This window comes from Hyperoodon ampullatus (assembly GCF_949752795.1).
Source record: "Hyperoodon ampullatus genome assembly, chromosome: 3".
In the NCBI taxonomy this organism is placed as follows: domain Eukaryota; kingdom Metazoa; phylum Chordata; class Mammalia; order Artiodactyla; family Ziphiidae; genus Hyperoodon; species Hyperoodon ampullatus.
The window spans coordinates 139669594-139813772 of NC_136916.1; the positions used below are offsets into that span (position 1 = coordinate 139669594).

The 144179-nt window shown below is 39.6% G+C and overlaps 2 protein-coding genes across 2 annotated transcripts; one reads left to right on the top strand and one right to left on the bottom strand.

The window, feature by feature from the left end:
• Positions 1–3985: 3985 nt before the first annotated feature.
• On the bottom strand, positions 3986–17995 carry TRMT5 (tRNA methyltransferase 5; the record flags this gene model as incomplete). Its single annotated transcript, XM_079700118.1, has 5 exons — positions 3986–4038; positions 4412–5066; positions 8043–8167; positions 16174–16829; positions 17991–17995. The coding sequence occupies 5 exons, from the start codon at positions 17993–17995 to the stop codon at positions 3986–3988; spliced, it is 1494 nt and encodes a 497-aa protein (XP_079556244.1).
• A 242-nt stretch (positions 17996–18237) lies between these two features.
• On the top strand, positions 18238–91164 carry SLC38A6 (solute carrier family 38 member 6; the record flags this gene model as incomplete). The annotated part of the gene is made up of 16 exons (XM_079700667.1): positions 18238–18342; positions 19447–19577; positions 21368–21441; positions 44476–44528; positions 47903–47942; positions 58844–58922; positions 71918–72000; positions 72472–72530; positions 80621–80686; positions 80946–80999; positions 82986–83065; positions 83415–83515; positions 89274–89398; positions 90550–90694; positions 90801–90895; positions 91084–91164. The coding sequence occupies 16 exons, from the start codon at positions 18238–18240 to the stop codon at positions 91162–91164; spliced, it is 1371 nt and encodes a 456-aa protein (XP_079556793.1).
• Positions 91165–144179: the final 53015 nt, after the last annotated feature.

The following is a 144179-nucleotide window of genomic DNA, read 5'->3' on the forward strand; positions in this document are numbered from 1 at the left end:
AGAGATAACTGTCAAACTTATAAACAACAGCTGTGCAAAACCAAATCTGAGTAGTCAAACTTCTTAAGACTTCCAGGAAATTTTACGGATCAGGTATCTAGTTCTTATATGGGATATAAGTGACATCAACTAAATAACGGTGTTGATATCCTTGAGAGAAGTCCTGAGGAATTCATTATGTAGAACAGGATTTGACTGCTAACTGCACTCCCTTTTAAGCAGATAATGGATTGAATACATTTACATGGTAATTAGGAAGCATTTTCTTTCAATAAATATTTGATTTAAGCTTCTCTTAGAAGTTACCTTTAGGTTGTCAGCAGGTGGTTTGGAATAATCATTTCAAAATCTAATTAAGGTGGCAGAAAACTTGTCAAAAAGTTAACAAAATTAAAAAATTCTATCTAATGAGTGTTCTAGCTGTCATTTTCTAGTGGATTAACCAAGAGTTCAGTTACTAGGTATCACATCACAAAGTTTAGGGTGAGCCAAATTTAAATAATGAAATAATCACATGTTCAGTTATCCACTCTGAAGGAAAAAGGAGAGGTTAAAGTGTGTTAATAGAAGCATTTAAGGAATTCTGTTTTCTTTACAATTATATATTGCATATTTTTTCTAATTAAGGGGTGACTAAATGGATCTTACCACTTTACATATGAATAAGATCATTTGCACCCACACTTAATATTTATAGCCTAGCACATGGATGTATCAATACAGTACTAGGAAAAAAGTTCTTATGCCTACTTGCAAATTAATTATCTTCACGTAGATCGGGAGAAGGCAAACTGTAGACCCCTGGCCAAATCCAGGGGCTTCCTTTTTTTGTATGCTCCATGAGTTAAGGTTGGTGTCTGTATATTTTTAAGGTTGGAAAAAGCCAAAGGAATAATATACCTTTTAACATGTGAAAAGCATATGAAATTAAAATTTCAGTGTTCATAGTTTTTTTTTTTTTTGAATATGTATGTGTTTATGTATTGTCTATGGCTGCTTTTGGACTACTATGGCAGAGTTGAGAGGCAGCAGAGACCTTATAGCTTAGAAAGCCTAAAATATTAAATGACCCTTTACAGAAAGTTTGCTGACCCTTGACCTACATACACTTGGAGGGGAGGGAGAGGAAGAAAATTAGAAGTCCCAAACTAGCAATCCCTGGCTGAATTAGCCCTCAAGGTTTTGCGTAGGATAGGTTGGGTTGAACTCCAAAACCATTTTAAGTGTCTTTCGATAAGGGATAAAGGCTCCAATTCATTACTTCCCTATACTTCTTACCATTTATTGCCGTCATCTATTTATATTACCTAGCTTCTGAAGGCATTTGAGTTTGTAATTAATGACTTAGATTAGGGGTCCTCAAACTTTTTCTGTAGGACCAGAGAGTAAATATTTTAGGCTTTGTGGGCCAAGAGACAAAACTGAGGCCATTATGTAGATACAAGAGATACAATAAATTGGCACAATTTTTTAAATTAACGGACTTCAAAATATAACTGAGTACATTTTTTGTAGGGCTTTTTGGAGAATTACCTTTCCTTTGATTGGGGTTCTAAGTGTTCCTATCATCAAAATGAATTTTAATTGATCACATGTTGATGGTTATATGTAATGAGATTTTACACATTTCATCTTTAAAAAAGTCTTTTCAGACAGATACTGCCAAATTCTAGAACATGTGATTTTAACTGAACATATACATCACTCGGAAGGCATCTGTAAAACTATGAGATTCTTAATCCCTTGGTATTTGCCTTTTAGCATGTCATTACAATAACACATTAATCACTTCCAATTGAAGATCAGATGGAAGTTCAATTGCAGTTAAATGGATTTTGAAATATGGAAATTTCCTTTGCATTTGCACCAAGGTTCCAAGAATGCTGAACTCAGAAAATATATCCACTGCTAATTTATGAGAGAATGAAAATCTTGTTTCTTGTTTTAATTTTTGATAGCATGAGAAATGTACAGTTGTAGTCATTTCAGACTACTGCAGTATGTTTCACATTAAAGTTATGTTTGCCTTTTAATTGTAGGTTGATATCTTTGAGAAATATTATCAAGTCTTTAGCAAAAACTAATTTTCAAAGACACTCAGTGTTTTAGAAGTGTTTAAGATTGGTTCTTCTTACGAAAAATTTCAGTCTTGTCCATGAACCCAAAAAATTGCAGTCATACCTTACAATTGCTAAGCAAATAAAACTTACGTTAAGCTGAAGAAATTCAGCTTCAATTTCTGAACAAAATTCAAGAACTTTGAGGATGGTTGAAGTCCATGAAAGCAAATGAAGTTTATCATTGACATTACTGGTTCACTAACACATTATAGATTCAAATATTTGCTGCAATGTACTTGCTGGTGAATAATATAGTGAATAACTATAGGTTTTAAACACTGTGCATTTTCATAAGCTTTGTAAATTTTTCCAACTAGAGCTTTTTCTACCTGACACTTTTCTTTTTAACCATCATCAGTTATAACACATCAGATTCTACTTCAGGTTTTACAGAATTAGTTTTCTCAGTTTCTTTGAAAGTATTCACCAGTAGTTGTTCCGTGCAGAGTATTCATAGAGGCTAATTCTTCAGTAACTTCAAAGTCAGAATTGACGCCTCAAATAAACAAGAACTGAGCAGTATTAGTAATGTCTATCAGCTCATCAAGAGTAAAGAACTACTTGGACACATTACCTTTTTGACTATTGATGGTGCTCCCAATGTTCTCAACTCTGAGCAACTGTCCTTGCCAAAAGGCCAACAGTCCTAGACGAGTTTGCTTTCTCCAGACACATTTCTTAGACTGCTGCTTTCAAACACAATTACTCACCGACAGTAAATGGTTTTCCTTGCTTGGCTTAACAAAAGAGTCACTTGGAGACTTACTTTGGTTGTAGCCTCACCTTCATTTTGTGAAGAAATTCTGCCATGAATTTCCAGTTTAAATATCTAATTTTCTGACAGTTGCTTGCCTGTGAGTTGGAAATACTGTGATGAGTACTTCTTTGAGAAATGTCAAAGTATATTGTACTTTAGCTCAGGTATGGATGCTTTGTCATTCAATGTCAAAAAAATTCACACTCTACTGTGCCTTAAAAGCACAACAACGTGAATGGCCACTTTTCTTATTTTGGAATGAGGGATACATACTGGTAACAGTAAAATAAAATGTTATAGCTTGGCAATACACATGGCACTCAAAATGTTGTTGACTTATAACTGTGTCACTGTGATTTGTAGTGTGCTGAGCAGCAGTATGAAATGATGAGAATCATATCCCATCTGTGTTGCAACTACTCAACTCTGCTGTTATACCATGAGGGCAGCCATAGCCAGTATGTAAACAGATGAGTATGGTGTGTTCTAATAAAACTTTATTTATGGACACTGAAATTCAAATTTCATATAATTTTCATGTCACAAAATATTATTCTTTTGATTCTTTTTCAACCATTTAAAAATGTAAGAACCATTCTCAGGTCACTTGCCATACAGCAACAGGTGGTGGACCAGATTTGGCCTGCTGGACATAGTCTGCCTATCTCTAATCTAAATAATCTCATTTGTTAGTACTTTTATAGTAATAGTGTAGGAGTACTTATATAAAACTTAGCTACACTCTTCAACTAAGGATAACTGTAAAATGATTAGTTCTTTCCTAGTTAGCATGCAATTATCCTACCTTCAAAAACTATTTTCCCAAGAGAAAGACAATATTTAAACATATTTATCTAATAAAATATTAGATATATTTGATGATAAAATTACAGCATAAAAATGTATTTAGTAGACTTATTTAAATTTTAATTTGATAATCCCCAATTTATAAGACAGCTAGGGCAAAATATAAGGGTTCAATACTAAAGTAACTGAATGCTAAAATATTAGAAATCATACAAATGATATTTCACTACATAAAGGTCTAGTGGGGAGCTGGAGAAAACATTTCCAATTAAGTGATTGAAGCAATTTGTGTTTTTTCTTCCTAAAAGTCTTTATCTGTCCTCTGGCGTTTAGTAGGTGGATCTTCATGATTGTCTGTAACAAATCCAGAAAACCTATATTAGGTAAGATACTTAACATTTGAAAATACTTTTAAAAAGCAAATAATACAGGCATTTTAAAGATTTTTAATCTAATGAACTTACACATGAAATAGTAACATTCCTGTGGATTTATTATTTTAATGAAGTAGACTTCTACTAGACTGAACAGTAAATCATACTAAAATTTGTAAAATTGTGAGAAAGTAGTCACAATTGAATGGCAAAGGGTCTTGAACTGAAATATCTAACTAGAATTAGTTTAACCTATTTCCAAGTTTAAAAAATAATATAAAATATATATGTAGCCCCAGAAAGTTATATGAAAAGTATTACAGCTTACATTTAATTTCCCAGAAATTGCTCACCTCCATTTAGGGTCTGGTTCTTGTAAAGTATAGCAGCAGGAATCCGAAAAGTGATGCATAACATTTCCTTGTTAGGGGCCACATTTCTTACTAGGTGAACTGAACTGCATGCCTCCAAGGAGATGCCTAACACAGTTCCAGCTCGTTGCTGAACATCCTTAGCAGGATTAGCATCTTTGGAAAAGCTGTAACAGTGCACAATGGGAAAAAGCTCACTGTCGCATGGCTGTCCATCTAAGAGTGATTTGAAAGCACTGAGAAACTCAATAGCCTTTGCTGGTAAGTTCATGACAATGTGCACAGAGTGTTTTCTTTCTTTTGACAGTGGTCCCAGCTGCTGCATTAATTCTTCTCTGACTGGTCCTTGGAGGAAGTCTTTCCCATCCAAGTTAAAGACTTTCACCTTTTGGTCCACTTTATTTAATTTACAATTGTGTAGTAACCATTTATGGGATTCAGGATTGAGATCATTAGCAAATACAGTGCAGTTTTTCTTTGCTACTGGAATGGCAAAGGGCCCAACCCCAGCAAAAACATCAAATAGGACATCCCCAGGTTTGAGAAGTTCTGTGATACGGCTGTGTTCTGTGGAGAGACGAGGATTCCAATAGACTTTTGAAAAATCAAATTCATAAGTGTAGTTGTTTTCTCGAACCTGAAAAAGGTATTATGCTTTTGGTTAAACTGCTTAGTCTTAAGTTCTAGTCACTGATATTGGATGGATGCACTCACAGACGTACACACATTTAAATTTAGTATTATTAAGAGCAAAACAGTGCATTTAAAGGCATTTTAATTAGAATTCTGGTGTTTACGCTATACTTGAGGCCACTTAATATCTTGCATTAGACGTTTTCATGAGAAAAGTTATCTCTTCAAAGCCAAATGGCTCTCCATCTCATCCTAAAGGGCTATAAAGTGGTTCTCCAATCACACTAGGAATTTTTCAGATAGGCCAATTGACTGGCTTAATTATACTCTCTCCTGTCACCTGATAGAAATAAAACCTACACTTTGAAACAACACACTACACATATCTTCATGGTGGGTAGCTAAGTTGCAGACAGCACTTCCACACAGCAAACAAGCTTCCCTCCTTAGTTTTCAGTTTGTCAGGGGGAGTCATGATAGATGTGTCATGTGTCATTGAATTTGGAGGTATTTTGCTATGTTTTCAGACAGTTACTTGGACTTTTCAGGTTTCATGTCTATAAATAGAGCCAGTGTATAGAACAAATTATTCCCCTATTTTCTCCTTTCCCAAATCTGAGTTTTCATGGATAAACTAAATACATACAGTGAAGCAAAGTCTTGAACAAAATTAAGACTTTGCAGCATTTCTTTGGGGATTATCATAAACATGATAGAAAATAGAAAACAAAACTAAAATTACAGTTGTAGAATGTGACCTCACCCATCATCTTAAGCCCCTTATTTTAACAGATGAAGAATCAAAGGCCAGAAAGTTCCTAAGTTCTATAAATCTGATAGAGATATCTTCTGTATTCTCTCTTCATGGACCTTAATTCCAAATTTGTACATATTTTCTTCTTCCTGACCACATCAGATGCTCTGGCCATATTATTAAGGTTCCAGTATTGGAAATGTTTCTTTATGATTCTGTCAACTAAAAGTCTTTCTAGGTATATAACTTGGAACGCTTAAATATGTCGGGATGCTTTTTCCAAAATCTCCTTTCTACTCCCCTTTTAAACTCTTTAGTGTGAATCACAGTTCTAGCTTAAAAAATTAGATTCTAAGTTTCCCTCTGGTTTTATCATGCTCTTTGATTTCTCGCTCCCTTAGTAAAGCATGACTTTCAGCAGATTCACTTTAGGAATCTTTTTACCTCACAATATACACACATACTGAAATGTTGCATGAGCTCCTAAAGTTAAACTTAAATGTGATTCTGTTTGAAGCAAAGAAATTATACTGAATTTTTACATTTATTTGACAGTATAAATATTAGGTATAAAGTATGTCCTTAAGAACAAGCTTTAGTTGACTTAGGAAGTCAATCACAAGGCATTTATAAAATTACAGAAGTTCTCAGAACTTTTAGATGTTCTTTCTGAGAAGAATGATACTATCTGTTACCCTAAGGGTCAGTACCAAGAAAAGAACATGCACAGTGTTCAATCAGGGTATGCCTAAAGTTTAGTAGGTCTTCATGTCGGCTGAGATAAGCACTGTTATTACCAGAGGATTCATATTCAAACCTTTCTTGCCATAACAGACCTCATACATTATACACAAGTAGTAGGCAGTGGAGGTTTGGTGTACAGGGAAAGACTATGCATGGACTCGAGTCAGAAGCCTTGCTCCAAACACTCTACTCAGTCATTCCTAGTTATTTCATCTGCATAAAGAGAATATGAATAACAACAACCATTATCTTGTGGGTCTCTTAGGATTTGTTATATTTAAAGCATTTAGCTCAGGACGTAAAAGTAAGTGTGTAGTAAGTAGTAAGTAAGTAAGTAGGTATTTTAATATTCTGACACTATTAAATTCTGGAGAAATATTGGCCCAGAATCTTTAAATTATTTTGCATAAGTTCTCTCCTGAGTTTTATAAAGTCCTGTTTAAAAGATATGACTAACATTTTAAGAGTGGCTTTTGTTATTAAAATTATGGAGAGAGTTTAACCTATTTCTTAGCTTGGGTACAAAATTTCACATAATGTTAACATGTAATTATCTAAGGGGCTTAAAAAAGGTTTATTATATCCAACACTCCAGAGGATTTTGGGGGTGGAAGATAAGAAAGTGGTTTATACCAGGAATCTGTTCCTACATATTTTAAATTATTTTTTCTTTGAAATAGATTTGTTTTGTTTTTCTTATAAAAGAAATATGTGCTCAGTAGAAAAATATAAAGATGATAACAAAGGTCACCAGTAACTATACCAAATAAAAATACGCTCACTGTTAATGTTCTGGTGTGTATGCATATTTACATACTTAAAATAATCATAGTTAAAATGGAACTATGTTATATATACTGTTCTACAACTTATTTTTTGTCACTTAACGTGTCAGTGGACAATTTATTTTAAGTATGGAGCTAAATGTAAATAATCTTTAATGATGCAGTATTCCATTGTATTGTTATACCAAAATGTAATCAATTATCTACCGATGACATTTAGGTTGTTTCCATTTCTTTGTTTGTTTTATTTATTGTTATAAAAATGATGCAGGGACTTCCCTGGTGGTCCAGTGGTTAAGACTCTGTGCTTCCACTGCAGGGGGTGGGAGTTTGATTCCTGGTCAGGGAACTAAGATCCCACATGCCACACGGCGCAACCAAAAGAGGAAAAACAAAAAATTATGCAGAACCTAGTACGTACATCATTACAGTTTTGTCCAATTATATCCTTGAGATAACTTCCTATAAATGGAATGCTAGGTCAAAGGATGTATCTATTCAAAACCGCAATATATTACCATATACTCTTCCTGACTGTATCAAATTTGCACTCCCATCAATAGTATATGTAAATGCTCACATTCTCACATATTCATCAATACTGGGTATTATATATTCTTAATCTTTGTTATCTATTCTGATTTCAAACATTAATCTTGATATACACTATATTAGGAGACAATAAAATACTCCATACCTTGGTCATCATATTCTCCTCTCCAGATAGCACTTCCATTTGGAAATTTCGGTAGGTATTATCAATGTTATTAATTTTATTTACCGCTGAGGTGATTCCTGGATTTTTGTCGATCATAACTTGGCCTAAAGGCAGAGAATTCATAATCAATATTGCTGTTTGGTTGCAAAATAAAAGGTAAAACTGCAGGTATGAAATTGATGTGAACTATATTTTCTTTTGGTTTATAGACAAAACCTGCATCTAGTGTGTATAAAGAGGCATGCAATTCTAAAAATTCAACAGATTACTAAAGTTAATGTCTGACAGCCCCCAATGCAAACACACACAAAAAATGTGTGGGTACATTTATAAAAAAATTTTTTTGAGGAGTTCTGTTCTACCTAATATTTTTCCATGTCTTTTACTTAGTCTTCTCAAATGTATCAATACAGCAGTAAGCAAACAGACCATAGGGAATTGGTTAAAAAACAGGAAGAAGAGATGTAAGGACTTTGGGAACAAATGGTCCCAGAAAACACCAGCCTGTCCTCATTGGCCTCAAACCAAATGTTTGCTTGATTGTGTATCTGAAACAGATACTTGCACGTTGGAAACACATACCAGCAAAATAATGTTTTCAAATAAAAGAAACATAGATTCTTTAGAGTTTTATCTAAATAAAATGTTCATTTACTTAAATTGTTCTTTATGTCAAATATTTACCAGAGCAGAAAAAGCTACAAGGATAAAGTACACCAGCAATGGTATACTGATGCCCTATAATCAAAGTCTACATTTTTGTCAGCACTTTATTATAAGAATCTATACACTGACTGGTCCAAGATGGCGGAGCAGAAGGACGTGCTGTCACTCCCTCTTGCGAGAACACTGGAATCACAAATAACTGCTGAACAGTCATCGACAGAAAGACACTAGAACTCACCAAAAATGATACCCCACATCCAAAGACAAAGGAGAAGCCACAATGAGATGGTAGGAGGGGCGCAATCACAATGAAATCAAATCCCCTAACTGCTGGGTGGGTGACTCACAAAGTAGAGAACACTTATACCACAGAAGTCTACCCACTGGAGTGAAGGTTCTGAGCCCCACGGCAGGCTTCCAAACCTAGGTCTGGCAACAGGAGGAGGAATTCCTAGAGAATCAGACTTTGAAGGCTAGTGGGATTTCATTGCAGGACTTCGACAGGACTGGGGGAAAGAGAGACTCCACTCTTGGAGGGCACACACAAAGTAGTGTGTGCATCAGGACCCAGGGGAAGGAGCAGTGACCCCATAGGAGACTGAACCAGACCTACCAGCTAGTGTTGGAGGGTCTCCTGCAGAGGTGGGTGGGAGGGCTATGGCTCACAGTGGGGACAAGGACACTGGCAGCAGAAGTTCTCGGAAGTACTCCTTGGTGTGAGCCCTCCCAGAGTCCACCATTAGCCCCACCAAAGAGCCCGGGTAGGCTCCAGTGTTGGGTCACCTCAGGCCAAACAGCCAACAGGGAGGGAAACCAGCCCCACCCATCAGCAGTCAAGTGGATTAAAGTTTTACTGAGCTCTGCCCACCACAGCAACAGTCAGCTCTACCCACCATGAGTCCCTCCCATCAGGAAACTTGCACAAGCCTCTTAGATAGCCTCATCCACCAGAGGGCAGACAGCAGAAGCAAGAAGAACTACAATCCTGCAGCCTGTGGAACAAAAACCACATTCAAAGGAAGACAAGATGAAAAGGCAGAGGGCTATGTACCAGATGAAGGAACAAGATAAAACCCCAGAAAAACAACTAAATGAAGTGGAGATAGGCAGCCTTCCAGAAAAAGAAGTCAGAATAATGATAGTGAAGATGATCCAGGACCTCGGAAAAGAATAGAGGCAAAGATCGAGAAGATGCAAGACATGTTTAACAAAGACCTAGAAGAATTAAAGAACAAGCAAACAGATGAACAATACAATAACTGAAATGAAAACTACACTAGAAGGAATCAATAGCAGAATAAATGAGGCAGAAGAACGGATAAGTCACCTGGAAGACAGAATGGTGGAATTCACTGCTGCAGAACAGAATAAAGAAAAAAGAATTAAATGAAGACAGTTTAAGAGGCCTCTGGGACAAATTTAAACAAAACAACATTTGCATTATAGGGGTCCCAGAAGGAGAGAGAGAGAAAGGACCCGAGAAAATATTTGAAGAGATTATAGTCGAAAACTTCCCTAACATGGGAAAGTAAATAGCCACCCAAATCCAGGAACTGCAGAGAGTCCCATACAGGATAAACCCAAGGAGAAACACACCAAGACACAAAGTAATCAAAATGGCAAAAATTAAAGACAAAGAAATATTATTGAAAGCAGCAAGGGAAAAATCACAAATAACATACAAGGGAACTCCTATACGGTTAACAGCTGATTTCTCAGCAGAAACTCTACAAGCCAGAAGAGAGTGGCATGATATACTTAAAGTGACGAAAGGGAAGAAGCTACAACCAAGATTACTGTACCCAGCAAGGATCTCATTCAGATTCGACAGAGAAATCAAAAGCTTTACAGACAAGCAAAAGCTAAGAGAATTCAGCAACACCAAACCAGCTCTACAAAAAATGCTAAAGGAACTTCTCTAAGTGGGAAACACAAGAGAAGAAAAGGACCTACAAAAACCCAAAACAATTAAGAAAATGGTCATAGGAACATACATATCGATAATTACCTTAAACGTGAGTGGATTAAATGCTCCAAACAAAAGACACAACTTGCTGAATGGATACAAAAACAAGACCCCTCTATATGCTGTCTACAGGAGACCCACTTCAGACCTAGGGACACATACAGACTGAAAGTGAGGGGATGGTAAAAGATATTCCATGCAAATGGACATCAAAAGAAAGCTGGAGTAGCAATACTCATATCAGATAAAATAGACTTTAAAATAAAGAATGTTACAAGAGACAAGGAAGGACACTACATAATGATCAAGGGGTCAATCCAAGAAGAAGATATAACAATTATAAATATATATGCACCCAACACAGGAGCACCTCAATACATAAGGCAACTGCTAACAGCTATAAAAGAGGAAATCGACTAACACAATAATAGTGGGGGACTTTAACACCTCACTTACACCAATGGACAGATCTTCTGAACAGAAAATTAATAAGGAAACACAAGCTTTAATGACACAATAGACCACACAGATTTAATTGATATTTATAGGACATTCCATCCAAAAACAGCACATTACACTTTCTTCTCAAGTGTGCACGGAACATTCTCCAGGACAGATCACATCTTGGGTCACAAATCAAGCCTTAGTAAATTTAAGAAAACTGAAATCATATCAAGTATCTTTTCTGGCCACAACGCTATGAGATTAGAAATGAATTAAAGGGAAAAAAACGTAAAAAATACAAACACATGGAGGCTAAACAATACGTACTAAATAACCAGGAGATCACTGAAGAAATCAAAGAGGAAATCAAAAAATAACTACAGACAAATGACAATGAAGACATGACGATCCAAAACCTATGGGATGCAGCAAAAGCAGTTCTAAGAGAGAACTTTATAGCTATACAAGCCTACCTCAAGAAACAAGAAAAATCTCAAATAAACAATCTAACCTTACACCTAAAGGAACTAGAGAAAGAAGAACAAACAAAACCCAAAGTTAGCAGAAGGAAAGAAATCACAAAGATCAGAGCAGAAATAAATAGAAACAAAGAAAACAAAAGCAAAGATCAATAAAACTTAAAGCTGGTTCTTTGAGAAGATAAACAAAATTGATAAACCATTAGCCAAACTCATCAAGAAACAGAGGGAGAGGACTCAAATCAATAAAATTAGAAATGAAAAAGGAGAAGTTAAAACAGACACTGCAGAAATACAAAGCACCCTAAGAGATTACTACCAGCAACTCTATGCCAATAAAATGGACAACCTGGAAGAAATGGACAAATTCTTAGAAAGGTATAACCTTCCAAGACTGAACCAGGAAGAAATAGAAAGTATTAACAGACCAACCACAAGTAATGAAATTGAAACTGTGATTAAACATCTTCCAACAAACAAAAGTCCAGGACCAGATGGCTTCACAGGTGAATTCTATCGAATATTTAGAGAAGAGCTAACACCCATCCTTCTCAAACTCTTCCAAAAACTGCAGAGGAAGGAACACTCCGAAACTCATTCTATGACGCCACCATCACCCTGATACCAAAACCAAAGATACTACAAAAAAAGAAAATTACAGACCAATATCACTGATGAATATAGATGCAAAAATCCTCAACAAAATACTAGCAAATAGAATCCAACAACACATTAAAAGGATCATACACCATGATCAAGTGGGATTTATCGAAGGGCTGCAAAGATTCTTCAATATATGCAAATCAATCAATGTGATACACCATATTAACAAATTGAAGAATAAAAACCACATGATCATCTCAATAGATGCAGAAAAAGCTTTTGACAAAATTCAACACCCATTTATGATAAAAACTCTTCAGAAAGTGGGCATAGAGGGAACCTACCTCAACATAATAAAGACCATATACGACAAACCCACAGCAAACATCATTCTCAACGGTGAAAAACTGAAAGCATTTCCTCTAAGATCAGGAACAAGACAAGGATGTTCACTCTCACCACAATTATTCAACATAGTTTTGGAAGTCCTAGCCACAGCAATCAGAGGAGAAAAAGAAATAAAAGAAATACAAATTGGAAAAGAAGAAGTAAAACTGTCACTGTTTGCAGATGACATGATACTATACATAGAGAATCCTAAAGGTGCCACCAGAGAACTACTAGAGCTAATCAATGAATTTGGTAAAGTTGCAGGATACAAAATTAATGCACAGAAATCTCTTGCATTCCTATATACTAATGATAAAAAATCTGAAAGAGAAATTAAGGAAACACTCCCATTTACCATTGCAACAAAAAGAATAAAATACTTAGGAATAAACCTACCTAGGGAGATAAAAGACCTGTATGCAGAAAACTATAAGACACTGATGAAAGAAATTAAAGGTGATACCAACAGATGGAGAGATATACCATGTTCTTGGATTGGAAGAATCAATATTGTGAAAATGACTATACTACCCAAAGCAATCTACAGGTTCAATGCAATCCGTATCAAATTACCAATGGCATTTTCTACAGAACTAGAACAAAAAATCTTAAAATTTGTATGGAGACACAAAAGACCCCAAATAGCCAAAGCAGTCTTGAGGGAAAAAAGAGGAGCTGGAGGAATCAGACTCCCTGACTTCAGACCATACTACAACGCTACAGTAATCAAGAGAATACGGTACTGGCACAAAAACAGAAATATAGATCAATGGAACAGGATAGAAAGCCCAGAGATAAACCCATGCACCTATGGTCAACTAATCTATGACAAAGGAGGCAAGGATATACAATGGAGAAAAGACAGTCTCTTCAATAAGTGGTGCTGGGAAAACCAGACAGCTACATGTAAAAGACTGAAATTAGAACACTCCCTAACACCATACACAAAAATAAACTCAAAATGGATTCGAGACCTAAATGTAAGACCAGACACTATAAAACTCTTAGAGGAAAATATAGGAAGAACACTCTTTCACATAAATCACAGCAAGATCTTTTTCGATCCACCTCTTAGAGTAATGGAAATAAAAACAGAAATAAACAAATGGGACCTAATTAAACTTAAAAGCTTTTGCACAGCAAAGGAAACCATAAACAAGATGAAAAAACAACCCTCAGAATGGGAGAAAATATTTGCCAATGAATCAACGGACAAAGAAGGATTAATCTCCAAAATATATAAACAGCTCATGCAGCTCAATATTAAAAAAACAAACAACCCAATCCAAAAATGGGCAGAAGACTTAAATAGACATTTCTCCAAAGAAGACATACAGATGGCCATGAAGCACATGAAAAGCTGCTCAATATCACTAATTATTAGAGAAATGCAAATCAAAAGTACAATGAGGTATCACCTCACACCAGTTAGAATGGGCATCATCAGAAAATCTACAAACAACAAATGCTGGAGAGGGTGTGGAGAAAAGCGAACGCTCTTGCACTGTTGGTGGGAATGTCAATTGATACAGCCACTATAGAGAACAGTATGGAGGTTTCTTATAAAACTAAAAATAGAATTACCATATGACCCAGCAATCCCACTACTGGGCATATACCCAGAGAAAACCATAATTCAAAAAGACACATGCATCCCAATGTTCATTGCAGCACTATTTACAATAGCCAGGTCATGGAAGCAACCTATATGCCCATCGACAGACAAATGGATAAAGAAGATGTGGTACATATATACAATGGAATATTACTCAGCCATAAAAAGGAGCGAAATTGGGTCATTTGTAGAGACGTGGATGGACCTAGAGACTGTCATACAGAGTGAAGTACGTCAGAAAGAGAAAAACAAATATTGTATATTAATGCATATATGCGGAACCTAGAAAAATGGTACAGATGAACTGGTTTGCAGGGCAGAAAGTGAGACACAGATGTAGAGAACAAACATATGGACACCAAGGGGGGAAAGCGGCTGGGGGTGGTGGTGGTGGTGGGATGAATTGGGAGATTGGGATTGACATGTATACACTGATGTGTATAAAATGGATGACTAATAAGAACCTGCTGTATAAAAAAATAAATAAAATTAAATTTAAAAAAAAAGGAATCTGGGCTTCCCTGGTGGCGCAGTGGTTGAGAGTCCGCCTGCCGATGCAGGGGACACGAGTTTGTGCCCCGGTCCGGGAAGATCCCACATGCCACGGAGCGGCTGGGTCCATGAGCCATGGCCGCTGAGCCTGTGCGTCCGGAGCCTGTGCTCCGCAAGGGGAGAGGCCACAACAGTGAGAGGCCCGCGTAACAAAAAAAAAAGGAATCTGTACACTATCTCCTCGTATAAGGAAAGATAACTTGATCTGTAAGTTATTATAAAGTACTCCATAATACAAGTATGCTTAAATACAACCAGAATTTGTCCAATTTCTCTCTGATAGTTAAATACCTGGTTTTGAATATGATAATGTCAATAAACTCTTGTCAATCGTTGTTTTTATCTTGTTCTGCTTCAGGTATCAGAACTCAATTTTTAAGGTACAGTAGTTAGTTTGAAATGAGGAATGAAATTAAAAAACATATTCTGAAGGTCTATAGTAATAGCTTTAGAATTACCACTGTATGAAAATGTTTCATTTTTAATCTATGAGTGCCCCTTTATGAGAGAGAGTTTATAAAATAAGAGAGCTAAAAGGAGTGTTGAGTTAGGATAGGCAGTGACTCATAGGAAAGCCTATACTTGACATTTGCACCTGGTCATAATTATAAGGATCTGCTTAAGTATTTATTATGTTACCACTATGCATTATCAGCTCCTTTCATCAATAAAAACAAAGGAAATGCATAATAGCATAGCTCTGAAATCCTACCCATGCAAAACACTGAGCACTACATTTTAAAGCTGAAAATAATTCTCAGAAGTTCTGACAATTACTCTACATTAAAAAAAATTAATCTGGAGAATGCATGGACATTAAATATTTATATAAGAACAAGTGCGATTTTGATTAGTCTTCTATTTCTTTCTTATCCCAAAGCATAAAAGACCCACGCTTCAACTTTGGGCTACAGAGGTAAGAGATACACAGCAGTGTTTCTAAAAGGCTAGGAGCACTAAAAATGTATGATGCCTGACATACAGAAGAGGCTCAGTTAACTGAATCAATGAAAGCATGACTAAACAGTGTCTTGCCCTTCTGACTATGAAACACTCATGAAACCTAGCATTCAAGATAGTCCTGAAGGACTAATAAGTCCTGTATACCAAAATAATAAACTGCCAAAGAGTTCTACAAAAGCAAGTGATTCAAGTTTATGCTTACGTATTGTGTACACAAAAGCTTAAATTGATATTTAGAGATTGCTATGACTCTGGGAAGAGTATTCCAAAATGGCCCTCAAAAGAAAGAATATGTAGCTTAAGATCCAGCTTAAAGTTAAAATGATAAAATGTCCTGCTTCTGTAATTCGGCATTAAAAAAAATTTTTTTTAACAAAAATTAGAACTTGCTAATTGCTTTCTAATATGTGAATATTACTAAGACACACCTACCAATTAAATGCTTGTAAGGTAGTTGATGATCTCGAAGGTTCAGGTGGGCAATATGTCCAACTCTGCTAAACCCTGAAGTCACATCTTGACCTTCAGGAAGCACAGCTTTCAAGATTTCTTCTGACTTAAAGTTTTCATAAGTTAGTTCCAAGTTATATTTAGATATCTGTGGATTGACATTCAGCTGCTTTAAAATACTGAGTTCTCCTTTCTCAAAGGAATCATCAGTAAACATTTTATAGGGATCCAACATAATTAGTCTACTTTCTTCATCTTCTGGATCTTCAATCACACGTTTTATGCCTGGGCGCTGCAGTGCTGCCCTTTTAAGGGATCGCATCAATTTATTGACTATTTCCTTCCTCACTTTAAGCACCGGGATGGTGATTGTCTTTTTAAAAGCTGTTCTATCAAGTTCTGTCATTCCTCGAACATCAGAGGGGGGTGAAAACAATTCAGAGTCTCTCTGATTTGTTTCTATTTCAGGCATGGTTGAGAATCTTTTTCTTTGATCCAACAAGAAAATACCAGGTGTTCTGCTAAGCTTCTGTATCAGTGATGCCCAAGCTAGTGGAATCAATGATTCTGCTTCAGTTATTCTACAGCTTTCCACTTTGAGAAGTCTTCTTGAGAATCCAAATGGCCTCCATAAGATCCTAAAAAAAAGTATTAATTAAAAGAAATACGATAAAGTTACAAATTAACAACATGTTCACAATAGGTCTTGAGGATAAAAATTTAAATTCACTACTGTTTTAAATAGCCTGCTAAATGCTGATAATTAAAACTTTTAGTGGTATGTGAGAAGTATACTATCTTTTCTAGGATAGGATGACTGGAAGATTTGAAACTTCAATCCACCTGCTGCCAGGACTAGGCTTAGTGATCCATCACCCTCCCTATAGTCAATAAACCTCCCCACCCACACTTTTCTACAGAACATGTTTGGGATTAGAAGGCTGAAGTTTAAGTTAAAGGATCATCTCTAAACGAAATGGTCACTATATTTATGATTTTACCAATGTCAATTTTTAAAAGGATATTCTTATGGATGCTTATTGGGTCAGATGTTGTACTAAATGCTTTATGCACATTGTCAATCTTGGGAGGTGTGTGATATCACATTCTCATCTTGTATACAAGTAAACTAAAGCTCAGAAGTAGGTAAATTGACCCGAAGTCTCGTTGCTGGTAAGTGGTTGAGCGAGGATTAAAATCCAGCGCCTGCGCTCTTAATCTATTTCTACGTCGTCTTCGATGTTTTACTGCCACAAGTCCTGCCTATAACTAGAGGTTTCAGTATTTTGAGGACGAGAAATTTGCTAGGTGTTATATGCACATCCCAGTAGCAGTATCAGTTATTAATTTTGCCTTCTGGAATACCGAAGAAGTAATTGTCAGAAGAAAGGGCCCTGTCCGGGAACCCTGTAAAACAACTGTCATAGTTCACAGTCAGGGTTCAAACTGGGTCTAGAAGTTAACCAGATGTGTGATCTTGGGTAAATTACTTATTGTGAGTCTCGTCTTTCCGCATGTAAAATGTGGCTAAAGGCTCTATCGGAAAGCTTTTGAAAAGATGAAACACTCCTCACTCCCCCGTACTCAGACCTAGGCTCCGCACCAGATGGTGGGTGACCTCGTGACGTTTCCGCGCCCAGAGAGCGCGAGGCGGAGACAGCAACCACAAGCGGACCCGTACCGCCACCGGACCCTCAGCCTCTTCGAACTATCAAGGGCACCGCGGCCGCCACCTCACCAACGTCACCATCCCATTTCTCTGCGTCGCCCAGCAGCTGGCTCCAAGACCAGACCCTCACCTCATGCTCTGGTGCAACTCGGAAATGGGTCGCAGGCGGGTGGGCGGGCCCTCGATGACACCATCAATGTTCGCCGCCGAGGGGCGAGCGTCATCAGATCACGTCGATACCTCCCTTCTTCCCGGCCCTGGTGAGGTACGGGAACCCGGAAGGGCCCGGACCATAGCTCCGCCTCTGGCGCGACTACCCGACGGGAGGGCTCGGGTAGTAGCTTGTAAATGGACTGGGTAGCCGGCCAGTGAGAAGCATGGAGGCGCCCTGGGGGATCGTGGACGCTGAGCCCGGCTGGTTTGTCTCTGCCAGGCAGCTCGAAGAGGCGGAGGCGGAAGAGTTGAGCCCGTTGCTTAGCAACGTAAGTTCGCTCCACACGCTTCCCGGCACTTCTCTGAAGTGCCTTCCAAATAAGACCCGGAAAAGAAAGGGGATGGCAAGGGGAGAGGGGAGAAGCTGAGGGCTTGGGGCCCAAAGGCAGCAGCCGAGATTCCGAGGAGATCTGGCGGAGTTCATGAATGTGATAGCCTAAGGTGTCCTAGAAAGAGAAGCTGAAATAAAGGTGCAGGCTCAGGTGGAAGAGGTGCAGCAGCGGGTGGAAGCTGGGGACCCCACAGAGGAGCAGCCCCGCGGTTATGTAACTCACTGCTGTTTGTTAGTATCTTTGTCGGCTTCTCGTGTCCTCCACTAGTCTTGTGAGCTTTTTGCAAGAGTCACAAGATTTTTCTTTTCTCGGCTTAGTCATTGGGGACCTGTAAACATCTTAATACAAAGATCCTTAACCGTGAAGGAGCGGAGGTGTCCTGGTAATAAGTATGTAGCACTTCCCAGGCCCTAAAGCCTGTGCAGTGGGCACTTCGGCTCTTTAACTCAAGTCCCAGGGCAGTAACAGTTTCTAGGACTTTGTTCCCGAATGCTATTTTAGGGGAGAGTGTTTTCTGGGGGGTATCCTCGCCAGAGCAATGTGAATTGCTTCTATTTATTATATCGTCATTGCATGGCATTCCTGACCATCCTTCCAGTTGGGCAGACTTAATTCATTGAGTGTATAAATAGAGATTAGTTTTGCAGTCCTACTAATTGGGGAGCAACTGTTGTCTACAGCAGCTCCAAGCTGACTCAGGGATTCAGTAATTATGTGAGCTTGAGGCCATCTGCCTGCTCTCTGTCCCCACCCCGTCTTACCCTATCTTCATCTTTTGCAGTCACAAGGTTGGTTAGTCATGGCTCTTCCTGAAGCCTACCGGGTCTCTGTGCAGGGGGCAATGATTTTCCCAGGAAACTAGGTTCCTGGAGCTAGTGAGCGATGAGAAGGGAAGGAAAGGAAACCAGTGCTGGTTGAGCAGCTAGTATGTCACATGATGCCTATGGTTTGTAAGAGACTTTCTCCATAACCTGTCAGTCATTTCTGAAGGAAATTTGAACTTCACCATTCAAACACTTTATTCAATTTGTGTGCTTACAGGAACTTCACAGACAGGGATCCCCAGGTGTTTCATTTGGTTTCTCAGTGTTTAATTTGATGAATGCCATCATGGGAAGTGGCATCCTTGGCTTAGCTTATGTTATGGCTCATACTGGTATCCTTGGATTTAGGTGAGTTTTTTTCTTATTTTACTTTTTTTTTTTTCATTTTTATAGTACACTGAGAAGAGGTAGGCGGCAGAAGCTGGTATTATACAATTTCTAGTTATTTCTGGGGTTTTAGCATTTTCCTCTTACTCTTGTATTGTTGCTAGTCTGTAGCTTGGAGGGATGCTACATAATTTGTATTTTTCATCCAAAGTGTGGCTAATTTTTAAAAATGGAAACTTGATCCACACTTGTTTATAACCTTAAGAAGTGGCTTGTTTGTTGTGTCGAGTTGGCCAAAGTAAATCAAAGTTTATCAGCCATGCAGATTACTTATAAATAGCGATTTTGTGAGTGTAAATAAAGCACATGATTCTTTCATTTCTCTCCATCTCCTTCTCTCTTCCTACCGTTCAGTAGTCTTGTTTCACTTTCTGGGGCTAGACATGTATTCTGTGCTTATTCCTTCTCATCTTTTGAGACTCAGCTCATATACCAGTTTGCCCAAGATAGAAGACATTCCTGTCTTTTCTGTGCTTCCATAGTACTTTGTATATTTATTCTTTTGTTATAATATAATGATTTGTTTGCAAGTGAGTTTCCCCACTAAACCCTGAAATCCTTTAGGACTAGACCTTATCCTTAGCATCTAGCACCATGCTTAATAGAATGAACAAGTTTGTTTTGTCAGTAGAAGCAGAACTATTTTTCTAGGAAATTTAAAACACATAGTCTCAAAAAAAATAAAAATAAAATACATAGTCTCATTTAGGTTCATTTTTGCTTTTATTTTGAAATTTTTGATTAGCAAACCAACTTGCTTTTATTATGGGATGTATTCACGGACTTCCATAGTTTTAAAACTTTAAAGCTATGTGTGACATCTTAGGCAAGACATAATCATGGGACTTATTTCTTAGTTCCCTTTGAAAAATCACATTTTATACTCCAGCGTCTTACACGCAGAAGTATACCACTGAATGGGTGCTTGCTGAATCATATCACAGTTTCCATTTGGTGATGCCAAACTGTTACTTTGTGAGGTCTCTGACATCAATTGACAAGTGTACTTTCACCTCTCAGTTTTGCTACTTATTAACAAGTATTAAGTAGACTACAAAGATAGAATTTCTTCAACTTCGGGAGCGCTCCACTGGGGACAGCTCTCTAGAAGTTTGTCCTGCCAGTACCTTCCTGAGAATAAGTACGGGATTATGCATGCTGTTTCTTTTCATACTTTTGGCTAGAGGACCCCAATTATTACATTGCACATTTTTCAAATTGTGTCAGTAGAAGTGTGTTAACTGTATTTTTTTGGTTTAGTTTGGTTTGGTGAGTGTGTGTTTAATAGATGCTAGGAAATGCAGTATTAATTCAAAATTATAGGGAGGTACACATCTTTGGAAGGAGAGGGATAGAGGAAAGAAAAAAGAAGACAATGAGATTTCACAACTGAAACTTCTCTCTAGACTTAACAATAGGAAAAAATAGTCATAAAAGGGATGTATTACAAGATAACTGAATGGCTAAACCAGCAGTCAGCAGACAAGAGCACTAAAGAAGGAAATTCTTCTGTCGTTTTAAATAAACTTTGGGTTTTTTCTGATTTTTATTTTAAAAGCAGTACATATTCGTTTATATAAAATTTGGTAAATATAGAAAGTATCTTCTTACTTTCTTTAATGACCATAATCCAACTACTTAAAGGCAGTCCCTGTGAGCATTTGAATGTGAAAAAATAATTGTTTTTTTAATGGGATACCATAAAAAAGAAATTTGGGGGTGATTTGACCATGTGCTGTTTCATATTTTAGTTTCTTGCTGCTGATAGTCGCTCTCCTGGCTTCTTACTCAGTTCATCTCCTGCTTAGTTTGTGTATTCAGACAGGTGAGTAAAATGTTATGCTGATTCATTTGATGAAGTAGCCCATTGTGATTATATCTATGTACATTGGATTGGCTGTCTCAAATCTCAAATTTCCAGCAGACATACATTATTATTAGGTAGGATGGTTGAAATGGAGAATTGCAAAAGGTCAGGATATGTAGACCCAATCCTACAGGGGAATATCCAAGGACAGAATGGGAGGAGGAAACCAGCATTCTTCCCTGCCTTTCTCCACAACACATGACATAGTTTTCTGGGTTAGATTAGGGGAAGCATCTGAAAGGTGTTTAAAAGATCCAGACCTTGTGTTATGGGGAAGCTGTAGACAGGTGTTCATGCTGGTCATCTTTCTAGTAGGGTGATCATCGCCTCGAGAACACCTTCTCAGATCTACTACTGCCATCTCTGCCCCCCTCATATGTGTATGAGTTTTTTCCATTTGAAGCTTTATTATGCAGTTCAGTCATGTATTGAATAAGTTCTTTTAAGTTGAAATAAATAAAAGTGTATAAATTATGGAACTGCTTTCATAAGGTTTTTCTTTTGGCATTAACAAATACTCTATGTCCATCGGTCCTGGTCTTTTTTTTTTTTTTTTAACATCTTTGTTGGAGTATAATTGCTTTACAATGGTGTGTTAGTTTCTGCTTTATAACAAAGTGAATCAGTTATACATATACATATGTTCCCACATCTCTTCCCTCTTGCGTCTCCCTCCCTCTCACCCTCCCTATCCCACCCCTCTAGGTGGTCACAAAGCACCAAGCTGATCTCCCTGTGCTATGTGGCTGCTTCCCACTAGCTATCTATTTTATGTTTGGTAGTATATATATATATATGTCCATGCCAGTCTCTCACTTTGTCACACGTTACCCTTCCCCCTCCCCATATCCTCAAGTCCATTCTCTAGTAGCTCTGTATCTTTATTCCCATCTTACCCCTAGGTTCTTCATGACATTTCTTTTTTTTCTTAGATTCCATATATATGTGTTAGCATACAGTATTTGTTTTTCTCTTTCTGACTTACTTCACTCTGTATGACAGACTCTAGGTCCATCCACCTCACTACAAATAACTCAATTTTGTTTCTTTTTATGGCTGAGTAATATTCCATTGTATATATGTGCCACATCTTCTTTATCCATTCATCCGATGATGGACACTTAGGTTGCTTCCATCTCCTGGCTATTGTAAATAGAGCTGCAATGAACATTTTGGTTCATGACTCTTTTTTTTTTTTTTTTTTTGCGGTACGCTGGCCTCTCACTGTTGTGGCCTCTCCCGTTGCGGAGCACAGGCTCTGGATGCGTAGGCTCAGCAGCCATGGCTCACGGGCCCAGCTGCTCTGCGGCATGTGGGATCTTCCCAGACCGGGGCACGAACCCGTGTCCTCTGCATCGGCAGGCAGACTCTCAACCACTGCGCCACCAGGGAAGCCCCCATGACTCTTTTTGAATTATGGTTTTCTCAGGGTATATGCCCAGTAGTGGGATTGCTGGGTCATATGGTACTTCTATTTGTAGTATTTTTTTTTTTTTTTTTTGGCGGTACGCGGGCCTCTCACTGCTGTGGCCTCTCCCGTTGCAGAGCACAGGCTCCGGACGCGCAGGCTCAGCGGCCATGGCTCACGGGCCCAGCCGCTCCGCGGCACGTGGGATCTTCCCGGACCGGAGCACGAACCCGTGTCCCCTGCATCGGCAGGCGGACTCTCAACCACTGCACCACCAGGGAAGCCCTATTTGTAGTTTTTTAAGGAACCTCCATACTGTCCTCCACAGTGGCTGTACCAAGTCACATTCCCACCAACAGTGCAGGAATGTTCCCTTTTCTCCACACCCTCTCCAGCATTTATTGTTTCTAGATTTTTTGATGATGGCCATTCTGACCGGTGTAAGATGATATCTCACTGTAGTTTTGATTTGAATTTCTCTAATGATTAATGATGTTGAGCATTCTTTCATGTGTTTGCTGGCAATCTGTATATCTTTGGAGAAATGTCTATTTAGGTCTTCTGCCCATTTTTGGATTGGGTTGTTTGGTTTTTTGTTATTGAGCTGAATGAGCTGCTTGTAACTTTTGGAGATTAATCCTTTGTCAGTTGCTTCATTTGCAAATATTTTCTCCCATTCTGAGGGTTGTCTTTGGGTCTTGTTTATGGTTTCCTTTGCTGTGCAAAAGCTTTTAAGTTTAAGTTTCATTAGGTCCCATTTGTTTATTTTTGTTTTTACTTCCATTTCTCTAGGAGGTGGGTCAAAAAGGATCTTGCTGTGATTTATGTCATAGAGTGTTCTGCCTATGTTTTCCTCTAAGAGTTTGGTAGTTTCTGGCCTTACATTTAGGTCTTTAATCCATTTTGAGCTTATTTTTGTGTATGCTGTTAGGGAGTGTTCTAATCTCATACTTTTACATGTACCTGTCCAGTTTTCCCAGCACCACTTATTGAAGAGACTGTCCTTTCTCCACTGTACATTCCTGCCTCCTTTATCAAAAGTATATGCGTGAGTTTATCTCTGGGCTTTCTATCCTGTTCCATGGATCTATATTTCTGTTTTATTTTCTGTTTCTGTTTTTGTGCCAGTACCATACTGTGTTGATTACTGTAGCTTTGTAGTATAGTCTGAAGTTGGGGAGCCTGATTCCTCCAGCTCCGTTTTTCGTTCTCAAGGTTGCTTTGGCTATTCGGGGTCTTTTGTGTTTCCATACGAATTGTGAAATTTTTTGTTCTAGTTCTGTGAAAAATGACAGTGGTAGTGTGATAGGGATTGCATTGAATCTGTAGATTGCTTTGGGTAGTAGAGTCATTTTCACAATGTTGATTCTTCCAATCCAAGAACATGGTATATCTCTCCATCTATTTGTATCAGCTTTCATTTCTTTCATCAGTGTCTTATAATTTTCTGCATACAGGTCTTTTGTCTCCTTAGGTAGGTTTATTCGTAGATATTTTTTGTTGTTGTTGTTGCAATGGTAAATGGGAGTGTTTTCTTAATTTCACTTTCAGATTTTTCATTATTAGTGTATAGGAATGCCAGAGATTTCTGTGCATTAATTTTGTATCCTGCTACTTTACCAAATTCATTGATTAGCTCTAGTAGTTTTCTGGTAGCATCTTTAGGATTCTCTATGTATAGTATCATGTCATCTGCAAACAGTGACAGCTTTACTTCTTCTTTTCTGATTTGGATTCCTTTTATTTCCTTTTCTTCTCTGATTGCTGTGGCTAAAACTTCCAAAACTATGTTGAATAAGAGTGGTGACAGTGGGCAACCTTGTCTTGTTCCTGATCTTAGTGGAATTGGTTTCAGTTTTTCACCATTGAGGACGATGTTGGCTGTGGGTTTGTCATATATGGCCTTTATTATGTTGAGGAAAGTTCCCTCTATGCCTACTTTCTGCAGGGTTTTTATCATAAATGGGTGTTGAATTTTGTTGAAAGCTTTCTCTGCATCTATTGAGATGATCATTTGGTTTTTCTCCTTCAATTTGTTAATATGGTGTATCACGTTGATTGATTTGCGTATATTGAAGAATCCTTGCATTCCTGGAATAAACCCCACTTGATCGTGGTGTATGATCCTTTTAATGTGTTGTTGGATTCTGTTTGCTAGTATTTTGTTGAGGATTTTTTCATCTATGTTCATCAGTGATATTGGCCTGTAGTTTTCTTTCTTTGTGACATCTTTGTCTGGTTTTGGTATCAGGGTGATGGTGGCCTCGTAGAATGAGTTTGGGAGTGTTCCTCCCTCTGCTATATTTTGGAAGAGTTTGAGAAGGATAGGTGTTAGCTCTTCTCTAAATGTTTGATAGAATTCGCCTGTGAAGCCATCTGGTCCTGGGCTTTTGTTTGTTGGAAGATTTTTAATCACAGTTTCAATTTCAGTGCTTGTGATTGGTCTGTTCATATTTTCCATTTCTTCCTGGTTCAGTCTTGGCAGGTTGTGCATTTCTAAGAATTTGTCCATTTCTTCCAGGTTGTCCATTTTATTGGCATAGAGTTGCTTGTAGTAATCTCTTATGATCTTTTGTATTTCTGCAGTGTCAGTTGTTACTTCTCCTTTTTCATTTCTAATTCTATTGATTTGAGTCTTCTCCCTCTTTTTCTTGAGGAGTCTGGCTAATGGTTTATCAATTTTGTTTATCTTCTCAAAGAACCAGCTTTTAGTTTTATTGATCTTTGCTATCGTTTCCTTCATTTCTTTTTCATTTATTTCTGATCTGATCTTTATGATTTCTTTCCTTCTGCTAACTTTGGGGTTTTTTTGTTCTTCTTTCTCTGATTGCTTTAGGTGCAAGGTTAGGTTGTTTATTCGAGATATTTCCTGTTTCTTAAGGTAGGATTGTATTGCTATAACCTTCCCTCTTAGAACTGCTTTTGCTGCATCCCATAGGTTTTGGGTCGACGTGTCTCCATTGTCATTTGTTTCTAGGTATTTTTTGATTTCCTCTGTGATTTCTTCAGTGAGCACTTCGTTATTAAGTAGTGTATTGTTTAGCCTCCATTTGTTTGTATTTTTAACAAATCTTTTCCTGTAATTGATATCTAGTCTCATAGCATCGTGGTCAGAAAAGATACTTGATACAATTTCAATTTTCTTAAATTTACCAAGGCTTGATTTGTGACCCAAGATATGATCTATCCTGGAGAATGTTCCATGAGCACTTGAGAAAAATGTGTATTCTGTTGTTTTTGGATGGAATATCCTATAAATATCAATTAAGTCCATCTTGTTTAATGTATCATTTAAATCTTGTGTTTCCTTATTTATTTTCATTTTGGATGATCTGTCCATTGGTGAAAGTGGGGTGTTAAAGTCCCCTACTGTGAATATGTTACTGTCGATTTCCCTTTTTATGGCTGTTAGTATTTGCCTTATGTATTGAGGTGCTCCTATGTTGGGTGCATAAATATTTACAATTGTTATAGCTTCATCTTGGATCGATCCCTTGATCATTATGTAGTGTCCTTCTTTGTCTCTTGTAATAGTCTTTATTTTAAAGTCTATTTTGTCTGATATGAGAATTGCTACTCCAGCTTTCTTTTGATTTCCATTTGCATGGAATATCTTTTTCCATCCCCTCACTTTCAGTCTGTATGTGTCCCTAGGTCTGAAGTGGGTCACTTGTAGACAGCATATATATGGGTCTTGTTTTTGTATCCATTCAGCCAGTCTGTGTCTTTTGGTGGGAGCATTTAATCCATTTACATTTAAGCTAATTATCGATATGTATGTTCCTATTCCCATTTTCTTAATTGTTTTGGGTTCATTATTGTAGGTCGTTTCCTTCTCTTGTGTTTCTTGCCTAGAGAAGTTCCTTTAGCATTTGTTATAAAGCTGGTTTGATGGTGCTGAACTCTCTCAGCTTTTGCTTGTCTGTAAACGTTTTAATTTCTCCATCAAATCTGAATGAGATCCTTGCTGGGTAGAGTAATCTTGGTTGTAGGTTTTTCTCCTTCATCACTTTAAATATGTCCTGCCAGTCCCTTCTGGCTTGCAGAGTTTCTGCTGTAAGATCACCTGTTAACCTTATGGGGATTCCCTTGTGTGTTATTTGTTGTTTTTCCCTTGCTGCTTTTAATATGTTTTCTTTGTATTTAATTTTTGATAGTTTGATTAATATGTGTCTTGTCCTGTTTCTCCTTGGATTTATCCCGTATGGGACTCTCTGTGCTTTCTGGACTTGATTAACTATTTCCTTTCCCATATTATGGAAATTTTCAACTATAATCTCTTCAAATATATTCTCAGTCCCTTTCTTTTTCTCTTCTTCTTCTGGGAACCCTATAATTCGAATGTTGGTGCATTTAATGTTGTCCCAGAGGTCTCTGAGACTGTCCTCAGTTCTTTTCATTCTTTTTTCTTTATTCTGCTCTGCATAGTTATTTCCACTATTTTATATTCCAGGTCACTTATCCATTCTTCTCCCTCAGTTATTCTGCTATTGATCCCTTCTGGAGTATTTTTAATTTCATTTATTGTGTTGTTCATCATTGCTCATTTCCTCTTTAGTTTTTCTAGATCCTTGTTAAATGTTTCTTGCATTTTCTCTGTTCTATTTCCAAGATTTTGGATCATCTTTAATATCATTATTCTGAATTCTTTTTCAGGTAGACTGCCTATTTCCTCTTCATTTGTTAGGTCCGGTGGGTTTTTATCTTGCTCCTTCATCTGCTGTGTGATTTTCTGTCTTCTCATTTTGCTTATCTTACTGTGTTTGGGGTCTCCTTTTCTCAGGCTGCAGGTTCGTAGTTCCCGTTGTTTTTGGTGTCTGTCCCCAGTGGCTAAAGTTGGTTCAGTGTGTTGTGTAGGCTTCCTGGTGGAGGGCACTAGTGCCTGTGTTCTGGTGGATGAGGCTGGATCTTGTCTTTCTGGTGGGCAGGTCCATGTCTGGTGGTGTGTTTTGGGGTGTCTGTGGCCTTATTATGATTTTAGGCAGCCTCTCTGCTAATGGGTGGTGTTGTGTTCCTGTCTTGCTAATTCTTTGGCATAGGGTGTCCAGCACTGTAGCTTGCTGGTCATTGAGTGAATCTGGGTGTTGGTGTTGAGATGGAGATCTCTGGGAGATTTTCACCATTTGATATTACGTGGAGCTGGGAGGTCTCTTGTGGACCAGTGTCCTGAAGTTGGCTGTCCCACCTCAGAGGCACAGCACTGACTCCTGGCTGCAGCACCAAGAGCCTTTTATCCACACGGCTCAGAATAAAAGGGAGAAAAAGTAGAAAGAAAGAAAGAAAAAGGGGGGGGAGGGAGGGAGGGAGAGAGAGAGAGAAAAAGAAAGAAAGAAAGGATAAAATAAAATAAAGTTACTAAAATTAAAAATAATTATTAAGGAAAAAAAATTTTTAAGTAAAAAAAAAAAAAAACCAACCCCGCACGGACAGAACCCTAGGACAAATGTTGAAAGCAAAGCTATACAGACAAAATCTCACACAGAGGCATACACATACACACTCACAAAAAGAGGAAAAGGGGAACAAATAATATATCTTGCTCTCAAAGTCCGCCTCCTCAATTTGGGATGATTCGTTGTCTATCCAGGTATTCCACAGATGCAGGGTACATCAAGTTGATTGTGGAGATTTAATCTGCTGCTCCTGAGGCTGCTGGGAGAAATTTCCCCTTCTCTTCTTTGTTCGCACAGCTCCCGGGTTTCAGCTTTGGATTTGGCCCCGCCTCTGCGTGTAGGTCACCTGAGGGCATCTGTTTTTCGCTCAGACAGGACGGGGTTAAAGGAGCAGCTGATTCGGGGGCTCTGGCTCACTCAGGTGGGGGGGAGGGAGGGGCACGGAGTACGGGGTGAGCCTGCGGCGGCAGAGGCTGGCGTGACGACGTTGCAGCAGCCTGAGGCACGCTGTGCGTTCTCCCAGGGAAGTTGTCCCTGGATCACAGGACCCTGTCAGTGGCAGGCTGCACAGGCTCCCGGGAGGGGAGGTGTGGATAGTGACCTGTGCTCGCACACAGGCTTCTTGGTGGCGGCAGCAGCAGCCTTAGCATCTCATGCCCGTCTCTGGGGTCCGCGCTGATAGCCGCGGCTCACGCCCGTCTCTGGAGCTCCTTTAAGCGGCGCTCTTAATCCCCTCTCCTCGCGCACCAGGAAACAAAGAGGGAAGAAAAAGTCTCTTGCCTCTTCGGCAGGTCCAGACTTTTTCCGGGACTCCCTCCCGGCTAGCCGTGGCACACTAGCCCCTTCAGGCTGTGTTCACGCCGCCAACCCCAGTCCTCTCCCTGGGATCCGACCTCCGAAGCCCAAGCCTCAGCTCCCAGCCCCCGCCCGCCCCGGCGTGTGAGCAGACAAGCCTCTCTGGCTGGTGAGTGCCTGTCGGCACCGATCCTCTGTGCGGGAATCTCTCCGCTTTGCCCTCCGCACCCCTGTGGCTGCGCTCTCCTCCACGGCCCCGAAGCTCCTGCCCACTCCGCCACCCACCGTCTCCACCCGCAAAGGCGCTTCCTAGTGTGTGGAAACCTTTCCTCCTTCACAGCTCCCTCCCACTGGTGCAGGTCCTGTCCCTATTCTTTTGTCTCTGTTTTTTCTTTTTTCTTTTGCCCTACCCAGGTACGTGGGGAGTTTCTTGCCTTTTGGGAGGTCTGAGGTCTTCTGCCAGAGTTCAGTGGGTGTTCTGTAGGAGTTGTTCCACGTGTAGATGTATTTCTGGTGTATCTGTGGGAAGGAAGGTGATCTCCGCATCTTACTCTTCCGCCATCTTCCCCCACTCATCCAGTCCTGGTTTTTGTATCTGTCTAATCTAATCTTTTTTCCCCCAATATTTATTTATTTATTTGCCAGGTCTTAGTTGCGGCACACAGGATCTTCAATCTTTGTTGTGGCATGCGGGATCTTTTAGTTGCAGCATGTGGGAACTTTTAGTTGTGGCATGCAGGGTTTTTAGCTGTGACATGTGGGATCTAGTTCCCTGAGCAGGGATCGAACCCAGGTCCCCTGCACTGGGAGTGCGGAGTCTTAGCTACTGGACCTCCAGGGAAGTCCCTAGTCTTGTCTATTTTTGGATTAGGTCAGTTTTGACTCCAGAATCATGAGTTTAATTCTTATGTGGGTGGGTTCACTTTGTCGTATATGATCTTTGTTTGCAGACTTTAAGAAACAAAATAGATACATAAAATAGATAGAAATAGGATTATTCTGGCTGAAACAGGTGAGGGAAGCTCACAGGTATTTCTTGAGTATTTTGTCTTCAGAACATAGTTCTAAATCCACAGCTCTAATCTGTTTAATCTGTCTATGCATCAGACACACCTGCAGATCGTTCTGTAAACAGAGGTTTCTAAGCCTCAGGGATTCTAATTCCAAGAATCTGAGGTGGGATGCAGGAATATATTTTTAAAAGTCCTCTGGGGGATTCTTATGCAAAACTGATTTAGCATCCATAGTTCATAGCTGTAACTTGTGCCAATGCTTTTGTCCATCCAACCCACAAATATATTCCTCTGCTTTCAAGGGGCTTGGGTGAACGTGTGGACAGATAAAAATACTAGGAAACAATGCAATGATATTCATCTCAAAGTAACAAATTGTTCATAACAACATCCCAAATTCAGGAATAAGATCATTAAATGAGTATATTTGTAAATCCTGCTGAAACTTGACTGGAATTTTAATGACATGTTTTGGAATTTTGCTTCTTTGTGTAAAAAAATTATTTTTACTTAATTGTGATCATTTAACATCTTCATATGTTATTTTATCATGGATTCTACTAAAAGATTAATACATTAGTCAACTACATGGCAATTATGTCTTCATTAACTAAAGTGTTTTGCTTTATTAATTTAAATTATTTGGAAGTAATATTCAATTTATGAAGATTTCCAAATAATTCTAATTTTTTTGCTCTCCTTCAGTTTATCTGTATTTAACTTTGAAATTCACTCTCTGTTGTTCTTTCTGTAACTTTGGGCATATAAGTGAAAAGCTCTGTTTCTCTTTCTTTTTTCTTTTTCTTTGATTTTTGTAGCTTATTTGGTCCATGAGCTAACTTCCTCATGGTTCTTCATATACACTGATGCACCTGCCTTCTGTTGATTGAATTTCCTTCAGTGATTGTAAAATTCTCTGTGGAGGTAGGCTTTAACAAATTTTTTATATTAATATATATATATATATATATATATTCATTCTAGAGAATAATGTGTAGCTAAATTTTCTCCCCAGTTTATTGGACTGTCATAAAGGAGTATTATGCTCAGATTGAATTCATTGGTTGGAGAAAGGGCTGTCATAAGTCTTTACAGATTAACTTCTTCATTTATTTGCCTGGAGTGCAAGAGAATTTTTAATCTTTATGAAAGTAAAGGATTTCTTTACACAAAATTCTGCTGTTTTCGATTTTATGTAGGATTTGGGATCTATCTGGACTTTTCTTGGGAGCTGAGGCGGCATGTAAGGTACCTTAATCTCTCTAGCCTTAATTTGCCAACTCTAAAATGGTAGTGATAATATTTTTCTCTTGGGATTGTTGTGAGAATGAAATATAATAATGTATATAAAATGTCGGGTCCTTAGTAAATGCTAGCTTTTATTATTATGGGTTCTCTTTGGGCCAGAGCCCATAAGGATTGCAAAGTCTTGTACATATTGCTGTCTCAGAAACAGTTGACTTGTTGTGATTCTTTGGGGAAATTTTTGTGCTCTGGGAATAAATGAGGAGCTCCCCTCCTCTGGCCTCCACATCAGTGTCAGCAGAAGGGAATCAGAGTCTTAGAACTCAGCCTGCATCTGGTCAGGTCCCTACTTTCTAGTCCTTGACCCCCACCACTCACTGCATTGTCGTCATTATTTGCCTTGAGATCATTTGGATTAATGACATTATACCACTTATCTCAATGTATGTCAGTCACTTCAAGAATCCTATGTTATCCTTCATTTCCCAGACTCACTCCATATGGTTCTGTCATCCATTTTCTTTTCTTTTAAATTTTATTGAAGTATAGTTGATTTACAATGTTGTGTTAACTTCTGTACAACTAAGTGATTCAGTTATACATCTATATATTCTTTTCCATTATGGTTTATCACAGGGTATTGAATCTAGTTCCCTATGCTATGCAGTAGGACCTTGTTGTTTGTCATCTATTTTCTGACTTCGTCTCCCCCTTCTCCCCAACTCCTGAAACCCTTCCAGTGTGCCCTCTAGAATGCATAGTCAGTCATCAGTAAAACCCTGTGTCCTCAACTCTTTTCTGAACATTTCCTTAACTTTCTTACTCTAAGAGAACCTAAGACTTCTCTGAGGATGCTGCTTTCCCTGTAGTCCTCTCAAATGGCCACTCTTTTCTCTTCCATGTCCCTCATACTTGCCTAAAGATGGGATAGGTGTCCTAGTCACGCCTCATTTCCACTTTTCAACCACCTCCCTCTCCCTAAACCCCCAGCTTTGAATCTCATAACTCTATGCTACCTACTTCCCCCTTTATGGTTAACATCTATAGACTCCTCAGCCACTTTCTGTCATTTTATGAATATATTAGCTTCTGCTTTCCTTTCAGTTTCTTCAGTTTTACCCCTGTCATAATTATGGATGATTTCAATATCCATGTAGATAATTCTTCTAATACTTTCATTTCCTTAACCTCTTCTCTTCTAATGATCATACTCCTGGCCTGCCTCAGCTACTTATTTCCATGGTCATACCATTGATCTTGTCATCACCAAAATGGCATCCCCTCCAAAATCTCATTTTCAAGAATCTCACCCTCCAAAAACCACCATACTTTTAATTTTTTAAAACTAATTCCCTCAAGTACTCCAACTATGGCAATTCTTCACCTCTGCCAAGGACTTGAGTTCATTGATCTACCACCTTTGCACTCTCCTTCACTCTCTTGTCCATATTTCCCCTCTTTATCCAGTTGAAGTTTCCTGGTATATTATTAGAATCACTCCCTTGCTCCTCCCTTTCATCATGCTACTCCCCTGGCAAAACTCCAACCATGATTAAATGTAACTCTGCCTACTTCACACAGGCACCTGTACAGTTGAATATTCCTGAAGAAGACACAACCATGCAGATTAATATCGCTATAATTCAATGTCTAGTGGATCTGTGATGCTATCACCTAACCTTTATTAACTTCTTTAGTTCATTCACTTGCTTACTCTGCTATCTAGGAGATGACTTTTTCTTCTTTCTCTCAAACCTTCAACACATTCTCCTTGATTTCATTCTTAGCTGATATTCTCACTTTCTATTTCACTGAGAAAATAGAAACAATCATAAAAGAACTTTATAAGCTCTTGCTACCACTTCTACCTACCCATCTTCATCTATGCTATATATTCTGTTACTTTGGATGAACTCTTTGTATTCCTATCTGAGGCCAATCCCTCCACTTATGCTATGACCCCAGCTGCTCTCACCTACGTACTCCAGCCACTTTCTTCCCTCTCTTCTTTTTCATCATTTTTGTTCCTTTCTGTTTTCTTCTTATCAGTTTACAAATATTCTATAATTTCTTCCATTTTAAAAATGACTCCACATTCGTTCAGTATGCGCTATGCCTTCATGGTGAAACTCCTCAAAATAGTTGTCTATACCAGAAATTTCCCCTTCCTCCTATTCTCTCTTAAACACTCTTCATTCAGGCTTTCCCCATTATTCCACAGAAATTATTGTACCAGCAACTAACACATTGCTAAATCCAGTGGTCAGTTCTGTCTTCATCTTAGTTGACTAGTCAGCAGCATTTGACACAGTTGATCACACCTTCCTCTGTAAAACAGTATTGATACTCTCCTGCTTTTCTTCCTGTTTCACAGAATACTCCTTCTCTTTTCTTCTGCTGAATCCTTTTCATCTCCCCATCTTCTAAACATTGGAATACCCCGGCAGTGTTCCTCTGATCTCTTTTCTTTTACACTTTTGGGCTCATTATGGCCCTAAAATTTATACCCCTAGCCTGCATCTCTTTCCCTGAATTTCAATCTCATGTCCAACTTCCTCCATGATACTTCCACTTGGATATCTAATATATTAATCTCAAATTTACCAAACTCTCCATTTTTGCACTGCCAACCTACATCTTCCAGTGTTTTCTCATCTAATTAAATAATAAATCTTCCTTCTAGTTGCTCAGGCCAAAGATCTTAGGTTTATTTTGGATTCTTTTTCTCTTACTCCAAACGCAAGTTCCAAATGTGAGAAAGTATCTGTTCTGTACTTTTGAAAGTAACATGTTAACAAAACAATTGTGAAGACCATGGTGAAAAGGTATAGAGTCTACCCCTTGATCCAACATTTGTACTACTTGGTGTTTACCTAAATGAATTGAAAATTTATGTCGACATAAAAACCTGCACATGGATATTTATAGCAGCTTTATTTGTAATTGCCAGAACTTAGAAACAACTAAGGTGCCCTTCAGTAGATGAATGGATAAACTGTGGTCCATCCAGATAATAGAATATAGTTCAGCACTAAAGAGAAATGAGCTATCAAGCCATGAAAAGACATGTAGGAACCTTATAAATGCATATTGCTAAGTGAAAGAAGCCAATCTAAAAATGCTACATTCTGTATGATTCCAACTATGTGACATTCTGGGAAAGACAAGACTATGGAGACAGTGAGAAATCAGTAGTTGCCAGGGCTTAGGGAGGAAGAAGGAATGAAGAGGTGGAGCACAGACGATTTTTAGGGCAGTGACACTATTCTGTATGATACTATACTGGTCAAAACCCATAGAGTGTACAACACCAAGGGTGAACTCTAAACATGGACTTATGGTGATAACGTTGCATCAGCGTAGATTCATTGATGTGACAGACGTACCACCCTGGTGGGGGATGTTGATGGGGGCGAGGCTATGCATGTGTGGGGTTAGAGGGAATGTGGAAACTGTCTGTACTTTCTGCTCAATTTCGCTGTGAACCTAAAACTGCTCTAAAAATGAAGTCTGTTAAAAAAAAAAAAAAGGAAAGAAACAAACTTAGAGGAAAAGAGGAAACAGAGATAATGCAGAGACCAGATGAAAACATAAAAAAATACTGTATTTAATAGCTTCAGAGAACTAAAAGAAGATACTGCATTGTTGAACCAAGAACAAGAAATTATTACAAGGGAATAGAGAATATAAGAGTCCTAGATGTAAAAAAGCGAATTTAAAATTAATTTAGTAGTTGGGCTGAAAGAGTTAAGGACATTTCCTGGGGAGGAAAAGACAAGGAACTTGAAAATGGGAGAGAAAATATAAGAAAATGAGAGGATCAGTCCAGGAGGTTCAACATGCAAATAATAGGAATTCCACAAAAAGGAAACAGAAAAAATTAGATGGTAGAAAATTATCAACAAAATAATACAAGCAAAGTTTTTGTAACTGAAAGAAATTAGTTTCCAGATTGAAAGAATTTTTCCTGGTAAGCAATATGATTGTAAAAGAAGTCATATCAAATGTATCCTTGAAAAATGGTATAGATGGTCTCATTTGCAAAGCAGAAATAGAGGCACAGACATAGATAACAAATGTATGGATACCAAGGAGGGGGGAGGAATTGGAAAATTGAGATTGACACAGATACACTATTGATACTACGTATAAAGTAGACAACTAATGAGAACATACTGTATAGCACAGGGAACTCTACTTAATGCACTGTGGTGACCTAAATGGGAAGGAAATCCAAAAAAGAGGGGATATATGTATATGTATAGCTGATTCATTTTGCTGTAAAGTAGAAACTAACACAGCATTGTAAAGCAACTATACTCCAATAAAAATTAATTTTTAAAAAAGTGCATAATTGTGAAAAATCAGAAATACAGTTATAAAGAAGCTATACTAAAAGCTTCAGAGAGGAGAAACAAACAAACCAAAATTCTTATACAAAGAATCAAAAACTATAATGGCAAAAGACTTCCCAGGAAGTACTACAAATAAGACTATAAAGCAATACCTTCAGAATTTTGGGGGGAAATGATTTCAGTATAGAATTCTATACCCAGCCAAACTATCATTTAAGTGTGTGGGAAGAATAATGACATTCTCATACATGTAAGGACTCAAAAAATTATCTCCCGTGCACTCTTACTTAATAAGCAATTCAGGATGCCATTTACCGAAGTTAAAGAGTACCAAAAAAGTAGGGAATCTAGCACAGCGGAGAAGTAGAGGGAATTCCCACGACAACAACCAAGTAGCAGATCTAAGAGCCACCTCCAGATTAGAGTAGTTCTTTTCACAAAGGCACAGTCAGCTCTCCAGGCCATGCTTGTCTTCAGGATGTGTTCATGCTTGTGTTCAGAATGGAAACTCTTTTCTTTCTCTTCTTCTTGAAGGGAGTGCCTTTCTCATTTGTCTGTCTAGCTGTAATTTGCACTAACAGTACCTGGGTAGGTTAGTAGTCAAGCCTGGCTGTTACAAAAGTCTAAGAATCCAATAGTGGGAGATTGAAACAAAGTATTAACAGGAGAATAAAAGAAAAAAACAGGTTAAGGAACGTGGGGAAGTTAGACTGAATGTGGAGAAGGGGGTGTCTGAGGATATCTCCCAGATTTCTGGCGTAGGCCACTGAATTAATGATAGTGTCATTAATGGACATAACAACGCAGCAGATGTTAGTTCAAAATAAAAATGAGTTCAGTTTTGGATATGTGGACTTTGAAGTAAAACTAGATGGACAGGTTCTAGAACTGAAGCCCAGGATAGAGGTTCATTCATTCATTCTATACTCATTATCTATTAGGATTACAGAGGTAAATAAGACTCACTTCCTTCCCTTAAAAAAGCTCATAATGTAGAAGGGGAGACAAACACATAAGCAAATAATTCATAATGTAGTGTGGTAATTTAAATATGTGCAAGGTATAGTGATAGCTTAGAGGAGGGAATGTTTTGCCTTGTCTCGGTGCAGGTGGGGAGTGTGAGGTTCAGTAAATATTCCTGGAGGAATGATCTAAAAAGCAATTTGACTAGCAGACAAGGCAAGAGAGAATATTCCAGCATATACAAAGGTACATCCTGAACATTTTACTCAGGTACCAAAAATAGTTTACTATTATTTATGCATAAGGTACAAAGAAGAAAGTGAAACTGAGAAGATAGACAAGTGTCACATCCTAAGGAACTTGGAGTTTTTGCTGAGGCAGTGAGAAGCCACTGAAGTGGTTTAAAAAGGGTCAAGGTGGATACTGGGATTCACCAATTGTTGCTTCCAAAGAGAATTCTGGTCCTTCCTAGAGCTCACTGAGAGAGAGAACATAGTCCCCTATCTTCCTCTTCCTAAAGTAAGGTGACAATTCTCTTATGAATATTTTAATTGTTAGCAATGATGAGGAAATAAATAAGGAGTAAAATGGCCCCTTGTTCTCCCCAATTTTTTTTTTTACTGAAACCCTTCAGAGCAGTGATTTGAAATACTATCCATCACAGCACCCTCCTCTTATTAAAAAAAGAAAATTCTAAATGCTTATTTTACTATCTAAAATGAAATTCCTACAGCTATTATAACCTACCTGTGGTGGGCTAAATAACGGCCCCCTAAAACATATGCAAATTCTAATCCCTGTGAATGTTATCATTTATGGCAAAAAAGGACTTCACCAGGGAGATTATTCTGGTGGACTCTTTGGAGTCACATGTATCACAGAGGGAGAGCACAGACAGAAGAGGAGAAGGTAATATGACCACAAAGGCAGAGGTAGGAGTGATTTGGCCACAAATCAAGTCATGCCAGCTGTCACTGGAAGCTGGAAGAGGCAAGGAACAGATTTTCTCTAGCGCCTCTAGAGGGATTGTGGCCTTGCTAGTACCTTGATACTGACCCAGTGAGACTGATTTTGGCCTTCTGACCTCCAGAACTGTGAGAAAATAAATTTCTGTTTGTTTGTTTTTAAAATAAAATTATTTATTTATTTATTTTTGGCTGTGTCGGGTCTTCGTTGCTGCGCAAGGGGTTTCTCTAGTTGCAGCAAGTGGGGGCTACTCTTCATTGCAGTGTGCGGGCTTCTCATTGCGGTGGCTTCTCTTGTTGCAGAGCATGGACTCTAGGCATGTGGTCTTCAGTAGTTGTAGCACGAGGGGTCAGTAGTTGTGGCTCGCGGGCCCTAGAGCACAGGCTCAGTATTTGTGGTACACGGGCTTAGTTGCTTCACAGCATGTGGGATCTCCCTGGACCAGGGCTCGAACCCGTGTCCCCTGCATTAGCAGGCAGATTCTTAACTACTGTGCCACCAGGGAGGTCCCTGAATTTCTGTTGTTTTAAGTCACCAAGTTTGTCATACTTTGTTACAGCAGCCATAGGAAATTAACACAGTATTTATACATAATATAATGCCATGTAGCAAAGTAAAGGAGAAACAAAAGCAAAATAAATGCTGTTGGTGATGTGATTTTCCTAAATGGTGAACAGTTTTTGGCAAATTTCCAAACAAAGCCAAACATCCATTTACATGGTAATTGTATTCCTGGAAAATTTAGTGTATATTGAAAGCATTAACCATTGTTTTCTCAGCATCTACCAAACTGTGCTTGACATACAGAGGATACTTAATAAAAGCTGTATACGTGGGTGATGAATGGCTTAGAGCTACAGAGGGACTATTTTAAAAGTTCCAAAATTAACACACAAGGCAAAAATTATATATAGTCAAAAGTACCTTTGAAAATTTCTTGTATGGTCTATAAAATAGAGTGTACAACATTTACATGATATGTTGGACACCAATACACCATTTCTCAATAAAGTTGAGGGCCTTTTATTTTCCCCAGCTTTGGTCTGGGCACTGTGTGAAGGATATGGATTGCTAAGGTCACAAGGAATCCCCTTCAGCACTGTGAGATGCTGTCACTGTGAGAGCGAATGAGATTGAAACTGATTGAAAGACAGTAGATTCCTATTTCCTATTCCTATTTCCCATCTCAATTTGTTTATTGTTTGGAGTGATAGTCAGATTTCCCAACTATTTATAATTTTGTATCTTTTTCTTGTGATTAGTGAGCATAGTTCAATATTCTCACAATTAAGTGGGCTGTTTATGTGACTCCATCTTCATTGAATGGTGTTCTTGTCTCATCCTTTCTGCTAGTAAGTAGTTCTCATCTTGCCTTGATTCTTCTCCCCCAGGGGCATTTGGCAGTGTCTAAAGACATTTCTGGTTGTCACGGCTGAGAATTGTAGGGCAGGGTGAGGTTCTACTAGCATCTAGTGAGTAGAGGCCAAGGATGCTTCTAAACATCCTACAGTGCACAGGACAGCCCCCCACTGCAAACAGTTATCCAGGCCAAAAATGTCAGTAGTGGCAGGATGAGAAACCCTAGGCTAGATTGTGTGCATACCCTGCTCTTGTAGTGATTATCCCTTCCTATCGTTTGCCTTGATGGCAGAATGTTTCCTGTAGCAGAACTGAACTTTTTGTTATTGGGCTGCAGGGAAGGATGGGTGTGAGTCTCTGCAGGGTTAAACATATTTTTAAATTAACCTCCTCTTTTAATTTTATCAAGGTAATAACAGTCACACACACGTGTATGTACATGCGTACGTGTGTGTGCACTTGCGCAGGAGGACTTGAAGCACTTCCCTGCTCATTCTTCCCCACATCTAGTTCCATTTCACAGGGTTAGCAACATTTAGTTTTCATTTTGAATTCTTTTGGGGAGTTACCTTCCTAAGTCTAAATAATATTCTTCTACTGTTATTTATTGATTTAAATTTTATCTGTTGACACCTCATTATGAAAGGTGAAGATTTAGCTCAGGTGCACTAATCCTTCCCCTTCTAATTTTCATTAGTTTGTATTCAATAATTCTTTCACTGATTATTTGTAACTGTAAACAATACATTTATTTATTTATTTATTAAAAATTATTTATTTATTTATTTTTGGCTGTGTTGGGTCTTCGTTGCTGCACGCGGGCTTTCTCTAGTTGCGGTGAGTGGGGGCTACACCTCGTTGCGGTGCGTGGACTTCTCATTGCTGTGGCTTCTCTTGTTGCAGAGCACGGGCTGTAGGCACACAGGCCTCAGTAGTTGTGGCTTGTGGGCTCTAGAGCACAGGCTCAGTATAAACAATATATTTAAAGTTTTATTTTTGTTTCATGGACTTTAGATGGTGTGTCTTGACTCTGCTATGTTGTATGTATTAGTGCTCCTATCCTTGCTTTCCCCTGTTCTCTTTCTATTTCCCATAGTCCTTCTGCTGTACCCTTATATTGTCAAGGTTGATAATATTTATTTTGTTTTGTAATCTTATGTAAGTCATTCATTTTTTATGTATAAGCTGAGTCTAAAGTTGAAAACCAGTGAATAACATTTATAGGATATGAATGACTGTAAATCTTGTTCACTGCAGAAACAAGCAGTATGTTGGGATCCTAGAACTTTTTCTCTGCCTGCAGTATCTCACCTCTGTGAAATTGAAAGGAGAATGTTCCTTCTACTCTAGCATTCTATTTTCTTTTACTACATCAGGTGCTCTAAAATCATGCCACATTTAGTTGCTAAACTGACATTTACATACATTTTAAGAAAGACCAGAAGTGGTGATACAATTGCATAGTAGACGTTCAATAAATGAATGGCTTGCATGACACTCTTACGGAGAAAAAAGACAAGAGGAAAATGAAAGAAAACATGAGAAAGAAAAGAATTTCAAAATAAGGGTGCATTCCAAATGGCCTGCTTTCTGAGAGTTGAACTGTATTTGAATAACTCATGTCCCTCAATCCAGTTCCAAAGATAATATTGCTGCTGCTGAAACTTGGGCTTTGTACTGTAACCAGAGTTTATTAATTGTCCTATTTCATTGAGGAAAAAATGCAAAGCAGACGGAACACTGGAGTAACTAGCTGGAAATATTCCACTACTTCATGGGAAGCAGCTTTCCAAACGATTCCTGTGGAGGCCAAACTCTTGGTCTAGCCAAAATAGCACTAAAGTGTGCCTTGATGGTACATTAAAGAAGAAATTTTTCCCCAATTTACTTGATTAAGATTTACAGCCTTTCCATCCCCTCAAAACCATAGCATTGATTTCTTCAATATCAAAAAATAATTTCCTAAAATAGATTGCTAATGACTGCTTTCAGTTATTTATTTAAGGATTGTGCCAAGTTCTGCTTGTATGAATTCCTGTAAAAGGCCAAATTAAATTCATAATTTTCATAATTAATGTTATTCCTCTTCTGTAAGAATTTGCTATTAATGTGACTGGTCATCACCACGTCTCATTTTGATAGCTCTCAAAACATCTTTTACTTTATAAATAAGATATTAAAACATTGATCATATGAAAGTGTTTTGCTTTATAGATCATATTCAATCAAATCCTATGTTTTTCACTTAATATTGACATTTTTCATGTTATTATAAACATAGTTTTTAATGGCTACATATTATTCTACTAGATATACCTACCATAATTTACTTAACCACTTTACCATTATTGAGCATTTAGGTAGTCTTTTTTTCAATGTAAATAATGCACAATGTGTATCTTTGCATATAATGATTTCTCTGATGTTAGTCTTATTTCCTAAGATGCAAGCTCTCAGGGGTCAAATATTATAAATATTTTCAAGGTTCGTTGGTCAAATTACATTCCAAAGTCAGTTCCAATTTACACTGTTACCAGCATCTTAATTGTCCAAATGGTAGAGCAGAATTTTCAAAGTATTTCACTAGTGTTGTTTCGGTTTGTATGTCACGATGATCCAGAAAACCATTAAAAAGTGAATATGTGGAGATAAAACATTTGATTGACTGTGTACATATTTTAACTTAGCAAAGCCTCGAAGTTAAGCCAGAAGCCATTGTTCATACTAATGATGTCTCAGACATGGAAAAGTACTTCTAATTTTTGCAACATAAAAGAAGTAAGATGACAGTGACAGAACTGAATGACTAGCCAGACCTTCTGACTTAAAAGGTAGAGTTAGGATTTGAACATAGTAGTAAGTCTCCATTTAAAAGTCTAAACTTTGTTCACTCTGAATTTGGGACTTTGCTGTACTTAAAGATATTTTTATAACACTAGAAAATAATAGAGAACAAATGTGAGATTGCTAAAATATATGCCACAATTGTCAGAAGTTGCAATTACAACTATCTTCATTAAGCTGTTAGTTTGATTATATTTTCTGGAGTAATAAATGTTATATTCTAATTTAAAAATTAAGATAAATGTTTAATTTATTTAAATTTAGATAATTGAAATACCAATTCTTTTTGGAATATTTCAATGTTATTTTTGCTTATCGGAAAGTTATTTGCTTTTTATGTTTACTAATATACAATCTATACTTGTTTTCTGCTATTTGAAAATAAAACAAATCCTAGTCAAACTTTTAAAAGAGTATTATCTTGATAACTTGCTCCCTGACTAAAAATTTAATGCAAAATAGATCATTTAAGGTTTTTTTAATTTTTAAATATTTATTTAGTTATTTTGGCTGTGCTGGGTTTTAGCTGCAGCACACAGGATCTTCGTTGCGGCATGTGGGATCTTTTAGTTGCAGCATGTGGGATCTTAGTTGCGGCATGCATGTGGGATCTAGTTCCCTGAACAGGGATCGAAACCAGGCCCCCTGCATTGGGAGTGTAGAGTCTTACCCGCTGGACCACCAGGGAAGTCCCCAAAATAGATCATTTTAAAAGCAAGTTATGTGGTATATTTCCATATGTAACACTGAAAAGCCTCCTTGCTTTAAGTCCTTGGAAGGAAAGTTTTTTTAAAGAACAAACACTTTCAACAGTAATATGAAAGAGGGATGCTGAAAATGAACAATGATGTTCCTTTAATCTCGTGCCTCATAGTGACAGATCAGAAACCTTCTGGAGACTTGGTTCACATACACATAATATGTAACAAAATTACCTTCTTAATGTCAAATTAGATAGAAGCTAACATTTAGAGAATTTTCTGGTTTAATATATATACCAAGGCTTTGCAATGTTAAATATAAGAAATTGTGCCCCTATTTAACATTATCACTTAATTATATTTTGGAATATGAAAACAAACTAGTAAAGATTTGTTGGTTGAAATAATTATTAATTTTTGTGTTAACATTCACTTTAGAACATGTGTATTTGAAAAAAAGAATTTCAGCATTTCACATAGGAGGAAAAAAATCCAGTTCTTAGTTTTTTAACTCTGCTTTGTAATTTTATGTTCTAAAATATATCTACAGTCTACCTCTCTAAGATTATTATTGAAGTCTTTCATTGTTAAAGCATAAAGGTTCCTACTTATAATCAAATTATATGTTCCAAATTCAAAATTAAATTGGCCTTGCCCACTGTTGAGCAGTATGTAAATACATTTTAAAAAATAGCTGTGTTGGAACTTCCTTGGTGGTTCAGTGGTTAAGACTCCACGCTCCCACTGCAAGGGGCACAGGTTCGATCCCTGGTCGCAGAGCTAAGATCCCACGTGCCACACGATGCGGCCAAAAAAATAAAACAATAAAATTAAAAAGTAAAATAAAAAATAGCTGTGTCATCCAAAAAGTTTTGAAATTCTTCTATCTACTCTGATAATAAATTAAAGTTTAAAAAAGTTTAAAATGTTAAAAATTTTTGTTCTTAAGTAAAACTTATTTTTTTAGCATTTCACTGTTTTCTTTCTGACTTTCTAATAGTTATAACATGTACAGACCATATGTGGTTTTCAAAATGCTTATTTTTTCATACGTGGTAGACTTTGTTTATGAAAGTATAGGGGAGTTTTTTGTTAATGTAGTGGTAAAGAAACCTATGTATATCTTGAGAGCATATATTAAAAACTTTCTTTAAAAAATGATGAGACATATCTTTGACTCAATAGGAAATGTGTGTTGCTATTAGCAAGCCTTAGTATCTGCTTTTTTTTTTTTTTTTTCAGTGTAAGCACTGTAAGGTTAAGGGCTTTTCAAATTTAGGATTATATAAATGTTTTTACTTCTCTTATTTTTACCTGTGACATCGCTAGTTATAACATGAAGCTTTATCATCTGAGGACACATTTGGTTCTTTCATGAGCCATTTAATTTTCATCTTTTCTGTGATCACACTTCTTGAACATGTGGAATGAAAATGTAATTTCATACTCTTTGTGATGAAAAAGAAAAAATATACCCTTATTGCAGGATGAGGGTATTGTTTCTGTCATGAATACATTATCATATCCTAGGTAGCCTGGAAAAGTGAATGTCTCTGAAAGTATGATACAACTTTTGTACTTTATCAAGTTTTATTTACACAGGCAGTTTTCAGAAACTGTTGCCAATGAAAACTTACATTTGGACAGTGTAGTCTGCAAGTACTGTTTAGTGAGAAGTGGGTTGTTCTTGAGTAATAATTCTATTTGAATTTATGCAGCCTGGGTAGTTATTAGACAACCTTGGTAATTGCTAAGCTCTACTTATTCTAAGAGGATGCTGTCTTTATGGATCATAAGTTTTCAGGTTTCCCCCAAAGTCATTACTTCTGCTTTAAATTTAATGTGACAATCCAATAGCTATCAGGTAGTAGTGGAATAGCTTTCTTCTGTGTAAGTCTTGGCAAACAAATAGTTTTGTGTAAAAATAACAGTTATAATTTCTCTTAACAGCTGTGACATCTTATGAAGATCTTGGACTCTTTGCATTTGGATTACCTGGAAAGGTAATTTTTTTTTTCTCCTTGCTGTGTCCAAAATCCTGAAAGGAATTTTTCCTTCCATTTCCAGTTAGAAAAGACAAGTATATATCAGAGAAAGAAATTAAGGGAATAAAAGGAAACTAAAGTGAAGAAAGAGAATGATGGGAGCAGGAAGAGAGAGAAGAAATCTCTGTGCCCTTCCTAAAAATACATTGATAAATTTAACTCAACACTTAAATTTTTTTAGTGTTTTTTACCCTAATGAAGGAGAACAATGACTTGTATAATTTGAAATCAGTAACAATGGCCTGCTTTAAGTTTTTCTTATTAATTTTGATTATATTATCTGAGAAAATTCTCGTGAAGACAGGACAAGACAGAGCATAGAATTAAACTTATAGCATGTTTAAAAAAACTGATAATTAGAAGATCATATCATTTAAGAGCTGAACAGTGCTAAAAGATGATCTAGATGTCCCCTCATTTATAGGTTAGGAAATTAAGGCCCAGAGAAGGGAAGGGGCCTATTTGTCTACAATTACTTAGGCCAGTATTACATAGGACTCCAGACTCAAAATCTACTACTGTTCCTCCTTAGAATAAGAGAAATAACAGCAGTATTTATTGGGCATTCATCTGTGATAGGCATACTAAACTAATTTAATGGGTAGTGGAAGTACTGTCTTCTTCCACAGGTAATCAGTAGTTAAATATTATTGTTAGTGCTTTAATAATTTTTTATTTCTGAAGAGTTATCATACTTCTAAAACCCATTTATGTGTTGGCTCCAAACAGGACTTTTTCTTTTTATTTGTAAATCTGTTGTTTGTATTTTTTGTTTACTTTGTTTTTAATATAAAACGATGCTGTATTTGTAGATGGCCGAACTAACTTCTAAGAATGAGTCTGGGAGGGAAAAGATACAGCTATGTAATGGTGGGGAATGTGTATTTACATTCAAATTAACTTTGGTTTTAAAGCACAGAAGAGAATATTTAAATCATACTATGTAACCTCATGGTTTGGAGTGTCTCTCTCTTTTTTTTTTTTTTTGCGGTACACGGGCCTCTCAATGTTGTGGCCTCTCCCATTGTGGAGCACAGGCTCCGGACGCGCAGGCTCAGGGGCCATGGCTCACAGGCCCAGCCACTCCGCGGCATGTGGGATCTTCCCGGACCGGGGCACGAACCCGCATCTCCTGCATCGGCAGGCGGACTCTCAACCACTGCGCCACCAGGGAAGCCCTGGAGTTTATTTTAATAGCCTGAAACTTGAACTAAATGGAGACTATGTTACTTTTGAGGGTAAAGGTTTTTGTTAATAATCTAAACAATTTCTCTTTCTTGAAGATCAGGATGTTTGGTATAATCATGATCAATTAACTATATCCAGTTTAATCAAGGAAGAAGAAGAAAATGTTATTTATATAAGAAAGCTCTCCAATTAATTTAATATAATCTGTAAACATGACTAAGCATCATCACTGTTATTTCACATTGGTGTTTCCTGCATTCCTTGTATAGCAGCAGACTCTACAAGAAGAACATGGATTATTGAGAGTCCCCTCTTTCTAAAACTCTACAATAGTTGCATTATCATTTTAATGTATGCACACAGTTCTTAGTAGGCAGATACACAGACAGAGAATACTCTAAATGAGTTGTTTGTTTGTTTGTTTAATATTTTCTCTCAACTTCCACAGTTGGGTTGAAACGTTCCTATTTCCTTCTTTCCAGATATTATATGAATATGGATATGACATGATAGGGTAACATTGTTCTGAAAATTAAATATTTTTGAAATGCTTTGAACTTTTTAAGGAAAAACTTTAATTGTTTATAAATGGATTTATGTACTTGTCAAACAAATGTTTATTGAGCAAATACCATGTGCCATGCACTGTGCTAGGCACTGGAAATATCAATAGATCGATAGATCAATAGATTGATAGAAAGATATACTGACTTTCCAGATTGAATAAGCTGATATTATTGCTTTTTGCAGCATATTCTTAGAAAAATCCAAATTTCATGTGTGATTGACAATAGGTATCAATTACATATGAAAGATAGTATACAAAATTTCAAAAAAGTCTTTTCACAAATAACTGTGAGTGACACTTTGGAACTAATTTTTAAATGGGTTGATATGTAGAGATTTTTATGGAAAATGTTAGAGTGGCAGTTACCCCATTCAAAGACACCTTGCCAAGTGTTTCTATCATTATCCCTGCTTTCCAGACCCCAAGGCTTCTAGGTCTCAGTAACTTAGTTTATTCCCAGGATAGGCAAATGCTGTGTTGCTGATGGAATTTCTAGGAGAGGAAGGGTCATCTCTTCCCAGTCCATGTAGTAATGATCTTAGATAGCTAGTCAGCTCAAAACATACATTGGAGGTACAGATCCACCAAGATATAAGTGACTGAGAGGCCCGAGTGGAAGCAGAATGTTTAATCATTTCTCCTGAGTACATCTGATGACCAAGAATGGATAAAGTGCTATCTTGAGTTTCCCAGGAATGTCATCAAAGATCACAAGTTAGCAAGCCTGCAGGCTGAACATAGTCCTCAGGCATATTTTGTTTGGCTCAAATCTTTTTTATTTTTAGCTGATTGCCAACAAAGAATTATGACATTTTAAAAGAATTCAATTTCTGACTTTTCTTGAAAAAGCAGAAGATTGAGCTACACTGGATTCACATTCTCACATGTCAGCAACTGGCCAGAGCTGTGCAGCAGCTGCCCCATTTTGAAACGGGAGGACTTCTCCAATATATTACACTCTTTACCACCTCCTGTTGTCTTGCACTCAGTCCACTTCATATTATTGAGTTTGAAACATTTTGCTTCAATTTTCAGATGTGATAATATGTGGGCTCTATAGCGTTTTCTGCTCTAGACTTTATTAATCCCTGCGACAGGGATGTTCAAGGCTTGGTGTATGCCAAGCTAACACACTCTGCAGACTATATTATTCCCTTCTATGCAGTACGGCATTGACACAACACACCTCAAACTGTCTCAGTCTACCTAACAAAGCAAAGTGATAAAACCAGTAAAAAAGGGAGAATGAGAGCAGACAGATTCAATTTCAGTTTTTTGGTACTTTGATAACCATTGATTACTAGATTTTTAACACTTTTAACTGTTTAAAAATGACTGCCAATAAAACTTACAAAAGTGTTCTTTATAATAACCATGAAACTATTAAAGAAAGCCTTTTATGTGATGATTGTTAGTTTTATATATTACAAATGGCTGGCAAAGTGTATTCTTTTCAGTTTCTCTTCACTCAATTTCTGCATCTGTTTTTAAGTCATAGTTATTGGATTTTAATAAAATACTGATCCTTTTGTATTATTTCCCCTTTCATCTTCTGAATACATTTGTTCTTTTTTAGGTGGTGGTAGCAGGCACCATAATAATTCAGAATATTGGAGGTAAGCAATTGAAAGTGCACTGCTTATGCGTAAATGTGATGGAAATGATTTCCTCCTTTGGTTTCTTGCCTTACTACAGGTCTAGCTGGGAACCTGAACCTCTGTAGACATAGGTGTCTCAGAAGCCCTGTGTGTTGTCCTCATTACTCTTTTTTTTTTTTAAATCCTTTTTAGCAGCTCTTGTAGGACAATAGTTTCTAAATTCAGTTGCAGCTAAACCCTTGATTTCAATCTTGTTATTAGGTCTGCAACACACCTCTAAAGCATGGGCTTTCTGTAGTTGTAATAGTGGTGAGGTACAGCTTGGAAAAACTCTCCAGGTGATTCTGAAGTATTTCCCCTCTACTTTTGTCCTGGTCACCCCCAGTGGCGTGTACTGCTTTAGAGGGAGTGGTGTTCCATGGCTGTGTCAGGTGTGGAAAGGCAATCTCCTTTTGTAACCAAGAAATTGAAAATGACCACGTGGTTTAAAAAATAAACAAACTTGGGCTTCCCTGGTGGTGCAGTGGTTAAGAATCTGCCTGCCAATGCAAGGAACACGGGTTCAAGCCCTGGTCCGGGAAGATCCCACATGCCGCGGAGCAACTAAGCCCATGCGCCACAACTACTGAGCCTAAGCGCCTAGAGCCCATGCTCTGCAACAAGAGAAGCCACTGCAATGAGAAGCCCGCACCCTACAACGAAGAGTAGCCCCCACTCGCCACAACTAGAGAAAGCCCGTGCACAGCAACAAAGACCCAACACAGCCAAAAATAAATAAATAAAATAAATTTATAAAAAAAAATAAACAAACTTGAGACAAATGAAAAGTATTCTCACATTTATCTTGCATCTTGTTCCCATTAAAAAATGATCCTGATATCAAGAACTATGTAGAAACAAAAATTACTTTTAATTATTGATAGTTATTGACTAAATGTATTAAACATTTAAATCCAAAATACTATGGGAATCATGTTTGTATATGTTGTAAAGAAGTTACAAATGCTGAACAATATCTTAATTTTCTTTTACCATTGACTGGAGTGCTAAATAAATACTTTTACTTTAAGGTTAAATACACAGAGAAGGTTGATATGCACTTTAGATCTTATTCAAGAAGGTACGGTCAGAGGAAATTTTAATCTTATTTCTTATCTGTGACAGTTCAAAATAATTTAAAGATGACAGCTTTAATAAAGTTTAACTGATACTTGAGATCTGAGCTATTTCACTTTAAGTATTGTTCAACAAAATTCCATCTTTAATGAGTTTCTTGGTCAAGGAAAAAATTAACATTCCAACAATAAGTTGTATTTGCCATTGTTTTGGAAATCCTGGACATTCATGTTTTAATTCTTTGAATTTTCAGGGCAAAAAAATATATTATTGAAGGAGAAGAATGCTTTCTTGGATGTTGTACCAAATAATTTCCTTGTTAACACACACTTCACTCTTCACATTAGCAGTTAGTAACCAGTCTCTTACCTAATGAATCTATATAATATCATTGATTTTAAGATCTACTTTGGAGTACTTTATTTTAGCAAATATGTATTGCTTAAATGTGCACTTGTAATGTTGCTAATGTGAAAGTATGTTTTGATATTTTCAATTCCTTATTTTCCTCTCTATATGATTAGTAAGAACCATCAAGCACATTTTATTTGGATTAGGGTTAACTATTGTTTATTTTATGTAGAGTTTTCAACCCAGGACTTTGGATCTAAATTTGTGACTGGCAAAATGCCTGCTGTTATATTCTCTGTATCCTTCACCCTGATCTCTTCCTTGTTCCCTAATCTGGTGTGCAACTGTTATTGTACATGACTCTATTTTAGCACTTGCTGTTATTAGGTTGAAGTTATCTCTGTATATGCTTTTACTTCCCCACTATATTGTCAGCTCCTCCAAGGCAAGGATTATGTCTTATTTCTCTTTGTAGTCCCAGAACCTAGCACAATACTTGGAACTGGATAAACCTTTTTTTTTTAAGCTTAATGGAGCTGAATATGATTTATATGTGCTATTTCCAAGTACTTTTTACTATTCTAGCTATATTTATCAAGAAGAAAAGGGGACTTCTAGACTGATCACTAGCTTTAACTATTTGAAAAGCTGAACATGAAATATAGAAAGATACTAGACTAATTTAGTACTGTTCTGGAGGGCAGAACTGGTTCTAATGGGTAGAACTCTACAGTGAAGCTGGTCTGGTTTCATTTGGAATGCTAAGCTGTGTGATAATGGAGATGGCCCACACTCCTTTGAAAAAGCTCTGTATCCCTGAAAACATTCAAACAGAGCTGGTTGGTCAGTTGTTAGAATGTTCTAGAAAGAATTCCTGCATTTGGTGGCAGATAAATCATCAGTTCTTCCAACTCTGTTTGTTGATTTGCTTGCTTGCTTTGTTTCAGAAACTTTTTTTAAAAAGTGACTTAGAAGCAATCACAGAAATTTTTAATGTCCCTCAAATTCAGAAAAGCTGGTAATGCTTATTCAGTTTTTAGAATAATGTCCTCATGATTTTCTTCACATTGGTTAAAAGTTTATTTATTGAAAGCCCACTAAATAATAACTGAAACATATTTTCGGAGCTTTTTTTTCTTTTGTCTTAGCAAGATGTGCATATAATCATTCCTTTATTATAAAAGAATTGGAAGCTTGCTCTTGTGAGCAGAACACTGGGTTGGAAGTCAGATATGTTGAATTCTGTCTGCTGCAGTCTCTGCCATTGGGTAGCCACATGTGTTGGGAAAATTCCTCTCAGCTTCAGTTTCCTCTTTGTTAAATTGCTGGGGGTAGGATGGGAAAAGCACGAAGCTTAAGGTCCCTTCTTACCACAAAAGTCACCTTCTAATTTAGCACTTTGATAGGCATGTTAATTCCTTCAGAGCATTAAAATATTTTTATTACAGGAAAGTTTTGTGGGAGGGTTATGCTTGGTTCAAAAGATGTTTTGGTCTTTTCTTAGGTATCTTTAACAAGTCAGAAACTATTGCTCTAAAAGCTTTCATGGATGCTGTTCTTTTTCAGAAAGGGGAGTCTCAGTTCTTAGAACTACCCTTTAGGGCAGCCGCTGAGCCTCTGAGGTTAAAATCTAGGAACTCCAGGCTTACGAAGTAATTTCTTGATTAATCTAAGCTAGGTCTGTGGAAGCCCTTAACAGCACTAAGCCATGTATGCTTGAGAAGAAACAGCATACTTATTTGGGAGGATCTTTAATATGTTGTGCGTATGACTTTTTTTTTTTTTTTGCGGTACGCGGGCCTCTCACTGTTGTGGCCTCTCCCGTTGCGGAGCACAGGCTCCGGACGCGCAGGCTCAGCGGCCATGGCTCATGGGCCCAGCCGCTCCGCGGCATGTGGGATCTTCCCGGACCGGGGCACAAACCCATGTCCCCTGCATCGGCAGGCGGACTCTCAACCACTGCGCCACCAGGGAAGCCCCATATGACTTATTTAATGTTATTCTTTAAAAATGTATTTTGACTTTTCTCTTTGTTAATTGGAAATACATTGGATATTTATAAGACGATATGAAGTGTATAGCATCAGATTAAATTTTTGCACTTCTTACATGCCTATCTGCATATATAATATAGTTCAGATAGCATTTTTGAAAGATAGTATATTCACTATTAGTATAAATGCTTGGAGTTTTTCAGTGGTTGTTTAGAAATGAAAAATAATATAATAGATTGTCTTTAGGTCAAGCCTCCTCCTAGACACTTTAATTATACTTACAACAGCTCTTCAGGGTAGATGATATCCTCGTTTTACAGAGGTTGAAATCAGTGCTCAGAAGGGATAAATGACTTGCTTACCTTTACCCCTTAATACAGCCAGGTCTCAAATCTCACTTTGTCTACTTCTAAAGGCTTTGTTCTTTCTGCTCTGATATAGTAAATGCTTGAAAAGCTATGAAAAGATTAAATGTTGAGGATTTTTAAAACTCCTTGGGGACAGGAACTATGTGTTTTCATAACTTGACCTAGTTTCTGGTAGAGGAACTCAATAAATAATATTTGTTGAATGAATGAGACAATTAAAAAATTCTGTTTAAAAGCCTAAGATTTTGCTTCAAGGAGACAATTTTATATACTATATAAATGATAGAAAGAAACTTGAAAGCCTGTAGAGTGGTTTATAGTTTAGAATTATATAAAAATTAAAAGGTTGAAAATATTGAGGAGAGTTAGATCTTATTTATGTAAAATAGATAAAGTATTTTAAAATCTTCTGCTTTCAGGTTGGATAATCATGTCTTAGATTAATGCTTCCTGACTCTTATTCTTTGTAACATTTAAACATTTCTCAGTTTTCTTGGGATTCTATGCCCCTGGTGAATCTATGAGAAAAATGAAACAGGGGCCTTTAGAAGCAAGATGATGATGAATTGTCCTTGATCAATATTTGTTACATGGATCTTTTAGTAAGACTCAGTTTATTCCCTACATCTTTGTATTCCATATATCTAAGTAACTTTGCTCATTCATTTATGCTCTTAAGTACCTAGCACTTAGTAGGTGTTTAATAAATCTTATTTATTATAGGAAGAAAGTAAGGAATAAGAGAAGGAGGGAGAGAAGGAAAAGCCAGTGACCTGGTTTGGTATTCCTTTAAAAAAGGAAGATCAACTGGCAAGAGAAGACCGCACAAAATGCATAAGTGAGCATATGGTTTCTTTAGGGAAAAATCGACTGTCAGAACTTCACAGAAAACCTTTTTTCCCCAGTACAATCACACACCAAGTATTAGTCACAGGGCACTAGTGTGGTCTGACAAATAGATTGGAAAGATCTACTGTCTTTGAAAAATCTCTAAACTTTATAATAGAAAAAAATGTGACTCACTAAATTTAGCACTCTTTTTCTAGGGTTATGGAAACCATTACCTTTAGAAAATGGAGAGCCACTGTAGTAAAATACTACTTCGAAGCAATTCCTGATTGCCTCCCAACACTGATGAATTAGGGGCCCAAAATAAGCCAGAGCCAGAGCCAGAGAGCCCCCAGCTGCCCGATGCCTCAGGCACTGGAGGGGCATTTGCTGAGAGTCATTGTTGCTTGGACATAAAGTCAGAAAAGAAGCCTCTGGGAGTTTTAATATTTAATGCTGTTAGAGGGAAGAGAACTCTGGCTGAGAGTTTGAATTTAGTGGACTACAAGTTAAAGGATTAAGAACTGTAATAGCAAATAAGTACAGGTAGTTTCCACATAGTTCCTCTAATTGTGTTGCATTATGAGATTCTTTTCCTAAAAACCAAGGTAAGTAGTTTCACAAGTGTTTGAACTCCAGAGATAGACCACTCAGTTGGCTAAAATATCCCTAGAAATCAAGCAGTAAACCTCAAATCATCTTTAGTCAAGTTGAAAGTCCTGTTAACTCTGATGAGTATGTGATAAAAGTGAAGTTAATTGCTGTCCTTTCTGGTTTCATATCTTGCCCAACTCAAAACGCAAGGTGAGTGGCTCCTGGGAGTACGTTAAATTCTTATTTTGCTCTTTTAGAATATGAAGGACCACTATGGATAGCATATTCTTTCCTTAGTTCTTTAAAGGAGAATAAAGATTGAGTCACTGTTACATATTTTGAAAGGGGAACCCTAAACATTAGTAGACTTACTGAAACCTCCTGAAATTGCTAGAATGACTCAGATTTTCCAGCCTGGCAGAGATCCCACAGACCTACTCCAGCAGCCTTGATTAACGCCTCAGTTTGGGTATCTAAGTTTTAAGAGAAACTCAGCAGCCCTTTTATGTGGTCAAGTAGCACAGTTTCTAAATCTCATAAGCAGAAAGGTATAAATAAGATCATTCTCAGTTGAGAACTATAAAAATTTCAAATTCTCAGTATTTTTCAAAATCGTGATTTAATATTAAGTTAGAAACCCTTTGGCTTTACTTTCTTACTGAAATATATATATATATATATGTGTGTGTGTGTGTGTGTGTGTGTATATATATATATATATATATATATTTTTTTTTTTTTTTTTTTTTTTTGGTAAGGTAACTGAAGTCTTTTAGAATTACTGGTTTGTACCATCTCCTGGGATACAGGGATTGGGAGTGCTGTTACAACGCCATCTGCTGGTCATCTCATCTGTAGTCAAACTGCGGCTTTTTTGAGGCCTGAATAGTATTGTCCAGAAATTCTAGAAAGCACTGTCTTAGAATAGGAGAAATAAAGGAAATTTGGAAGGGGGGTATTTCTTACAAGTCCTTCCTTTGACAAAATTTACTGGTTATATGTCACTTTAAAAAGGTTTTGAAAATAATGTATTTCTTAGTAACAATTGTTAATTGAAGTTTAATTATAGGGTTCTCAGAATAGTAAATATTCTGGTCAGTTTTTATTCAAGTTTAAGATCTTGATAAATAGTAAAACAAAGATATATATTTCCCTAGGGTTATGGGGGGAAAAGTTCCTCCATATATTTTTGATTTCCATTTGTGCACAAATTAGGGAAATGACCTTGTTTTCAGAGTTTTTTAAAGTCTTTTTTAAAAATGAGAGAGATTGTGTTGTGTATTATTTTGAATGGAGATATAATTTCAGTGGCATTTGGACATTTAGTAGGAACACCAGGTTAATAAGACACATTAAATAGAATAAACCAGTTGCTGTCCATGACTAAAAACATGTTTGAAGTAAAACTGAATCCCTCTTAGAAGGAAAGGCAAACTTATTATTTCCTCCCATAGTATATCTGTTTAGAGCTGGCTGACTAATCCTTCAAGAAGTTGCTGAACTTCTTCCAAGTGCTGAAAACCTAATTCTGTTTTTAAAATAGATCTACATAATCTGATCTTCATACGTGTTTTTAAGTGTTTAACAAAAAGGATAATTATTTTTGTAAACTAATGGTTTCTTAGGTCCACACTCCAATTGAAGCTTTGTCTTTTTTTTTTTTTTTTAAGGGAGTCCTGGGAAAAGTAGCCTATGAGAGTACAGAGTTTGTGGGAAGAAGAATTGGTTTTTGTATTAATTTTTTTCAATTTCAGTGTAGTGTTAATATCTCAAATATGTGAGAACCGGACACTTTCTCTTCTGAACTACAGTAATAGCTGTAGATGCAATAGAATCATAGTGGTAAATGCAGTAATCCTATCATGAAACTCCTTAGCCTGTCTGAGGAATCTTGACTAAACACTTTACCAAACCAGCTACAAACTGAAATGAAAATACATCTCAAAGTGAAATGAACATTATAAGTGTTTTTAATGCTTCTAACTAATGTTCTGTGTTGTAGAAATTCTTTATTTTCTTTGAACCCAACTGCTAAACTCAGCATTCGGAAGCAATTTGTTGTTTAAATGGTGATTAAAAAAAAAAAAGAAGAATGCCGGGGAGTGGTCCTTTTGATAGACTTTTCTTATTTCTTTTTCCTGTGGTGGATTTCTTCTCCACTTTGCTTCTCTGCACTTTCTCATAACGTAACAGTTAATAGTGCAGATTTCTCAAGCCAGATGGGCTGCTTCCACCATCACTAGCTTGGGCAAGTTAACTCTTTGTGCCTCCATTTCCTCACCTGTGAAATAAATAATATCTACCTCACAGGTTCGTGGTGAGGAAATAAATTTAAACTTAACTTTAAATGAGGAAATAACTTGAAAATCACTTAGAACAGGCATACTAAGCCCCCAAATGTTCGCTGTTCTTATAATTCTTCTCCTCCAGAGCACTTTTCCCTTTTGTGTTTTTGACATCTCTCCCCTCAGCCTCCATGCTCCCAACTCATGTGTTTCTCTTTATGATTAGATCAACCAATATTAATACCTTACTACTTGCTATTGCCTAATCAAATTTTACCCTATTTTAGTCATTTCTTAATAGAACAGTTGCTTCTCCACATGGTTTTTAAAGAATACTTTCAACTTCTGTGTTTCGATTAAGTTGACAGATTTTTTATTTCCCTCCCAGGGCAGTTTCTATTAAATGAGTTCTATTTATTATGTTTAAAATGAAGGAGAAAAGAATACCTATTTAGTTAATATGGTGAAACTAAATGATTTGTAATGGTTGAATACCTGTCACCAAGGTATGTCTTCTAGCCCTAATTCTGGCTTTGGTGGTATGAAGGCCAGAACCACTTAGCTATAACCATGGCTCTTGTGGATGACCCTGTTACAGCTATTAATTTAAAGGACAACGTGGTGTGTCTTGTATTAGGAGTCTATACTGTGTATCGATGTCAGCAAAAATCATTTACAAGTTCTTGCTTATGACCTGTCTCTAAGATAATTCCTTAAACACTTCCTTATGCTATTAATAGAAGACATGAGATGAAAGGTGTGGCAAGCAACTTTTGGAGCTAGTGAACCTTTGGGTTAAAAACAATGGATATATGAGCATTCCTATTGAATTTATATCTTTAAAACTTTTCCCCTTTATTTTATTGAGCTGACTGTTCTTTTTATGTAAATCTAAGAAGTATTCCTAACTTAATGTATATTCAGTAATTTTTGTTTGTCTCTGTACTACATATAATATGTTAAGGTGCTAGTCCTTGCATGAAAGTTTTCTTGTGGTTAGGAAAAAATAATCTAGACAGTGAAAAGGATAGTGTCTTTCTTTGTTTTACTTGCTTAATCAGTGGAGTTTTTCCCCATCATGAGCTCTGTGGTTTTGTAGCTCTTAAAACAAACACCAGCATTCTCTAAGAAGCAGTATTTTACATGTTTTATTATATTTATATCTTGTATGCTGAGATCTTTTTTTCTGAGAGAGAAACATATGTTTGGTGAGTTCATATTTCTTGAAATATACATGATTCTTCAGACTGGAATCTAATGAAATAGGACTCCCATTTGAAAACCAAAGAGTTAAGGCTACAACAGAGGATAAAAGTGATCAAATGATTAGCCAGGGGCTAATAGAAATTCTGGGAAGAATGACAGATTGTATATTAGGAAGAAATATGATCTCATATTCATTGAAGCTTTTTACAACTAAAGATCTAAAAGAAATAATAGAAAATTACTGAAAGAGATGAATGTCTGAAACTTTAGAAAAGCATGTGGTATTGGATTAATCCAAGCAAGAAAGACTGATGGGCAGATAATAAATTACATTGTGTAGGAAGTCTGCATTCCTTGTTTTCAAGTACTTTTTTTTTTCCTTGCAAGATATATTTAAGTAGCTCTAGGCCAGTTTCAGAATATTCAGTTCATGATTTTCATCATCACACCATATGTGTATGATTCTTTGGAATAGATAAAGTATTATAAACAAAGACCCCCAAATCCTTTAGTGGAGAAGGTTAATCTAAACCTTCCTTCTGTTCTGTACCAAATTGGTAGCATTTTTCCTTATGAGAATATGAACAACTTAGAATACCTTTTCACATACGATTAATTGTAATGTCCCATAACTAACAGAGAGTTTGGAGAAATGTACTGTACTTCTGCTGAGGAAAAGGCTTCCTTCTGCTGGAAAAAAAGCTGTACTTCTGCTGGAAAAAAAGAAATAGTCATAAACTGGAAAATGTGAATATGTATATTTTCATTGCAGAGAAGTGACTATTTACTTAACTGTTCTAAATTTTACTTTGCCATAAGTACATGTTGTTTTACCAAAAAAAAAAAAAAAGAGAGAGAGAGTGTATGTGTTAGTATATGTAAGCGTTGCCTATCTTCATGTAAATTTATACACAAACTAGTATATATGCTTTTTTTTTCCTCCAGGGTCGAGTGGCACTGTAATAATTGTGAAGTTCAGCTACTTTTAAATATGTTTATTGAGAAACATACATTCTTCTTCTTAAACTCTTTGAGCCTTTTAATCAGTTTTTCCCCAGATTTTTGCCATTCAGACTTGGCATTCATTTGTGTTCTTAGTTTTTGTAGGTCCAAGGAGAAAGTGAAATGTTTCCTGAAATATAAATAAGTAATAAAATTAACATGCACACAGAGTACACTCTATTCTTCATGGACATATTCTTGTTGGCTCTTTTTTTAATATATACTTAATCTCTGGGGGAAACAGAGATTATTACTCTGTTAAACTGACTCTAAATCATCTGGGTTTCTATATACTTAAACATTTAAGTTTAAACTCAAGTATTTACATATAAATGAGTTCTGTATTCTGTAACCATATTAAACATTTCCTAGTATATGATGGAAGGTTAATAAGATGTGGGGGTTTTTTTATAGCTATACCAGAAATAGGATCATTATTAAAATGCTATAAAAGTTCTTGGATCCTGTCTGATAGAATGTGAGAATAATGCTAGCTTCAGGTTTTGATTGCATAATACAGATGAGCCCTGTTAATAAAATGGAATAAAAGTTATAAGCTTTGTCTCTTTAATATGCTTAATAGTTGCAATTGAATCTTTTCTCATCTGTTTTAGAGGACAACTTAAAATATAACTCACTGTGCATTTTGTTATTGTTTTATAATAACGTGTCCAAAATGTGTCTGGGCGGACAGTGGCAGAGAAAAGGAGAGAGAGGAAGTGAAACTTCTGGGGGGAGGTCTCTCTATAGTAAGAAAGAACAAATAATCAAACTTATTAGCTATACTTATTTATCTCCTGTATCTATATCAAACGTTGCTAAACTAACCGCTAATGCCTTGGACAGGGGAATAACATTAAGAGTTTTGGCCAAACTTCAAGCAAAATTTCATTTATAAGTGGCCTATAATCAAGACCCTTTCTTTTACCTAAATCGTTTGCCTTGGACTTGAAATGTAAACAAAAGATACCTAATGAGCTTACCAATTATTCTTCTCTACAAGGTTATTTATCTCCATTCCTGGTATATATCTATCTTTGAGGATAGTGCAGTATGAATTAATCTTCTACATGCTGTCGTAGCCCAAATGGACATCCATATTTCTGGATAGATTGTTCTTTAAATGGTTAAAAATTATAGAATTCTAATAGGAACTCTTTTTATTCTGTTTGCAGCTATGTCATCTTATCTTTTAATTATTAAAACAGAGCTTCCTGCTGCTATTTCAGAATTTTTGTCTGGAGACCATAGTGGGTAAGAAAAAATATTTCACATTGTATCCATTCATTTATTAATTCAATAAATATATGTTAAGCCCTTGTGTGAAGTAAAATAAATGTAGCCCCTGCCCTCAAGACACTTACAAATTAGGCAGAGGCAGAGTAATAAGAGAAGAAAACACTCTGCAGATGTCTAGTGATGCTCCATTACGTGCAGAGCACTGCACTGTGAACCCTCTGATGTGCCAGTGTAATTCTTGCATTCCATGGGGGCATGAAAGGGCAGGACAGGTATGAGCTAGCTCTTGGAGAAGAGTAAAGGAGAAGTTTCTGGATATGAAAGATTGGGTGGGGGATGGGGGAAGGCAGAAAGCACCGACAGTAAAGGTCTTAGAGGAGGGGAGTGGATAATACTGCTGCCACTTTTCAGCAAACCATAGTGATAAAGATAAATCAGAGTGATAACGTTACAACATACTTGTGTAAGATCCTGTTATAAAGCATTATTAGAAAAGATTTGTTTCATTTCCTGTTTTTTAACAATATTATAAACAATACTAAACCATGTTACACTGCCCTTCTCCTTTCTTATTTTAAAAATACTGGGCAGCTCAATATCAAAAAAACAAACAACCCAATCCAAAAATGGGCAGAAGACCTAAATAGACATTTTTCCAAATAAGATATACAGATTGCCAACAAACACATGAAAGGATGCTCAACATCGCGAATCATTAGAGAAATGCAAATCAAAACTACAATGAGGTATCACCTCACATCAGTCAGAATGGCCATCGTCAAAAAATCTACAAACAATAAATGCTGGAGAGGGTGTGGAGAAAAGGGAACACTCTTGCGCTGTTGGTGGGAATGTAAATTGATACAGCCACTATGGAGAACAGTATGGAGGTTCCTTAAAAAACTACAAATAGAACTACCATATGGCCCAGCAATCCCACTACTGGGCATATACCCTGAGAAAACCATAATTCAAAAAGAGACATGTACCACAGTGTTCATTGCAGCTCTATTTACAATAGCCAGGACATGGAAGCAACCTAAGTGTCCATCATCGGATGAATGGATAAAGAAGATGTGGCACATATATACAATGGAATATTACTCAGCCATTAAAAAAATGAAATTGAGTTATTTGTAGTGAGGTGGATGGACCTGGAGTCTTTTATACAGAGTGAAGTAAATCAGAAAGAGAAAAACAAATACCGTATGCTAACACGTATATATGGAGTCTAAAAAACAAAAATGGTTCTAATGAACCTAGGGGCAGGACAGAAATAAAGACGCAGATGTAGAGAATGGACTTGAGGACACGGGGAGGGGGAAGGGTAAGCTGGGAGGAAGTGAGAGAGTAGCATGGACATACATACACCACCAAATGTAAAACAGATAGCTAGTGGGAAGCAGCTGCATAGCACAGGGAGATCAGCTCAGTACTTTGTGACCACCTAGAGGGGCGGGATAGGGAGGGTGGGAGGGAGATGCAAGAGGGAGGAGATATGGGGATATGTGTATACATATACCTGATTCACTTTGTTATACAGCAGAAACTAACACAACATTGTAAAGCAATTATACTCCAATAAAGATGTTAAAAAAAATACTGGGTTCTAAAGACTATTGGCTCATCTCTTTTTTATGGCAGAAAAAACCCAAATTAATTATACTTTTCCTTTTACTACGTATAACATGAAATTTTTAGAAAAATAAACTTGAAAAGGCTAAATGAATCCTTTTAATTGTCATCAAATTATTATATATAGTTTCTAAACCACAACACTAAAACCCGTCAGACTTTTAGATTTAAATGTTTGGTTGTTTTGCTCCAATATTTGAACTTGTTCTGGACTGCAGGGCAAGTTTTCAAAATTGAGTTTTAGATTTTACAAGTTGGCTTCCATGAAAGAATTCTACTTAGACAACTGCAAATACATATTTATAAGGAAAATATGGTATAGTTTAAATCTGAATAGGAACCATCAAGAATATGTGATTGAAAAAAGGTAAGTAGAAGTCCTTAATGATTTTTCATTATCGGAAGATATTGTGCCTTTGTATAGCACTTTGTATAGGTTTCCACATTCATTATCACATCTGATACAGCTACCTTTTTAAAAATTTTATCTATAGTTTTATCTAGTTACTTTTAAGTTTTTTGCTCTTATTTTGATCAACAGTTGCTAAATGACATACTTATGTGAAATTTGCTTTTGTATTTGCTGTAAAAATATTGAGGGCAACTTCTATTACTCAAAAAGTTCTATGCACAGAACAAACGTATGGACACCAAAGGGGGAAAGCGGCAGGGAGCAGGGTCGTGGTGGGATGAATTGGGAGATTGGGATTGACATATATACACTAATACGTATAAAATAGATAACAAGAACCTGCTGTATAATAAAAAATTTTTTAATTCTATGCAATAAATTTCTTTTATAATTTAGGGCTTAGAACTCAAGGCAATAAGAGGTGAAATAAAGAATGTTAGACTAAGGGTAAATTCTCTCCATTTCATATTCAGTAACCTCAGGAAATTAACTTCTTTTGGCCATATAATTTAATTTTGGGCCTGAGGTTTCTTCATCTGGCATAATGGTGGTGCCAGTACTGCCTTCTTAACAAAGTTGTTGAGATGACCAAATAAGATATTATAAATATACATGCTTTTGTAAGCTGATAGCATAGTGTAAATGTGGAGAATTAAGCAACTCCATAATGTCGTATGTCAGTTATACCTCAAAAAAAAAAAAAAAAGAAAAAGAAGGAATTCCAGTAATAATAACTATATAAAGGTAGTTTTTCCCTATTTGCTCTGACTGCCAGGAAGGTCAGAGTCATATTTGAATGTATTGCATACACTATGTTAATCATACTAGTTGTCACATTTGTTCTCCTTTTTCTTGGTCCTGAATTTGGTGACTTCTCTTTATTTTCTTTTTTATTGTCATATATCACAAGGACAAAAATACATATAAAATTTTAGAAATAATTAAGGTAGTATGTGACAGAACTGTTAAAACTTAAGTCTTCTTTTTCTAAAAGTGATGCTTTTACCATAGCTTCATTTTAAATCAGTTGTCATTTACTTTATTGGGTTTTTTTTTCTCTGATTTGTTTAAAGAAACAAATAAAAATTAACTCCATCTTATTCATATTAGTAGAAAATTGATAAAAATGTTATTTTTACATGTCAGAAATGAATTCTTAAAACTGTATACTTCAAAATACTGTGGCCAGTTTGCATCATCTCTGTTATGACGTTTTAAAATTGCACATCTTTTTAACAGCCTCATCTTGTTTTAAATGTAATGTATATTCACTTATTTTGGATTTCAAAGTTTTGAAAAGCATTAGTAAGTGACTAATTATATTAATGGTTAGAATGCAGTTAAGTCATTAGTCTTTAAACCTTAATGCTGTAAAATAATTAAGACACAAATGTTATGGTAATTGATTTAACTATCTGGGCAGTTTATTTCTAGGTAGAATTACAGAGCAATATTTCTTCTGTGAGATTAATCTGATATTGATAAACTTTTAGGGTTTGAATTACAATGCATTGCAGTTAAGAATTTTCTGTTGTGCTTATTTTCTGTGTTATCCGTGAGATTTGACGTGCCTTTGTGAAAACTAAACCTTTATAAAGATGTTATCAAAAAGAAACTTTATTTTCATAATATCCTAATTTCAAAAATTATTATTAGAAGTCAGAAGTTATAATACTTATACCAAATTTTTATGAGGCATCTATATTTTTCATAGAATAGCTTCTATTCAAAAAAATCTATGACTGTTAAAAGTTGGAAGCTCTCTGTTAACATTTAATGATCTTGTCAGCGGAATATGATTGACACAATTAAGTTGTCTTGCATTTGAGTTACATAATTGATATGGGATGTGAGTAAGATCCTAATTCAGAACATATGATACTCTTGTTCCATTCGAGAATGAAATTAAAGCAACTTATAAATAAATCTGGTTTTCATTAAAATACGGGAAAAAATCTGCATGCCAAAGCATTTGCAATACAGCTAAGGATCTATACTCTATATTTCATACTTGGAACATTTTTATCATATAGGATTAAATCCACAGATCAAACAAGTTTTCCAGGAAGTATAAAACTTTTTACTCTAATTCTTTTGGCTTGAAGAGAGTGTATATTTACAATAGATCACAGTAGGAAAATAGGGGTTTTGTTAGATAACTCTTTTTTCCCCCTCTTAGGAAAAATTTTCAGGTTAGCATATTCTTCTAAAACCTTGAGTTATAAAATGTGCTTTTGCAATTTCTTTGTACTGGCTTGTATTTCTCAAGCTGCAGTTTTATTTTGTAAGTTTAATCATTTCTGTTCCTTGGAAGATATCCATTGCCAAGCACAATTCAGTTGACTGTGACATGCACATGAAATTTAAACTAACTTTACTGTGCATTACTGTATTGCCTTTATTTATTTTTTTTTTATTTTTTTTTAACATCTTTATTGGAGTATAATTGCTTTACAATGGTGTGTTAGTTTCTGCTTTATAACAAAGGGAATCAGTTATACATATACATATGTTCCCATATCTCTTCCTTCTTGCATCTCCCTCCCTCCCACCCTCCCTATCCCACCCCTCTAGGTCGTCACAAACCACCGAGCTGATCTCCCTGTGCTATGCGGCTGCTTCCCACTAGCTATCTGTTTTACATTTGGTAGTGTATATATGTCCACGCCACTCTCTCACTTTGTCACAGCTTACCCATCCCCCTCCCCATATCCTTAAGTTCATTCTCTAGTAGATCTGTGTCTTTATTCCCGTCTTACCCCTAGGCTCTTCATGACCTTTTTTTTCCCCTTAGATTCCATATATATCTGTTAGCATACGGTATTTGTTTTTCTCCTTCTGACTTACTTCACTCTTTATGACAGACTCCAAGTCCATCCACCTCACTACAAATAACTCAATTTCGTTTCTTTTTATGGCTGAGTAATATTCCATTGTATATATGTGCCACATCTTCTTTATCCATTCATCCGATGATGGACACTTAGGTTGCTTCTATGTCCTGGCTATTGTAAATAGAGCTGCAGTGAACATTTTGGTACATGACTCTTTTTGAATTATGGTTTTCTCAGGGTATATGCCCAGTAGTGGGATTGCTGGGTCATATGGTAGTTCTAGTTTTATTTTTTTAAGGAACCTGCATACTGTTCTCCATAGTGGCTGTATCAATTTACATTCCCACCAGCAGTGCAAGAGTGTTCCCTTTTCTCCACACCCTCTCCAGCATTTATTGTTTCTAGATTTCTTGATGATGGCCATTCTGACCAGTGTGAGATGATACCTCATTGTAGTTTTGATTTGCATTTCTCTAATGATTAATGATGTTGAGCATTCTTTCATGTGTTAGTTGGCAATCTGCATATCTTCTTTGGAGAAATGTCTATTTAAGTCTTCTGCCCATTTTTGGATTGGGTTGTTTTGTTGCAACAAAAAGAATAAAATATCTAGGAATAAACCTACCTAAGGAGACAAAAGACCTGTATGCAGAAAATTATAAGACACTGATGAAAGAAATGAAAGCTGATACAAATAGATGGAGAGATATACCATGTTCTTGGATTGGAAGAATCAACATTGTGAAAATGACTCTACTACCCAAAGCAATCTACAGATTCAATGCAATCCGTATCAAACTACCACTGGCATTTGTCAGAGAACTAGAACAAAAAATTTCACAATTTGTATGGAAACACAAAAGACCCCGAATAGCCAAAGCAATCTTGAGAAAGAAAAATGGAGCTGGAAGAATCAGGCTCCCTGACTTCAGACTATACTACAAAGCTACAGTCATCAAGACAGTATGGTACTGGCACAAAAACAGAAATATGGATCAATGGAACAGGATAGAAAGCCCAGAGATAAACCTATGCACATATGGTCACCTTATCTTTGATAAAGGAGGCAAGAATATACAGTGGAGAAAAGACAGCCTCTTCAATAAGTGGTGCTGGGAAAACTGGACAGGTACATATAAAAGTATGAAATTAGAACACTCCCTGACACCATACACAATAATAAACTCAAAATGGATGCAAGACCTAAATGTAAGGCCAGACTATCAAGCTCTTAGAGGAAAACATAGGCAGAACACTCTATGACATAAATGACAGCAAGATCCTTTTTGACCCACCTCCTAGAGAAATGGAAATAAAAACAAAAATAAACAAATGGGACCTAATGAAACTTAAAAGCTTTTGCACAGCAAAGGAAACCATAAACAAGACCCAAAGACAACCCTCAGAATGGGAGAAAATATTTGCAAATGAAGCAACTGACAAAGGATTAATCTCCAAGATTTACAAGCAGCTCTTGCAGCTCAATGCCTTTATTATTTTTTTTATTTATTTTTTTTGCGGTACGCGGACCTCTCACTGTTGTGGCCTCTCCCGTTGCGGAGCACAGACTCCATACGCGCAGGCCCAGCGGTCATGGCTCACGGGCCCAGCCACTCTGCGGCATGTGGGATCCTCCTGGACTGGGGCACGAACCCGTGTCCCCTGCATCGGCGGGCGGACTCTCAACCACTGCACCACCAGGGAAGCCCCAATGCCTTTATTTTTGATGAATGGTAAATAAAAGCATTGTAGTTATAATTATCTGTATTAAGATAACTTAATAAAGATAAGAAATGATTAATATTAACCAGTAGCCAGACTAGGGATAGAGAAACTATTTTTTGCAATAGTTCTTTTTAATATTAGGAATTAAAAGTTTAATCCTGTGAAGAGAGTGTAAAGAAATCACAATCTTGAGAAAAATGAGGCAGTATCTGAAAAAATACCATAAATTCAGAGTGACTATTGAAGAATAGAGAGTATTTCCATTGCTTCTGTTACTAAGATCATCTTCATCCTTTTGCTGATTTTGCAGACATAGAATGAAGTTGAACCAGATGATCTCTGAGGTCCCTTCTAGCTCTAACATTCCATAACTCTGTGATTCTGAGTTAACCGCTGGGAGGAGGTGAAGTTATCTTCTGGCCCCCTGTTCAGTGCTCTGGGCAGTCATGTGGCTTCTACAGACATGAGTGAATTGTGATCTGAAATTATAAAGTTATAAAGTATATAATAGTGTATGTTATAAAGTTCAGAATTTCAGTGTTCCTAAGATTTTTATACAGGAGAAAAGAGTCTTTGGTCCTGAGGATTAACGTGCTCCCTTTGCCCAGCTCTCCCTTCGTGACAGCAGGGACAGCAGAATTAACAGATGGAATCTACTTTGGTGCGCCTCTGGGCCTTTTTTTTTCCTTGCGCTGCAACTGTGTGAGTCTCTTTTGGGTCCCAGAAGGAAGGAGATTTCAGGCATAGAGCCCTGGGCTTTTTGCCAGCTTCAGAAATTTAGTTGCCAGGTGTTCTTCAGTGAGGGTTATTTTGAAGTTCCCATTTTCATAGGTATTCAAGAGTGATTAGAAGATGAATATGCCGAGGAGTGTCATGTTGTATTTGTAATCTCTGCATGCTCTTAGAACCTCCTGCATACCAGGACTTGAGGGGCATGTGCAAATGCAGGCCCATTAGCTAGAAATACTTATGTGTAGGTTTTAGTTTCTGGCACATGCATTTCCTAAAGACATGAGTTAGGGTGGAGAAGGGTGAGCTGTGCTCATGGTGTTGCTTCTGCTGTTGCTCCTTCTCTTGTTCTGTTAAAGAGGAAGTTGTCAGCACCCAAAAGTACCTTTTATTGTGTATCTTTTTTTATTTTTTGGCTGCACTGCATGGCGTGCAGGATCTTAGTTCCCTGACCAGGGATCGAAATCGCACACCCAGGGAAGACCAATAGTACCTTTTAAAGATACATTAAAGAGGACTTCTTCATACACCAAGGTGTAAAAGAGACACAGTGAATCATAAAGTTTGTGTTAGAAGCCATGGCCTGAAGCCCATGTAGAGGAAAACCTTTCCTTTTTTTTTTTAAGTGAGATATTTCCATATAACAACATTGTGTAAGTTTAAGGTGTCCAACATGTAGATTTGATACACTTATATACTGTGGTATGATTACCACTGTAGTGTTAGCTAATATCTCCATTACCTTATGTACTTATCATTTCTTTTCTGTAGTGAGAACATTTAACATCCAGTCTCTTAGCAACTTCCAAGTATATAAAATAGTTATGTTAACTATAATCACATTGCTTTGCATTAGATTCCCAGAACTTATTCATCCTCTACCTGCAAGTTTATACCATTTGATCAACATCTCCTCAGTCCCCCTACCCACCAGCCCCTGCTAACCACCATTCTACTCTGTTTCTACAAGTTCCGCTTTTTTAGATTCCACAAATATGTGATATACAGTATTTGTCTTTTTCTGTCTGACTTATCTCACTTAGCATAATGCTCACATTGGTCTGTTGATGTTATCACAAATGGCAAAATTTCTTTCTTTCTCATGACTGAATAATATTCCATTGTGGTGTGCATATGCACCACATCTTCTTTATCGATTCATCCATTGACAGACACTTAGGTTGTTTCCATATCTTGGCTACTGTGAATAATGCTGCAATAAACATGGGAGTACAGATATCTTTTTGATATCCTGTTTTAATTTCCTTTAGATGTATGCCCAGAAGTAGGATTGTTGGACCAATCATATGGTAGTTCTGTTTTTAATTTTTTGAGGAACCAACATACTGTCTTCCATAGTGACTGAACCAATTCACATTCCCACCAACAGTGCACAAGTCTTCCCTTTTCTCCATATCCTTGTCAATACTTGTTATCTCTTGTCTTTTTTTTTTAAAGATTTTTTTTGATGTGGATCATTTTTAAAGTCTTTATTGAATTTGTTACAATATTGCTTCTGTTTTATATTTTGGTTTTTTGGCCGCGAGGCATGTGGGATCTTAGCTCCCTGACCAGGGATCGAACCCACACCCCCTGCATTGGAAGGCAAAGTCTTAACCACTGGACTGCCAGGGAAGTCCCTCTCTTGTCTTTTTGATGATACCTATACTAACAGGTGTGAGGTGATATTTCATTGTGCTTTTGATTTGTATTTCCCTGATGATTAGAGATGTTGATCCTCTTTTCACATACCTGTTGGCCATTCATATATCTTCTTTGGAGAAAAAAAATGTCTATTTCCTCTGCCCATTTTAAAATTGGATTGTTTGATTTTTTGCTATTGAACTGTGTGAGTTCTTTATGTATTTTGAATATTAGTCTCTTATCAGGTATATGATTTGGAAATATTTTCTTCCATTCTGTAGATTGCCTTTTCATTTTGTTGATTGTTTCTTTTGCTGTACGGAAGCTTTTTATTTTGATATAGTTCCTTTCATTTTTGCTTTTGTTGCTTGTGCTTTTGGTGTCGTATTAAAAAAAAAAATTGTTGCCACGACCAATGTCAAGAAGCTTTTTCCTTGTGTTTTCTTCTATAAGTTTTATAGTTTCAGGTCTTACATTTAAGTCTTAATCTATTTCAAGTTAATTTTTGTGAATGCTGTAAGATAGATTTCATTTTTCTGTATATGGCTATCCAATTTTCTCAGTACAATTTATTGAAAAGACTTCTTTCCCCACTGAATATTCTTGGATCCTTTGTTGAATATTAGTTGACAGTATATGGGGTGGGGAGGGGGTATTCCTAGGCTCTCTAGTCTGTTCTGTTGGTCTGTGTGTCTGTTTTTATGCCAGTACTATATTGTTTTGATTACTAAAGCTTTGTAGTATAGTTTGAAGTCAGCTTTGTTTTCTTTCTCAGGATTGCTTTGGCTATTTGGAGTCTTTTGTGGTTCCATACAAATTTTAGGATTGTTCTGTTTTGGGAAATAATGTCATTGGAATTTGATAGCAATTGCATTGACTCTATAGATAGCTTTGGATAGTATGGACATTTTAACACTATTGATTCTTCTGATCCATGAACACAGACTGGATATATTTCCATTTGTCTGTGTCTTCAATTTCTTCCATTTAAGCCTTATAGTTTTCAGTGTACTAATCTTTCACTTCCTTTGTTAAATAGTCATAAGTATTTTATTGCTTTCATGCTATTGTGAATGGGATTGTTTTCTTTATTTCTTTTTCAGATATTTCTTTGTTAGTTTATAAAAACACAACTGATTTCTGTATGTTGATTTTGTATCCTTCAACTTTACATAATTTGTTGATTAGCTCTAACAGTTTTTTGGTTGCAGTCTTCAGGATTTTCTATATATAAGATCATATCCACAAATAAAGACAGATTTACTTCTTTTCCAATTTGTATGCCATTTATTTCTTTCTCTTGCCTGATTGCTCTAGCTAGGACTTCTGTGTTGAATGTTGAATAAGAGTGGAACAACTATTCAACTATGTTGAATAAGAGTGGTAAGAGTAGGCACCCCGGTCTTGTTCCTGATCTTAGAGAAGAAGCATTCAACCTATAGCCTTTATTATATTGAGATTTGTTCCCTCTATGTCAAATTTGTTGAAGGTTTTTATCATGAAAGGATACTGTATTTTGTCACATGCTTTTTTTTTGCAGCTACTGAGATGATCATATGATTTTTATCTTTCATTCTATTAATGTGCTATATCATGTTCATTTTCATATGTTGATCCACCCTGGCATCCCATAGATAAATCCCACTTGATCATAGTGTATGATCCTTTTAATGTGCTGTTGAATTCAGTTTGCTAATATTTTGTTGAGAATTTTTGTAATATATTCACCAGGGTTATTGGTCTGTAGTTTTGTTTTTTTTGCAGTGTCCTTATGTGGCTTTGACAGTAGGGTATGCTGGCCTCATAAAATGAGTTTGGGAGTTTTCACTCTGCTCCAGTTTTGGGGAAGAGTTTGAGAAGTAGTAGCATTAATTTTTCTTGAAATGTCTGGTAGAATTCACCAGTAAAACCATGGGTCCTGGGCTTTTTTTTGTTGGTGGGTTTTTGATTACTGATTCAGTGCTCTTACTCATTATTGGTCTGTTTGTATTTTTTAGTTCTTCCTGATTCAGTCTTCGTATGTTGTACGTTTCTAGGAATTTGTCCATTTTCTTAATTTAACAGGCAGTGGGAGACTTTGGCTATCTGGTAGTGAAAGGATACATTATAGCCAATTGGAAATTCTGAGAGCATCTACCAAATGACTTGAAAAAGTAATACCTATTGTCTTCGATGCTCCCAGCTCTCATATTAGCATGAATTTTACTTTGTTACCATTGTGCATGTGTATATATGCATATGTTTCAGTGTAAAACTATGACAGCTACATTGCAGAAAATTTAGAAGAGAAAGCAAATAAAAATTATGCATAATACCGTCTCTTACCTAATCACTGTTATCATTTTATTTCCTTTGAATTTTTCCCAAAAAGCGTTTTTCAAACATAGTTAATAATATTTATTTTGTATTTCTATCATTAGTATTTTCTATTTTACTAAATGTTTTTTTCAAAAGCTGCTTAATATTCCATTGAGTGTGCTTTTTTAAAAAAATTTTTATTGGAGTATAGTTGATTTACAATGTGTTAGTTTCAGGTGTACAGCAAAATGAATCAGTTATACATATACATAGATCCAATAAAAATTTTTTTAAAAAGAGTGTGCTGTTTTTGACGTAAACATTTTCTATTGTTAGATATATAGGATTTTCCCTCAACTTTCTAATATTATAATAATGTTGTAGTCACAGCTTCATGCACATAGAATTCTTTATATTTTAGATTATTCTCTTAGAGTAGATTTCCACATTTTTATTGTCCTTTGTACATATTATCAATGTTTTTCCAAAAGATAATGCTAATTGACAAGATCACTAGCAATGTGTGAAGGACCAATTATTCCACATCCTTGAATATTATTTTTTTAAATATTTTTACTCATTTAATTTCTATAGCCTTATTATTTATTTCTTTAATTAGCACCAGAGATTGGGTTTTTCTTCATGTGTATTTACTAGTTGTACTTCTGTCACGAATTGTTTAATTTTTATGTACTAAAGCAAAGTCTTTACTATTAAAGTCTTGGGGGAATTGTCTAATTTTTAAAAACTTCAACACATGTATTTTTATATTGGAAAATTAAAACCATGTATATGCAACCAGTAAATAAAATAAAAATTTCTTGATGCTGCTACATGGAGATATCCACTTTTGGTATTTTAAGTATATCTTTCTGACTTTTTTTAAATGTGCATCCATTTTTTTAAAAAAAGTCAAATACACTATCACACTTTTAATCTACCTTTTCTCATTCATTATTCTATTGCTTTTATATGAAAAATGTCATATGTTTTCTCCTGGTAGTTCATGCCCTTTCCTGAAAATTTGAAAAATATGGAAAACTATAAAGAAGAAAAAGTACCCATCATTCTACCACCCAGGGATAATGGCTACCAATATATTGCAGTTCCTTTCCATTTTTAATGAATCTATATTTTCCCTCAAACTTGTTATCATACTAAATATATTTATGATATATTCAGTATATTATTATACTTATAAAATGTTTTTTTAATGATTGTCCCATAGTCTCATAATTTATTTTAAAATTGTCATGGTCTTAGATGTTTGTTTCCAATTTTCATTATTTTAAATGTTTTCAGTAAACATCTTTTTACAAAAATGTTCTTATTGGTGATTGTTTTCTTATTTTTAATAGTCATTTGTTAAGTGTCAAATATCTTAAGGCTCTCAGTATCTATTGCCAAACTGCTTTCCAGAAAGGTAATTTACACAGTTTATACTTTCACTACTTTTGTGTACATCTCATCACTCTTCACTCACATTGTCTATTATCTTACTTTAAAATATTTGCTAATTTGGTAGTTGAAAAATGGCATCTCATTTTTTTGATACATTTTAAAATGTGAATTCATTAACAAGAATAATAGGATCCCACAAGAAAGTATTTTAACAAAAAGAAGTAGGCTTTTCCTAATGGGTGGTTGTAATGGTTATACTGATGAGTGTGTGTGTGTGTGTAAACACAAACGCTGAAGTCCTGTGCCTAAAATAGAACTTTTTTTCCTAATAGGTCTTGGTATCTTGATGGAGAAACACTGCTAATAATCATTTGTGTTGCCATTGTGTTCCCTCTCGCACTTCTTCCTAAAATAGGTAAGTCTTTATAGAAGAGGACATTATTTGTTTAGAAGAAAAGAAAAAGAAAGAAAGAAAATACTATTAAGGGGCTTTTAAATTTCATAGTACCACATTTTTAGCAGAAGGTGGTTGTGAATAATTTTGAACTTGGACTTTTAGGTTGTTCAGCTTTCAGCCCTGCCTAGTTAACCTATTACTTGGTTTGCAGTAGTATTTTGTCTGCCCCACTAAAATAAAACCTTTACAACGGAACATTAAAGAGCAGCCTTTCCTTACAGTGTACCATTAGTGGTAAGCCAGTTCCAATTCTGCTGTACAGAGCTACATAAATGATCTGTGACAGATAGTTGGAATGTTGTTATTCTCAGCCCTAAGCCCCAGATACCAAGCACTGTAATAAAAAACATGCCCAAGATGTATAGCTTTAGCTGCACGTTAGGATCACTTTCCTTATAAATTGCTTTTTATTTTACTGTTATTTTACAGGCTTTCTTGGCTACACAAGTAGTTTATCATTTTTCTTTATGGTGTTCTTTGCTCTTGTGGTAAGTTTAAAATATAGTGTATTGCTTATCTCCTCACTAAAATTGAACTCATTGTGTTAATGTCTTTTTTCTCTTAACTCTGTTTTGTGTTGGGAAGGTATCCCATTTTATTTCAACGTGTTATTAAAAGCACTTTTATTCTGCAAAACTGTTTCCTTCATTGTATCTATTTTGAAGAGGCTTAGCTAGAATAGCATTTCAAATTCAGTTTCTCTTCTGGTTAACTAGAGAGGAGAGCATATCAATTCTGTTAAAACCTTAGATGGAGTATAATTCTTTGGCTAGGTGTATGTATCCATTTATTTCTGTACAATATTGTGTGTGTATGTGTGTGTTTTGGGGGATACTCAAGCATGAGAATCAGGCTGGTTCTAATCCGTAAAATCAATTTGGTCCTAGTCATCTTAATTTTTGAAACTTTGTTCCATTAATGAAACCATAGCTTCAGGGGCTTAACCGTTGATGAGATCTAGTAAGAATTGGAGTGCCTGAATTTTATCTGGTCTGGTTTATTCAGCGTGGTTAAGCTCTCATGAAAAGCCTGCTGCAAAGAAATTTTTTTTTCCACATGTGGAATGTTTTTTTAAATTAGCTCATTTTTGTTATAACGTAGGAAAAATATCGCTTAGATGGTAAACTTTATTCTAATAGTTATAAAATAATTTAATATAAAGATAAGAGAATTTTTTAAAGATAAAAGAGAATTTGAATTTCTTATTTCTTTTAAATTCTTCTAAAACAGATTTTAACATTCCAAAGACTGTATTTTTGTGTGAAATTTTGGGAAAAAAATCCTTTTTCTTTTTGCTTAGAAGTTTATTCCATAGTCAGTCTGTCAAACCTTAAGTAGGATTAAACATTTTAAACTTGCCAAGATACATACCTAAATGGCTTGATTAAACTCTTAAAATCATAAGCTTATTTAAACTCTCCTTTGTTATTGAGAAATGAATGAAAGAAAAATGCTGTCCAAAAGAGCAAGACATCACATTATTAGTTAAACCATATAATAGAACCAGATTTCCAAGCTGTCAAAACATTTAGGATGCATTTAACTTAGGCTAAACTATCTTCTGGGATACAAGGATAAAACAACTTTAGATTACTTAAATGAAGTGAAAGTGACCCTGGTTTCAGTGTACAGAAATATTTATACTTCAATGAATGCTCTTAAAACTAAAAATACTTAACAGTGCTTACATTTAATCATTTGTTGAATTTATCAACATTAAAATCATTGCCCTCCCCTGCAAAAATTGCCCAACTTGTATCTTACAAGTAAGTGAATTGAACATACACTTTTTAAAATAAATAATCTATTGCTAATAATTCTTTTTTTCATTTATAATATCCTACTGGTCTTATTTATTTATTTAATTTTTTGGGGCTGCATTGGGTCTTCATTGCTGCGTGTGGGCTTTCTCTAGTTGTGGCGAGCAGGGGCTACTCTTCGTTGCGGTGGCTTCTCGTTGCCGAGCACGAGACGGGCTCTAGGAGCACGGGCTTCAGTAGTTGTGGCACGTGAGCTCAGTAGTTGTGTCTTGCGGGCTCTAGAGCACAGGCTCAGTAGTTGTGGCACATGGGCTTAGTTGCTCCACGGCATGTGGGATCTTCCCGGACCAGGGCTCAAGCCCATGTCCCCTGAGTTGGCAGGCAGATTCTTAACCACTGTGCCACCAGGGAAGCCGGAACATACACTTTTTTTTTAAAGATTTTTTTCTATTTTATTGAGATATAATTGACATTATAAAGATATAAACTTACAGCGCTGCGTAAGTTTAAGGTGTGCAGCATAATGACGACTTACATATATTGCGAGATGATTACCACAATAAGTTTACTTAACATCCATAAACACACTTTATAGGTGCCACATTAAGAGGGAAACAACAAATAATTTCATCATAGTTTGATTGTTGAGAAGCATCTACATGGTTTAGAGTGGCCTATATTTGCAAATGAACATATGGATATTAAAGAGAATCAGTGTACACACATTCAATATTTTCCTCACAGATAATTGACCACACAAGCATTGCATAGTTAGGAGTAATTTGGTTTTTATAGCCAATAATTTGAAGCAGGTAAAATGTATTGATACAACATGTCTATTGTAGTTTTCACAGTTTTCATTTCTGTCATGGCAGATACTCTTTAATTTGATGCAGATTCCTACTGTAGCTGTCATATGGAAATAATACCCTTATTCTGCATTTATTACGCTTTACAAACCGTCCGCTCAGACTTTACCTAGGAGCACAATTTAAATTTGGTCTACAATGGGACAGTGAAGACACTGTATACTTTCTTCTTAAGTCTCTTTTTAATTGGCACATAGGCATACCTCAGAGATATTGCGGGTTTGATTCCAGACCACTGCAATAAACCTAGTATTGTAACAAAGCGAGTGACACAAAGTTTTTGGTTTCCCAGTGCATATAAAAGTTATGTTTACCCTATACTGTGGACTATTAAGTGTACAATAGCATTATGTCTAAGAAAACAATGTACATACCTTAATTTAAAAATACTTTATCTCTTACTCAGACATAAAAAGAATGAAATAATGCCATTTGCAGCAACATGGATAGACCTAGAGATTAACATACTAAATGAAGTAAGTCAGACAGAGAAAGACAAAGATCATATGATATCACTTACATGTGAAATCTAAAAAAAATGACACAAATGAACTTATTTACAAAACAGAAGCAGACTCACAGACACAGAAAACAATCTTATGACTACCAAAGGGAAAGAGGGGGAGGAGTAAATTAGGAATTTGAGATTAACAGATACACACACTATATATAAAATAGATAAATGACAAGGACCTACTGTATGGCACAGGGAACTATATTCAATATCTTGCAATAACCTATAATGTAAAAGAAAAAAATTGCTAAAAAATGCTAATCATCATCTGAGCCTTCAGCGAGTTGTAATCTTTTTTGCTGGTGGAAGGTCTTACCTTGATATTGATGGCTGCTGACTGATCAGGATGGTGGTTGCTAAAGGTTGGGGAGGCTGTGACAATTTCTTAAAATAAGACAACAGTGAAGATTGCTGCATCAATTGGCCCTTCCTTTCATGAATCATTTCCTGCAGCATGCAATGCTGCTTCCACAGTAGAACTTCTTTCAAAATTGGAGTCAATCTTTTCAAACCCTGCCACTGCTTTATCAATTAAGTTCATGTAATATTGTAAATCCTTTGTATTCATCTCAACAATCTTCACAGCATCTTCACCAGGAGTAGATTCCATCTCAAGAAACCACTTTCTTTGCTCATTCATAAAAAGCAACTCTGGACCCATTCAAGTTTTGTCATGAGATTGCAGCAATTCAGTCACATCTTCAGGCTTCACTTCTAATTCTAGTTCTCTTGCTCTTTCCACCACATCTGTAGTGACTTCCTCCACTGAAGTCTTGAACCCCTCAAAGTCATCCATGAGGGTTGGAATCAACTTCTTCCAAACTTCTGTTAAAGTTGATATTTTGATCTCTTCCCATGAATCACATATGCACTTAATGGCATCTAGAATGATGAATCCTTTCCAGATGGTTTTCAGTTTACTTTGCTCAGCTCCATCAGAGGAATCACCATCTCCAGCAACTACAGCCTTATGCAATTGTTTCTTAAAGAATAAGACTTGAAAGTCAATATTACTCCTCAGTCCATGGACTGCAGAATGGATGTTGTATTAGGAGGCATGAAAACAACATGAATCTTGTTGCACATCTCCATCAGAGCTCTAGGGTAACCAGGTGCATTGTCAATGAGCAGGTTCCAGGGCACGTGGGCTCCAGAGCGCATGGGCTCTGTAGTTTGCAGCACATGGGCTCTCTAGTTGAGGCGCGCAAGCTCAGTAGTTGTGGCGCGTGGGCTTAGGTGCTCTGCAGCATGTGGGAACCTAGCTCCCCGACCAGGGATCAAACCTGCATCCCCTGCATTGGAAGGTGGATTCTTTACCACTGGACCACCAGGGAAGTCCCCAAGCAATAGTATTTTGAAAGGAATCTTTTTTTCTGAGCAGTAGTTCTCAACAGTGGGCTTAAAATAATAAACAGATGTGTTGTCATCAAGGCTTTGTTGTTCCATTTATAGAGCACAGGCAGAGTAGATTTAGCATAATTCTTAAGGGTCCTAGGATTGGGGGAATGGTAAATTAGCATTGTATTCAGCTTAAAGTCACCAGCTGCATTAGCCCCTAACAAGAGAGTCAGGCTATCCTTTGAAGCTTTGAAACCAGGCATTGGCTTCTCCTCTAGCTATGAAAGTCCTAAATGGCATCTTCTTCCAGTAGAAGGCTGTTTGGTCTATATTGAAAATCTGTTGTTTAGTGTAGTCACCTTCATTAATGATCATTGCTAGAACTTCTGGATAACTTGCTGCAGCTTCTACATGAGCACTTGCTGCTTCACCTTTCACTTCTATGTTATGGAGACAGCTTCTTTCCTTGAACCTCATGAACCAACCTCTGCTATCTTCAGACTTTTCTTCTGCAGCTTCCTCACCTCTCTCAGTCTTCATAGAATTGAAGAGAGTTAGGGCCTTGCTCTGGATTTGGCTTTGGCTTAAGGGAATGTTGTGGCTGGTTTGATTTTCTATCCAGATCATTAAAACTTTCTCCATAACAGCAGTACGGCTGTTTCACCTTTTTTATCATTTGTGTGTTCACTGGAGTAGCACTTTTCATTTCCTTCAGGAACTTTTCCTTTGCATCCACAACTTGGCTAACAGTCTGGTACAAGAGGGCTAGCTCTCAGCTTGTCTCAATTTTCAACATGCCTTCCTCACTGAGCTTAATTATTTCTAGCTTTTGATCTAAAGTGAGAGATGTGCAACTCTTCCTTTCAATTGAACAGTTAGAGGCCATTGTAGGGTTATAAATTGGCCTAATTTCAATATTGTTGTGTCTCAGGGAATAGCGAGGCCTGAGGAGAGGGAGAGAGATGAGAACTGCCAGTCAGTGGAGCAGTCAGAGCACACACAGCATCTATGAATTAAGTTCGCCATCTTATATGAGCATAGTTCATGGCACCCCAAAATAATTACAATAGTTACATCAAAGATCACGGATCACGGATCATCAGTCACTATAACAAATATGATAGTAATGAAAAAGTTTGAAATATTTTGAGAATTACCAAAATGTGACATAGAGACACGAAGTGAGCAAATGCTCTTGGAAAAATGGTGCCCATAACCTTGCTCAATGCAGGGCTGCCACAAACCTTCAATCCATTAAAAAACACAGTATCTGTGAAGTGCAATAAAGTAAAGCACAATAAAATGAGGTATGCCTGAATTTATTTTAGACTTTCTAAGTATTAGGTTTAAAAATACACAGTGGTTAAGGAAAACATGTATATATTAACCCCAATTTTTTTGATGGATTCCAATTTTTTCATTGATTATTTTTTTCCATTGCACCTTTTTTCACTGATTATTTTTATCAATATGTGTTTGTATCAATAAATCTGTATAGCATTTATATTACATTTTAAAAAATCTGTCCAGAAAACTATTATTTTCTTAAATTATACTCTCCAAACAGTGCAAATCAAAACCTATACTCTTATCTATTGTCCCAGATCCTTATTTTGCTTAAAAGTTTTTGACATAAATTTTTGGCCCTGCTGAAATACCTAAAATTTTAAAAATAAATTTTATTTTAGCAGTGGCTCAGCATGATGGTACCTTTTTTGGTCCATTTTTGAACAAAAATGAATTTCTGTTCTTTCTAAAAGTTCTGTCTTGAGTACAGGTTAGTATTCTAATACTAATATTTGAGGTAATATTTTAATAAGTCAGTAATGAAAATAGAAAACTATTTGAATCGATTTTGGTTAGATTTGGATTTCCTTCTGCTGAGCACTATGGTGACATTCGATTTGTAGGAGATTAATCAGGACACTACTCTTAAGGGTCTGCCATTCTAGTCAGGGAAATAAAATAAATTTATCAGAAAAAAAATAGAGAACAATATAGTCAATACATAATTAAGTATTGATTTATTTGCTTCATAATAGGGATTACATAAGAGCTGAGAGGAGAGAAGGATCACCAACAGGTAGAATAAAGAAAGATGTGGAAGGAAGTAAAACTTGAGCTGAGCCTTGAAAGATGGGAATGACTTGGAGCAGAGAGAAGAGGGAAGGGCCTCCTGTGCACGTGAACAGTATTTTTAATGCTTAATCTTCTTTTTCCCTTTGTCTTTCTTTCTAACCCCTGGGTTTATCTTCTTAACTGTGTTCTGCCTTCAACTTGAGCAAGGACTCCCTGTTACCCTTTTTGTCAGGTATCTTCCATTCCTGTTCTGTACTTCTGCTTTATAGGACATCACTTGGGCTTGAGATGGGTCTCTGCACAGAAATTAGCTGTAGTAACTGAATTTTATGTTAATATAAAATCAGGCCTCTAATGATATTTTCTTTTTTTTTTTTTTTTTTTTTTTTTTTTTTTTTTTTTTGTGGTACGCGGGCCTCTCACTGTTGTGGCCTCTCCCGTTGCGGAGCACAGGCTCCGGACGCGCAGGCTCAGCAGCCATGGCTCACGGGCCCAGCCGCTCCGCGGCATATGGGATCCTCCCAGACCGGGGCACGAACCCGTATCCCCTGCATCGGCAGGCGGACTCTCAACCACTGCGCCACCAGGGAGGCCCGATATTTTCTGATTAATGAAAAAATAATCATTTTCTTGCATTTTGGAGCACTGTTTTGAAATATTTGGGTTTGCAAGTCTTGTAATAACAGCTGATAAAATGAGGTAGCTCACATACCAACCTTATCAAACTACCTGGTACACAATGTAAATGGTTGTTGCTGCTGCCACCTCCACTGTTAGTCAGGGGGAAACGTGAAATGCTGAATTTGGAGCAGGGCTAAACAGAGAGACCAGTAACAGCTTTGCTCCTACTCCACCCCATCCTCATCCTTTCTGGGCAAACATATCAGAAAAAAAAAATGGTGAGATTATTGCTTTTGATTTTTTTTTTTTTTCCTTTTGGTAAGTTGACCATTTAGTTTATTCTGTATTGAAAACTTACCTAGAAATATCAAAGCAACTTGCCAGTTTATCCTTACAGTTCTTTTTTTTTCTCTCTCCCTCAGTGAGGGTTTTAAATAAGAGTAATTTTTTAGTTGACTCATTAATTTGATCCTAAAAGTATATGTTTTCCTTGGGTTTGTTTTATCACTATGTAAAATTTTGATTGAATTAGTTAAGATCTAAAACTAGATAAATACCGAATAGGAATAATATAATATTTACTTACTGGTCTTCTGCAAAGGACAGATGCTTCCTTTATTCTCCCTTGCCCTTTTGAATGCTGGGTTTCAGCCTAGAGCAAGTATTTACAGAGTAATTATGTGCCCTGAAACAACTACAACAGTGGTAATGTTGACCAACTCAACTGTAGGTCTAGGAACAGGATGGCCACAATTAAGAGTAAAATCCTGAAACATTTTCATTTATTGTTTCTGGGAAATAGCAGCCCTCTGGATTTCTTTTAATTTTTTAAAAAATTCATTTTTACCAGCTCTAGTTCCTTAGCTTTGTGCTCTTATCCTTTGCCAGCTTCATCCATATTCACCAAAAGTGATGTAAGTCTGAAAAAAGCAAGGTGGGCCAGTGCTCATGCATCAGAAATCCCTGAGCCTCCCCCTTTGCATCTACCTGTGACCATTTCCAAAACTGCTATTAATATTTCTCTGTCTGCTACTGATGCCAGGTCCACCGATAGCCATATTCTTGTACTATTGTCACTAAAAACATCATGTTCCCATTCTGAGTTGGATTTTCTTTTAATGCCTTGATACTATTGGAGTTTTGAAAGCTCTCAGCCTTCAGTGGGGGAGATCTCCACCAAACAGCTATGTAGCCCCCCATGCTGTCCCACCATAGGTGCCCATGTCAGATTATGGCCCCATTCTATCTAGGGAAAATGACATGAACAAAGAATCTTTTATTAGTTAGCATATTATTTGGTATGGTGTTAGATAAATTGAAATAATACTGACCTATTTGAAATCAATTTCTTGTCATGAATTTGGTAAGAAATCATCTGATCCTACTTATTCTTACAGATAATAATCAAAAAATGGTCCATCCCTTGTCCTCTGACATTAAATTCTGTAGAGCAATACTTCCAGGTAATTGTTTTGTTTTTGTTTGTTTGTTTTTCAGTTTCTTCCTTTTTATTTTAAGCTAAAAAGAAAAATAAAATATGACTAATAATGATTTTTTTCCTAATTAATAAAAAAGTAATGGCTATATTGCATTTTGGAACTTTGTTTTGAAATATTTTTATTTGAAAGCCCAGTAATAATAAATTCATCTTGGTTTGTTTTGATGTATTCTAACTTTTAATGACTGTTGGTTTCTCTCTTTCCCCTCAATCCTCTTAAACAGATTTCAAATGCTACAGATGATTGTAAACCAAAGCTCTTTCATTTCTCCAAAGAGGTGTGTAAGTTACTAACAGATACTTTCAGTTTTTTCACATTTCAAGTTTAAGAGATTTGTGTAACAGGGTCTCTTAGGTCTTTTACCTGTAACTAATTAATTTTCATGAAAGTGCTAAGTATAGGGTTGCTTACCAGAAGGTGGCCCATTATGAAACAGCCACCTTTTTTTTGGCACGCCTTTAAATGGAGCCTGTTTTAAATGGGCCACTGCCTAAAAGAACAGATTTACTGAATGTCTGGTCTGGCCAATAAGGTCCTCTGTGCATACAGACTTCCTGTTGCCCTCTGGACTTGTAAAGCTAAATAGCCAATATCAAAAACTCCTCCCCTGTGAGTAGAACCTTGGTCTGTGGCTAAACAGCCTCATCATTGGACCAGCAATTGAGCACTGCCAATATGTCTTCTGGCTGACATTCCAAAGTTGAAATTTATGATGCCTGTAGCAGAGGCAGAAGGACCAGGTCTCCCCTTGCCTTCTCTGAGAGCCCTAGGATATTTGAAATGCCTGCAAGAGCCCCTGAGCATCAGCAGAGGAGACAGGAAACTGATCTGAATGATCTCTACTTTACCATTCTAGAAGAGCCATGTGTTTCTTGTTGCTGCAGGTTTCTTCATGTACACTTTGTGATTCTGCTAAAATGCAGGTCCCAGATACTAGAATCCCCGCTACTCATGAATAACTCTATTAGTGTAGCATTTTAGTGTGATAACTCCTCCATGCAAAATTTTCCTTCTTATTCCCCAGAGTTCTTTTCTGTTGTTGTTTTGTTTTGTTTTTGGCCGTGCCTTGCAGCTTACGGGATCTCCGTTCCCCAACCAGGGATTGAACCCCAGGCCACAGCAATGAAAGCCTGGAATCCTAACCACTAGGCCACCAGGGGACTCCCTTATTCCCCAGTTTTTAAATGAGAAATGTCTCTCTGGCCCCACAAGGGAGGTTACCACATCTATTACATAGTAAAGGCCTCCATGTGCCTTAAAGATTTAGGTAGGGTAATTGACAAGCCAGGAAACTGAGCAGTATATGAAAGAGAATTTGTGAATTGAATTTCATTCTCCTAATCTAGCCTTGGGAAATGCTACAGCTTTCCTTCCTGCCAGCTCTCCTCTGATATTTTAGGAGGCCTTGTGTCTGAAGATAGATCTACAGTCATCTGGAACTTCTTTTGCTGAAGAGCCTTAAGTTAGTTAAGGAGAAATTTTTTTAGAGTAAAGAGAAAGTAAATCATTACCATCTATTTTGTAAAGACAGTGTTTTCATTTAGATGGTAGCTTTTGTTTGCTTTGTAACTTTCTCTGGTTCTTAACTCTTCTAATTTTTAAAAAACAACAACTTTTGTTCATATATTCCAGTGGATCTCTATGAATTTGTTGGTCTAGAATAAATCATGTTCATTCCCATCAAAAGAGACCCTAGTTATAGATGCTAAGATGTGATTAATATATTCAGTATTCTCTTAGATTAAGTTGGTACTTGAATTGAGTTGGTGAAAACAGGTTCAGAAGCATTAACTATTATTGCTGCTTAGGGTAATAAGTTGTTTTTGAGTTTCCTAATACATGCATTAGGAAAGACTGAGAATTACAATAAGATCATTTCTAAAATGTTATTATTTTTCATCTTACCTAAATGTTATTTATCTTACCTTGATTATTTTTATCTTACTAATACAATATAGAAGCAGCAGTGATTGTAGTAAAACCAACATGGTGTGGAAGCAGCCAAGAAATATTTTCCCTAGTGTGGGCAATACAGCTCTCAAGTAAAATATTTACTGGGGACCATAATTGTGTGTCTCGTTAAAAACAAAAAAAACAAAAAAAAAAAAACCCTCTTATTTTATAAACAGGTGATTCATGAAACATGAAAGAAATTTAACTAAATTGATTTTTTTTTTGGAGAACTGATTTTATTGTCAAATGAAGTAGTGGTTTCAACAGAGTAGCATTTAATAATTTCATCTTTAAAAAATTTTTTTTTCAGAGTGCTTATGCCATACCAACCATGGCTTTTTCATTTCTCTGCCACACCTCAATATTGCCCATATACTGTGAACTTCAAAGGTACTATAGAATCCTGGAATATTTAAAATGTATTAGTATGTCTTTTTACTTCTAGGACTTTCAGATTGAATAACATTCTCCTCTATGAATCCTTCCCTCCCACCACTGGATTTGTAGGTGTTAGTTTAAAACAGAACAAAACAACCAAGACTTAGTTCTAAGTTGAGAATGTTTCTTTGAAGCATAGTCCTTTGTGCAGTAATTTCAAATCAAGACTTGTAGTGTGCAGTTATTAGAGAACTAGGTCTTGAGTGATTAAGGAATCCTTTTGAATAGCTTGGGAGATATTTATCTATTTAGATATAATTCAGATCACAGATTCTAATTTTACCATTTTTTTTTCTTTTAGACCTTCTAAGGAAAGGATGCAGAATGTAACCAATACAGCAATTGCTTTAAGTTTTCTCATTTATTTTATATCTGCACTCTTTGGGTACCTCACTTTTTATGGTAAGTATATTATTTCATTATAGATGACAAAATAAATTATTCTGTAGTTGATCTCACACCTGAATATGGACTTTGTTTCTGCCTTTCATTAGCAAGTTAATTTGTTCAGGCTGCCAGAATTCAGTGCACTACTGTGGTGGCTCTACGGGCCTTAAAGAACTGATTTTCTTTCTCTTAAAAAGGTGGATCAAGTTCAAGATTGATAACTTCATATGAAAATTTTCTTAAACACCCAAGTAAAATCTCGGGCTTAGAAACATTGAAGTCTTTCTACGAGAAAAAAAAAAGTGCAATAATGATTTTATTTTTTTTAATTGAGAATTCAATATGTTAGACTCTAGTTCAGCAGTTTGGGAGGTTGAGAGAACCAGTCATCTTAATTTCAAAAGAACAAGTTGAGAAAGGAAAGGGTTTTACTTGGACTGTAGTTGTACCCTTATGTCAGAGGCCTCTGCCTTTAGATTTAATTCACACAGTTCTGCAGTGTGTATTCTGTGCTTTGCCATGAACTTTCTCTCTAAATTTTTAAAGGATTCTTTTAAATTCATAAAATAAAAGTAAAATTTTCTTTTATTTACTTTTGAAAAGTTATGTGCTTGGTGAGTTTTTTTCTCTTCTGGTGAGAACCTCAAGAAAAAATAAAACTTAAAAGTCTAGAACAAGGGCTTCCCTGGTGGCGCAGTGGTTGAGAGTCCGCCTGCCGAGGCAGGGGACACGGGTTCGTGCCCCGGTCCAGGTAGATCCCACATGCCATAGAGCAGCTGGGCCCGTGAGCCATGGCCGCTGAGCCTGCACATCCGGAGCCTGTGCTCCGCAATGGGAGAGGCCACAACAGTGAGAGGCCCGCGTACAGCAAAAAAAAAAAAAAAAAAAAATTGTAAGCTCTCTTGTTAAATTTGCAAACACACTTGTTTAATTTGCAAACAAACACATTATAACAAACTGCACTCAATTTGTCAAATCCTTGAATACACTTTTCAGTTTATGAATGCCCCCATAACAACACTCCAGGTAGATGGCTATTATTACTTTTGTGATATTTAGCTGCTCTGACTCTGATTTCACGGTCAGTGGCCTTGTGCATGTGTTTCAGGTTTTAGACATTCACGATGGCTTGTAATGGTGCTTTGCTTACCTTCCAGAGTTTTTTCAGGTCTGACAAGGTTTTGGACATTTACTTGCATAACTACCTTTCCTAAGCCCAGTGGAAAGAGCATGGATTTTGAAACCCAACAAATATGATTCAAAAAACCTCTGTGCTCTAACTAGCTGTGTGGCCTTGAACCAGGGTACTTCACCTTGTACTATCTTCATCTCCTAATCTGTAACACAGGAATAATTGTATAGAGTTATATTGAAGAGGAAATAAGTTATATGTAAAATGCCTGTTACAGTATCTGGCACACAGCCGTCTTCCACAAAGGAGAGCTACTGCTGGTGGTGTATTATCATTACTGTTATCATTATTATTGCAATTATTTCATAATTTCAGGCGCTCTTTTTTCAGCACTGTACTTCTCTTCTTACTGTCATTAATGAAACTTAATTTAAATATGGTAACTTTTCAGTATATTATTATCAGTGTATTATCTTAGACCTTTCAGTGTGTGAGAAAATTATAATTGCTCTATATAGTCCTTTTCTTGCTAACTCTATGTCACTTCAACAGTAATAAAGGTGACTGATGAATCTAAATCTGCACTTGCATTTTTGTACTATGTTGAATAAGAGTGGTAGAGTTCTGTACACATCATCCGGAAGAGCGTTACTTCCTACTTCCAACATGAGCATGGATACACTACAAGGAAAGTTAAAGCAGATTGTTTAACTTTTTTGATCATTGTTAAGGAAATAAAATTCTTGAAATACATAAACTCTATTTTTAGTTGTTGCATTTGTTTTCGTACAGAGTTGAGTGCAGTGATACTTTTCTATAACAATGAGATACTACAGCAAGGTCTTTGTTGGGATTCAGCAAAAACTTAGTAGAATAGCTGTATATTTTTATCAATTGAAATTGTCACCTGGCACAAATACTATTATATTTAGGGATATTCCAAAATTGAGAAAAAGTCCAAAAAATGGACCTCCTTTTCTTCCCGATGGATCAATAGAGATATCTGGAAGAAACCTCAAATGGCCTACCAATTTCCAGGACAGCTGAAAAGTAGTTACAAAAATACTACCACGAGATGTTAGGAGCTGTGTTAAATTATAAGAAAGCTTAGATGGAAAGGGAAGTGGAGGAAGGATGGATGCTGATGCATTTATTGAGCTAACATTTATTCTGTACGTGCCAGGTGTTTTATTATATACACTGCCTAACTCAGTCCTTATGACGACTCTGCAAGATATAGGTTCAGATAGGTTGGGCACTTTGGCCAGTACCTGCAGCTAATGAATAATGAGTTGGGATTTGAATCCAATTCTGACTCTCTCCAGAGTCAATGCCTTTATTACTGTGCTGCCTCCTCAGGAATTATGCCACAGAATCCAGATTCCCTTCATTCCAAGTTTTTCGCAAAGTGAACTTTTGGAAAAACCTGGCTCACTTAAGCTCCAGGCATATCTATCTATCTATCTGCCTACCTATCTATCTATCTATCATTTTTGCCTGAACACAGAGGCTAAATATTTTCATCATGTACGTGAAATGTTTCCTACACAGGCATTTTCCTGGTTATCAAGTAAAGCTGTTGTCTCTGACTTAACCCTTTTCCACTGATGCAGATTCTTCAGAATATACACGCTTTATGTAATGGAGAAATACAGATCTAAGAAAATCACATGGTAGGCTGGTAAGTAGGTGATAGATAGATAGATAGATAGATAGAAAAATAGATAGATGGAAAGAAAGAAAGAATGATATAAAAGTAGTTCCTTCTCCAAAGACAGATGAAGATTCAGATATTGATTTGCTATTCACAGTGTTTCTTTTTTGGGTTGAAAGTCTTTTACAGTATATTTCTATTGGAATAGCAGTAGCTCTCAGTCTTACAGAAAGAAATTGCTGATTGAGCTTGAGACCTTATCAGAAGGGCTTGTCACAAATGAAGGCCTTCAACTCATTTTGTAGGTGAGTAGCTTAAGTCCAAGAGGTGAAGTGACCTGTCTCACAGTTAGTGGCATGTCTCCTGAATATTAATCCAGTGAGCTTTCTGTTACTCTGTGATAATCTTTATAAACTTCATCCCCTGTTTGACAGTGTGTATTAAACAGGGCAGCCTCCTGACTTCAATAGAATATATAACTTGCAGAGATCACCATCAGGTTCTTCCTGAGATTTGTAGAGATTTGTCTGCATGCAGAGAAGTGTGTTGTACTCTATCCCTTGCATAAGGCTCAGCTAAGAACACAGAATTGACTGGCTCAGGAAAAAGGTTTTTGTCTTGGGAAAGTAGAAAGTAGACATGTCACAGGTATTTTGAATTTGTAATAAATCTAGTTCTTCAGGCTTCTGGAGTTGCTTGGGATCCTTTCATTCAGTGCTCTCAAGGCTTAGTTAATATCTAAATTTTATCAGATTAAAGGGACCAATAAGTATGTACCTAGATTAATAATATTGGCTCTGATTGATTACAGATGTTAAAGCATTATAAAGTGAGGAATAAAAAGTGTTCCTCTGATAAACCAGGCCAATACCCAAATGTTGCATAATAACCAGACCATTTTAAAAGTCTACAAAGTTGTTAAGCAGTAAGTGTTAACAGCTCATTTTTATGATTCAGAAAGTGGAAATAAAATAGTTTGCTATATTTTTCCAAAGAGTCACAAGTATCTCACATATTTGGGACTAGAATCCAGCTTTCCTGGCTCTTCTTAATCTCTTACTTGGTCCATTAGTCCCACGTTATATCAAGTATGTCTTTGATACTTTCAACAATTAGTTTCTATCCCATTTCCATTATGACTAATCTAGTTCAAATTCTCATTACCTCTCAGTGGTTATGACAGTAGCCTTCTAACTGTTATTCTATTCCTGTTTTGGGCCTCTTTTTCTTCCAATCTGTCTTCCTGCTTAGTTCAGGTCATAATGCACTGTTCTTCAGAAGTCATTGCATCTCTGTGGCCTACCAGATTGAGTCCAGACCCTAAGAAGAGATCTGTTACTGGTCTTAAATGCATTTCCAGCCTTATCACCCACTACTGTCTTTTCTCTACCGCACAGTCTTTCAGCTTCTGAAGTGCTATTGGGCTGCTCATTTTCTCGGTTGCGTATTGCTACCAGAGAGAATTTCTTCCCCACATCTTTGAACGTCAGCACACATACATTAACTCATGTCATGTTCTCAGTAACTCTGTAGGTCAATATATTATTGTCCACATTTTACAAATGTAAAAACCAAGAGACTCAGAGAAGTTAAGTTGCTAGTAAGAGTAGGATTTGAATCTTAGTCTGTTTGATCACAGAATTCAAGCCCCTCTACTACCCTGCTGCTCACTATATCATGATGACTCTTCCCAAATCTTCCTGGATTTCCTTCATGTTCATCCCAAAGCCATAGTTATCTTTCCCTGTTCAGAATCACCGTAGCTCTTTGTTTAGACCTTCTTCTTCTGCTTAAGTGTGTCTGTGTTTACACACTTTCTATTATATGTGTGTGTTTCTTCATCTTATCTCCCCTTTAAATTTTAAGGTATTTGAAAACAGAGGTGTATTAGATTTGTTTTTTATTTTCTCCAAAGTGACTTTTCCAAACCGTATGGTCTCAAATTAAAAAAACAAAAACAAACAACAACAAAACCACAATTCTATTTTAAGTACAAACTCATCTTTCCCTACAAGACAGTGATATGGAGTGTTCTTGAGAACTCTCACTCTTTTTTTTTTTTTTTTTTTGCCGTACGTGGGCCTCTTACTGTTGTTTTCTCCCGTTGCGGAGCACAGGCTCTGGACGCGCAGGCTCAGCGGCCATGGCTCACGGGCCCAGCCGCTCCGCGGCACTTGGGATCCTCCCGGACCGGGGCGCGAACCCGCATCTCCTGCATTGGCAGGTGGACTCTCAACCACTGCGCCACCAGGGAAGCCCAAGAACTCTCTCTTAATAGCCCTCCTCTGGCTTGGAGTGAGGAAGAGGTGAGGATAGAAGAACACCAGGGAGCAAAGCATGGTCAGCTTGTTCAGATTCTGTCACTGACTACCACACTGGCTTGCTAAGGAAGCCATTACCCTAACACTGCATTCTCTTTTATGAAAGATGAATCTATAGATGAAATGTTGATGAAGGAGGTAACATGCACAAAACTATAAGATCCTAGAAAACATTGCAACATTAAGGAAAGGCTTTGGCATCAAAACAATTTGGGAGTACAGCTCTGCCAGCTCTGCCCCTTTGTACTGTATGATCTTGGGCAAGTCAGTTAATAATTTTTAGCCTAGCTACCTATCTTATATTGTTATAAGGACCAAATTCACTAGTATACATGAAAGCACTTTATAAAATAAGCGTTGTTCAAAACCTTCAGATTATGGAAAAGTTCTAAAGAGATTTTCTTAAATGTATATTCATTGTCATAATTTTAGAGATTCTGCCTGGGCCAATTTCTAGTTTCATTAAAAGAAAACACTGTAGGTTTCCAGAAGATATTTACTTAATGTCTCTGTGTTTCATAGGATAGGAAAAAGGCCAGAGATGGATTTGGTACTGGGAATCCAAAATCTGTTAAGATCCATTTGTGCAAAGGAAAATAATGTTACTGTTATTAACATCTTAGTAGTTTATAATGTGATCCTTATTATTGTTTTTTAAATTTGCAGACAGTGTGGCGTCAGAATTACTACAAGGTTATAGTAAATACTTGCCACATGATGTTGTCGTCATGACTGTGAAGTTATGCATACTATTTGCTGTGCTTTTGACAGTCCCTCTAATCCACTTCCCTGTAAGTACTCTTAAAGGTTTTGTTGCTTGGTGTAGCAGCTCCCTAATATGGCAACACTAATTCTTTACAGACTAGAATGTTTGAATCACATCGAGTCTTGTATATCTTATTCATTTGTCCAGTAATTGATCAAAGACCTCATGCTTGCCTATGGCCCCATGAAAGCACAAAAATAACAGTGAACCGCTAAACTAATTTGTGCTTTTTCAGATTTAGTTTAGATTTACGCTCTCCCACAGCATTGTTTCCAATTTAGAGACTATAGTTCTTCTAAAGTTTTGGGGTTTTTTTCCCCCTTTAATTCTGTATTCTGTTTTCAAAAGAATGTGCGTGAAGAGGAAAAAGTCAAGTCAGCAAAAATAAGCTCCTTCTAGTTTATTGGAAATTTATTTTCACATAGATGTTCTAGTCTAATCTTAGTCACAGATTTTATTTGCTCTAGAGTTATAGTTTAAGGGGCACAGCAGATCATCACTTGGCATTTAGTTGCCATATGTAAGACTCTTGAGAATTTCTGGGAGAATGGAATCATAGGCTTTGGATACAGATGCTTCTAGTGGACGACTTGAGCCCCTGAACGGGGAGCTCCTTAAGACTGGGGCCTCCTCCCTGCAGGGACTGCAGTGCCAGGAGTGCAGTGGGGGCTGGGTAAATGCTTGTGGGACGTGACTGCCTGTTGCCCGCCTTAGCAGTGGAGAGCATCATGAACTAGTTTTCACATTTACATGCTGTGAAACAGATAATATAACATAAAACAGCAAATGGTATTTCTTTATCATGGCATGACTTCTTTTTCTGTTTTAAACCATTTGTTCTTTTATCTGTTGAATTTCATGAAAATGATACTCTGTGATTTCTTCACGAAGTGTTATTGTTGGTAATTTTGAAAATTATACAACTGAAAGAAATTGCATGTGAAAATTTTTTCAAGAATAAAACCAAAACAGTTTTTATGAAGCTCAAACAGATAGGTATATTTCTCAGTTTATGTGCAATAAATACCTTAAAGTAATAGTTTATGCCATATTTTTGCAATCTAAATGGTTTAGAGGGCAAGAATATCATGGTAACTGTACCATACATGTGTTTCCCTAAGCAAGTAGTTTGGCTTTGTTACCTCCTCTTTGCTTAAATCTTTTTCTGTTATACAGGCAAGGAAAGCTTTAATGATGATGTTTTTCTCCAATTTTCCATTCTCATGGATTCGCCATTCTTTGATCACTATAGCTCTCAACATTATCATTGTTTTACTTGCGATATATGTTCCTGACATTAGGAATGTATTTGGTGTAGTTGGTAAGTTTTCTATTTCAAAAATTCCATTTTCTAAAATAGATTAAATTGTCATCCAGTCTCACATCTGAATCTGGCAATATTCTTTTCTTTTCCTCCCCACTTTAAGGTTCCAGTACGTCAACGTGTTTGATTTTTGTGTTCCCGGGACTGTTTTATCTTAAACTGAGCAGAGAGGATTTTCTCTCATGGAAAAAGTTTGGGGTAGGTTGATTTTTGTTTGTTTCTTTTAAGAATCTTATTTTAAGAAATAACTTGTCATTTTATAATTAAGTATTTTACCTACCTCACGAAAGTTAATGTATTTTGAACTATAATGTACATTATTGGAGCAGGTGAAGGTTTAAAATAATGCTCTAATTGTTCTTTATCTTTTTTCCTTATTTCCACAGGCATTTGTTTTGCTCATCTTTGGTATTTTGGTTGGTAATTTTAGTTTAGCACTCATTATTTTTAATTGGATTAATAAGTGAAAGAAATATTTTCCCACGTCTTTTGCTGAATAGTTTACCTCCAAATGCAAAAAGGAATTATTCTGGAAGGCACCTTGGATGAATCCTCTTTATATGGCCTAACATTTTTGCAAACATTGACAGAAAAGCAGAACAAAACAGGAGTCGGTAGGGGAAAGTAGACATAGCAGTTTTAATCAAAATAAGAAACTCAAAATGCTCTTAAATATGTTGAGCATCTTTTGTTTGTGTTTTTTTTTAAATTAACAGACTTTATTTTTTAGGGTAGTTTTACGTTTACAGAAATAATTGAACAGAAAGTACAGAGAGTTCTCATATATTCCCTCATTCCAGCACACCCATAGTGTCCCACATTACTAACATCTTGCATTAGTGAAGTACATTTGTTGTACTTGATGAGCCGCCAACTTTGATACATTACTATTAACTGAAGTTCATCGTTTACAGTAGGGTTCACTTTTGATGCAACCACTGATCTTTTTACTGTCTCCATAAAAACCATGAGCATTCCCCATGAGCCTTTTCTAAAATATCATTTGGTGGAATCATATAGTATCTAACCTCTCGGGCTGGCTTCTTTCACTTCGCAATGTGCGTTTAAGTTTCCTCCGTGTCTTTTCATAGCTTGATAGCTCTTTTTTTTTAATCACTGACAATATTCCATTGTATGGATGTACCACAGTTTGTTTCACTGACAATATTCCATTGTATGGATGTACCACAGTTTGTTTTTCCATTCATCTGTTGAATGACCTCTTGTTTGCTTCCAAATTTTGGCATTTGTGAATAAAGCTGCTACAAACATTTGTATGCAGACTTTTGTGTGGACAGAAATTTTCAGCTTATTTGGGTTAATACCAAAGACTATTTTTTAGCAATTGCTGCATGGTATGGTAGAATATTTAGTCTTATAAGGAACTGCCCAACTGCCTTCCAAAGTGGCTGTAACATTTTGCAGTCCTGCCAGCAATGTGTAAGAGTTCCCGTTGTTCCACATCCTTGCCGACATTGGGTGTTGTCAGTGTTTTGGATTTTCGCCATTCTAATGGATGTGCAGTTGTATCTCATTGTTGTTTTAATTTGCATTTCCCTATTGACATATGATGTTGAGCATCTTTTCACATGTTTATTTGTTATCTGTATATTTTCTTTGGTGAGGTTCAGATTTTTTAAATTGGGTTTTTTGTTTGTTTGTTTTGCATTACGCGGGCCTCTCACTGTTGTGGCCTCTCCCATTGTGGAGCACAGGCTCCGGATGCACAGGCTCAGCGGCCATGGTTCACGGGCCTAGCTGCTCCACGGCATGTGGGATCTTCCCGGACCAGGGCACGAACCCATGTCCCCTGCATCGGCAGGCAGACTCTCAACCACTGCGCCACCAGGGAAGCCCCCGGGTTGTTTTTACATTGTTGAGTTTTAAGCATTCTTGGTATATTTTAGACACCAATCCTTTATCAGATATGTGTTTCACAAAGATTTTCTCCCAGTCTGTGAGTTGCCTTTTCATTCTCTTAACAACATCTTTCACAGAGAAGTTTTTAATGTTATTAAATATATTGAGACAATTTTTTGTTTTTAAAGAAATCAGTATATTGTTTATATACAAAATTGGATTTTAGTTTGTAGGTTAATGTCAACATCAGTCACCAATAACAAAACTGTTGGATTATTTCACTTGGTATTTTGCCCTGACTCCAAATCCTAAGAAACTTTTGTGATTTTCCTCTGTTGTGCAGTATGAGATAGAGCTGTGATGACTGGCTGTGGATTTGAAAGTTCTCTGAGGTTTCTCACTTGTCACTAAAACATGTGACTTTCTACTTGGCGAACAGAGACAAATATTGATGATTTATATCATACTTTGTTTGGAGGTTATAGATCGTTCCAGTCTTCGCATTGATGTGGCTTATTCCTGGTTGGAAACCAGTAGCTAGGTGCCTCCCTCCCCTACTGCCCCAGGGAGTATTCTTGTAAAGGGCACCTTGTTAGCAGCCTACCAAAGCCAGGGTGTATCAGTAAAAATGTAATCCTACCCCTGCGCACATGTAAAGTAGAGAATTACATGCAAAGTGCCAATTTGCATGTATGGAAATGCACACTTTTGCTGGTGCCCCCTTGCTTCCCACTTAGGAAATGGGCTGAAAAATTGACAACTGAGTTAAGTTTCCTCTTTGGCAACTTGAGATCAGCATAGTGTAATGGAAAAGGTCCAAGATTGGGGGTTAGAAAGACTTAGATGAAAATCTCAGTGAATTTAGGCAAACCACTTAACCTCTCTAAACCTCTACTTTCACATAGGTATTAAATGGAGTTAATACCAATTATACAGAGTTGTGTTGAGAGGATTAAATGACCTTGCATAAATTAGGTGCAGACCAAAATAGGCGCTCTTAATAAATTAGATGTTTATCCCCGTTTTTTTCCCCATCCCTTCATCTAGACCTGTAAAATGAAGTTGCTTTCAGACAAGGACATGGAATTTCTTCATCTTCCATCTTGCACAACTAATATGTTTAGAATCTTTTTCTAGCCTTCACTCACAGGAGAACTGGCCCCATGTGCATTCTTTTTAGTGCTTCCCCACATTTCTATGGGAAATTATAGATCCAAATACAAATAGGTGTTCAGCTGCTAAAATAAATCTAACTCCTAATACCAAAATAGCCCTAAATCTGCAACAGATGCAAGGGTGCCTCCTGGGGCAGATGTTAAGTGTGATGACAGGTGGGCATCAATTAATACATTTGTCACCTGCTCGTGAGATGGGATCATGGGAGGTTTGGCAAACCTATTGAACGCTGCATGAAACTTAGTTAATATCAAAAGAAATTATTTGGAGAGGTGTTTATTTTTATTTTACTTTAATATTCTGCCTTATCTAGTTGCCTGTTTGGAGTCATAACTTTCCCTATGAGTTTGGAGGAAGCTAGTAAGATGACTGGTAAAAGCAGTGCCCCCTTCATCAGGATTTCAAATAAAACCTTGTTCAAGTACTCCTCAGCATTTTTCCTGGGAAATATAGGCCTTCTTACTGTGGGCTTAAAGTTCATAATTTATTAGGTAATAACTATTTAAAGTAAAACTAAGTAAAGCACAAAATCTATACTTTTCTAACACTTGGAGACTTGTTTGCTAAATTCGAAGATGAAGTGCTGAGAATATAAATTACTTTCGTATGTTGAGGGTGAATGTTTAAATTGTACTTTTTTTTTAACAGCATGTTTACTCATGAGCTTAGCATTTAAATGGTTAAAATAAGCCTTTGAAGTTAACACTCCATTAAGGTGAATGGAGGTAATTCACACCTCTGCTGACACTGTATTATTTCAGTCTGGCTGTGGAGAAAACAAGACAGCAGTAGGTTGATTTACTGTGTGAAGGCCCTTTAAACACCCGAGGTCTGGAAACCTTTGTTGTTGTTTTTTCTTTTCCATCTAGAAGGAGATTCTGAAATTCAGCACAATTTAGGTTTAGAATTGAAGCCTTGAAAGTAGCATAGATTCTCTACTCTCTGGAAATTCCTAACTGGCATTTGATGGGTAGCAAGTTACCAGGTCAGCCCAACCTCTCTGGCTTTGTTTGCTTCTGTACTCTAGTGTTTCTTCCTACTACCATGGCACTTTTTTTTTTTTAATAAAAGAAAAACATTTTTATTTTTAATTAAAATCATTATATAATAGTATGAACCAGAAGAAACACATCACAGAAGATTATACATTTTAATAAAATAATCGGGTCCAGAAATGTCTTTATAATCTTGATTATATTTACCTTTAGAGTAATACTAAGTGTGACTAGTCATTTTCAAATGAACATGTTGTGTGTATTTTCTTTCTGCCTAAGCCAAATATGCTATGAATCCAAAACAGGCTTCTAGGGAGTTACTCCAGTCTACAGAAAATTCTATTTTCTCTTTATGCCAAGTGGGATGAAATCTATTATAATAAGAAAATACAAATTGTACAGACACAGTGCCTAAGTTCCAGAATTACTACATAATTGAAAATAAAATGTAACCACCGTGTATGCCCTTTATTTAAACCAAAGTTACCCATGCTTAATTTAAAATCATTTTAATAATGTTAATAAATGAGAGTTTGAATTGGCTGCTATATTAAAATGTACGAGAAGCCTACTAAGTGTACAGCTGTACTACTCATATGTGAATGTTTTATAGTAAGAACAGAAATTATTGACTATAGTGCAAAACTTATATTCTATGAGGAATAATTTCTTAAAGAGAGAATCGATATTACAAAAATTTTAAAGGTAAATTAGATGTTTTTAAGCCTCTTAAAACTGCTTTGCCACCTAGGCTTTTTCAATCTACCTATCTTTTTTTTTTTAACATCTTTATTGGAGTATAATTGCTTTGCAATGTTGTGTTAGTTTCTGCTGTATAGCAAAGTAAATCAGCTATATGTATGTATATATCCCCATATCCCCTCCGACTTACGTCTCCCTCCCACCCTCCTTATCCCACCCCTCTAGGTGGTCACAAAGCACCGAGCTGGTCTCCCTGTGCCTTCCGCTGCTTCCCACTAGCTAGCTATTTTACATTTAGTAGTGTATATATGTCAGTGCTACTCTCTCACTTTGTCCCAGCTTATCTGGCACCTTTTAAATTTAAGCTTAGTACCCTGGTATATTCACCAATGGAAAAGCAGAAATAAACCATCCATTTTCAGGTAAACCTTACACATGCCTTTATATGGGTTATGAGCTAATCATTGGCCTTCGTGTGCTTTTAAAAACATTTTCATCTTTGCAAAATCTCATGTTCTATATTCGCCTACATATAAAGCATCCACCTTTAAGAATTTTTTTCTTCCCCACTTTTTGGAGGTAAGTGGTGGTGGGTGAAGTGAGCAGAGATCAGTGGGGAAAGATTCACTTCTTTCTTAGGGTATCCTTTGCACCAGTACCGTTAGTATATGAAATATGAATTTCCCCACCATTGGTGGAAGGGCTATAACCATTTGACCCTGAAATTATTCATTTTAGAGCCTAGGAATAAGGTTATGTGAGCACAAATAAAATGGTGAGCACTGTATGAGATGTTAATGAAAGTGGAAGATCTCTTTTTAAGGTAAACAGATTTTTCTCTTCTGCATCCTCTGCCCTGTGTATTTGCAGGATCAGGTTACTAGAGAATCTGTGGGGGGCTGGGTGTGGAGAGTGTTTCCATTGGGGCTGTCTCCACTGGTGACACTGCCAGTATGGTATATAGAGATGGGAGATTGATGCTGGAAACAAAGGGACTCAAACCATTAATTTTAACCTGTTTTCCTTCTTGGCATATTGACAGTACTCTGTGGCTGTGTTAGAATTAACCCTATTGGAAACATACTTTGTTTCCTGCAAGTTACTCTGCCTGAATTTTAGGTATCGTAATTTTTGGTCTAAGAACTTCTCAGAACCTTCTATAGAATGAGAAATTAGCTTTTCTAATTTAAACCCATACTTTATTCATCTTTTTACCATAACCCTCCTATATATAGTCTTTCCATAATGGAGTAGGAAAAATAGGAAAACAAAATTTTGATGAAGGATAAGTTATTGTGGATGTGGTTTCCTCATTGCAATCAGAATTCTTTGTTTCTCACCCCTCTAAACAATCTGATGTACATTTTTGCTCTCATGATCCACTGTCCTAGTTTGCCAGGCTGTCAATCAGGATGAGCAATTACGAGGAGCAGGAAGGCTCATCTTGGCTGATGGCCAGGTGGACAGGTAGGAGTGAGAGGTTTATTTGCCTATGGGACAAAGTAAATGGTGGAGAGGGAAACTGAGTTGCCAGGGGAAAAAAAGACAGATGGATTAAAAGGCGTTGTAATTTGAAATGCTATAAAGAAAAAAGACATGCAGAGAAATGCTTCCCACTTGTTTGAATGTGTATGTGTTTTACCTTGTGTTGATCGGTGCACTGATACACAGCACCAGCAAGGGGGCTGGCTCATTCACTGAGCAAACAGTTAAACAGAGTCTCACTGGTCCTAAAGGTGTGAAGGTAAATAAGGCACACTTTTTGCCTGAATAAAAGCTTAGATACGACTTGGATTTTTCTGACTGAACCTTTTCAGATAGACTTGATAAGTGAAACTGATTAACTCAAAGGAAAAATTATACGTATATATATTTCATTTATATGTATCTCTCTATACACAATTATATATACACATATACACATATGTATATTAAAGATATTGGAGTCAAACTTACTTGTGTTCAAATCCCAACTCTACCACTTTCTGTCTAATTTTGGACAAGCTACTTTAATTCTCTGAAGACCTTCAATGTTTGAAGACTGAGTTTTCTCTTAACCGGGGGGAATATACTTTGTGTCTTTAAGTTAGATTATATGATATTTGGGAAAAGCTCAAATTCTCTGTTAAACCCTGAATTGAATATACCTACAGTTTCATTACATGATTGTTCCTCAGATCACAGTGTCCAAACCATGTATCTCTTCTCCCTTCTCTGCTTTCGCCACCTAGACAGCAGCCTGATCAGAAAATAGTGTTCTAAAAATAATCCTGATTAATGTGGTTTGTTTTCATTGCTGATGTATTCTGTCCCAGAAAATAATCTTTGTAGTTTTGTAATAAATATTATCAACATACTCTGATTTTACATCAGCTTTTTCACGTCATTACACTTTAGGCTTATAAAGTATGTGGTCAACAAAAGCTCCAGGTCACACAGACACATGTACATACATATATTCATATACACACACACACACACCTGTTATCTATCTATATATCTGTAAAATATCATCTTGTTAGCTTCAGCTCATCCTTCCAGCAGGTGAGATCTTTTTTGAATCTTGATTCTAGTACATCAGGTATTGTTCCCTGCTTTTTGACATTCTTCATTGTCCTGCCATTTCTTCATCCCATTCACAGATGAAAAAGTTCAATGACACAAGACTAACTACAGAGCCCTCCGACCCACCACTAGAAACCTTTCTTCCAAGTCATTATTAATCTCTCTCGGTGAAGTTGTTCTGTTCCTGTAGTATAGTCCAACCTGCTTTTCTTTAGACCCCCTGGAAGAATCTCCCAAGTTAGTAGGTACAACCTAAATTCTCACCTATTCATATTTCTAGTTGCTCTTGGACATTTCTGCTTGGATGCCACACAGTAACCTCAAACTCAACATGTTCATATCTGTCCCCCTCCACAGTTTTCCCATGTCTGTCAGTGGCCCCACTGTTTTAATCTAACCTCCCAGCTGGTTTTCTTGCTTCCATCCCTGCCACCTGCAATCTCTTTCCACAGTGCAGTCAAAGTAGTTGTTTAAAAATGTAAATCAGATCATGTCACTACCCTGCTTAATTTCCTCCCATGGCTTCCCATCTCGCTGTGCCATGGCCTACGAGATTCTCTTTCATCTGTACCTACTCGTTTCTCTGGCCTCACCTCGTATCTGTCTTTCACTCTTCTCCGGCACACAGGCCTGTCTGTCCCTTGAACACACCAAGCTTGTTCCCATGTGCTAAGCGTCTTCCCTAGTTAGACCATTCTCTTCAAAGACCTTTGCAAGCCTGGCTCCTCCTCATCAAGCCCCAGCTCAAATATCACCCACTCAGACAGGTCTTCCCTAAAAGTCTAATATAAACAAGCTGCCTTCAACATACAGTCATGCTTTAACTTTACCCTGTTAGACCTGCATATTTGTTTGTTGTCTGTGTCCACTAGACTGCAGGTTTCTTAAGAACTGGGAGTCATCTGTCTTGTTCATCACCAAACCCTTAGACCCTAGAATGGTACCTAGCACTTGGGATTGGCTTAATAAATATGTGTTGAATGAATACATAAAGGAATCTAACAGACTATATATCTTTTCACTCCTTATCTCCAGTCTGTCACCATATCAGTTCTTCCTTTGAAATGTCTCCTAGATTTGCTTTTATCCTATCCCCAACGTCCTGCCAGCACCTGAATCTGAGCCTTCATCTCTTTGTGCATGGATTGTTGCAGGGATTCTCAACCCAGGTCGCTCTTTAGAATCACTTGGGGAGCTTTAAAAAATGACAATGCCCAGGCTCCACCCCCAAACCAATTAAATGGACCTGGGCATTAATATCTATTTTTAAAGCTTCTCGGATGATTGTAATGGGCAACCGCTGAAATGCCACATCAGCCTGCTAACAGATGTGTGTCTTCCAGTCCATTTCATCTGTTGCTGTCTACTTATCTCCTTGGAATTCTGGTTTTGCAATATGATTTCCCTGCTCAAGAGCCTATAGTGGTTCCCTACTACCCAACACGTTAATCCCACATTCCCCTCCCGCATCTACTCAACTGTATTTCATCTTTTTCTTACTTACCTTCTACTATACACCGACTGTTTCGCTATCTGGCACTTGATTTGCCTTTCATTACCCTCCTTCCACATTTTTACCGCCACTGTCCTTCTCCCCACTCTGACTTCCACATATATACCCAGAATGTCCTTATTGCTCTCCTCTGTCAGCCCAGATTCTTTCTGTTCTTCAAGACCCAGCTCAAATCCCACCTTTTAAATACTTCATTCTCCACCCAACCCACGCCTTATTATTTATATGATTCTTTTGGTATAGCTCATTAGTATCTTGTAATATATTTTCTGTTTTCATAGGTAACATGCACATGGTACAAATTCAAAATTTATGAAATTGCTTCCCTCCTACTTCTGCCCAGCTTCCAGTTTTCCTTCCTGAAAGCAACCACCCTTACAAGCTTTTGTATCCTTTCAAATGTATTCCAAACCTATTTAACCATTCGTTTATATAGAATACACACATGCATACAAGCACACACACAAATGTTGGCATACTACCTGCAGTTCTCTGCACCTTGACTTTTTTTCACTTAGAGATATATAAACATATATATATATGCATTTATTTATTTAAATTGTAGTTTTAAAAAAAAAACTTATAGGAAATCTCCCCTCTTAACAAACTTTTAATTATACAGTACTATGGTTAATTGTATGTACATTGCTATACAGCAGATCTCTAGAACTTTGTATCTTGCATGACTAAAACTCTATGCCCATGGAACAAAAACTCCCATTTTCCCCCCTCCCAGCCTAACAACCACCATTTTACTTTCTGCTTCAATGAGCTTGACCACTTTAGCTGCCTCATACAATGGAAACATATTTGTCCTTTTGTGATTGGCTTGTTAAAATTAGCATAATATCTTCAAGTTTCATCCATGTTGTAACATATGGCAAGCTTTCTTTTTAAAGGCTGAATAATACTCTATCATGTGTAAGTACCACGATTTTTTATCCATTCATCTGTCAGTGGATATTTAAATTGTTTCCACCTCTTGGCTCTTGTGGATAATGCTGTAGTGAATATGGTAATGCAAATATCTCTTTCATTTCTTTTGGATAAATACCCAGAAGTGAGTACCATAAGTTAATGCATGTACCATAAGTTTTTTTTTGTTGTACAGCAAAGTGAATCAGCTATACACATACATATATCCCCTCTTTTTTGGATTTCCTTCCCATTTAGGTCACCACAGAGCACTGAGTAGAGTCCCCTGTGCTGTACAGTAGGTTCTCATTAGTTACCTATTTTATACATAGTACTGTATATATGTCAAACCCAATCTCCCAATTCCTCCCACCTTCCCTTTCCCCCCTTAGTATCCATACATTTGTTCTCTACATCTGTGTCTCTATTTCTGCTTTGCAAATAAGTTCATCTGTATCATCTTTCTAGATTCCACATATATGCATTAATATGCAGTATTCGTTTTTCTCTTTCTGACTTATTTCACTCTATATGACAGTCTCTAAGCCCATCCATGTCTCTGCAAATGGAACAATTTCTGAACAGGTCTATTTTAAATGTTTCACAACTTTTTTTTTTTTTTTTTTTTACAAATTATATCCCTTTCTCCAAAAGGATAAGAGGCTGTTTGAGGGCATCTGGCATCTTTTCCTCAAATGCCAAAAGACTTGTTTCCATGGAAGAACAAAGTTTAAGGGAAGTGGGGAGCTGACACCAGAATCTCTCTTAGAAAGAGAAATATCTGTGTGTGTGTGTGTGTGTGGTACACAGGCCTCTCACTGTTGGGGCCTCTCCCGCTGCGGAGCACAGGCTCCGAACGCGCAGGCTCAGAGGCCATGGCTCACGGGCCCAGCCGCTCCGCGGCATGTGGGATCCTCACGGACCCGGGCACGAACCCATGTCCCCTGCATCAGCAGGCGGACTCTCAACCACTGCGCCACCAGGGAAGCCCCAGGGAAGCCCCCAGGGAAGCCCCCAGAAAGGGAAATATCTTTAACGTCTTTGCTTAGGAAAATATCTTGATAGGTCATTTGAGGATGAAAGGTGAGACCCTGTACAGTTTCACAACAATGTGAGGGTACTGAAGCCCTGTGAAAATGGTTAGTTTTATATTATGTGAATTTCACTTTAATTTAAAGAAAAGGGAAAAAAGTGAGCCCCTAGGAGAATGCGTTGGCCGGAGAAGAAGTGAAAGTAATAGCTAACGCACTCTGCATAAAAAGAATGTGGACTTAGGAGTTGAGAAGCAGAGGAAAAAGGGCAGTGGGTGTTGAGCCCGTGTTGGGAGTCTAGAGACTGTGAGGAAAAGCGGCTAAGAAGAATTTTCCGAGCATAAACGTCTAATATTCAGTTTTAATTTACCTGCCTCCATCTCCTGAAACCAATAAAAGTCAGTGACACACAAACATGCCTTGTGTGAGCAGGATAGTATGTGTGTTAACCCTTCTCTGGAGACACACGGGGCAGAACAGGAGTAGCACATGTGCCAGCCAGGTGATCCAGAACCCTCCAAAAAAGTACACTTCAGAGCCAGAGATGAGCAGAAAACATACACGTCACTGCTTCCTTCCAGAGTCCTTGGGGACATCAGAAGGTCTGTGAGACTGTCCTCATATGAGAATGTGGTTGAACCAACTTAGCCTGACTCTCAAAGCGCAGGCAACTTTAGTTGACATCTCGGTGGCAATAAAGTGTCATTTCATTGACTTACAGGTTCATTCTTGATTAGCCATCCATCGTACTTGTAGTGAAATGCCTCTTTTTAAAAGACAAACAACCAGACCTTCAAAGAAGTGGATCTCAGGGATTGTGACAGCTCTACACTTCCTAACACTTGCCCTTGGAGTCATCGTCCCAGGTTCTCTAGAACCAAGCCTGGTGGTTCAGAGACTGGGCTCCCAGCACTTGCCTTATATAAACCTAAGGTGTTCTGTGTTTGGAATTAGAACCCCTTAACTTCACTTCTAACTGGATGGTGATAGTAGGAATCAAAGGAAGTAGGGCCCCTAGGGAAGGGCATTCCTGTGGGGAAAGAGTGAAGACCATTTTTTAGAGTTCCCTAGTTCTCCTATTCAGTTCTCTGTTCAAATCTGAGAGAGAGTTTGGTGTGTTAAACGAATGGAAGTTTGTCAGTCTCATAAAGTAAAATGATAATGATGAGCAAGCTCTTATATGTATGGACCAGGCACCATGCCAAGCATGTTATCTCATGTGATCTGAGGTAGGTACAGTTATATTCCCCCATTTAATATGTTAGACATTAAAGTTTAGCAAGGTTATGAAGTTAAGTGACTTGTCCAAGGTCACACATCCAGAATATAAACTTAAATTTTCCTATAAAACCTGTGTGCTTAACTATCTTGCTAATAGTTAAGTATAAACAACTGCTGGAGTTTTTCCCACAAAAAGGTTCTGCTCATAGTAGATATATAGTCAATACTGACTGTGTTGAAGGCTGCTTTGATTCATTTAAAATGTTGCATGTAAGTCTAAGTCTGTTTTGCACACCAGCCAGACAGCATTTGGGCCCACTGTGTGTCCTCTGAGTCATGGTCTGTTGCCGAAGCATTGTTGTGAAGTATTTCAGAGGAAATTCTAGGCAAAGGAAAGTTCCGTGTTCCAATATTTGTCAGTCAGACTTTGAGAAATCTTGGATCCCTTGAAAAACAGTCAGAAATCCATTTCCGTGTTCTATGACTCTACAAATACAATTTTTAAAAATCCAAATATAGCTCAGTCCATCAGCACTCTAATTCATTGTTTCTAAAACTAGATTTCTTCTGGATCCTTAGAACTTCAAAATAAATTTGGGGACATTCATCAGCTTGCCAACTTTTTATTTTGAGAATCGGTCGAGGACATTAAAAAAAACCTTGCCGCCATTCATCACCATCCTTTAATATGAAAAAGAAGGTCATGTTATAATAAAATACAATCCTTTAAATTCAGTAGATCTAGATTTGTTAAAAGATTGCTATATATTCCTTATTTTTCTCATCAAGGACCATGAAAACTTTCTCATGGATCAACATTTGAAAACTACTGGTCTAAATAACCGAAGTCTATATTCAAAAATTCAGTAGAGATTTCGGCACCTCTAATGCTCACCAACTTCAGTTATCTTATATTTGGAAGGAAATATATATAAAAAGAGATCTTGGTTACAAAAATAAATTAATGACTTACTTGGCTTTCTCTTCCAAAATTGCTGATCCTAAACTTTGGAAGGGAAAAATATCTAGATAACTGATTCCTGGCTTACAAATTTACAAAATTTTGCCAAGATTTCAGGATTTAGGGGAAAAACAGCATTTCTACTGTAAGACTTCATAGGTTTGTATGTCATATCGAAAGTCAATCAGTAATGATTATACCATGATAATATTTACATTTCACAGGGAAGCAAAATACTTGGGGACGCCTCCTGTCTCTGTCTAAAGATTTGTCATTCATTTGCATTCAAATAGATTCTTTGTTTTCACTCACCCAGAATAGTTCTCAACTTATTAGCTAAGCAGACTAAATAGAGTTGCATTCATGCATTTTAATGTCAATGTAAAAATGGTTTTCCCAGATTTTTTTCTATTCAGTCAAATCCTCTAAAATATGTCTAATCACTCCCAGGTTCAGTTACTTAAACATTTCACAATGTTGTCACTTGTATATAGTAAAACAAAAAAGAAACTTGCTTTCAGTAACTCAGAGAGCCGTACTCTAGCTATTTAGAACTTTATTCTGGTGAGAGAAATTTCTTGAACTCCATTTGCAGCCTGATTTGTGAGTGGAAGATTTTGCCTATTGCATAGCTATATGACATTGTTCAGTATGTATAATATTTGTTTTTTAATTGATAAACCACTGGTGGAGTTTATAATCCCCTAGCTAGGATTGTAATATCCTGAAGGACAGGATTTGGCCATAGTGCCTGCCATGTGCACACTAGAGCATCAGCGGGTGCTTGTTGAAAGAGTGACATAGCTTGGTGAGTAATATGAACAAGAAAAGCTCTGCTGGACAACTTCATAGGAATGGGTGCTCACTGCCCTCTGGGTGAGTGGGGAAGATTGTGTGGAGGAAGTAACAGCTGAGTAAAATAGCAGGATCACCAATGGAGAATGGGAAGAAGGCATTCCTACTAGAAAATACTAACAAACATACAAGAAAATGAAAGGTAAAAATATTTTGAAAATGACAGGTTAAAATTTTGCCAGGAACAAAGATGTAATGGCAGTTTGAGAAATAAAGCTGAAGGGTAGGATCCTGGTTGTAGAGAATGCCAAAAGCTAGGCCGATTTTGGACTTTCCATCAAAGAAAAGGTAGGGTCTTGGATGAAGGCCTTTTTGAGCAAGGCATGATCCAAAATGGTGATAGAAAAACATTAATTGCCTCTCTGCATTGACTGTCAACATCATCTTCCAAAAGCTTTATGAAAAGAAGTACTTTCAGCCTTTAAGGGCTAGTCATCTAAAAACCTGTGCTTAATTTGTTCCAAACTCTTGGCTCCAGGGTGCTTGAGGAATGGAGTTTGGGGAAATCCTTCCTGCCCTCAGATCCTATTAAGACCTCTGGCATCTTAAGGGACTCCCCATGTGTTCCTGCCTCCACATTTTTGCACAAGCCATTCATGCTGTATTCTTTTTCTTCTCCAAATCTCCTCCTCTTCCTCAAAGGTGGGGGAAAATGGTACTGATGAACCTAGTTGCAGGGCAGGAATAAAGATGTAGACATAGAAAATGGACTTGAGGACTCGGGGTGGGAGGGGGGAAGCTGGGGTGAAGTGAGAGTAGCATCGACATGTATACACTATGAAACAGATAGCTAGTGGGAAGCAGCAGCATAGCACAGGGGGATCAGCTCGGTGCTTTGCGATGACCTAGAGGGTTGGGATAGGGAGGGTGGGAGGGAGGCTCAAGAGGGAGGGCATATGGGGACACGTGTATGCATACAGCTGATTCACCTTGGTGTACAACAGAAGCTAACACGGTATTGTGAAGCAATTATACTCCAGTAAAGGTTTATTTGAAAAAAGGAAACGTAAAAACAAAAACTTCCTGAACCCTCACCTCCTCTGGAAGGACTTCTGAGACTGTAACCCCGTTTGCTCCGTTATTCAGGAAACCCATCCCCAACATCTTCGTGCTACATTTAATTTCTTTAAATTACAAAATATACAAATTCTTGTATATTTAAGTCTAAGCACACAGTAACAGCCTTTATGAAAGATACGACACCTACCAGCCCCTTTCCACCCTCCACCCAGGACCTGCCGCCCCTGCCCACCCCACCGCACCCAGCTTCACAGGAGGTGCAATGCCCTTGGTGAGTGCTGGTGGTGTAAGAGCTTGCCCTGAGCAACAGAGGATTTCTTTGGAGCTGAAGCCCCATGGAATCCGTGAACTGGGGGTTTTCCCCTCTCTTTGGCTCCAGCTTCTTTTCACCAGCATGTGTAACGCTTCCAGGACAGTTCCCACCAAGGATCCCTTCGCGTGCCTCCTTCCTATCCTCACCATCTCCGGTCTCTGTGGGCCTGCTAGTGATGATCAGAATACAGGCTATTAACACGGCCATGCTGTTAATATCCTGGGACTGGGCATCATGAACAGTAAGCATTAAAAAAAAAAACCTCATTTTTATCTAGGCTTAATTTCTTCCTGACTCACGTTACCCTCCACCTGTTCTCTCACACCTGTGACTAACAATGGTAGGGGCACCCCGCCCCACATACACACCTAATTCCATTCCTCCCCATTTTATTTAGCATTCTCTAGAGCCTGTTTGTCATCTGACCTGCTGTGGGGAGAGGCCCAGATGAGGGAATTTGTGATGCCCGATGGACAGAGGTATATTTTTATCTCCAGATGCCAGCCTGGTAACAACCACAGCACTTAGGGATTTGGGGCTGGCTCTCTTCCTTGGCAGTTGTGCCCTCCAAAAATATGTCTTCGACTGCTTGTCCCTGCATGCATTGGCTTTGGCTGTCACCAACTGCCGCTTCAGACTGAGCTTCAGAGTCCCACCTCATGGATGCAAATCAAAAAAGAGCTCAGAATCAAGGCTGGGAAGCAAGTCAGAGTGGTTTGACTTGCATGGAGGAGCTCTTGTCGCTGAGTGAAGCCAGCCAAATTCCCCAGGCTTCCCAGCCCTCCGGAAATCAGCCTTACAGGGCCCGGGGGGCCTGGGCTCCACAGGGTGGGCGTGATTTGAATGTTCACTGCCGCAGCTGCTGCGCCCGGCGCTGGTCACTGCCATCGGTTTCGCTCCATTTTACTGCCTCAGAATCCCCCAGTGCATGTTAGTGGTTAATACAGCAGCCAGGAGACGCCAGACAGCTCTCGGCACCTGGTTCAAATTTAAGGCTCATTTACACATGATGTCACACACGCATTGTCAGCGCAAGGGAGGTCAGGATGGTTCATTTTGGGAAGGTTCACACTGCTGAGTCTTTACAACACTCGCTGCTATTAATGCCTTAACCATCTGACTTGGATTTCGGTTTTCTGGCATGAGGTAATCCCAGGCACTAGATTTATATGCTGAATGGGAAGCTAACAGTGGTGGCTAATCATGCTGGTTTGCAGAGCTGCAACTCTGGAGCCTTGGGATGGAATAAGAGGGCCACAGGGCATGTAGCAAATCATGGAGGTTTTGAGCAGGGGCTGGGGAGGGGGTGTTTGCCTGAGGTGCTAGGCTTGATTGAAGAATAGAAGCTAAAGTAAGTTAGACAAGGCCTAAGCCCAGAGGCAGTAGGAGTTACTCTTGTTTGGCCAGTATTTGGGGTTGTTATATTACCCATCCTTTTGCTCACCATCCATATAAATTCCAGGCCCACCTTCTCAGGCTTAATTCATGTCCCGTGAAGCCTTTCCTGGCCCCCCAGCCCACAGTGATTTCTCACCTGAATGCCCAAGTACTTTCGTCAATAAAATGAGACAACTAACAATTACTGAGTACTTAATTTGTGCTACTAGCTCAGTTTACCCTCACATCCATCTTATGCAGATGGCACTACTATTTCCATTGTTCAGATGATGAAGTAGCTGCAGCAAGATTAAATAATGTGTCCCGTGTCAGCGCTGGTAAGAGTCCGGATGGAAGACTGATTCCAGAGCCCAGGTTCGGAACCCCTGGAGTAGGCTACGTTCTATGTAGTGGTGCTACACTGCCTGTAGTACTTAGTGCACTAACATGGCAGAGACAGTCTGTGCCTCAGGGAAATGCTAGAGGAGTGCACAGTAGTGCTGTCTAATGCCTCACATGTGTGTGTGTTGTCTCTGTTGCCTGCCGAGCAGGGACCATCACTTCTGCTTTTCCATATCCCCTAACCTCCTAGCACAGTGCTTCCCGGGATATACTCAGATGGGTGGAGGGATACCAGCCCTCCTCCACCCTCACCTAAGATATTTTCCTACCTAAAATATATTAAAATGTTGAGATCTTTGGATAATCACCCCTATCACTTGTTATTGTCCTCCAGCAGAAAACTGGGCTGCTTATTACATCTCCAGTAAGAGTCTCCTTACCTTATAGGAAGTTCAGAGAATGTCCTTTAGTCCTGGTCTTGAAGGGTGAGTAAGGGTCAGACAGTGAACAGGAGAGTGAAGGGCACTCCAGGCAGAGGGGGCAGCGTGGGCAAAGGCCTAGAGGCATGATGGCACGTACCCACGAGCACAGCTGGACTCTGACTGGAAAGGGCTCCCAGGAGAGGGTGGAAACCCAGGTCCCACCTGACCCTTCTCTGCTGACACTTGAGCAATGTGGATGACACTCCTGACCTCAACCCTAGGGAAGATGTCTCTGAAGAGTGTTTTCTTAGGAAACGTCTCCTCAGAATGACCCTACAGACACAGTGGTTTTCTTCAGGGTTCTTGAACATACCCAGATCAATTTAAAAATTAGGCAATTGAATGCCCCTGTCCTAAGTCATCCTGGCTTCAGAGCAGGATTTGGTGTTCAGTTTGCAGAAGCCACACCGAGTATCTTGTACTTGCTCCTCTACCCTTTCCCACGCAGCTCTAAGCCTCGGAGGCTGACCCCACGGGACTGTGTCAATAGGTTCCTTTGCCTCTGGCTTCCCGTTGGATTCAGCCAGAGAAAGGCACCAGTGGGAGCTCAGAGAGGGGAGGACAGTGACGTCAGGGTCTATATTCCCCCCACCCCCTTCCTGCTAGGCTACTGTTGGCTGCACCTCTCTACCAAACGCACAACTCCTGTCAGGGGGCCCTCTCCACATAGCCATTTCTGCCAACGTCTGGGTTCTGGTAACCTCCCCCTCCTCCTGCCTCTTCAGTCATAGTGTGGTAATAGCTGCCCCCTCCATTGTTACTAGCTGTTATGGGCTAACTTGTGTCCCCTAAGATTCATGTGTTGAAGCCCCAACCCCCAGTACCTCAGAATGTAACTGTATTTGGAGGTAGGCTCTTTAAAGGGTGATTAAGTTAAAATGGGGCCATTGGACTGGGCCCTAATACAATCTGACTGGTGTCCTTATAAGAAGAGAAAATTTGGACACACAAAGAGACACCAGGCATGCACATGTACAGAGGAAAGACCATGTGAGGCCATAGTGAGAAGATAGCCTGCAAGCCAAGGAGAGAGGCCTCAGAAGAAATCAAACCTGCAACACCTTGATCTTGGCCTTCTAGCCTCCAGAACCATGAGCAAATAAATTTCTGTTGTTTAAGCCACCCAGTCTGTGGTGTTTTGTTACTGCAGCCCTAGCAAACTAATACACTAGCCCTGAGGGTACTTCACTATCCCTTGGTGATTTCCTTAAACTTTGTTTATTATATTGTACAAGTCCCTTTACTAAACCTTCCTTTTGAGCATGTCATCTGTTTCTTTCTGGGACTCTGAGTGACATACAAGCTTGACTCCAACAGGAAGACTTAGTGTCAAAAGCAAGGAGGTACCCCATTGAAGGCAGCTCCCACTTAAAGGTGTCCCCCACTCCCCCCATCATCTGAGCCCACCTGGGTACTCTAGTGCTACTCCAAGATATTTCCTCTGCTTCGGGGCTAAATGATTTGGGGTTAATCCTTCCCTATGAGCTTCATTTATACTATCTATAAAGCAAGAGGTGACAAAAGCTGCCACTCTGGGGGTATTTAGAGATGAGTATTGGGTGAAAATGTGAACTAACTGAGAGAACCCTACAAAGAACCAAAGTGCTCTTCTGTAGTGTATCTGTAAGCACTTTCACTGATGAATGTGCACAAAACATTGCCATCTTTGAAGGCAAGAGAATGATGATTTCTGCTAAGACGGCCCTGAGCATAGTCTAGGGGGAGGCGCTGCTATTTGCTCAGCAGCTCCCTACTAGCCCTTCATTAAAAAGAAAGAAATCAACTTTTATTCCACATGGATACAAACCTCCTATGTACAACAGGTGGATGTGTGCATCTCTTCACCTTGCCCCTGCTTTTTTTGGGGAGTGAAGTCAAGTGCACAAGCTGGAGGCCAGAGCAGCTCAGACACCTACAAAGGTACACAGTGTAGAGCAGGAGCAGAGCGCCCGCAGGGCCCTGCTTGCTATTTCTAGTACATGAGGCTCTCGACCATATTATCTTCACCTGCAAAAGCTGAAACAGTCTTCACTGCCCCCCACAGCTGTGAAGAGGGAGATCCTGACATCACACATGGGGATGCTGCTAGAATGGGGCAGGTCCCAGCCTCCCAGATTGCAACTGTGAGGGGACGGACAGGCTCTGGATACTGAGTCGGGGCCTGGAAAGCAAAGGGGTCCAGGTAGCTTCTCACATCCTTGTTGCTCCCTCTGCAAGCTGGACCCTCTACTGGCCTTTCCCAGCGTGGGGCAGGACTCAGGCTTCCTGCTCAGTTGGACCTCTGGCTCACCACAAAGTAAAGCCGACTCCAGGGTGATAGGAGCACCTTCTTGTTAGTGTGTTATTATGTCCGTTCAATTCTCATCAGCTGTGGCTTCACTAAGGCATTCTTGTGAGTAAGAAAAACATACTGAGGTATGACATGGCCCTGTGGGTTAGCCAGGTGAAAAGAGAATTAAAAGCTCAAGACATAGAGATCTAGGAGTCACCCCACTGTTATTTATAAACTTCAGACAAAATGCAAGTTTACTACTTTTTCGGGAACCATCAGAAAGCTGAGGTCCCAGGGTGATCACCTTGCCTGAAATCTAAGGATCGATGTGGGCCTGTGGGGAAGCACGGAACGCAAGCCCGTGCTAACCCAGGGAGCAGACGCAGCCAACAGAATTCACCTGGAGCCCATAAAGAACTGGTGGAGAATCAGCGTGGGCGAGAGAGGGAGCATGAAGCTGCCGGGAGCTACAGGTATAGAGGGGGTTTGCGTCTTCTCGAAGGCTTTTCTCCGTGAAGCCCATTGGGCACTCACCCAAAAGACTGGCCAAAGTCCTGAGAAAGACTCCCTCAGTAGTGCAGGTCTGGAGGAGGGGAAAACAGCCCCTGCAGAGGGGCGCGAAGCCCCACCGAACCCCTCCGCTGTCTCCCTTCTGGAGCAAAAAAGCCTAATCTGCTGGAGAAAGGGCGAAACACTGTTTCCCTTAGAGCGCTGGCAAACCTGGGGGAAGGAAACAAGAAAACAAAAACAAAACCCCTCCACCCTAACGAGGGGGTAAGAATTCAGAAAAGGAATACTCAGACTTTATTGCTGGCACACGTGCTCTACAAGAAATGTTGAAATTCTTCAGGTGGGAGGAATGCGTTGCAAGATGGAAACGCGCTGGAATTTGAATCAAAGCAGGTAAGATACACGTTAATTTTTTTTTTTTCTTTCGGTACGCGGGCCTCTCACCGTTGTGGCGTCTCCCGTTGCGGAGCACAGGCTCCGGACGCGCAGGCTCAGCGGCCATGGCTCACGGGCCCAGCCGCTCCGCGGCATGTGGGATCTTCCCTGACCGGGGCACAAACCCGTGTCTCCTGCATCGGCAGGTGGACTCTCAACCACTGCGCCACCAGGGAAGCCCGACACACGTAAAATTTTTAATTGCTCTAAAAGATACATGATTGTCAAGAGAAAAAAATAGTAGCAATGTATTATGAGTGTACAAAATGTAAAATGTATAATAAGAGAGTACACATGTCGGGTGGGAGGAGATTGGCAATATCCTGCTGTAAGGTCCTTATGGTACACATGTTACAAATCCAAAATTCAACTGAGTGAATTTTAAAGGTCCTGTCTTTATTGATTTTATCCAATGATTCATGAATTAAGCAACAACCAGTCTAGTAGATGAAAAGGAGCTCCCAGGAGCTGTAGGCAGAAGGGAGCAGGAACAAGGAAGTTGTATCAGGCAAGAAAGCTGGCTGACTATTGGAAGGTGACTTTCCTTTAGAGGATGACACTTTAGAGGATGGGTCTATCAGGCAGATGACCTGACTAGTGATGATCAGGTGATTCCTGATTGACTGGTTTAAGATTCCATTTCTGGGAGAGGCCAAAACCTAATCAAGTGTCGTGAGGTTTGGTGATGTGGGGCTTAGTGTGACTCCATTTGGGGCCTGTTGTCTGGTTTTTAACAATTCTCTCCTATTGTTTAGACTTTTAGTCTGAGAGCTATGATGACAATTTTAAGGCATTAGTGCTCCTCCCAGCAACTACTCTGGAATTCTTGTAGTTTTGATGAATCTCTGTGTGGTATTTACAGGTCATGATGTCATGTTCACAGTCTTTAAGTTGGTCATTCTCTTTGTTTCTTTTCTGATGTTCTGTACATAAGGAGATCATTTGGTTGGTGGTTAGCAGCTGTGAACATGCATTTAAAGCTTCTGAGAGACTACAGTGCACCACGGAGACTGCTATGATGATTACAAGTAGGATAATTCCCAGTGTCTGGAGGACACTTTGGAGCTATGGTCCCCAAGACCCAAACCAATTGGAATCAAATACGTCAAAGAAAGACCCTGTTGAAGGAGTCACTTTCTTAAGCCAATGTCTTGTTCAGTGATCTTATATAGTTGAGTATCACCTTCCCTAGAAACGTCAGTTCAAGTGCAGCACAAACACTTCCTTGGTCAGCTAAAAGATAATCAGGGGCTCTCCTATTATTAAGAACAACTTTGGCCAGAGAGTCTAGAGATTTTTGTTGGGCAGCTCTTGCTTTAGCAGCAGATTCTGAAATATCTTTGAGAGTTAAGGAGAGGTTTCTGATCATAACTTCATTTGGAATTACTCCTAGCCAGGGGAGTAGGGATCTGCCAAAGGAAGAGACTTTTGACTCATAAATTGCTCCTGGTAATTCCCATTTGAATCTGTGGCTCAGGGCTGGAAAGGTGACAGCCATGGAGACCAGTAAAATTGAAATGTCTGTAGACGCCCAGGAGGTTTTATTCTGGTTACCCTTGCCTTGTGTCCCTTTCTTTTTACAGAGCCTGGATGCAGGGTTCCTGGGTTTAGGTTGTTAACCGGAGGCAGGTTAATGGGTCCCCATGGTTACAGAGCCTGGCATGATAGAAAGAGGGCTGTGTTTGTTCCAGAAAAACAGGCATTGGAAATTAAGGAGAAGTTTGTTACAGGCAGAACAACAGCATCACTGACATCGTGGCAAATCCGGCTGTTGTTTGGAGGTTGGATTACTCCCTCCTTTGACATGTTCTGCCCGATGCATTACCTTTCCAGGCCAGAGCAAGAGAAAAGGTAGACAGAAGCATCATAAAGATCTTCATGGAGTAAGAATTGGGGAAAAAGATAGAGAAGGAAGATGCTAGAAAGAAACATTGTAGATCTGACGTCTTGGGAGGAAGCAGTCTACCTTGAGGTCAGCTATTTCTCTTCTGAATCAATTTGAGGTCTTGAGGTCTCCAGCATTTGTACACAACCAGATGTCAGGTGGAGCCTTCTTCAGTTGTGAAATATGCACCCAAGGTTCAACACCTTGTAATTTGGCAATGGTGTCAGCGGTCAAGGGTACCTGGTAGGATCTTTTTCTTGAATCTCAGTTTTGCAAAAGCATCAGAGTAAAACAATAAGTGTCTGTAAATGATAAAAAAAAAAAATCTCTAATTCTCATGGTTAAAGATTTGATGAGAGTGCATTATAATGGAATTAACAAGGAAATTTGGTTATTTCTGTGACATACAACACGTTAAGGCAATAACAACATTACACCAGGACATATCAGATTTCTAGGAATTTCATAAAATTTCTAGAACACTTATTGGCTGCTTAAGGGAATAACTGATAGCAGTTTATTGGAGAATCCCTCACAGTGTCATCAACCCTGGAAAGGCAGGGTCCATAGGAGGGCCCTCCTTCCAGGGTAGATATGAGGGCATTCAAGTTGGGTGAAAGGATTTGACAAAACCTTCAAGGATAATTTTTTCCAGTGCCCTGGTGGATGGCAAATGAGACACAGATTTCTGGGCCAGTGTTTTAATGTTGGGTACAATGAGGGAGGCCTAGGTGGTATTTAAGTTTTCTGGCCTTGGAGCTGTTGCAGCTGTTAGGTCACTAACTTGGCAGACTTCTGTTTATGGTCTTATAGTCCCTTCAGAGTGGAAAGGCAATTCAGATAGAGGATTCATAGACTGAGTCCTCAGGTAAAGGAGGATAGAGGGGATTAGGGGGAGTCACATTAGTATTATAGTCTTTTGTTTTAGGTACCTCTTGTGCCTTTAATTTTTCATTAACATTTTGCAATGGATCTTTCAATGAAGCTATTTTGGAATCTTGAAGACTTGGAGGCTTCTGCATATTTCCAGTTAAAATAGATATCCCATTCTATTTGTTTGATTTCATTGATTGTTTCATTCAAGTGCACTTCTTAAATGAATGATCTTGCCTGGCTGGAACATTCATCATACCAAAATAGTCATTGTAATTCTAGGTTGTCTTTGTAAGATTTTGCCATTTTTGTAGAGATCTATAGCTTCCAGGACCACAGTTCTTAGACTTTTATAAAATAAATAGGTGTGCTGGAAGAGGGCATGCCCAGTTCTATGAAACTCGAGAATCCCATTTCTTTAGCTAAGCCTTGGGTCTCATGGAAACAAATTAATACCTAAGAGGGATGTGCCACAGGGTCGGAGATTTTGTGGTGTCTTACAGTGTACCTTGTTGCATGAAAATTTTCTTGGGGTAGGTGGGTGACCTAATGTTGATCTAACCTGTTCCGTGACCAACTTATCCCAGCACAGGAGTCTTAGAGTTAGGTGGTGAGACACTCTAACAGCTTTTAAGTGCTCAACACATGCCCACAAATTTTGCAGCTTTGGCTTCGTTTCATTTCCAAACTCTATGCTCTTTATTTCTTTTGATTGCCTTATTGCACTGGCCAGGACTTCCAGTAAGATGTTGAATAGGAATGGTGAGAGAATATCAGGAGAAAACATTCTTCTTTCACCATTAGGCGTGATGTTAGCTGTAGGTATTTTGTAGATGTCCTTAATCAATTTGAGGAATTTCCTTCTCCTATTCCACTGAGAGTTTTTGTCATGAATGGATGTTGACATGTGACAAATGCTTTTTCTGCATCAATTGCTATGATCATGTGGTTTTCCTTCTTTAGGCTGTTAATATGGTGGAAGACATTGATTGATTTAAAAAATTGAACCAAACTTGCTTTCCCAGGATAAACCCCATTGTTCATGATGTGTATTCTTTTTCCCCCAAACTGACAAGTTTTTAATACCAACATAAGCAGCTTTAATTATCCATTTATCATTTACTTGGTGTGTATACCCATATTATTTTTTTATATATTTCTAATATTTAAGGGATTTCTGCATATCTAAAAAAGATAGTTTTTTTAAACTATCTTTGTCAGATTTTGATATTAGGGTAATCTTGGCTTCATAAAATCAATCAAGATGTGTTACCCTCTCTTCTATTTTCTAGAATATATAGTGTATAATTGGCAATGTTTCTTTAAATGTTTGATAGAATTTTCCAATGAAATCATATGGGTCTTATTTTTACATTGTTTCTTTATTGTTAAATTTTTCAGATGTTTGTAAGTATAGTTCAATTTCAGCAGTCTGAACGTATTTTGGTATGCTTGCTTTTTTATTCATCTATTTTGTATTTATCCTGCCTGGGTTTCTCTGAGATTCTTGGGTCTGTGGCATGATGTATTTCATTACTTTTGGAAAAATTTGACAGCGATCTCTTCAAATATTTCTTCTGTCTCATCCTCTTTTCTCCTTCTAGCATTCCAATTAGAGTGTGTGATACTGGCCCACAGCTCTTGAATTCTGTTTTTTTTTGTTTGTTTCTCTTTGTGTTTCAGTTTATTTCTATTGACCTATCTTCAGGTTTACTGATTCTTTCCTCAGCTGTGTCAAATCTATTGATAAACTCATCAAAGGCATTCTTCATCTTTGCTACTATTGTTTTTATTTCTAACCCTTCCATTTGATTCTTTCTCATGGTTTTCATTTCTCTGATAAAATTCTTGATCTGTTCATACATATTGTCCATCTTTTCCACTAGGCCTTTAATCTACTAATCATAGTTATTTTAAATTCCCTATTTGATAGTTCTGCTATCTGTATCATCTCTGAGTCTGGGTCTTTTGATTGCTTTGTCTCTTTTTTTTTTTTTTTTTGCGGTACGCGGGCCTCTCACTGTTGTGGCCTCTCCCGTTGCGGAGCACAGGCTCTGGACGCACAGGCTCAGCGGCCATGGTTCACGGGCCTAGGCGATCCATGGCATGTGGGATCTTCCCGGACCGGGGCACGAACCCATGTCCCCTGCATCGACAGGCGGACTCTCAACCACTGCGCCACCTGGGAAACCCTGCTTTGTCTCTTAACAGTGGTTGTTTTTTTTCTTTGCTTTTTTGTGTTTCTCCTAATTTTTGATTGAATGTCAGACATTGTGTATAGAACAGAGAAGACTGGGGTAAATAGTATTTGTGCTGGAAATGGGCATTCATCTTCTTCTAAGTTGAGTGAATATAACAGAATTTGAGCTGGGTTTGGGTTTTGTTGTTGCTATGGTTATATTCATTATACTACCAGATTCAAATTCCTTTAGCATTACCTTATACTTATGGTTATGCCTGGCATGTCAGAGGGTTTTTCTCAGTGTTCTTTCTTTACTTGTAGATTTCAACATGTACTTTGTATCTGTGTCTCAGAAGGTTCTTGCTTCCAACCTGTGGGGTATACTGCTGTTGCTTGTTACTTGGTTCTGAGGAGTGCAAAGTGTCTTTTCTACTAGTACAGTCTCAGGCTTAGGCAGGCACTGTGCATTTGGGTTTCAGAAGTGACGCTTCTCAGAAATGCTGTCCCTTGTCTCTCTAGAAGTTGAACTCTGTCTTCTGTCTTGTGCAAAAGAGGATGTCCTGCCTGTCTCCCTCTGATAGGAGACCTCTTATGGGATCCTGGGCCCAGGACTGTTTCCTGCTCATTCCCCAGGGATAGAAAGGGTTTTTTTCTTTTTGTCTTTTACCCTTCCCCCGGCTACAGTGGGTCTACACTTGTGCACTGAGTGAACAGAGTTTACTGCCCAGTGGCTTAGAGGGAAGAAGAGTCTCGTTGTAACTTTGTGCCTTTCCCTCAGCAATGTTGCTCCCCTTCCCTAGGCTTCACCACGGAGGAAGGCTTCTTTGGTCTCCTGCCTGATTTCAGTCCTTTCTTGAGCAATGGGTGGAGGTCTCCTGAGAAGAGCCTGCAAGTGGGTGTGAATTCCTCTTGTATTTGCAACTCCCGGGGGTGCTGTACTCTCATGGTAGTCCTTTTTTGTCCTTTCACAAATTGTTACAATTTTTAGCTGAATTCTTTTTATTTTATTTTAATTTTGTATGGTATCCAACGTCTCTTCTTCCTATACTCAAACACAAGTAAACCCTTGCTTAGTCTCATCTCTTTTTGGAGGGGCTGTCTGTCCATAGATTTCAAGCTGTTTGATTCTGTATAGCCTTAGTTTTCTGAAGGATTCAAGAAAATTGATGGTTCTGTTGTTGTTGTGAGGATGGGAGAGACACTTTTTTCACCTTTCTACATACTAGGTAGGAATTAAACTCAAATGTTTTCATATCTAATCAAACATGTACCCTCTCCTTATTCTTCATTTCAAAACCTTTCTTGGCTACTCTCATGTATTTATTCTCTTAAATACACTTTAGAATCATTTTGTCAAGCTCTTCATCTCCCATCCTCTCCCCCAAAAAACAATTCTTTTCAGATGGAAATGGTATTAAAATATGTAGACTGATTTGGGTCCCTGATAGCGTTGAAACTCTCATCCCTAAGATCTGAATGTAGCAGCCAGAGCAGGTATTGTGATTAGGAGAATCCTCAAAGACCAGCCTGCCTATAAATCCCACTCATCTGCTCTGGTGCCTTGAAATTCCAGTATTAGAGGTAAGAGAAATATTTCCAGAACCTTAGGGGATTAAAATGTATGTACTTTGCCTTGGAAGGACCAGTATAATAACTAATTTGCAACCATCACTCCACTTACAAATTAAGGCCACATAACTACACAAAGTTTTGTGTGAATTGAGTGAATGAGTGTGTGAATGTGTGTAAAGAAGGAGAGGGATTCTGTAAGAACATGGGAGCCAGAGGGGAAATTCCTGGATCTGGAATTGAAAGCTCCAGAGTAGTTGAAAATGAGGACACTAAACCCCTGGTGGCTGGGGGCAGTGAAAGACCCATGGCCACCTCTGTGGTCATCACCCTTCAATCTGGCAGCCACAGCAAGGGCAGACAAGACTCCTCAGAGCAACTGGGCATGACTGGATAGCAAGGACTCTCTAGAATGTGTGGTGGAGGAAAAAGTTCTCCAAGAGGAACCAGTAATTGTCACACCTATTGCTTTGTACTCCCATGGCCCTCACAACCATGACTCTCTTGGAATCAAATGAAACAAACCATCAACAGTTTCAGGAAGAATTTTCTAGTACGGGAAATAGAGAAAAAAAAAATTCTGGGGAAAACCCCCCCCCACAACTTCTTGATGTTTCCCACAGAGTGCTTTAGAAAGAGAAAGAATGATGCAATTCAATAAAAGGTGATGCTATGCTGCTGCTTCCCACCAGCCAACTATTTTACATTCGGTAGTGTATATATATCAATGCTACTCTCACTTCGCCCCAGCTTCCCCCTCCCACCCCCGTGTCCTCAAGTCCATTCTCTATGTCTGTCTCTTTATTCCTGCCCTGCAACTAGGTTCATCAGTACCTTTTTTTTTTTTTTAGATTCCATATATGTATGTTAGCATATGGTTTTTGTTTTTCTCTTTCTGACTTTCTTCACTCTGTATGACAGACTCTAGGTCCATCCACCTCACTACAAATAACTCAGTTTCGTTTTGTTTTATGCCTGAGTAATATTCCATTGTATATATGTGCCATATCTTCTTTATCCATTCGTCTGTCGATGGACATTTAGGTTGGTTCCATGTTCTGGCTATTGTAAATAGAGCTGCAATAAACATTGTGGTACATGTCTTTTTTTGAATTGTGGTTTTCTCAGGGTATATGCCCAGTAGTGGGATTGCTAGGTCATATGGTAGTTCTATTTTCAGGGAGATTGGCTCGGTGCTTTGCAATGACCTAGAGGGGTGGGATAGGGAGGATGGGAGGGAGGCTCAAGAGGGAGAGGATATGGGGACATGTGTATGCATATGGCTGATTCACTTGTTGTACAACAGAAACTAATACAGTATTGTGAAGCAATTATACTCCAATAAAGATCTATTAAAATAAATAAATAAATAAATTGATAGATAGATAGATAGAAAGAAAATGATGATCCTTGGTTGACCCAGGACATTTCACAGACCAAAAGCCAGAGGAATGCGGAAGGCGCAGACACCCACAGGCAGGCCTCTGTTTTGATTGTTAAGATGCAAAAATTTTTTGTGAATTAATATTTAATTTTCAACCAACTCTAGCACCTCATTAAGGAGTGGCCTGTTCTTTGCCAAACTCTTCCAAGGGAACCTGCTGGGTTTGAGTGTAGGTGTCAGCAAACATTTCCCAGTGTGCTCTAATGGGGAAATATTTATTTTGTAACACTCCTCTCTGACCAAAAATACAACTGTGTGACATGTTTTATATGACCAAGGGGATTTGGACTAATATCCATAATGTACCCTGATGTTGCGAAACAGTTTTAAGAGTATTTTTTCTTTGGCGTGGATAGGGTGCTGCATCCTGGAGGAATGAGGCTTCATGGGAATTTCTCTTTAGCACTTAGAAAAAATAGTTTGGGAATACCCAAGGCTGTATTTGGTTTGGGATCTTGAATCCTGGAAGGTCTCTGGAAAAGGCGAATGGGTGTGTGAAATAATTGTGAGTTACTGCAAGTTCATTTCATAATGGCCTGTAAAAACACACATATTCCATTTCTGACGCTGCTATGCCTTTACTAAAACTTTTTAAAATAGGAAAGACTTCCCACAAAAGTCATTTTCTGCTTTTGGAGGGATAACATTTAGGGCAAGGTATAAAGGACCTTTGCCAAAATAATTACTATTTAAGGCAAAGATCTCCAAGATTTTACTTGGAACTGAACAGGCTGGCACTGCCCCTGCTCTGTGGACACACCACACGCATCCAGCAGCCACAGGAAAGCTGGCCGCCCTGCAAGGCAACGCTGCAATGTTAATAGAAATCACATGTTCTAAAGGGTGAAATGTGATTATCTGCTAAGTGAAGGCTCTGTCAGGAGAAGCCAGAGGAGTGGCAATGGCATGCCGAACCAAAACCCTGGAAGGGGTCCCAACCCTTTTCCATCATCCCCTCTTGTGTGTTAGAACATGTCCCTGTGGGCACCCCCATGGTGTGGGTGCCAGGACTCAGCTTCCCAAGGCCAAGGCGAGTTTGCAAACAGAAGGATCATTTACATGGCTGTTGTATCTGGAACACATGGCAATTCCACGATTTGGAATCGCTGGAAGGAGAGAGAGACAGATGTGTTATGGCTGAGGGCAGACCTTGGGCTAATGTTCATGAGACCAGCCAGACAGCCTATGTGTTAATTAGTGTCCTGCTGGTAGTTCTGTTAGGAAGGACTATCATTTGTCGGGAAAGTAAGGCCTTTTATTAGAAGATAATGGTTTTTATATAATAGTGATGCTATGAAACTGGTCAGTTACCTATGCTAGTGAAAAATCAAATTCATCATCTAACTGATACACAAACACAATAAGAAATATAGAAATATAAGTTCAAACAAATGTTTAGGCATTGATTCATGATCCACTCAGCATATTATCTGGTTTGAGGTATGACTGGTAGAGGGCATAGTTATCAGCTGTAGTGTCAGCTTCGTCAGCTTAGGAAATCCCTCTCTCCCCCTACATCTTTATTAATAATTTGTTATGATTCCTTAATTCATACACCTCTAAACCACTTATCAGCTCCAAGTTGTCACTGTGTAAAAAGTAGTACTCTTTTTATCCTCCTACCCAATGCATAGGGAATATTTCCTTTTACATGCCTAAATTTACCTTGATCTCCAAGGTAAAAAGAAAACGTAATTCTGTTATTTTGGGATATGGAGCTAACTCTCTATGTTTATCTTCTTTGTTCCTTTCACAATTTTTATAGCTTTTTAATCACATTTTCTTTCATCCCTCATCTTTCCAGGAAAAAGAGACCTGCTTTTTTTTTTTTTTGGCCTGTATAGGAACCATTCCATTTTCTTGACCATATGATTGCATTTCTCTGGACCTTCTCCAGCTTCACTTTGCCTTCCCAGCAAAGAGATGTTTTTTAAAAGCAGTTATTTGGAGGAATAGCATCAACATGGTTTATTATTTTTCCTGCTTCATTAAATACCAGTCTGCTGTACTAACAACTGTCAGTAAAGCCAAAAGTTAGTTAAGTAAGTAAATAGTTTAGTTTAAAAATAGAAGTGTTGACACAGGCACAATGTACTAATTTGCTAATCCTTTTGGGACACACACACATATAGCTAAGTTTGTATACACCCACCTAACTTTAGAACATCCAAGGTAGTGATAGAATTACATACTTACCCAGAGCTGCCAGGTAGTGATCAATAAAATGGCAAATTATGAGTATATTGATACATTTTTACACTCAGTATGACTGTAGAGTGCAAATTAATTATAGGTTCCGGGGCTTCCCTGGTGGCACAGTGGTTGGGAATCCACCTGCCAACACAGGGGACACAGGTTCACCCTGGTCCGGGAGGATCCCACATGCCATGGAGCAACTAAGCCTGTGCGCCACAACTACTGAGCCTGCGCTCTAGAGCCCGCGAGCCACAGCTACTGAGCCCACGAGCCACAACTACTGAAGCCCATGCTCCACAACAAGAGAAGCCACTGCAGTGAGAAGTCTGCGCACCGCAACAAAGAGTAGCCCCCGCTTGCCACAACTAGAGAAAGCCTGTGTGCAGCAACAAAGACCCAACACAGCCAAAAATAAATAAAATTAAATTAATAAATTAAAAAAAATTATAGGTTCCCATAATTAAACAGCTGGGACAAGCTCCCAAACATCATCTAGACTGGCCCCGTATCCATAGATTAGGCGACATTTAAAATAGGCAAATCCAACTGTTGTCTTTCTTGTAAATTCAGAGTTCTTTTATTAGGCATTGACCATGACCAACAGCACTGTGCTGGGCGCCAGAGGCAGGAAGATGGATGGGACTTTGTTCTGGCTGTGAAAGTAGGGCCACACTTGGGGTCTTGAGCCATTGGGTTATTGAGAGGATTAAGGGTGTTGATATCTGTGAACTCCTTAGAAGAGGGCCAGGCACATAGTGAGCTTTGCCTAAATTTGCTATTATTCCTGTTACTTGTGAGTTTGAACATTTTAACTTTTATGATTTTGTAATCGGAAGGTAATGGTCTGTTTAAAATTACCTAATGAGAAGTGCGGTACTAGAAGCAGGAACAGAGTACCATGGGAGCCTGGAGAAAGGAAGGACAGGGCCTGCCTGGGGGAGCGGGAACGGGTATCAGGAAGAAGTTGAATTGGGGCCTCAAAAGAGAGAAGGTGGGGGAAGAGCTTTCCAGGCTGGGGGAACACCAAGTACTAACTAGACCCATTCTTGCTTCATTTGGAGGCAATTTCCTCTTGTTGAGGACTTTGGAGAGATAGAGAACACTGATAAGAGATGCCCCGATAATAGCCCGTCTTTTTTGAAGGATGGGAAGTCATCCATAATAAATGAAGGATGGTAAGTCATCCATAATACAACTTCCCTTCCAGACTGTAATCTGCTCGGTTCTCCTTCTTTTTCCTTGGGGGATTTATTTTCATCTTTTCTCCCTCTTTGTTTGGTAGAGAGGCAGCTAGGAAGAGCCTTAGCAAAATTATAAAGGAAACATTATGTGCCTTTGCCTGACCCATTCCCAGTTTGAAGTCGTTTCCCCACTCGGCTGTCCCTGATGTTCACTGAACAAGAAAAAGGAACCCGCAAGCTCATTCTCAAGGCCTCTTCTGGGCTTACTATGCACTGTCTGCATCCTAAAGACAAGCTTTCTGAGAATCATGTCTTAATGCAGAGGTTCCTAGACCACTAAAATTTTCAAAACTTTTGGCAATCCCCAACAAAGTGCTAACCTTTTATTTTGCTAAGTGGGAACATTAAAAAGAAAACAAATTCCCACCCAAGAATATCACCAATAGTTCTTAAAAGAAAGCATATTTTAACAGCAACAAATAGTGGAAAGGGTAGAATTTCAGATTAAAGGACAGTCTTTTACAAGGAATAGAACTAGTTTAGGAAAGTGCACTAGCTTTATTTCGCTGCTGGCCTGTGATGGTCATTTGGGAAGTGCTGCATTGACTAGAAGGGATGAATACCTAATGATGGGAGGCCAGCCACCAGCAGGGGCTGAGTGGGAACAGACTGCACCTCATGGTTTGCTCTGCCTTTCACCACACTCAAGAGCTCAGCTTTATCTGCCTCCAGCTTCTGACTATTGTGGGAACTGAGCCTTGGTATTTGGGATCGACTGCCCAGACCATCAGGGTCAGGAATTGACCTAAATGGACCTGTTGGTGGTTAAGGCCATTTCAAATCTCCTTAGTCATTCATCCTCACTGTTTAAAAACCTTGAGTCAAAACCCGTGCTTGACCATGGCCTAAGCCTTGAAGAACACATTAGTCCTAAATGTCTATTGAGGTTAGAAACTTTGACTGCATCAAGTGAGGTTAACGCGCTTAAAATATGACTTTGACGTAAGCGCTTCTCTGAAGGTACCTGTCACCTTTGAGGCACCTGGCATTTCTAGCCAACTTAGGACACATCAGATGTCAATAAAGTTTGATTCATTCAGCAGCCATCCCAGCGCACTATGGATAGGGTCAAAATGCTAGCATTAGAGAAGGGAAATATGCAAAACCTGCCTTTCTATTTTTGGTCACACTGCAGTGTTGTTCCTAGAATAAATTGCCACTGCACAGCAGGATTCAAGGAAACAGTGCTGACAGCCTGACTCCTCTTGCATTGTGACGCCCGGAGAAAGATCCGCCCACTGCTGACTTGTGTCCTGAATGAAAAATGCATTCCAGGTAGAACTGTGGCTCCTTATAATTTACTGGATCTTGCTCAAGAGAAATAGGCATGAGTGTTTATTTATAGCTGCTCAACTCCCTTTCAGAGGCGCTCCAAATTTATTATTCTTGAAATTGAATTAGTTGTAATCACTGATTATGGAAACACTGAGTAATTTCAAGGCAGGACGGGAGGAAACCTTTGTCGTTGGACTCTCCTGTATTAAATCCTGCCTTCAGCTGTGGGCCTTTGGCAGAGACTTAAACGTCTCATTGTCTGTTATTTTTGCATCTCTAACATGGGGAGGTACCATTTGTGTTGCAGAATCACTGTGAAGATCGAAAAGAATAACTGTACAGTACGAGACACATAACAGGCCCTCAATAAATAGTTCTGGTCATTACTATCAAGAATTTTTTAGGGTGGGAAAGAAAGCTCCTTTGGCATTTCCTGGACCCCTGGGACAGGGGTTGGGGGTCGGGGGGTGCTGGCTTCGAAATGTTTTCTCCTCTGCATCACAGATGGGCAAGGACAGGGGTCACTTGAGGGTGGCTTGAGGAAGTGAGCAAGCAAGCAGCTGCTTCTTGCTCCCCAAAGTCCAGGGCCCTCACCTGGCCTTCACCTGCAACACCTGTGCTCTTGGTGGTGATTTACATGCATATGTGTCTTTCGGGTAGATTGAAAAGATCCTTGCAGGTGTGTGCTCCAACCTGGGCTGCTCTGTATGTCCCCCCACAGTGCACATAGCAAGTGTTGGTTTGATGACTCTGGAAGCCAGGTTAGCACAAAGCAAATAGGACTTGAATGCGCTCAGGGACAGCTTAAAGCAGTTGGATGCATAAATCCCTTTTTTGTGACCACCGTGGCCTTTTGCTGGCTCCATTGATAGAGGGGGGAGGAGAGGATGAGATGCTGCTGCTCATCCAGAGCAGGTGCAAAGACAGGGACACCAAAGAATAGTGTGCTCCTGTTTTTAAAGTTCTCCTCTGCTGTTAGTATTGCACTTTGTAAACGCTCGGCACTCAATAAATGCTAGCAGACGGACAGAAACACTGCTGCCAACCAGCTGGCCTGAAAGTACTGGCTGCCCAGCCCCCGGAGCCCTGGCTGCTGGTGAGGAGAGGCTTGCCCAGCTTCCTAGTCTTGACGTGTGGCACAGACCCTGGCTGAGCCTCAACGCCCCCCCTTAGCACCTGTCAGTCTCCTGTCCTCTCTGAAAGAGCCTGTTTTTCTCCCTGCTGGGCCCCCCACTTCTCCGGGATTTCCTCAGTGCTGTCTGTCCAAGTCTTTCGGCTGCTGGAGGTGTTCCTCAGGCCCAGAAACTCTGGGAAAAGAAAAACTAGTCAGCTGTAGGCACGACTACAAATTCTCCACCTTCCCAGCAGCCTGGGGGTTCTCTTCTTACCAGGGCAACGGTGAGTCTCATTGGCAGAGACCCTCAAGCCTGGCCAGCCAAGGCCCCTGCCCCTCTCCTACTGGCGCGGGCCGGCTCTAACGATGTCCCCACCCAAGGGGCAGACACCCAGGTGATTTCAAAGGGTCTGAGGAATAGCAATGGAACAGAAGCGCAAGGGCCTTTTCTGCTCAAGGGCAGAGCCTCCCTGCCCTGGATACTGGCCCATGTGACCACATGTGCCCAGCCTGAGTCAGGGCGCCAAGCTCACGCTGCCCAGTTTGCTTGTGTGTTAGTTCACGGCAGCTGTGGTCGCAAATAGGATCAAACAGTGCAGTTCTTAATTCTGTGTAACGCTGCTGTGAAAAGGGGCTTAACTGCTTTTCAGTATGATCATTATGACTCTCTTAACTTCCCTTCCCCATGAAACCTTGCATGAGTCATGGTTGGAGAATCTCACTCCACCCCACTGCCCCCGCTGTCCCAAGGACAGAAAAGCTGGCTTCCTGGGGTTTCTCTTCCTGGCAGTAAACCCCACTGTCCCTGCAGGACTGTTATGACTGATCCAAGGTTAGAACATCAGGGAGCCCGTAACCTGGCAGGGGTGGGTGTTCTCCTCACCAGCTCACCCCCCGTCCAGGAGGGAAGACGGCTGTCTGCTGCAGATTCAAATTTGGGAGTGGGGGGTGACAGAGGTGGACCCTGAGGCCCACCAGGCACAAAGGCAGCTGTCCTGCGAAGTCCCCGGGCCTGGCCAGCATCTTCCCTTCCCAAACTCGAGTCTGTTTGCTCCCAGGATCAGTTGGGCTCTCTTAACGTCTAAAGGACAGAAACTCACTTAGGCCTCTGCGTTAGTTTACAGGGGCTGCCATAATAAAGACTGGGTGGCTTAAACAACAAACATTCATTGTCTCACAGTTGTGGAGTCTGGAAGTCCACAGTCAAGGTTTTGGCAGGGTTGCTTCCTTCTGAGGGCCATGAGGGAGGGATCTGTTCCAGGCCTCTCTTCTTGGCTTGTAGACGGCCGTCTTCTCCCGTGTCCTCCTTTACATGGCCTTCCCTCTGTGCATGTCTCTGTGCCAAATTTCTCCTTCTTCTAAGGACATCAGTCATATTGGATTAGAGCCCACCCCAATGATCTCATTTTAATTTAATTATCTCTTAAAGACCCTATCTCCATATACAGTCACATTGTGAGGTACTGGAGGTTAGGACTTCAATATATGAATTTTTGAAGTCACACAGTTTAGCCCATAACAGCTTCCTAGAGTAAAACTTCATTTTAAGGATGCTGAGCTGAGCTGGGCCAATGTGGGGAGCCAGCTCCAGAGAGTTTTCCCTTTTCTCACTTTCTTTCTCTGGACTTTCCAATACCTCCAGAGGAAGTTGGGTCTTTCTGTCGTACACACTCCCAACACCCCTTTGTCTCCCTTATAGAATTGACCAGCGTTGTAATTAATAATGTGTTGTAAAGTTTCCTAGTCAACGTCCATCTCCTCACTATGCTGGAAGCACCAGGACAGCAGGGCGAATGGCTGCCTTGTTCTTTGCTGCATCCCCAGTGCTTGGCCCAGGCTTGGCAATTTAAAGGACTTAATTTATAGTTGTTGAGTTGAAGGCCTCTCACTTTTGGTGATTCTTCCCCCTTCTCCTCTCACTCCTTACTGGCCAGTTCCTCGGTAGCCTCTGATCCGATTTGCCTACATTGCAGAGTCACATTCCATATCCTATATTTTACTTTGTGATATGCGTACCGTTACTTACCTAATGTTCTCCTTTGAAATAAGTCACACTTTTACAGAAAGAAATTTATTTTAAACATTTTAAAATTAATTGATTAATGTTATTTATTTATTTTTGGCTGCGTTGGGTCTTCGTTGCTGCATGCAGGCTTTCTCTAGTTGCGGCGAGCGGGGGCTACTCTTCGTTGAGGTGCGCGGGCTTCTCATTGCGGGGGCTTCTCTTGTTGAAGAGCACAGGCTCTAGGTGCATGGGCTTCAGTAGTTGTGGCGTGCGGGTTCAGTAGTTGTGGTTTGTGGGTTCTAGCGTGCAGGTTCAGTAGTTGTGGCGCACGGGCTTAGTTGCTCCGTGGCATGTGGGTTCTTCCCGGACCAGGGCTCACACCCGTGTCCCCTGCATTGGCAGGCAGATTCTTAACCACTGCGCCACCAAGGAAGTCCCAAGAAGTTTATTTTAAAAATTGTGTTATGGGTTTGATATTCTACTTATATGTTTAAATGAGTAGATAATAAAACAAACAAAAAAACTATTAAAATAAATGTCTGTGTAGCAGTGAAAGACATCCCTTGAACCACCAGTGGGCTACCTGCCCTGCTCAGGGCCTGGAGGGAGATAGTCTGCGTGGCTCAGCTGACCATCTCTCAGATTATAACAAATAGGGTGCTCTTGGCTGCAAGTAACAGAAACCCCACTGAAGCTGACTTAAATAATAAGGACCTTTATTACCTCACATAATGGAGATATTGGAATAGTGAGGTGTGAAGACTGCTTGTTTTAGGGGCTCAGTTGTCTCATCATAGGCTGACGTTTTTTGCACCTCTCTGTCCTGTGGCCTCAGTGTCAGTTTAACCTTGTAGCAGGAGCAAGATGGCAGCAGCAGTCACAGCATCACATTGAGACGCAGCGTCCAGAAAAATAAGGGAGACTGCCTTCGTCATTCTCCCTTTTCCCACAAGACTCCTATCAGACCTCCCTGTGAAGTTCATTGGCTAGAATTGAGTCCATGCTTAGTCCTTGGATATGAAATGACCAAGAAGGTCCTCTGGGCTGGAAAGGATGTGGAAGTGACAACTACAATGTCTGTCACACACATCAGTGACTGGACCATGGACAGCCTATGCCATTGAGGCAGGTGCCCACTGCTGGCTCATTCAGTCGCTAGCCCTGGCCCCAAACCAGCCTAGGTGAGGGGCTGGGGCATGGCAGGGGCCACAGCTCTCACATCCAGGCTCTCCCTTCAGGTGGCAATCGCTGTGCCCTCAAGCCCTGCCCGGCCTCAGGCTGAGCCATCAGCTTCCAAGCCTATGCCGCCTCCTCCCTGACTCCCTCCTCTGGCTCACGGCAGACCTGAGCAAGCAGAGCCGGCTCCCACCCCACCTTGGCCCCCGAGTCTGGGAAGAGAGAGTCTGCCCTGAGTCTGCTTTTGATGGGGCTGGGCCAGACCCGCAGGGCTCATTTTCTCTGTCTCCTGCTAAATTCCCTGGCTGCTCCTCAGCTGTCAGGTTGCCAAGCCCCGAGCGTCTCCTGGCTCCATCTGCAGCAGGAAATGGGCCTGACAATTGTTCTTCCAGAGCTGGTGATTTTTCAATATGTATTTGTATGGATCCCACCCACGCTTCATCTCCAAAACCCCAGCTTGTATTCAGCTCTGATTTACTAAGCACGTACTACAAGCCCAGCTCTGTAGTCAGCACTGTGGGTGGGGCGTGGACAAGGAAGGGGCAGCAGGGAGGGATGGAGGAAGCATCTGACACGCTCATGGCTTTGGGGCTTGTCCTCTAGCCATAGTGATAACCACATGCTTGGAAAGTGAGATCACCAGCCAGGATGGTTCTGTTTGGCTACAGGTCACATACGTGGTCCAGATAAAAAATGCCATGTGGGTTCAGAGGAAGGCAAGATAGACGGGGCCAGCGTGTGTGCTGATTATTCTGTCTGGCCCCTACTTACCCCCAGAGCCATTCTCTTCCTACTGGGTGCTTTGGGGCTGACCGCTAGAGCCTGCATTGCCTGTCCCCGGCCCTCAGCTTCCGCCTGGGCCAGTGGAGCCACAGACAGGAGATGGGGTGGGGGGCAGAAGGAAAGGGAGGCATGAGCTTTATTCCCCCTGCTTCCTCCCTGCCTTGTCAAGTGTGATTCTGGTTTGGCTGGTTCCTCTAAAGCCGTAGTTCCTGTGGGGCGCAGGATGGTGTGGCTTCCTGCTGTCACTTGTCCCTGGGTCCCTATTTGGTTTCTGTTAGCTTCCCCATGCCTCTGAAAATAGTTATTTTATTCTTCAGAGCTCCCTTGAGTGTGCTAGAACACTGACTGGTAAACCAGCTTAGGAAATACCCTCCGAAGGAACAGAGCCTGGAGCTGGACTTCTGAGGATGGGTTGAAGTTGGGTAAGCAGCGAAGAGAGCAAAGGGCTTTCTAGGGGGAGCACAGCCCCAGCAGAGGTGCCAGGGAGAGACTGGGTGAAGGTTGGGGACTTTGCCTAGACGGGAGCGAAGGCTGGAAAACAAGATGAAGGCTTAGCATGCAAGTCCTTACCTGCCAGAGCAAGGGATGTGGCTTTCATTTCTGGGCTCCATGGAGTTATTGGAAGATTATGAGCTAATGAGGCAACAGTTTTGTCTTTATTATTAATGGTTTCGTGTTGGATTTTGTTTCTACTTTTTCCAGTTATTAATTTTACTGTCATCATTAATAACAGCTAATATTTATTAAACACATATTTATGGGTTGAATTGTGTCCACCCCGAAATTCATATGTTCAAGTCCTAACCCCCAGCACTTCAGAGTGTGACCTCATTTGGAGATAGGATCTTTACAAAGGTAATCAAGTTAAAGCGAAGTCTTTTGAGTGGGCCCTAGACCAATAGGACTGGTGTCCTTATAAGAAGGAGCAATTTGGACACAGAGTCGTGCATAGAGGGAGGACGATGCGCAGAGACTCGGGGAGCAGACGGCTGTCTGCCAGCCAAGCAGAGAGGCCTGGGACAGATCCTCCCCCATAGGCCTCAGACGGAAGCAACCCTGCCAACACTGTGATCTTGGACTTCTAGCCTCCAGACTGTGAGATAAAAATCTTCTGCTACTTAAGCCACCCAGTCTGTAGTGCTTTACTACAGCAACTCTAGCAAACTAGTAACACCACATAACGGTTGTGTGTTGATCCGTTGTGAGCTGTCCTGTGTGCGAGAACCGCGAGTTATCAGGTTCCTTCCACAGCAGCCCCACTTTGCAGGTGGTTCCTCCAGCCCTCTTTGTTTCAGCATACTTTAACTCTGGCCATAACACTTACAGCCCTGACACTTTTCCACGGTTATCAATATATCTATTTATTGAGCCCCTGTTATGTACCAAGCACTCTTCCAGGGCTTGAGGAGATAAAAACGCACAAAGCTCCTTACGGTCCTGGAGCTGACATTCCATCTTTCTGTATTTGTTTCTTGTCTTTCTCTGCCCGAAGAAGAATAGCTCCACGAGGGCAGGGCTGTGTCCGTTGTGTTCACGACACTGAATGTCTGTGGGATGAATGAGAATGAAACCAAGATTAAAGTGATGATGCCCTTGCCCGAGGTCGGTGAGTGACAGGGCCAGGATCCAGATGCTGCAAATCAGACAGGCTGAGCCTTTGGATCACTGTTGTTCACTTAGTATCTCCTTTCAAATTGAAAGCACAAGGGACTTACACCACGAAAAGGAGCAAGCCTCTTTAGACGTCCTTGTTAAAGCTCGAGGCATGTAGCTTTTTATTTGGTGTACAGATACCATGACTTCTGCTCACAGGATTTGAGGGATGTTTCAAGGAGAGGGAGGGACCCATATTTAGACTTTCTGTGGAACATCTATTCCAGGTTCAATTGCATCTAAGTACTCATTGAGAGAACTCTGGACCTGCCCATAGGCCAGCCGCGGCCTCCAATGGGTGTGGGCGGCTGCCTCTCAAGTGATAGTTCACCCAGGACCTCTGGCCCTTGTGTGAGGACAGGGTCTGGTGGGGTGTGGTGGTGACAAGCTGCTGGTTCCGTCCACAGCCCTGAAATATATACTTTCAACTGCATTCTCTATTGGAGGCAGAAAGAAAAGGGATAGAAGTCACCAGCTTGCTGGAGGCTCAAGATGTGGAACAAAGAAAGCAGATTCTAGATGTTGAGAGAGTCCTTCCATCCCATTTGCTGGGAATTCTTCTCACAGGCATTGTTTCCCCACCTCCCTCAGCCTCACCTACTCTCTAAAATGGCCCAGGAGACTCGTGCCTTCTTTTGGCCATGAGATCATAAGCATGATCATCTTGACAGTGTAATTATACTTTAGTCACCCCAACTTCTGCTGGACATAGAAATTCTCAGTCCACAGGGTTGAGGGTGTGGAAAGCTAAATTGCTCACGTAATGGGCCACACCAGTCCCAGGAACCACTTCTGAAAGGCTGGGGATGCTGGCCTGGAATGATGGCCAGTCGCCCACACCATGTCCTGGAGTTAGAGCAGCCAGGCCTGCTGCTCAGGGGTGCAACACAAACCCTCAGGAAGCTTGGTGCTGACCCCAGCTCTCCTTCTGCAATCATGGTCCAGATGAGGCTACACGTGGACAGCTGTCATCTGTCCCTCCTATTAAAGTATCCAAGTGTGTGAATGATTTGTTCACTAACTTTTTTTTAACTGGGGTGGCTCCTTGATTACCCCATAATAATGTCCCTCACACTCACTTTTATCCTGATTCGCTTTTGCGGGTGGGAGAGGAGGGTGGAGGACAGCCAGATGCTGGGAATTGGGCGCAGGTGTGGGTTGGTCCGGGGGTGTGTCATATGGATGACATTCATCCATATGAATATCATCATCTTATATGTTGTGGCAGAGAAAGTGGGGAACCAAACGTCTTTCAGGTTGTTAGGAGATGGGCTTCTGGAAGACCCATTAACAGCATGTTTGGAAACCAGCTTGGAAAATTTGACACGTTGTCACTTTCATCTGCTAAGCAGCTTACAAACATTCTCCCGTTCCTTCCTGTGACTCCCTCCAACTTCTTTGCTTCAGCCCAACTATCTGAATTTTCCAAGTGAGATCACAGACCCAGAGGGGGCTGGCTCCAGGCTCTGGGAGGGTGTCGGGGCAGATTCGAGGTCTGGAGACGGGAGCTATCAGTCCTCGGGAAAGTCCCCCATTTCACTCTACTTTTTCTGATGTCAAAAACCTGCCCATCACAAGGCAACTGATCCCTAAATTCCTCAGAGCTCTACCTGATCTGCAGGAGCATTTGCAGTAATTGTGCTGCGCACAATACTGAGAGCCCTCCTGGCTGGTGGGGATGCAGACTCCCCTGGGCTGACTCCTGGTGCCTCTGGGAATAGATGAGATCAGGCCACTTTGCAAGCATGAAATAGGCCCCCGGGGACCAGGGACTAGAGCCACTTCTCTGACATTTTAGAGTATGCACTTGACAGGTAAAACCCAACCCAAAGGGTCATTCTCTTTTCTAGGCAGTCTCAGTGACTCCCTTCTGAGCCTCCTCCCCTCTGACTTTTGTTGCAGTGGCCCAGAGGAAGGTCTTAGGTCTGCCCACCTCCCACCACGAGCAGCAACCCTTTGGGGGCACACACCGGGATCTCTTTGCCTGGGCTGGTGAGGCAGCCATGGAGTTAACAGTCTCTCTTTTTCATTTGTGTCTCTGTGCCTGCCCTGTGAAAGGCATGATGGATGCCCTGGGCTCCCCGGGGGGCAAAACTGAGGGCTGAACAGAGGTGGGAAAGAAAAGCAGGTTTGTAAATAAACAAGGGCACAGTCAGAGCCCCAGGGCCGTGCTCCTGCCGAGGCTTTCCGGGCTTCTGATGAGGGGAGCTCCTGAGGCTCCCTCTGGGGTGGCTGGGGATTTCACTGAGATGAACTCCAGATGATTTTTCAAGGGCTGATTTCACAGCACATTTGCTCCATCTGAGCAATCACTCTCTGCAGCAGTTGGATTTCCATTCGACGTTTACCTCGTGTGCCCGGAATCAGGACTGTCTGCTTCTTTGGGGTCGAGTCGTCTTATTTTCTTTGGGGTTTGGCCAAACCCTTTCCGTCAGACTTGGTTCCATCTAGGCATTTCCATTTGTGTGTGGGCAGGACTAGACCAAGTTCACAGAGTTTTCCAGAGCACAGGGACGATGCCCATTCCTTGTAGAATATAAAAAGTGGGGGGAGAATCCACCAAATCTTTTAATTTCACAGAGAGAGATATTTAGCTACAGTGGAAGACAGCAAAAGCCAGAATGATACCCAACTTAGGAAATACCATGTTCTCTGCCAGAGCGCTTCGTGAGGAGTCAGGACAGGCCTCTGGAGGATGTATGTCAGGACCCGTGAGGGAGAACAGGCAGCATTGTTTGCAGCAAAGAGAACCCTGGGGACATGCAAGGGGTGGGTGTGCTGAGGTGGAGTGGGGTAGGGTTATGTGTAGCCTGGCTGAGCTGTTTCAGGGACTGATCAGATGCCTGGGATAGAGACACAGGAGACCTTGCCTTGAGAAGCTTTGTATCCTTGTGCGTTGAGATGCACCAGAGGTTCATTTTGTTTCTTTATCTTAATTTTCTATCTTAAAAATTTTCCGATATTTGTACTTCTGTAGTACAAAGAAAACTAGCCCCTGAAGGCAACATGCGAGTCATTTCTTTCACTCAAGGAAAGAAATCTGTGCCCAGCCTTGATGCGAGGGTCACTGGATATCTAAATTGTTTGTTAAAGTGAGTGGCCATGTGTTCTCTGTGAAATGTACTGACCACAGCGTGGCCGGTGTTAAGCCCGTCCTCATGCGTTTCCTCACCAGGATACACATCTTCCACCAGGGCTGAGTCTTAAGATTCCCCTACCCAGTCAGCCCTTTATCTGCCCTATGACCTCTGGCCTCGCTAATGAGGCTCAGGGCCTACCTCTTCTGGTTCCTTGGTGCCCACCCCAGTGCTTGGCATGGGGACAGGGCCATGGAGGGTGCCTGCTATTCACTTGCTGCTTGAACACACTCCCTTATGGTGGCTCATGGCCCTCCCAACCCCACTGCATCCTCCAGCCCCTCTACATCTGCCTTTTCTGCCCTCCTTTTCATGTCCCCAAGGATATCCAAGAGCTGTGCTTGATGACCCAGCTCAGGGCATCCACCCTGCAGAAGAGTGAGTCTAGTCTCTTGAATCAGAGCTGAATGCCAGGCCTGCATCTGCCACTTGTACCTGTGCACCCCTAAACTCGTTTCTCAACCTCTGTAGCCTCAGTGTCCTCATCAGTAAAAATAGAGGCTTAGGCTGCCATGAATCTTAAACTCCATATGATAAAATCTGGTGTTCTCTGTTCGTCTCCAAATTTTACGGAAGTGTGAAAGAATGAAGTTCCTCTCCACTGGGGTTTCTTTTACAGTTAACAAGCGTTAGGGAGCCCTCCCAAACTTTTTCTTAGAGATTTCATTGTATCTTAGAGAAAGCTGCATCCAAACTGAATTCTAGAAGGAAAAGAACAGAAAGGAAGTAAAAGTTTGCCCTCGGAGAGGGAAGCGCTCATGCAGGTCCATTTGCTGTGCTCCACGTGTCCCTGGGCTATGGGGGCAGCTTTAATCATTCAAAGATCACTATGGGTGATTGTTCCCTGACGCTGGCTTTTGTTATAATGGGAGGTAGCCTCTGAGGCTGCACCTGCTGTCTTCATTCATCATGTCTTTTTCTGTCTACTCCGGCCTTTTAGTGAACGTGGCTTGGTCTTTCTTTAAACTCCCTTCCTCTGTGCCTTTCTTCTGACTCAGTGCTCTAGATCCTAACTGGAAGACATTCCCCCCCCCCCGGGTGGGGGAGGGGCCCTGGGCTTTGGAGGAAGAAGTTGGCAAAATAACTCTCTCTTTTCAGTGCTCAGGTCTCTCCACTATCCCAAGATCCTTGGTTGGGCAAAAGCACTTGAGGGTCTGTAAAGAGATCATTACCTTAGAGGATGTGAAGAGAAAACGTGTGGTTAGAGTAAGTGTCCATTTTCTACCAATGTGAGCACCACTGTGCTTAGGCATCATTTCCCAACAAAAAGGGTCTATGCACAAAAAGCCTACGTTGCTGCCTCTCAGGGAGAAATGACTCTTGCGTTTTGGTCCAAGGCCAGTGGAAAGGCCAGAAGGCAATTATGAAATCCAAAATGCTGATTTCTTCTACACAAATGGTGCCTATTTCTACAAACTTTCATTACTATAGACTACCAAAAGTTATTTACTTGAAGCCTACTAAGAACTATTAAGCACTACTGAGCTTCTGAACAAAGAATTGCTTCATAGTATAAAATATAATGCAATGTGAAATATTTATGTACTAAATTATTATAAAATATAGAAGCGTGAGAAATAGGTATTATATATAATAAAAATAATTTAGTATGAAGTCATGTGTTCAAGTTTGTAATGTTTTTATAAAGTGAATGAAAAATTCTTTTTTATTCCTCTAATTTTTTTTTATCATTACTGAGTTTTGCTTTTTTTTTTTTTTTTTTTTTTGCTGTATGCGGGCCTCTCACTGTTGTGGCCTCTCCCGTTGCGGAGCACAGGCTCCGGACGCGCAGGCTCAGCGGCCATGGCCCACGGGCCCAGCCGCTCTGCGGCATGTGGGATCCTCCCGGACCGGGACACGAACCCGTGTCCCCTGCATCGGCAGGCGGACTCTCAACCACTGCGCCACCAGGGAAGCCCCGAGTTTTGCTTTTTTTCATCTAAAAAGAGGAAACAGGCAGAGGGACAGGGGCTGTGAGGACTTCTGCCAAGCCTAAGTTGGCCAGAGTCAAAAAAGATTGAGGGCGCCACGCAGAGAAAGGGCACTGCAAATAATTTTCCCCAGCTTCCTCTCTTTTTCCTCAAAATGGTTTGAGAGTTAATGGTTGGGCAGTGAAGCATTACCACATCCTCACATAGACAATGGTAGAAAAGTTCTCAGTGTGATGGTATAAACATATTATCATCTAAGACAGAAATAGTTGCCTTGTCCACCAAAGGTACAATGAGCATATGGGTTGGTTGTATTTTCATCTCCATTTACTGTCTGCAGAATTTCCCTTCAGTAAAAGAACAGAGAAGAGAGAACTAATCCAGCAGTTTAGGCTTCTGCTCTATTATAAGGAGAAGAAAGATTCATAGACAAAAATCAGTGCAGAATATTTTACTTGCAAGTTTTTAGACGATACGTATAAACAGAGATCAAAGGAAGGCAGAGAAACCAGGAGACATGGTTGATTATATCCTTCCAGCAGTGGTAATTGTGCCTCAATTTGCAGGGAAATAGGTTCCCTTTCACAGACCTGATGATGTGAGCTGAAGCTGAGATTGGAACACGTCTGGCATGTCCCAGAGCTCCAGTCTGGGGGCTTCAGTGGTCTTTGGTATGATCGTAGTGGGCAGGGCCCCATCCCCCAGTGCTGCGCCGAGTTCCATGAAGAGTAGGCATCCGTGACAGGATCTGGGTCTGGATCGACCAGGCTTCTCATCAACCCAGAGGCAGAGTACCCACAGAGAAACACAAACACTCCACACACCACACAGAATGGTAGTGCTTTGTATTTACTTTTTAAGTTACAAAATGTATGTTTATTATACCAGAGTTGGAAAATTCTAAGCCAAATAAAAAGGAAAATAAATATCATCATATTTCCTATACCCAAGAGTAACCGCTGTTGAAATCCTGGTCCTGCTTCTTTCAGTCCTATGTGCATGTATGTGTACGTACGTTTACATGCAAGTCAGATGTCAGCAAGGATTTCCCAGCCCCTCAGGGAGCGGCTCAACCCTGCTGCATACTCTCTAGAAGTCCAAAGTCTTCCCCATTGTTTCTGGAAATTCCAAGGGTCTCATGTCCTCAGGATCACCTCCATCTCCAAGCATCTATTTCTATAGCCATTTTAATTGTGTTGTTCTGCATTGCATGAACCTAGATGATTATTAAGTCCTTCTCTGGATTTCCACCCTGTATGTCCACTCACACAAAGCATTTATTGATGAAATGGACTTTACTGAAAATGTCACGTGGGGCAGAGTTAAGGTTTAACTTGCAGCCATTGTAGCACCTACAAATGGAGCGCCAGGCATCTTTGTGCCCTGCAGGCAGCCCCGCAGTGGGGAATGCCTGACTTGGCTCTGGGGGGTCTGGGACTCACACCTGTGGCTCCGTGCTCCTCCTTTGGTTCCATGCCCCCTTCTCCCCACCCTCACCACCATAACTCCCCAAACCCTCCTCTTGTTTTGCACCTTTCAACACCAGACCCACAAGGTCTCCCTTCTAATACAAGTGGTTTGTGAATGAATTCTCTTAAACAGGGACATTCTCTTAAACAGAGACATTTCTTCTTCCAGCAAATGTTAGAATAATAAAAATCTTGAGATCATACTCTATATACAGTCTTTATTCTGCCTTTTTAAATTGACCGTTACATTTTTAGCACTTTCCCATGTCATTAAATATGTATTGACATAGTACTTCATTAAATAGATGCATTCATTTCACTAGTCCGCTATTGTTGGGCATTCTTTGCTTTGGGGAAATTTGTAAAGCAGAAATGAAGAGCGCAAAGGGGTGTGAATATTTTTAAGGTCCAATACTAGTTGCCAAATTGTTCTCCAGAAAGGTTAGATCAATTTGCACACTCCCCAGCTGTAAAGGAGAGTGTCAAGTGACTTATTCTTCAAATGATCTGCTAATTTGGCATTGGCTGTGGGAGAGAATATTTCAGGGCAGTAAAGAGTCTGGTCACTCACAGCCACAGTGAGCCTGGGGCACAGAGCGGGTTCTTGGCCTGGCTGGACTCCAGGGCCCTGGGACAGTCCGTCAACCTCTCAGGACTTCTAGTGCTGCTGCCCCGGTCAGGCGAGGACACCCACTGTCTCACATAGTCCAAGCAGGTCCTCACCCCTGCCTCCTGCTCTGAGAGGTAAAATTCCCTGGGCATCTCCCGTTCCACCTTGGATATGCTGCCCTCAGCCACGCCTTTCAGCTATTCCTCAATAGACTGGGAAGGCATTGTGCACACCAGCCTTCTCCCCAGCTCAGGGGAGAGCTGGGTCTGGAGCCACCACACTCATTTCTTTCTCCCTCGTTGGAGCTTGAACGGGATCAAGGGCATCAGCTACCCCATCACCCATCCTTCCAGTAGAGTGCTTCATGGGTTCTGCTTTCCCTTCCCCAAAGGTCACAGGGGTGCAAACAGGCAGAGCCTCAGAGCTCATTTTTCCTTTTCAGACCCCTTTCTTTCCTTTCTGGAGATGAGAGAGATGCAGGGAATCTGAGACTTCTCCCACCCTTTGCTGTTAGGACATTGGTAAGTTGTGCTTTTCCCACTTAGCAAGGCACATATGTGCACAGGCAATGGAGACGCTGGCCATCCAGACTATTTTTAAACAGACTAAAAATACCGACTTACCTCAGAGGACTGTGCTGAAGGAGCTTGTTTAGGGTATCGGATGAACCTTTACAAATATAAAATACTTTGTGTCACCTGCTGTTACACCGTACAGGTTCCTGTACGGGAACCAAGCAGGAAAATAGTTATAAACCCAGGCTGGCAAAGGAACGGGGTGATGGGCGGACTGGGTTTCATGATGCTCTGTTAGATCTGGACCCCAGGGCTGACCCTGAATTGCGAGGCTCAGTCCAGCATATAGAAGGCTCCCTGTAAGTGTTGGTTGTTGGCCAGGACTGGACAGGTGATGGAGGCCAGCTGCCTGAGATGTTATGATTTCTGATACCCCTGTTTGCGTAGGCAAAGCCCAGGCACACATGCGTCCACTGTGTTTTCCTCCCCCTCCCACCCCAAGTCCTTCCACAGAGTCCCTGGACTCGTCCCCTCCTTGGGATATTTGCTTCCCCAGCATAAGCCTTCGCTCTTGCAGAGTGGAGGAAGGTCAAGTGCTCTTCTGTTCCAGGTCAGGCACTTTGGATTTGACCTTGAGGCAGAGGCTCAGCTGCCCTGACAACCCGCAGCTCATTTCTGCAGCAACACCTCCCGCAAAGGTAGCCCAGCCTGTCCTTGGCCACCGGCTTCCTGGGGCGATAAAAATAGCTGAGGCCCTGCAGCTGCTGAATGATGAGTTCTGGAAGGAGATGATTGATTCTCACAGCTGAGCCCCGGGGTCAGGAGCTCCGTGCCGGCAGAGGGGCTGGGGTGAAGGCTGGGCCCGCCCTGGGCCCGCTATAGATAGAGCTGTTGACAGAGTGATCCGGGCTCTCCCCACCTGAGGGGAACATGATGTAAGCGAATTAAAAGGGCTCTTGTGAAATGCAGACCATGCACCGTTTTCTTTTAGGCCAGTCTTGACCTTTTTTGATAGGTGCAGTCATCTCCCCACCTTCGTCTGGGACAAGGTTCCAAGGGAGGAGGGAGTTTCCTGCCAGGGAAGGCGATGGGGTGGTAAAGCGATAGGAGCCCCCGCTTCCCCTGAAACAATGGTAAGGAGCAGTCGGGGCTTATGAAACACCCCAGGGACATGGCTGTCAGGCAGCTCCCTACGGCCTGGAGTCACCCTCTGCCCCTCCCTCAGGCTGCGGCCGTGCTCTGCTTGCCCTGCCAGGGGCCTGGGCTTGGGCCATCGGCCCGGGCGGCTCCCGTTCTTCCCAGTGATCTCAGGTGAACCGTGCCCGTGGATCTCCTGACCAGTGACAGAGTAGCTTTGAAGCCGGGACCCACATCACGAAGCTGCTGGGCTGTGCACAAGTAAACAGCTGGAAGGGTGAAGTTGCACAGCTGGATCAGCTCTGAATGATTCAGAGATAGAGCCATGTGTGTTTATTTTACAGTGCATGTTTTCTGGGCAATCTATAGGCCAGTGTTCTGTAAAGTAACAATAATAAGGTTTCAGAGAGAGAAAGAGAGAGAGAAGAAATTGCCGGAGGAGGGAGAAATTAAGAGGCAAATGTGAAAGGATGTGTTTTCCTATGAAGTTATTGAAAAGATGATGAGTTGATGAGGTGACCAGACGCAGAAGATAATCCAGATGGCTGCTCCCCAGGAGAAGGCACTGCATTGTAATTGGAGCCGAGGGACTGGAGAGACCTACTGGTTTTCATGAAAGAGACAAAAGAAAAACTCTGCAGAGGAGCCTGGGCTAGGACCACAGGCTGGAAAGGGAAGTGGACCCTCCCTTTGTCTTTTATGCTACTTGTGGGGCATCTAGGTGTGTCTTTGTCTTTCTGGAGGCACGGGAGATACATGCACTCAGCTTCCCTTCCTCACTGTTCTTTGCTCAGAGGTGGGGCTGCAGATAATGTAATTGGTGCAGAAAAGAGAAGATTTCAGAACAGTAAGAAAATGACCCCGCAGGTTACCTCCAGGTCTGTCTGATATCTGTGGGTGACAAATGGAGAGTCCTTCTCTTCCAAACCCTCCTCTGTCCCACACAGTGAGAGGCCTTGTGCACACGCCAGTGTGTAGACAACCCAGCCTGCACGTCCAGGCTCCATCTCTACACCCCACCAAAAAACTGCCTCTTGGCCGCTGCCTAGGGCCAGGAGTGTGCACGTCGACCACCCTTGGGAGGACAGACCTGGGAAGAGACCACAGGCTGGGGCCATTTGGGCATGGAATTTCCAGTTACCTGGAGCAAGGCTAGAGGGGTGCGGCGTCACTGGATCTAGGTGGGCACGTCGCCTTGGTCCCATAGACTTCTCCTGGAAAGTGGTGTGACCCAGGAAGGGTGAGAATGGGGCCCCCAAAGTGCAGGGCAGAGGGCAGGAGCAACCCCAGTTGCTCAAGTCTAGGTCTGGTACTGAGTATGTCAAACTCAAGCTGTCCAAAACAGGATGAATTTCCCACCAGATCTACTCCTCCCCCTACATTCTGCCTCTGTGCCATCCTCCACCCCCAGGGGAACCCTGAGAGTGGAACCCCTTCCCCTAGCTCTGAAGCAGCATTTGGTTCTACCGATTCCAACTCCTCCAGAATCTTCCTTCTTTCTCAGCCCTTGGCTACGACCCAGTGACAGCTCTCACTTGTGCCTGGACTGATTTCCTGGCCTCCTGGCTTTATCTTCTCCCCTCCTGTCTCCACACTGCCACCCCAGCAGTTTTTCCCCAGGGTAAATATGACCTCTCCACCTTTGGTCCCACTTAAAGCCCTTCAGGGGATCCCTGTGCCAACAGGGTCAAGTGCAAGCTCTTCAGACCAGCACACAAATCTCCATCCAGCCATACATCGCCCACCTCCACTCTCCGCCAGCCTCCAGCTCTTGAGCCTTGCCAAATTCTTTTGCAGCGAATGCAATGTACCCTTGCTGACCTCTCTACCTCCTTGCTCCTACTGCTGTCTCCTGAAGTGCCCTTTCTTGTCAACATGTCCTCACTTTCTCCCAAATGGAAACGTTTCCAATGCCTCCTACTCTCCCTTTCCTCCCCAGGTAAAATTGATCCCATGATCTGTAAACTGAACTGATGCCCACGTCATAGCAATTAAACATATTTTCTAGCATTTACTTATTTACAAGACTTTTTTTTTTTTTTTTTCTAACTAGCCTGTAAGCTTTCTGAAGGCGGGGCTATATTGTCCTTCTTGGCATCCCTGTGCCTGGCGTGGAAGCATGTGTTGAACTGAAATAGAACGGTGTCCCTACGATCAGCGTTTGCTGCCACAGATGAATTGTGTGCTGATGAGCATACATTACTTGAATTGTTTTTTTTTTTTTTTTACCAGATATTGTATAGAACAATTCCAAAACAATGGGCAGGAACTGATCACGAGGTTCAGGCATGCATTCGAGACGTGGATGGGTCCATAAAAGGTGCTCGGTCTTGTTGAGAACCCTTGGCACTGCCAGCAGCTGGAAAGGCTCTCAGAGCCTGCAGGAGTTCCAGGCGTGTGGACTTTGTGTCTCAGGTGCCAAGGTCATCTCAGGACGAAGGCCCGATCATTTACTCTGGCCACCTGGCTCTGCATCCACTTCCTCCAACAGGGGCTTCTTCCTCACCCTTGGAAGCGGAGGGAGGAGGCAAAGGGCAGACAGGTATGCAATCTACTCAGGCGGTCAGGGCCCAGCTGCCCATCTCATCTGTCCATGACGCGTTGAATGCGCTACTGCCAAAGATACAATCATGAGCAAAACACAACACTGCCCTTGAAGGGCCCACACTCAGCTTGGAAGATAGGAAAATAAACCAGTGGTAACAATGAAGCAGAACACCTGCCAAAATAGGGTGAAATACAACATGATCGAAGGACCCTGAGCATGGACTGCCGGCCCCCTTCCCATGACTCCTGGCCCTGTGTGATCTCAGCCTGCCTGTTCTCCAATCGCAGGGACCTCTGTCCCTCTTGCTCGCAGGTCTTCTCTGCACATAGCACCCCCTGCTGGCCCCTTTTTGTTTTCCAGCTTCCACTGAATATCATTTCCTCAGAGGCCTTCTTCCATCGCCCCGCCTATGGTAACTTCTCCACTTTAATCCTTGTTATTTGCTCTCAGCTTCTTGTTTATTTCCTTTAAAGCACGTACCAGGTGTGATCATTTTATTTATTTATATTTTATGATCTCTCGAATCCACAACAGAGTAAGCTCTAACAGAGGCTGTATCCGTCTTGTTTTCTCTTGTATTGACAGCATCTGCCACATAGTAGGGGCTCAATAATCTTTTATTAAGCAACTGAAGGAAAAAAGGACTGGTTCTCCAGTACGTGGTGGTGTGAGGTGGGGGAGATGTCATGGAAGGCCTCCCAGAGGCAGGACATTTGAGGACATTATGAAGTGTTTGCCAGATGGCAGGGCCATTGCAGGTATACGAGCAGGGACACATGTAGCCCACCTGGGAGGGTAGGTGGGGGCACAGCTGCTGTTGGCAATCTGTCCATTTTTGCGTACAGCCCCTCCTCGATGCATGGGGTGAGGTAAACTATTAAAAGTCTACTTTGACACATCTACCTCATGGGCAAGCCCATCCAAGGTAAACAAATGCAGCATGAAAGTTAAACAAATTCAGCACAAGCTGAACAATTAGAATCTGGGGAGCTACCTGAGGGACCCAACAAGGACAGCAAGGACACTCAAGTGACCTCAGATGATTCCGAAACCTGGGAAAAATACTCCAGCAAGCCCAAGTCATCCGATCATGAGACTCATCTCCTGATCACCTCTGACTGCTTACAAAGAGCTGGCCAAGGACATTCCAGCTCTGCCAGGCCACCGGGCCAAGTTCTCAGGGACAACAATCCACTCTGCTCTCTCCCCCATCACACCCAAGGGCTGCATCCCACGGGCTGGCAGACACCTGCCCCAGTGCCAGCAAAACAACCACCACCTTTGCACCAGGCCAGGGGGAGGGGCTGTTGCTGGAAGAGCCCTGGTGATTTACGACCTCCAGGCTCACCATCAGCGCAGTGCCAAGTAGAATCTCCAACTTCCCCAGGCACGGTCTCTCCCTTCCAGTGATTTATGGAGCCTGAGTAGGCCAGTCATTTTTTCCTTCTTCTCTGTCTGCCCCCTCATCCCAGGACAAACAGGTTTCACAAACCGTGGGCCCTATGTGTGTGATGACAAAGACACAGAGGTTTCATTTGTCCATCTCCTCTCTGCACCTGCTGTCAAGGGTTGATGGCTGTTGGTCGGCAGCCACATCCATTTTGCTGGCACTTTCAGCTCTTTGTGTGGCGCTTGGGCCATGGCACCAGCCGTCGTGCTCTTGCTATGGCTTTGTCAGTTGCCAGGATCTACTTCTCACCTGTAGCAGGCCTGGCTCAAGACTATGAAGTTGGGTTTTTCTCTTCCTCCTTCTTTCCCTCTTTCTCTCCCTGCATCTATAAGAATCCATAAATCTTAGCTTGATATCTTGGCATGAAAACTGAGGGAGTCAAGGTTTCCTTCCATAAGAGTACAATAGTCGTAGAAGCTGCCCTCTCAATGCTGCCTCCAAGCAGCTGGTGCCCTGAACCCGCTCTGTTTGTGCTATCCAGTGAATGGGTCTTGAGCTTTTTCCAAATCATCCCTTTGCTTCTAGAGGCCAGAGGGGGAACAGGAAAATGACACCCACCTCTCTGTTGTTCTCAGGTGCCCCTGCATTGCTCTTGTGCTACATCAAGGCAGTAGCATTCTTGGGGTCTGGAACGTGGCAGAGGCACAGTCAAAACAGAGTGGGAGGGAGGTTGGGTAGTACCTTGCAGTGTCACCAGCTTTGCAAGCCATAGTTCCTTAGCAGAGAATCATCACTCTCTTAAAC